At 39.7% G+C, this 144,179-nt stretch overlaps 2 protein-coding genes across 5 annotated transcripts in view; one reads left to right on the plus strand and one right to left on the minus strand.

Annotated features, from left to right (window-relative positions):
- The first annotated feature begins 15,923 nt into the window (after positions 1–15,923).
- On the plus strand, positions 15,924–102,858 carry cdh11 (cadherin 11, type 2, OB-cadherin (osteoblast)). Of its 2 annotated transcripts, XM_088421487.1 has the most exons (16): positions 15,924–16,201; positions 59,321–59,377; positions 73,852–74,123; positions 75,221–75,360; positions 76,766–77,060; positions 79,742–79,861; positions 84,243–84,410; positions 86,829–87,016; positions 93,331–93,444; positions 94,180–94,319; positions 94,395–94,531; positions 96,530–96,651; positions 96,738–96,855; positions 98,151–98,402; positions 99,493–99,644; positions 99,719–102,858. In XM_088421487.1, exons 3-16 carry the CDS (start codon positions 73,991–73,993, stop codon positions 100,079–100,081), a joined length of 2,442 nt encoding a protein of 813 aa, XP_088277613.1. In that variant the 5' UTR covers positions 15,924–16,201; positions 59,321–59,377; positions 73,852–73,990; the 3' UTR covers positions 100,082–102,858. The 2 variants fall into 2 exon arrangements, with proteins under 2 accessions (XP_088277613.1, XP_088277614.1); XM_088421488.1 differs by lacking the exon at positions 59,321–59,377.
- A 39,219-nt stretch (positions 102,859–142,077) lies between these two features.
- The window catches only part of LOC148419923 (endoplasmic reticulum junction formation protein lunapark-B-like), a 9,974-nt gene continuing 7,872 nt past the window's right edge, over positions 142,078–144,179 (minus strand). For all 3 annotated transcript variants that reach the window (XM_088422055.1, XM_088422056.1, XM_088422054.1), the window contains one exon: positions 142,078–144,179. This exon is cut by the window's right edge and continues 388 nt beyond it. The gene's annotated coding sequence lies outside the window, so the exon portion shown is untranslated.

Below are 144,179 nucleotides of genomic sequence, written 5' to 3' on the forward strand. Positions count from 1 at the left end.
GAGTGGAGGAGAAATTCCAGTCTATTCACTCCTGGATTTACACACATCAGTGAGCTGAGAGGAAGCGAGGAAGAGGAGGATGAAGAGGAGGAAGGAAGGTTTTGAAATGTCAAGTCCCGGGAGATTAACAAGCCAGCCAGGGAGGCCCGTGCTTCGATTCCACAGCGCTTCTCAACTTCTTGCGCCGTCCGCCTGTGAGACGCCGGCGTCCCTCGCCGTCCCCGCAACACGACAACCGCGGCGACTCCTCGAACGCGCGCACATTTTTGTCACATCCTTTGCACTCGCTCGCCTCTTCACTTTTCTCTCGGCGCACATATTTTTTTATGCGCTCACTGTAGGGACTCAAGCAAAGAGGGCCAAGGATTGAATACATTAACTCCAGCGGCACTCACTAAGAAGTCCGACCTCTGCCAAGGCCAACTATCCTGATCCTGAATTTTGCTGATTGATTGGGGTTCTTTGGGCTGATTCCGGAGGAAAGGTTCACCAAAGTACGCGCCATGAGCCTTTCTTTGGGGTCTGTGAAAATGTGGTGGGTGAAAGACAGTTTCTTGGACTGTTTCAAGATCCCTTTGCAGCAATTTTCCTTGATTTATGGCACATTGGTGAATCTAAAATTGGGACAGGTCAAATTCGCACCTGTACAAAGTACAGTGGACCCCCGAGTTACAGCGTCCTTGGTTTATGTCTTTTACACTTTACGAAGTGGAATGCTTAGTTTCTTCCTCCCATCTTTATGGCAATTTTCTGCTTCAAGATCCCTTTGCAGCAATTTTCCTTGATTTATGGCACACTGTGGTGAATCTAAATTGAATTTGAATTCCAGGCCTACCGTAGATAAGCAGAATTTTCCCGCGTACAGATCCGGCATCGGTTTTCCTGAGCCAATGAAAATACAAATTACAACAACACGGACGCACAAAATTGTCAACTTTGTGCATGCAGACAAACACGGAAAGAAAATATCTCCGGGATCAAATTTAAACAAGCGCTGACCCCGATTCTGCTGTACATTCCATCAGCATAAATCCCATGTCTTTCTGTCAGGATAAATTGATTCCATAGGGTGAAGGTGTGTGTCCGTGCATTTGTGTGTGTACGAACATGCATGCGTACACGGTCTTCAAGTGGCAGCGACCTGGTTGTACAAGTTTCAAAACGACAGGCGCCAATTATATGAAGCGCTAACTCGGCAATGGCGCCGGTCAGGACCCGCACGGATGTCGTCTTCTTTTAAAAGGCGCGATATGTAACAACTGATATGTGTATGCTGGCATGTTCAATGTCCTCACACATTTTAAGGGCAGCCTTGAAAAAAATAAAATAAAAAAAATAACATCAAGGTGCTCATATTGAATTTTTCCAAATGACACCGGCGCAGCATTCTTGACATTTTACCTTTTACCGAGACGGCTGTCTGACATTTTCTCACAGCGGCCGGTCACGGCGAGAGGGATGAATGCTAATCATGGCCGCTCATTCCGGAACGCGGCGGAACTCTTGGAGAAAACCAATAGCGCCGGCCCGGGATTCATTTTAAAGCACAAAAAAAAAAAAAAAATCTAAATGTCAGACACTCTCTGTATTGTGTCTGTTTGTCCTTGTGTGTTTATCAAAGCAAAAAAAAAAAAAAATACACAGTTACATGCAACATGAGCTTGCAAATCATTTTTCTTGGGCCACTCAATTATTTTTTGCGCAGATTTAAGTTAGCTAGTGCGATAAATCTGAAGTCAGCGTAAAGTCACCAAAGGCGCCGTAAATAATGTCCATTCAATTGTCATTTTTTAGTGTCGTTAGTTGCCGATTGAACATCATTGGCTGATTTTAGAACACCTTTGATTTTTTTGTTTTTTTGTTGTTTATTTGTCTGTTTGTGATGGCAGTTGAAAGCACAGCCAAGAATAAAACTCAACATTACTGAGCAAAAGTTTCTTTTGCAGTTTTCCCATAATGTCAAAGTAGTTGAAAAACATAAAAGAAAAATTGAAGCAAGATTTCAGGTTCTCACAACTTTTACTCTATGTACAACGAACAAAAAAAAGGGCAAAACAAAAATTACAAAAATTTCACCACCTGGTACCATTCTATTGGCCCGTACCCAAAATTGACTGACTTATAAGCATTTCAGAGATGTAAAATAGTTTTTTTAAACAGTGGATAATTTGCTAACGATCGTGTTGCTAAGGTCCACATGCTAATAAATGCCAACTATGTCTACCATGCGATTGTCCAACAAACCGGCAACCAAATTTTCTAGTTCACTGCTGGTCCAATAAATTGTCAGGTGCCAATAATTTTTTGTGCGTGGATACTTAACCAACATGCATTTCTAACAGGGAATCAGCTACTACATGATGCTAATAATGCTATTAGCTGATCGTTCATAATGCAAAATTGTTTTAGGAACGGATTGATAGCCTTCCCATTCATTTCAATTGGGAAAGCAGATTTGAGATAGTGATTTGACTTGGGAGTACAGACAGGGAACAGCTTTGCATTCATTTATTTGGGATTTTCTTTTAATCTATACATAGGGAAGCATTTTTCAAGGCGTTCCACAGTGGGTGGTTTGCGTTTGGCTTGTTGTGCGCTACAAAATATGACAAGTCGCTTACTCACACCGCACGCTAATTGTCCCCGGAGCCCGCCACGCGAGCGCTCATTGAACGCTAATTGCCGCCCGGAGGGAACGCGTTACGCCTACCAAAAAAAAAAAAAAGGCAACATGGACGCAGCAACTCTCGCGCTTATTATTAAAAGCAAAATTGCTAATTTGCGCGAGGGAACCGATGACTGTTTTAGCACGAGGGGATTTCAACATGTAATGACTCCTATTGATGAGGTCGGCCATTGTATTGGACTTTTAATTGTCAGTTAAGCAACGGGAGACTCAAACTAAATCTCCAAAGCCACTGTGTCCTTAATTCACACTCGTACACAAATTGAACATTCAGACGACGTAATGAAATTAATGTTCATTATCGAGAAAAATGTTGGAAGGATGGGGGGCTTTTTTGCTGTTAATTTTTCTTTCTTTGCTGAAGTTTCTTCCTTTTCTCTATGAAATATTTCATTCTTGCCAGTGTGATTGGTAATGTGCCACAGGAATAAAAATTAACATTTCTTTGATTAAAATCACCCAAATAAATTAAAACTACGCATAATTATGCATGGGTCATTACACTGTTTTTGGTATTCCTTAAAATTATCATTACATTTTGACAGCATGCCCTACCCCTCGACAAAGACTAGGGAAAACACATCATATTATATATATATATATATATATATATATATATATATATATATATATATACAGACATTTACCACCAATGGCTGCTCCCTACCAAGATGGCTGACTCCTGAGAATGTCAAACAAGGGTTGCTAGGAATGTTTCAAATGTCCTTTAATAATAATAATAATAATAATTATAATGATAATAGATAAATATAATGGGGACCGGAACACCACCACAATAAATGAAAAAACGCAAAATTGCATCATCCCCTCCCCACCCATCCCCTCGGAATTTTCAAGCGTGTGTTATGTGGGTACATATTTTCTTTGCGTGAAACTTAGTCAAAGTATAATCATAAGACAAATTTAAATTAAACCTTATGCAGTCACTGTACTGTTATCCCTTCCCATCAGTTTGGATGTTGTCTCACAGAGAGCTGCGGTTATATCATACTGTATATATATATATATATATATATATATATATATATATATATATATATATAGACCTACTTGATGCTTCTCGAGAGTCTTCGCGGCTTGTATTTGGGTGATTGATTGTTTGTCCCCTTCACCAAACCGATTCAATTAACTCGTAAGTAAGCGTTCATGTTTTTTACCCTGTTCACCTCAACAACTGACTGAACTCATTCCTTTTTGTATTGTGAATCCATGACCATCGTCTACGCGGTTATTAGTTATATTTGCAGAAATAAACACCAAATTCAGAAAACCGAACGAAAAAAAGTCTGTACCTTTTGTGTGTAGCAAAGCGAAATCAGCAAACGATCTTTGTACCTTTGCACCTAAAAGACAAAAAAAAACAACAACAATATAAATGTTAAATAAATGTAGCAGCAAAAGCCAGACGGGAGAGTCTGCTTTTCTTCCGTCACATCTTCTTATCGCCGCCTCACTCAGACATGTGCACTCAGTCAGCAGTCAGCGATAAGATAACGACGGGAGATGGACGAGCAGAGAAGCCCCGCTGAGAAGAGTGATGCAGAGTAAATAAAGTGTGTGTAAAGCTTTTAAATGATATAGTCTGTGATGGGGGGGGGTAAACACATTAACCATCTACACCCAGTTGATGATGCCGAATATTTCAGGGGTGGAATATTCAGCTACAAAGACACCACGAGCGTCATGTTTAAATGTTTGCTTCTGAAGCAATAGGGTGTTTACATGAGCAAAAAAAAAAAAAAAGATTAAATCTTTAATTAGCAGTGCTTGTTTTCAAAAGGGATCGCAAATCTCAACGTAAACAAAGGCAGCGTCGGTTAAGGAAAACACACCTCGGAGGAAGCCCGCCGAGAGCTGCGGGGGAGGTGCCGCAGCTGACAATCGCGCTAAGTTTGGATTGGGCGGCGGGCGGCGAGCTAATTGAAACCTGCAGCTCAAGGCCCGGATGGCTTTGCGGCTCGCTGTCGCGGCGCCACTCGTGAAAAGCAACGTGCTCAGGCAGATATCACGGAATTCCTAAACAGCCAATTTAGACACGGTATCGGATTGTGTTCTAATGGGCTCGCTTGCCCCGAGTTGTTAGCCTTTGAGTTCGTTTGTTCCTGAATGACTGATTTGTTCATCTTTGAGCAAGTGAGCTAGCTAGCGAGTTACGTAACGACCGTTGTTAGCCTTTGAGTGAGTGAGTGAGTGAATTGTGAGCAATTTACTGTAGTTTTTTGTGAGCAAAGGAGTAAGATGGTCAGTGGTGAGTGAGTGAGTCATGTAAACTTGTGAATTAATGTGAGAGAGTGGGACACTTAAGCCTGTGAATGAATGTGAGCGTGAGTGAGTGAGTGAGTGAGTGAGTGAGTCATGTAAACTTGTGAATTAATGAGAGAGTGGGACACTTAAGCCTGTGAATGAATGTGAGCATGAGTGAGTGAGTGAGTGAGTGAATGAGACACGTAAACTTGTGAATAAATGAGTGAGTGAGTGAGACATGTAAACTTGTGAATGGATGTGAGAGAGTGGGACACTTAAGCCTGTGAATGAATGTGAGCGTGAGTGAGTGACTGAGTGAGTCATGTAAACTTGTGAGTTAATGTGAGAGAGTGGGACACTTAAGCCTGTGAATGAATGTGAGCGTGAGTGAGTGAGTGAGTGGGAGTGAATGAGACATGTAAGCTTGTGAATTAATGAGTGAGTGAGTGAGACATGTAAACTTGTGAATTAATGTGAGAGTAGGACACTTAAGCCTTTGAATGAATGTGAGCGTGAGTGAGTGAGTGAGTGAGTGAGTGAGTGAGTGAGTGAGTGAGTGAGTGAGTGAGACATGTAAACTTGTGAATGAATGTGAGAGAGTGGGACACTTAAGCCTGTGAATTAATGTGAGCAAGAGTGAGTGAGTGAGTGAGTGAGTCCGCTTGAATGACTAGCTGAGCCATGTTAGTGAGTGATAATGGTGGAATGACTGTCTGAGAGATGTTAGCTTTTGCGTGAGTGAGTGAGTGAGTGAGTGAGTGAGTGAGTGATACCGCTTGAATGACTAGCGGAGCCATGTTAGTGAGTGATAATGGTGGAATGACTGGCTGAGGCATGTTAGCTTTTGAATGAGTGAGTGAGTGAGTGAATGAGTGAGCGGCAGAATGACAGCCTTTTCTCTAGGATTAACAACTGTCAGACTGAATGAGTTACTAGCTGGATGAGACATTTTAGTTTGTGAATGAGTTAATTTTGAGCAATTTACTGTACGGTAGTAGTGAATCAACACAAATAAAATGAGCAATGTTTACTAGCTTAGTTGTCAGAGAGCAAGTGAGCTTTGCCTGAGCAACTAGGCTAATCGTTACCTTGTTAGGCATTATTACGTTTTTTCGAGGTGAGTGAGCAAGTGAGTCATTTCTCAATGAGTGACTTGAGTTAGTGTACAGAGAGGTTGTTTGCTGTATGTGAACAAGTTAATGAGCGTGTGACCGAATGAATGAGTTAGCCGTGGGTGGGTGTACTCATTTATACTGAGTCGTCAGTGAGCAAATGATGAGCTAAGAGAAAGTGAGTTGCGAGTCAAATTGTGAGAGTAATCAACAGTTTGAGTTCTAATTTTAATTCTTTTTGGCAATGCGGTGGCATAGTTGTCTTTTTTTTTGTTGTTGCCTTTGATATAGCTTACTTTCCAGAAAATACTTAGAAACAGATAGGGCTTTGACACATAAAAAAAAAAAACAAATGCACAGAAGCAAAATACTGAGTGTCCTTTCATGCAACTAGTTGCTAATTCATGTAATGCACTAAGGTGGTGTACTGCGGTGCTGTTGAAAAATGAAGACCCGCATTAGCATTGGACGCGAGATGCACATTAGCATAAATTCAAAACTTGTTTTTCTTCATCTCCGCCGACATTACAAAAAGCCCACATGGGTTCAACCGTGCGCAAAAGACTGAAGAACAAAAATAAGAAGGCGTTTGACCGTTTCAAAGCCCCGCCGAGCTACGGCGGGGTTCGGTTCCTTCGGCGCCAGTCGGCGGTTTGTCGTAAAATCATATTTTTCACCTGCGGGCGGAGGGAGGGGGGGGAAAGTACGGGGGAAATGCGTTCCTGCAGAGAAGCTTTGTTCACATAATGGAACAATTGAGCAGAAAGTGAGGCGAGTAAACCGAACAGCAGCATCCACATTCCAGGCAGAGAAACGCTTTGGTGCCCCATTGACTGCGAACACTTAATTGGCCTCAGCCGAGGATTATTCAAGCACAGCGTAGCGACGGCTCCCAAACACTTGTGTGCACTTTTGTAACGGGAAAGGAGGAAAAAAACACAACAACAACAAAGAGGAAAAACACAGAAAAGTTCACCGCAAACAGGAAGCCGACAGCTGCGGTTTCGAGTGCGCCGTGCTAGCCGCTGCCGCCGCGCTCTAATTGGGATGAAGAGAAACGGAAGGCGTAAGCGTGAGTGAGTGAGTGAGTGAGTGAGTGAGTGAGTGAGTGAGTGAGTGAGTGAGGCTATGACAGTTGTTACCCTTTGTAAGTGTGAGTAAGTGAGCTAACCGACGGTTGTTAGCCTTTGTGAGTGAATGAGTGAGTGAGTGATGTGAGTGAGTGAGTAAGTGAGCTAAATGACAGTTGTTAGCCTTTGTGAGTGAGTGAGTGAGTGAGAGTGATGTTAGCGAGTGAGTGAGGCTATGACAGTTGTTACCCTTTGTGAGTGAGTGAGTGAGTGAGTGAACGAGTGAGTGATGTTAGCTTTAGAGTGAGTGAGTGAGGTGAGGCTGATTGACAGCCTCAGTGAGTGAGCGAGCGAGTGAGTGAGCGAGCAAGTGATCGCTATGAAAGAGTGAGGTGATGCTGAATGACAGTTAGCCTCAGTGAGTGAGTGAGTGAGTAAGTGAGCTAAATGAGAGTTGTTAGCCTTTGTGAGTGAGTGAGTGAGTGAGTGAGTGAGTGAGTGAGTGAGTGAGTGAGCGAGCAAGTGAGCTAAATGACAGTTGTTAGCCTTTGTGAGTGAGTGAGTGAGTGTGATGTTAGCGAGTGAGTGAGGCTATGACAGTTGTTACCCTTTGTGAGTGAGTGAGTGAGTGAGTGAACGAGCGAGTGATGTTAGCTTTTGAGTGACTGAGTGAGGTGAGGCTGATTGACAGCCTCAGTGAGTGAGTGAGCGAGTGAGTGAGTGAGCGAGCAAGTGATCGCTATGAATGAGTGAGGTGATGCTGAATGACAGTTAGCCTCAGTGAGTGAGTGAGTGAGTGAGGCTAAATGACAGTTGTTAGCCTCTGTGAGAGAGTGTGTGAGTGAGTGGGGGAGGTGTGGCTGAATGACAGTTACCCTTTGTGAGTGAGTGAGTGAGTGATGCAGTTCTTGAAACAATAAAAAAATACCAGGATTTGACCCTAAATTAAGGGTGCATCCTATACACTGGTGTGTCCTATATTGAGGGAACTACAATAATTTTGGAATTAAAGAGTGTCTTGAATTGCTTGATACAGTTTGAATTGTGTTTTTAAAATGTTGACACTATATTTGTACAGTGCATACTTAGTCGTTTGCATGTCTAGAACGGATTAATTGGATTTAAATGATTCCCTATGTGAAATGTTGCTTTGGATTCCATTCAACTCAGTTTTATTCAGCTTTCTGCAGAAAATTACAAATACTGAGACTTCACATTAACCAGATACTAAGTAAAGCCATGCAAATAAAACAAGTTGTACTTCCTTCCTTCAAATCATTAAACGTGAGCATTTGTAAGCAAACATTCTCGCAAAGAAAAAAAAAGTGGCACCCTACCGTCTCCTCCGTTTGAGACAAGCAGCCAATTAAGAAAAACGACAAACACGTTTGAATTCACTTTCACACTTCTGCCTCGGCAGAGGTGTCCTATTGTTAGCGGTATTTGGTTTAAGCCAACCCGAGTCCCCCTTGAGTGTTTCTTAAACGTGCGCGCTCACACAAATCAACTGTGTCGCCTCTTGGCAAAAATAAAAAAGTGTCACCTTCCTCTTTCTGTAAGGGGGGGGGGGGGGGGGGGGGGGCATTTTCTCTCCAGCTCGGCATGTTTGTCTCCGAGGTTCTTTCTCCATTCTTCCATTCACACGCCGTTGCTCTTTGTGCAACGTTGATGCACGCAGACGAGTCGGGGCTTTGATTAAATGAACCCGAAGTGATGGAGGAGGAAGAGGAGGGTCGGCCCCACGTTCCGAGCGGGGCGTCTGATTAAAGCGTGCGGCCAGAGGCCATTGCTATGCAGCGCCGCTCCTCGTGGCTAACTCGCACACAAGGCGGCTTCTATGCCACGCTGGCTTTTCATTGGACGCCTTTGCCCGTTTTGACTCATTCGCTCGCTCGCTCTCTCCGTTGTTTGCTTATTTATTTCCCAACTTTGCGGCGACCTTTTCGCTTCTCATTCGGGGCGCCTTATGAGGCCCATTAGCGAAGACAAAGCCAATCGGAGGACGTTCAAATGGAGCTTGAAGGCAAACGCGAGTATAACCTAGCGACTAAACTATCTAAAATGGATTCCAGTCGTTTTTTTGCCCTTCGGATTTTTGGAGTTGATTAGACATGGTTTGGAAAGGAACACGCTTGTCGATAAAGTGCATCTGGAAAGTATTAGTCCTGCATCGCTCGTCCCACATTTTGCAGTTTTAGACTTCTTCTGGATTTATTCTTTTTTTTCCCCACTTCAAAACACTGTACAAAACTCACAGCTCAACAATGAACTGAACTTGAGCATCCGTACGGTTTCTCCATCCAAATTGGAGTTGTTCCATGAATTCAGTTGATGATTGTGATGAATTGAAAGAAAAAAAAAAAGAAAAACATTAACTTTTGAAAATCAACAGCAGGGAACCGAGTCATTCCAGGTCGGAAAACATCATCCACATCATAAATCTACTTGTGAAAATAAGATTTCCAGAAAGCCAGATTTAAACTGAGTTGTGCAGAATCCAAAGAAATTCTTCACATAGGGAATAATTCAAATCTTGATGATCTGTTCTAGATAACTGAAAATGATACAAAAACAGTATTAGGCAAAAAAAACTTTTGTCCATTTTCGTCCGATAGTCTGAACAAGCAAAATGGGCCTTTATGGGTCGTTGATTGGTAATGTTGGTTTTGGTTGGTTGGTAAATTTTTTGGTGCAGGGTTATTGTTTGGTGGGTTGGTTGGTAGGGTTAGTTTTTATTGGTTGGTTGGTTTTCAAGTTGGAGGGCACGTTCATTTGATGTTAGTTTTAGTTGGTTCCTTTTTTTAATTGGTGGGTTGGGTGTTTTTTGGCTAGTTTGTGAATTGTTTGGGAAATTTTAAAAAATTAACAGTTTTTTTTGGCGGGAGTTTTTAGGGGAAATAATTGATATTGTTTTTAGCTGGTTGGTGGATTTTGGTCCTTTTTTTAGGGTGATGGGGGTGGGCTTTGTTTACTCGTTTCTTTCGGGCCAGTGGCTTTTTTTGTGGCTGATCTTATGTTTTTTTTGTTTGTTTTTTTTCATTAGACGATTGTTTGGTTTTTTTTTTATTTGTTGGTCCAAACAGTACTTTGGAGTCCAATCATTTTACTGACGCTATAAATTAGCGCGGAGGCGAGATTGAGCCATATAAATTGTAACGTTATTGCTTCACTAGTTGCGACCATGTGGTGATTTCCAACATTGCGTCGACGCGTCTGATGAAGCAGACTGACGATTACACTTTTATCGTTGCATCCTGATGTTATGAAGGGCAAAGCCATAAACGTTATTACCTTCATAAGCCTTTATTAAATAAAAGCTTTATGAAGACTGCGTGAAAGCTCGAGGTCGAAACCAAGCAAGACGGTGGAATAAAGAAATTCCTTGTCTTTAAGAACTCCCCAAAAAATAAGAAAAAAAACCCACCCCTGGGTTCCTTTTGGACGCGCAACCCCGGTATCCCCCGCTCAGTTCCCGCGCCGACAGCTAAGATTCAATTACGGCCGACTGTGCGATAATCCCGGCCCGCTGATTGGTCAGCGCTGCCCTCTATTAAAAGCGAACGCAGCGGGGAGGAGAACGAGGAGCTACGTGGAAAGAGTAAGACCGGGAGAAGGCGGACAAAGGGAGGAGTAAATTAAAACATATAGCCCGCTGGTGTGATCCCCTCAAAGCCCCTGCTATCCTTCAGGCTCAAGTGAAAACAAACAAGCCGGCCCTTAAAAGGCCGCTCCGTAATCCCCCATGTAATCACCGGGGCAACACACACCCGCAGAAGCCAAAAGACACATACGCGCGCGCGCACGTGTGTTTTTCATCGGACGGCGCGGGCCGGATTCCGACGCGAGACGGCCGGAAAGGACGGCGGAGCGGAAAATTGCGCAAAGATCGGCTCCATCTGCACTGTTTACAAAAAAGAAAGGAATAAAGATGACGGGTTCTTTGAACGGGAAGGAAAGCGGAGGATTTACGAGCCAGGGTGGAAAGCGGAGAGACGTTAGCTCACGCGCGAGTGAAAACAAGCCGCTACAAGAACTACTTCTTGTTATTCTTGGAACATTTAGCAGGACCAGATAGTGCCCCAAATCCCTGAAAAGCGGCTAATTCAAAACATAAGATGTGAAATGTTTCAATCCTTGTATTATTCCTGCAAACGTGCTTTACTAAATCCATGCAACGTACCCAAACTTTACATTGGCGTCCACTGTAGTGGACATCTGTTTTTGGGCTTTATCTTTTGATGCAGTCAAGCTACCCGACGATGTCCTAGTGTGCTTTGTGGAGGACGTACCGGCTTTACCAATTATGGCTCATATTTGGGTGGGATGCAATGGATTTTGAAATCTTGACACAAATGTGAACAGAGAATGGACTCACAATTCTTGGAATTCCTTCAAAGCATGTAGGAAATTAGTTCAAGATATGATATTTTATATCTACTGTTTTTTCATTCCATAAGTAGCCCATATTTTCCATATGGTGGTTGTAGTCGTAAATGTTTATCCCTTATGTAAAGACATTCACAATGTGCTGTGTTTGTAGTCCATTTATTGTGAAATATGAGACCTACTGAAGTAAATTAAAAAGCCAAGTATATCAATTATTGATGTTAAAATTCAGCAAAGTACCACTAAACCGACATAAAGAATTCTTGGACGGCTAAAATTGCATTTGGTCCTATCTCAAAGAGTATATTTTATTCCGCATTTCCGGAAGATAGATTATGGAACAGCAGTTCTTTTATTTCCAGCTCATCTGCTGTAATATTGCCTCACCAATACCAATGTGGATCTGTAAGAAAAATTAAAGGCATAAAACTCCGCTCAGAGAAGTGTTGTTTCATGTTCCATTCCATTTGCTCTTAATTTGAAAAAATGTACTATTACGGTCACGATATTAAAAAGTATTCATTTAAATTTGTGGGTATGCCAAAAACCCTCAACACATTTTGTATCAGCATATTTAGACCTGCCTCAAGCCAAACACCGCAAAAAATGTATAATGGTATCGCATGGTGTTTTAATTCCAGATCATCTGCTGTAAAATACCTCACCAATAACTATGTGGATGCATAAAAAAGATTAAAGGCATGAAACCCCGCTCAGAGAAGTGTTTCATGTTCCATTCCATTTGCTCTTAATTTGAAAAAAATGTACTATTACAGTCACAATATTAAAACGTATTCATTTAAATTTGTGGGTATGCCAAAAACCCTCAACACATTTCGTATCAGCATATTTTAGACCCGCTTCAAGCCAAACGCTGCAAAAAATGTACAATGGTATTGAATGTTGTTTGATTTCCAGCTCATCTGCTGTAATATGGCCTCACTAATAACAATGTGGATCTGTAAAAAAAAAAAAAAAAAAAGCATAAAAGTCCACTCAAAGAACTGTTTCATGTTCCATTCCATTTGCTCTTAATTTGAAAAAAAATGTACTATTACAGTCACAATATTAAAAAGTATTCATTTAAGTTTGTGGGTATGCCGAAAACCCTCAACACATTTAGTATCAGCATATTTTAGACCCTCCCTCAAGCCAAACACCCCAAAAGCTGTATAATGGTCTTGAATGTTTTATTTCCAGCTCATCTGCTGTAATATGGCCTCACTAATAATGGGGATCTGTAAAAAAAAAAAAAAAAAAAAAAAGTCTGCTCAAAGAACCTCAAATTGCCTCACCAATAACTATGTGGATTTGTAAAAAAGATTAAAGGCATAAAACTCCGCTCAGAGAAGTGTTGTTTCATGTTCCATTCCATTTGCTCTTAATTTGAAAAAAGTACTATTATGGTTACGATATTAAAAAGTATGCATTTATATTTGCAGGTATGGCAAAAACCCTCAACACATTTAGTATCAGCATATTTTAGACGCTCCGCAAGCCAAACACCACGAAAAAGGTATAATAGTATTGAATGGTGTTTTATTTCCAGCTCATTTCCTGTAAAATTGCCTCACCAATAACTATGTGGATTCATAAAAAAGATTAAAGGCATAAAACCCCGCTCAGAGAAGTGTTTCATGTTCCATTCCATTTGCTCTTAATTTGAAAAAAATAGTACTATTACAGTCACAATATTAAAAAGTATTCATTTATATTTGCAGGTATGGCAAAAACCCTCATTTAGTATCAGCATATTTTAGAACACCCCCCCACCCTCAAGCCAAACACCCCCAAAAAAATATGACTCCTAATAACACGCATAAAAAACATCTTGGGGGTTAATTAGTTTGTAACAACTGATGTGCCTTTAAGTACCAGCACTCCCCCATTTGAGAAGGTTGAAATTTGCTGCTGATTCCAACAAAAGGGGATTTCAGGAATGGACTCAAAGGCTCAAATCCTTAAAAAACAATACAATCAACCCAAAATAGCCAACTATCCTGATATATGACAGCACTGGGTTTTTTTTTTTTTTCATTCTGGATGTTGGATTGTGTGTTAACAAGACACACTGGAAGCCGGTGCTAATAATTTACAAGTCTCTTGGGGGCATGGCGACATGTTGCACCGACACAAACATGTCACATCGCCTGATGCGAACGGAAACATGCATTTTTGCGGGTTAATTTCGCAAGAAACGGCGTTGCTGCAGACAAGGCAAGATGTTTGTGATCAACTTGCAGCGGGAATGTGAAATATGCGCCGCGCCAGCGAGACGTCGGAAATATTTGGTGACTCGTGGGATTCAGTGCAAACAAAAATGCTGTTTGTCCGCAAATCCTATATCTAAATGTCTTGCTTTTTAATATTTTCATATCATAGCAGGTCGCTGGCTCACAACAGTGGCGCCTTGACTTACAAGTTTCTTTCACGGCCACCATCATAACTCAAAATTCAATTACAGCAAAAATGTAGCGAAAATAAACTCAAAACAGGAAATCGCTGCGACCATAATAAAGTGAGGCAGTTATGAACCAAAAAATGGCCGCTGTTGGTTAAAAGAGATCCTGTAATCATAATGGACAACATGCCCTTTATTTTAATCTAATTATGTCATTTGGCCTCCAAACTAATAAAGTCCTGCTGAATGTCATTACGGCAACGTATCCTCCCCCATTTGTTACCGCTGCGATTACTACAACGCAAAATTGCTCACGCCGCTGTTCGATTATACGAAAAGGCGCACTGGGATAAATAAATTGCGTTCTGAAAATTTGGGCACACAAGTGAGCCGCAGAATAAATAGAGCAAAACTTTTTTTTTTATTCTAAACTTTCTGCATGTTTAATGCGGTTTGCTTTTCGAGCGTCTTTGTAGATTTGCATGAAGGAGCGAGTCTTATAAAGAAAATGAAGCCTCGTGAACCACTTTATTATTTTTTTGTTTACTCTTCTATGTTGTGCTCTTGGTTTTAACGATAAAGGCGACTGCAATGGAAATTCATTAAAGTTCCCCCACATCGTTTCTTTTTTTAATTTTGTTTCGCTTTTTTTGTTTTATTGCCTACTTTATTATTTGCTCGATTATGGAATGTAGTCTTCACAGGGAAGTGAGAGGAATACGAATTTCATTGTGTGGTATTATATGAATACGACAAAACTCTTGAATTTGAATAGTGCCATCTACAGGAGCGAACAATGATCGCAAGTGGTTCACGAGGCTTCGTTTTCTCATCGCGACTGTTCATATTTCAAATTTGGTTGTAATAGGACAACCAAATTTGGACTGCCTCAAGAAAAAATCTGGATGATGTCTCCGTATTTTAGAGACATGCTAGACATTAGCGTAAAAATATTTCTAACCAAAATGGCAGACTTTTTGTGATATTTTGGTGAATCTACTCATAATGGAAAAGCCTACCCAATTCCACGTTGCCAAATCGAACTGTGTTTGGGGGCTGAATTTTCAAGATGATTTTTATGATCACCAAACTTCAAATTGACAAAATAATTCTAAAACCTGCACTTTCAAACCAAAATGCCCATAACTATACGAATATTTATTTATTTTCTCCACCTGAAAGACATTGTACCAGGTTAATATGTCTTTGGGAGCTGTAAGGTTTTGTATAAGTGGCAGAATGTGAGCGTTTAAAAAAAATATATAGTTTGCACAAGCTATTAACATTTTTTTTAATTTTTTTTTTATATATATTTGATTATATATATTTTATTTTTATTTTTAGCTTGCTGTATTTTTTTTTTTTTTGCCTTTACAATTTATAAAGATGAAACTATCTATGAAACTAACTACTATTTTTTTTTATATAATATTGATTTTGGGTCATTTTAAATGGATTATGAATCATGGTAAATGGGCACACCCCTAATATATATATATATATATATATATATATATATATGCATACACACACATATGTGTGTGTGCGTGTGAAAGTGGAGCCTCCAAGGCAGTTAAAAGTAGTGTCATGTGTCCCCCCCTTTCTAACTCTTCATTGCCCGGAGACATTTGAAATTGTCAGCCTATCACCTCCCTCGGATGGCAGGGTCTCCCGCTGTGGCCCCGCCTACTCCGCCACAATTGGCTCACAGCTCCCTACCAATCGAAGATCAGCAACTGTTGCGTTCCCTCCACCCCCTGGAACAACCAAAAGTTGAAGAACGCATGTAAATAAATCGATTTTAAAGGTACATATTTGTGAATAATATGTTGGGGTATCCTTGAATAAAATGACGCTGCATACGTACTGAGAGAAAGGGAGCGCTGGTGTAGTTTAAAGGCACCCCCTCCTCACTCACTCCTCTCTCTCTCTCTCGCTCTCTTTCCATCCCTCCTCCTCCTCCTCTCATTCCCTCTCACATCTCGTCCGAGGCTCACTGAGAGAGGACGGACGGACTCAGAGCGGCTCCGCGCATCGCAAAGAGGAGGAGAGCGACAAGGATGCTCCAGTCGCAGTGACATCTCCCCCACTCTCTCATTGAGATCACCAGAAAGACCTCCTTGTCTCCTTTATCAATCATTCTGTGGATAAAAAACTAAACAGATAAAGGGGGGGGCTTGCACCAAACTGGACTGGACCACCAAGCTGCGGATGTTTGATTTCTTAGCTGTGGAAGGATTTTTTTTTTTTTCTCGCTTGGGACGCGCGCGGACTCACTGAGGTAAGAGAAGCGCTCGATTTCTCTCCTCCACATGACAGGCTCTTCTCCAGGATGAGCTTGAAATGAATTTGGCACAGTGGCAAAACGCACGCGCGTACGATCTGACGCACACATGAGACGCCGGAAGACTGATGAATGATTTGGAGTCTCAAATGTTGGTCCGGGTGAGCGTTTGCGCGTGACCGAGAGGCGCAACTTTTATTTTTCCTTGGCGGCGGTTCCTCAAGCCGGCGCCCCCGGAGACCTCCGGGCAGCGCTTGCCTCCATTCGGTCGGGCTCTACCTGGCACAAGAACTGCCGGAATGAGCGAGGAAAACAGAGAAATGATCCGATTGGCAGCTCCTCTCTTCCAAACAATCCTCTCATTGTAGGCTCCTCTTGCGGTTTGGTTTTCCATCTAAATTTAAAAAGTAAAGGCTGCGTGGAATTACTGGATTTGTCGTACGATGTGGTTTTTCTTCCTCCGCTGTTGTGGCTTTGCCGCTTCTTCCTCGGTGATGTGGATTTCTTGTTTATTACAGCTCATCAGAAGCTCTTCTTCTAGCGGTTGGGAAAGTTCCAAAGCAGTCGCCGTATATTTCATCGGGAGCCGCTTCAAAGATCTCTCTTCTTTATGGGGTTTCGGTCTGGTAATTCATCCTTCTGATATAGTAGCTGAAAGGAGAATGCAGGGTGGTACTTCAATATCAATGTCCAAAGAGTTCCGCTTTGAGGAACCGTGGGGCTGATTCCACGGACGCAGAACAGTGAATATCACTGTAATGGCTACCGATTGAATTTATAATTTATTCGGTATTCGAGTAATTAAACAAACGCCGCCAATGCTCTTAGATGGCCTCGGCGAGGGACTCTTTGGAATCTTTCAAAGATACTCCGACATGTTTGGAACGAGTTAAAAGAGAAGCTCTTGAGGTTCTCAAGGAGGGGCGGGGGGAGGGGGGGGTATTAATTTACGACACTGTAATCGTGGTATTCATATTTCATCAAGCGCCAGCTGCTAGGGAGTAGAAGAAGATGAATGAAAAAAAGGAGGCGTCGTTCCGGGAGTAGCAACAGAGGGAGCTGTCGGGCTTCACTGCAGCAGCGGAGGAGGCGGCGGCAAATGCCCTTCGCTTTTTTTTTTTTTTGTCCCCCCCCCCCCTACCTTTGTGACCCCCCCTCACCCTACCTCTCCTGATCTTTCCCCGAGGACCGCTCTCGGTAGATGGAGAGCTAGTTGCTCTCTCCCCTGGGACGGCCGATTCAATCTCACACAAGTCTAGTCTGTCTGGATAAGTATGTCGGCCTGTGAGTGGCTTCTGTTACCTCCCAGACTGACTGGGGAATGGGGGGGGGTCGGCGTGGGGGGGCTTGCGCTACACTAATACCATTTTGTCCCCGAGATGTTTGGTTTTGTTTCTTTATCTTGGGCCCAGTGTTAACTTGCTTCTTGTTTCCGCAATGTATTCCGCACACACTTGTTGTACATAGATGCGTGGTGGATAAAAAGAAAAGCAACGGTGACACACAAGTCGGAGACTTAACGGAGCCGCAGGGTTGTTGGATGCACATTATCTCTGCTTGAATATTCGGCAAAGATGTGGGGACAAACAGCTGTAGATTTTGCTTATTTTAAACTTCTTACAAAAACGTGGCTTCATAATGCTTTACGAATGACATAATATCAGGCAAAAGTTTGGAAACACCTCCAGATTAAAACGCTCAAGTCAGTGCTTCTCAAGTATCTTTTGCAAAGCCTCCCTCTTGGATCGTGAAAATCGTTCAGGCCGCCCTACCATTAGCCATGCCAAGTATAATTGAGGTTATTAGCAATAAAAATGGTATACATTCAACTATCGTTCAACATGAACGCAAGATAAAAGAAATAAACAATGTTCAACAAACGTTTCCTACTTTTACAGTGTTTTACAGGTTAGTCTAAAACTGAAAAAAAAAAAAAAATCAAGTAGCTGCAAACAAAGTCATTTCAGGTGCATCATTCACATCATAAAGCTGACTGAGAAAATAGAAGACATGCAAAGCTATTTGTAGCATAAAAGTGCCTACTTTGAAGAATGTCAGTTATAAATCATATTTAGTCCTGTTTAAATTTTATTGACCAAATAATTAAATCAATGTTTCTTCATGATGTTGATGACGTATGCATTCAGCTAACAATCAGGACATTTTTAAATAATTTAATAAGAAAATTAAAAAAATATATATTAATGTCAGTTTGTTTTGAAATTTAAGAGCAAATCAATTGGAACAGGAAGCAACTTCTTGCTTGTGGATGCTTATTGCCTTTAGGATGGAAATTTCAAAAATAAAACAGATTATGTCGTAGAATCTATCTTCTGGACTTGAATAAAATATGCCGAGTGATACCACCACAAATATAAATAATAATAATAACAGTGATATGAGTGAGGCACCGGTTTGATTTTTGTGTTTTTATACGCAAATATTTGCCTCCACATCTCATCAAATAGCTTTTCATCCCTCCTTGTTTTGGCTTTAATCTTTCAGTGGGCATCCCGTGTGGATGTGTAATAACGTCCCGCGTTGATGCCGATGATGGGATTATAACCGTAATCTAGCATCCCGGGTGGATTGAATGTCAAATGTGTAATTAGTGTGTCTTCTGACCTCAAATCCTTTTAGCTGCCCCTCCTCACTTGGAGGTACGCAACACTGACTTCATTGTCTCCTCCAACTGAAACGTCCATTCAGGTGTTTGCTACTCACAAAGAAGCTAACATAAATGCTAACGGAACACATGTGCTGTCACAAAGTTCAGATATAATCGTGTGAGCTCAAATCAGATAAAAAAAAAATGTAATCAAAGAGCGTAATGACACAACTGCTACGTACTTGCGTCCAGGATGGTCCACACATTTTGTAGATAACTGAAATGATTACATATCGCTTTTTTTGCAAGCGGTAAAAGGCATTATGAGTGTGACTGTCCCGCCAGTATATTTCCTGAGTCAGCAACGACATTATACATTTGCATATTTAAGCAAATGTAACATCTCACTGGTAAAGGTCACATTGTTCCATAGCTTTGCTTTAAATTCAATTCAATGAGGTTGAACGGGGCCTTGGATTGGATGGGCTAGCACTAATATTGATAACCAGGGGTCAACAAGACAATTTGACGCAATTACTTAGCGGGTGTTTATTTCAGCGGGTGTTCACTTTCACAGTAATTCAACTGGCATTATTTTAGGTAATCCAAAAAAAATGCATAGTGTGGATTTAATTGCAGTAAAATAATGTTGTAGGGGACATCTGTGGAACTGGTCCACCACGATTATGAAACAGTTAAGTACCGTATTTTCCACACTATAGGGCGTACCGGATTGACAGGCTTCACACGTATCAATTTTAAACATTTTTTAAACTAGTTTCACGTATAAGGAGCAACACATTATAAGGCGCATAGAATAGAAGCTACAGTAGTGGCTGGTGTTGCATTATGGATCAAGAATCAACAGTTTAAAATAGTATAATTAGGATTCAATTAAATAAACCTTTTTTTCTAATCAATTTGCAACCAAAAAAAAACTTAAAATATATTGTTTTGTTGATTTGAAAACAGTTTCTGGATTTATTTTATAAGTGTGCTTTGTTTTACATATTTTTTGCGGCATTGCTTAAAAAAAGAATATATATTGCGCATCAAAACTGAATTTTACCTGTAGAAAATACATTTATAAACGAAATGAGGTAAAAATTGAAGAACTTAAAGGGGAATTAAGATATTTTCTTTTTTTTTGCCCCCCAAATATGAAAACCTGTGGTTTTGTGTAAGCAGCTTTCGTGAAAAAGTGATCAGTATGAACGGCAACTTTGTCAATTGAGTCTTTTACGTTTTAATCTGCCTTTGTTTAATCCCTAAATCGCACTGTCAGTTTTTGAGAAAATTGAAGGCTGTTAGGTTCGCCTTATGGTGCGAAAAATACGATTGGTGCTTGAGTTCACCTGTGGAAGAAGAGATACTATGCTTTTGAGTTCAACGCTACGTAGAATTGCTTTACCGACTAATTTGAGACCCGAATAAGAGCAAAATTGTCATCGGGGAAATTACAGCGACATTAATCCCATAAAAATTTCTGGATGTGAGTAAATTTATTCCATAGTCTGTTTTCATTGCTTAAATGCCTTTTTGGGTATATCGCCATGACCGTTTGCCCCAGGCAAAAGTTTTGCGATGAAAATCGCCAGGAAATGCACCCCCTATCTCGGAACAATCGCTACGGCATCATCTGACATCTATTAGCGGCGTTGAAGCGGAATTCTCCGCATCAAAGGCGGCGAACGGTCTCTTTAAGTCATCTGGCTTCTCCCGCCTCGGCACATGGAAGCGGCGACAAGTTTGTTAGACAACTTGTGAGCCAACAGAAGTCAAACATCTGCAACGCATCACGAGGCTCGGGGGCAGAGTGCTGCTAGGGTACATCGGCGTCTGAACTGCGATTCTATGATGGCCGACCCGCTTCCTGCCTTCGATCCGATGTACGACTGGTTCTGATCCCAACACTGCGACGGCCCTCCCCTTTCCGGAACAAAGCGGGAAAATGAATGTGTGTTTTTTTTTTTCTCGTGCTGCGTTACCTTGATTTAGAAGTTTAATATGTTCTGTGACCGGACGGTTATTCTATTTGATGTACGGAAGAAGTTCGACAAACCACGCAATTAAATGTGAAATAAGTGCTCCAAGTACTGTGGTTAAAAAAAAAAAAAAAATATATATATATATATATATATATATATGACTTGACTAATCTCTGATGTCAATCAACAACATTAAGTTGTGCTAAATTTAGTCATTTGGGAATTATGCTAATTTAGAATGCTTAAAAACAGACTAACATTGTATTGCGCGGCGTCTGTTGCCTGCAATTAGTGGTGAATTCTCAGTGGGAGCGCCATTAGCGGCTAGCAATGCTAGCAGCAACATGTGGTACCGGATGCTAGTGGTATTAGCGGTTAACAGTACTCAATTGCTCTGTATAGGCTGGTGAAAGTCGTAGGATTACTCTTCAAAGGCAGATTACAACGTAAAAGACTCAATTGACAAAGTTGCCGTTCCTACTGATCACTTTTTCCACGAAAGGTGCTTACACAAATGTGCCGGTTTAGCCAGCAAAAATGTGGTTTGATGCCTCTTCATTTTATCAACCAAATGGGCAAATATGTTTAAAATCTCATTCATGTTTCGAGAGTTAAATAGTCTGCTGCTAGTTTAAATTTGTTAAACGTTTAGGTCACAAAAGCCTCCTAAAAATGACATTTCAATTATTAAGTGGAAATATTTTATTGTGTTCTTTACTCATAACTGTTCTATAACCAACAAAACGTATTTTTATCTCATCCAAATACCTGAATACGATACAATTTAAGCAGGTTATCCGAATAACTGTCCTATAGTTGCAGCCTGACCAAATACAAGCCATCTTTTGAAAAATTAAAAATAACAATAATAATAATAATAATCAACTGAGCCGCATGCTGCTTCACCTTTTTTGTTACGTTTGCAGAAAGAGGAGAAATTGTCCATGGCAAATGTAGATCATTTAATGCTAACGCTGCTATATGACACACGCTAAACATGTCCGCCTTCTGATGACAAATCCCGGCTAATGAGCCACATGCTGCTTCACCAAATTTAAAGACATTCATCTGATCCCTAGTGGTCCATTTCCCTTACGGCGCGTTTGTTGTTTGAGACTCATTACCCGGCGCGGACGGGATCGATGCTAATTCGGGATTAACGAGCGATGTCGATTCAGCTATTGGCGAATCGGAGCGCGGCGTCGACGGCCTCATCGAGCGGATTAGAATGAGAATTGATTATCCCCGATAGGGAGACCTATCGATCTCGGCGCCGATGCGCATTTGCGCGTTTGATGCGAAAGCCGTCGCTTGCATGTCTGCATGAGTGCGTGAAATCGGTGTAATTTGTTTTCTGTGACAGTCAGGTGCTTGGAGTGGTATGATCGCAGTCATGAGATAGAACAGAAAAACACTTTTTCCCTCCAGACGGTTTCAAAGCAGATGTAAGATTTTTTTTTTAACAATTAAAATCAATTTCCTGATGCCTCGGATCTCAAGTCACACTTAGCCTCCACTTATCCCACTTTAAATTGCCAATTATATCACATGAATACAGACATGTTTTGTTACCATGGCGACCTAAGGAAAAGTAGGGACGTTGTTTGAACTTGGTGAATTTTCCAAGTTAGATTTCAAATGAATGGTGCTAATTGCGGCGAATGGCCTGGCATCAAAATTGCCATGTACAGTATTTTCACTCACAGATGCAGCACTTCATCACAAAGTACCGTATTTTCCGCACTATAAGGCGCACCGGATTAAAAGGCGCATCCTCAATTAATGACATTTTAAAACCTTTTCCACATATAAGGCGCACCGGATTATAAGGCGCACCGTCAATTAATGACATATTTTAAAACGTTTTCAATCACAATATAGTAATACTCAAAGTAATAACAATAACTCAAATATTAACTCTAAACTCTCAATAGCATAATAACTCAATGTCAATCTGAGCAACCTTGTTCTACTGTAAACACACAAAAGAAACAGCTAAAGCTTACTTTATCACTTCATTTCGCATTTACGATTCATATATAAGGCGCACCTGATTATAAGGCGCACCATCAGCTTTTTAAAAAAAATTCAGGCTTTCGGAAATTACGGTAATCTGATTATAATTTATCGATTAGCGTTGCCTCTAAGAGTCCCGTCGGGGCAGCAGACTTTCACGCCGAGCCAAACGAAGCCTCTCCAGAGACTCAACTAATTAAAAAAAAAAACACTTTTCCAGAATAAAACTTTCTCCATTGCATCTCCGGCGTTTCTACCTGAATGAAGCTTCTCATTTGCATCTCAGGCAGGAAAAAAAAAAAAAAAACAACCCTCCTTCTCTTCCTGATGTGGGTCAGAGAAAATTCGGAGGCTAGCTTGAATGCTAATTAATAATTCACAGCTGAAAGGATCCGCTCTCCTTCGCGTCGGGAGTTAAGCGAAACGACGGCGGAAAAAGACGGGAAAAAGAAAGACTGTGGCGCGCCGGGTCAAGGAGAGATTTAATGACTCGTTTGTCTCTCATTATTCCGGATAATAATTAATAGAAAACGTGTATGTGTGTGCGAATGTGTGTGTCCCACAGCTGGATTTTCCTTAAGACGTCTTGTAATTTATCTCCGTGATGATGATGTCATGATTACAAATCACTGGGATTTATTGACAATCAATAAGCTAATGGTTTCTGCCCCCACACACACAGATTCACACCCACCCCCATTAGCATACCTAATGTGGTTATGTTAATTAAAGCTGCTTGGTCCTGCTGAGGTAACATTTTTTTTCCAACATATGTGTCTGTGCTGGTTGGGTCCTCCAGGTGTGTATGTTCCTGTGTGTGTGACCTTTCCGCGGGCATAGTGTGTCGTTGGCAGCACACACATTCTCAAACACGCTCACGCAGTCACGCTCGGCCACGGTGAACCCGACCAAGATGTTTTCCGATAACCTTCACCGAACGCACATTGATACGCATTGCTTGTTGTCCCCACATGTGATTTCAAGGGAGGACTGTACCATTTTTTTTTGAGTCTTGGCAGGGCGGCGTGCAATGTCCAAACATGGCCCGCATCAACATAAATAACACTAAAAGGCTCAGAAAGATTATTTGGGGGGGATTGCAAATGGTTCAAAAAGGAGGGGCAGTACCATTTTTGGCCACAGGTGGGAGTGAACACTTCCATTGCGCCGGAAAAATCCAAAAAGAGAAGAGGGGGGAAATATTGTGCAATCCTGAAAAAAACGCATATGTTGTCCTTCAAAATCAAGTTTTAACACAAAGACAAATAGCACAATTTTGATGAAAGATGCAACATATAGCGCTGGTGTCAAACATGAGGACGGGGGGCCGTATCTGGTCTGCCATATGTTTTCAGGTGGCCCATGAATGCAAAAACTGTTAACTCAAATCTGCACTAGAATTGTTACGTGTAATAAATGCTGATGTGTATATTTGTTTTTATCATGACTTAATAATTGAACAAGTGATCATCTGGTACAAGCTAGAGATAGATGACAATTTTGAAAAATATGAGTTTCAAAAAAATGAAGGCCAAAACTAAGTTAACGTCCGGAAAACTATTTGCTTAAATTTTCAGTGAACATTATGAGATGCTGCTGACCCTGGGAACTGTATGCTCCTCCTGTTTTTGTTTTAATTTAAATCTAAAAAGGTGATAATCATTTTAACATTGAAAATATTTAAAACAGTTTAATATTTAGTTTTCGAAATGGACCATTTTTTTTCTCTTAGTGAAAGCAAAAGTCAATTCCAAATATTGGTTATTATCTTTCTTGCAGGTTAATAATCATTGTTGACCCTGTGTTTTATTTTAGTTTTTTTTTTTTTTTTTTTTTTAATACACTAGTCTGTCTCTACACTTGATATTAGGTTTAAAATTAGGTTTCGGATTTAGCAATATTTGGCGAAAAAAAAAAAATTATATATATATATATATATATATATATAATATATAAATATAAATATATATATAAAAATACATATATATTTATATATATAAATATATATATTATATATATATATATATATATATATATATATATATATATATATATATATATATATATATAAATAAAATATGATATATTTTTTTTTGGCTAAATATTGCTAAATCTGAAACCTAATTTTAAACCTAATATCAAGTGTAGAGATAGACTAGTGTATTTAAAAAAAACTAAAATAAAATACAGGGTCAACAATGATTATTAACATGCAGAAAGACAATAACCAATATTTGGAATTGGCTGTTGCTTTCACTGAGAAAAAAAAATAAAAAATAAAAAAAAATAATAATATATATATATATATATATATATATATATATTTTTTTTTTTTTTTAAATGTTTAATTAGCTGTGGCGTCATGACTACAGAGGCCCACAGCAACAATTGATTTGACACCGCCACTAATCATGACTAAAAAAAAATAAAATAAAATGGATAGTCAATTTGCATGAGCGTCCAGCCGTTGCAAAAAAACAAACAAAAAAATGCGTCTGTAAACGGAACGAGCAAACTTATTAGATGGCTTCAAACGTACATATTCTGCGACATGCTTGCCTTTCTTTTCCCTCCGCAAAGCACAATTATCCCAAACAAAACATATTCGGTCCTCTGATTGGCGCTGGAACCCTTGAGCCGCTATTAAGCGTGACGGAAAGGAACAAAGCGACGCCCGATTTCGTTTTGACGGCGCCAAGGCTCATCATCTCTCAGCATTTACACAATAAAAGATTTTTATCGGCGCCCCGTAACGTTCGTCCGACAAAACCCGAGTGCGGCGGACACGCATTTGGCTCACAAAAGCTTGTTTTCTTTTCTACGAGACGGGGGCATTACCGCATGCTTGACCTCTCCGCCATAATAAGCTCCCTCCATTCCGTCGCCTCTTATCAATAACTCCCACAATGCATCTTCCCTCACCATTCTTTTTTCCAGTCCGCTTCCTCCCGTGACACTTATTATAATGTCATCGTATGATTGAATGGGACCGCTTCGCCGCGCGGTATTAATTTCACTTTCTTTTTGGCCGCCTTATTTTCTTTTTTTTTTTTATTCCGTTCTCCCACCGTTGATATATCCCACCTATGTCTTTTGGGGGAATTTCTGACTCTGACCTTTGCAGTGAACGTCGCCTCCTCCTGGACTACCAAAACGTCGGCCACTTCATTAGGGACACTTGAGAGAGATAATACACGATTGTGCGAATAGAAAAATCTCAAATATGGATAATAAAACCAACTGTAAGTGCGGATACCATTTTTTTTTTTAACTAAAAGCCGTGGCTTTTTTCTCATGATTTGAGCCCTGCGACTTGTAGTCTACCTTTTTTTTAATAATCTCTCAGTAAAGCAATTTATGGAACGAATATGAAATAGAACTAAAAAGATGTGACTCAATTGCCGTGCTCAAACTTAAGAAAAACATATTGAAAATATGCATGAATAGAATCTTGAATAAGATGAAAAAGATTTGTGACTTGAAAATTGCGTGATTGTAAATATGAATTATGTGCAATGTATTTATATGTTCATTAACATTATTAAACAAATGGAAACAGAAGAAGACACTTTGAATTACTGATTTTTGATTTGAACTTATTTAATTTAGTAGTCTATTGTCATATTGAAAATATCCATCCATCCTCTAAAAATATGTTGGTGTTAAACATGCAGACATGTTCAGTCTGTTAAATAAAATTTTGCTATAATCAGGCAATTATTTACTTATTTTTTCAAAAACATCCATTTACCATCATTCTGCATAAATATCTGAAGTTACAATATCTGATGTTATCTGGTCTGGTGCATCTTACCCGTGACATTTTTTTTTTTTTTTCTCAATTTTTGCCGCTGCAGTTTATAGAATAAAATATATATAATTGGCTTTACTCTAATTTCTATTTTTAAAAAAAATACAGAATCTAGATGATCATGTTAATGCAGTATTTTGCGCTTTTCTGCAATGTAAAATGATGGGAAAAATCTGGTTGTAAAGAAAAGTACAAAGTAGTAATTGGTGTCAAACAAGTAAATCTTGCTCATATTTTGTGCTATATTTACGATTTAACCAACCACCATAAGACATAATGCGCATTTTACACAATTATGTCGGCTTTTTCCCCCGCTATTTGCGGGACGGCTCAAAGCCCTCGCCCTCGAAAATAACCACAAATTACTGCATCATACGGCTTCCATCTGGAAAAAAAATAAAGCTATTACCTGTATCAATACTAACAATGATTATTACAATTCCTCACGCGTGGTGAGTACAGCCTGTTCGGTGATGTATGCTTTTCATGCGCTTCCTGTTTTCTTTCATCATCCGCTCGCCCTGAGCCATTCCATTCTGGTCTTATACAATGCATAGGCAAGTGTGTTTGTATTCATTATGACGTCGACGAGTAGGAGTAGCGCAAGGTCGCTGGGTTTTTTCAGGCGTACTTGATGGCACAGAATATTGAGAGAGAAAAGGCAGGGAGGAGAATTGAGCGAATTTAGTCCAAATTGGGGAATTTGGGGACGTTTTGGCAATGCTAAACTTTATTTTAGACCTGCCTCGAGAACATAAAACAAATGAAAAAAAATACATCAAAATAGATGCCTGGTATTGAAAAAAAAAAAAAAAAAAAAATGTAAAAATGCTTCTGTGGGAGTCAATAAATTTAATATCACTCATAATAACATCATTAAGACACCAGAGCTTGAGAATCGGCTAATTAAGCAACATTTATTTTCCAGATAATTTAAAATCAATTATTTTTGTCCTTTTTGTTACCAAGAATGTAATAATTTGACAAAAACCTATTAAAAAGTACAAAAACAAATGTTTACACTCGCCAATGTTGATCTGCACAGGACATTTTTATTTCAAATAAATAAAAAAATCCATCTTAGTTTTTTTTCCACAAAGATTTTAATGGCTCTGATGAGCATTTGACTGTGCATTTAATGTCCATCAAATAAGTCTTTAATTTACAGACATGGAGGGTAATGCTGAAAGCAGAAGGTTTTACTTGAATCATTATTTTTAGTCAAATAATTAAAAATACCCTGTGTTTTTTTTTCCCCCCCATACACAATTTTTTTTTTATTTAACAATTTTAATGACGGTGCACAGCTGTGTATGTTCCGGTATTTTTCCTAATTACCGTGGGCCAAAATGCGATAAGTGAATTCCATGACGAACTTTAAACATAAAGTGTATGAAATGTGTTTAATAAACACTACGGCCAGAGCACACCCCACACCCTTTACCCACAATGCAATGCTTATGTTAAAAGGTCAAACTCACTCTGTATCACAGCATAGTCACTTTCTCATGCATCCGCTCACACCCCTCCCCCTTCCACACATGTACACCTCCGCACAGCTCTGTCACTCACGGCCACAAGCGCACTATTTAAAAGGAGTCATGAAGAGTTGTTGCCTTATGTGACACCAAGATTATCGATGTAGAATGACGAGTTTTGAATCAAAATAAATACATTAGGGGGTGAGCAAGATCAAGTATTAACAGGCTTAGGTGGTAAAAAAGGCGAATCACTGTATCGTTGAAACACTGTATTATCAAAAATGAATTGCTTGTATTTTTTGACCATGTGTTTTAGAGCATTTCAAAGTATTTCTAACTTTTTGACACTAAATGTTAATGCTGAAAGCCTACATAATCTCATGCAAAGAGTTAGGAATGGAACCTCCTTTTCATAAACACTTGGACTCATTAGGCTTCTCTACTTTAAACGTTGATCCTAATAGGAGTACTTAGGGAGCTAAGTATGTTTTTAAAAAGGTTGAGAAGCACTCGCATCACCGGTCCGACCTTGAAATTGATCGTAGAGAATATCGTGCGAAGCGAGTCCTTGAAATCGTTCAGTAACGATCTCAAGGTGTAGCTCGTGTCTTGTTTGGGTTTCAAAGATCATCCAGACGTCTTATTTCCAGACGATAATCTGGCTTTGCGCGCTCGCAGCTTCCTTGAGAGCGACGCGAGTGGCGCGTCAACAGGTTCTTGATGAAAAGGCCGCCATGAAAGAGAAGTGTCTCGCTTTGACGCCGGAAAATCTCATTTGCGGGGATTGCGATATCGTGTTTATCCTTCAGACGCGCAAGGGAGGGATGGGTTCAAAGAGCGCTTTGTTTGAAGAGCGTCGACGAGGAGGACAACGAAGGGGAGGTCGGGACGTCGCGGTTGACGGGAGCTTAAATTTCAGGGCGACGTTCGGGTGAAGAGGAATCCGCTCTGCGCAGTAAAAATTGATAGCGGGAATAGTTTCACGCGGTTTCACAGGCCACTTGATGACGACGGTTTGGTTAAGAACACTTCCTCTAATAGAGTCGGCTATTTAACGACTACGTGACGAATCGCCCCCTTTTTATGTGCGAAACCCACAAGGTGACACCCTGAGAAGACTCACTGCAATATAATAATATCAAATGTTCGGTATAAACAAAATTACATCTCATGAATAGTTAATGCAGCAATGTAAACATTCGGAATAAGTTTTGCCTCACTAGTGTTTTTAACTCTTATTTAAGCACCAGACCGTTTAGTAAGTAGTAGTCATGTATTAATGGCATGTAGTACTTTGTTTATAAGTCTAGGATACTTGGAAATAGGGCAGAACGATTATGGCCAAAATAATTATCACAATTTTGGTCAATGTTGAAATCACGATTATTAATCACGATCATTCATCATGTTGGATCAGTATAGAAACAAGGCTTTAAAGGTTGATATTTACAAAAGTGATTAAAAAAAAGGAGAAAAAGAAATGCACTCTCCAAGAAACGGAAAAAAACTTGGCACACAGGGCAACACAGCTAACTAATGAAAATAAATAAGCCTACTTCCAACAAAGAATATGATTTACTCGAGCAATTTTTAATATTTTAACAGTCAAAATGTCATTTTTGGTTATTTCAAACCAAATGAATTCAAAATGTTCAGATTTTTTTTAAATGAGTCTCAATTGACAGTTAGCATATTAGGAATCAGGTGAGAAACAACACAATTTCACACTGGTAAATAATCTATTAGGGTGAGAAAAGCAGAGGCTTTTGTCATGCTAACATGTGGGAAACTTTGCCCCCTAGTGGTAGAATGACAAAGTGCTTAATTTGATTACAGACCAGGCGTTTGTTTTTTTTTGGCGAATTTTTAAATTTCCCAGGTCTTGGCGACCCCAAACAACACACAATGATCTTTTACAAAACAGACCAAGATATTTTTGCTTTTTAGTCGCGGAGGATGACGTTCGTATTCGCTTGAAGAGGCTGTTTATCCACATTTCTATCCCGCTTCAAACACAATTGGGCCACCTCTTTGTAAAGTTCCGCTTGTGTACAAATGCGTAACCCTGCTGAAAATCGATCAAAACAACACCTCTTGCCCTTGGTGGGGGTTGTGAAAAACATTCGCAGTCCACGCGCAATCCTACAAAGCAAAGCTGAGCCAAGATCTGTCTTTTGGGTCTCGGGCGTCATGTACTACCCCGAGATAGGAATGAACCTTTTTAGGGGGGGCTATGATTCAAACATTTCATCACCAATCAATCAAAGAGCCTTTCCTTTGCGAAAAAAAGCACAAAGAAGCTCCGGGAGGTGGCGCCGAGACAAGTTCTAATTGGCTTTGAGGGCTTTTGACAAAAAAGAGGAATGAGTTTCATTGAGACGAAAGATAGGGGATGAGATGGCGGCTCAGAAGGACAACAAAAACAAGGGCTTCTCTGTCGAGCTAGGCTGGGATTAGGAAGGGGAGGAGGGTGAGTATCCTCTAGCTTTTACGTTAGTAGTGAATTTGAATGTTTTGATTGCTTCATTATTTTAATCCAGAAGTTCTCAAATTGGGGTGCATGAAGGTACTTTAGGGGTTAGGTGAGATTTAAAACAGGGTTTCTGCAGTGGTATATTTTTATTTTCAATTTAAGAGCAAACCAATAAGAAGATGAAGCAACATCTTGTTAAATAGTGTTATAGAGGCATCTTTGCAAAGGTTTGTGTACCTTTAAGTTTTACACAGTTTCACAGTTTTTGTTTGTAAAAAAAAAAAAATGCAGCCGATTAGCCACAACTAAAACAGCCTGGAGTTGCTGGATAAACTGTGCTTAAAGATAACACTACAAATGTACTGAAAATTTTGGACTATAAAGTGCTAATTTAAGTCGCTACTTTTTCTTTTCATACTTTGAGCCCAACAGTTAATACTCTCCACTATCTCTGTTTAGTTTTTTTTTTTGTTTTGTTTTACTAACCAATAGGGACAGTCTCCTGGTAAACAAAGGAAGTCAGAAGTAGACGGTATTAAAGTACTGATTTTGAATTAATTGATAGTTTACCCTCTGCTAAACGTAATCACGCATCATGCATGTTACTGTTGTGTTGGTGCGGTATTCTAACAATCCAAGTGTGTCGTGTTTTGTTGAAAATAAATTGGTGCCGCTTTTATTTTACACTGTAATGCGATGCGGCCTATACATGACAAAAAATAATTTGCTGTTAAAAATGTCTGCTGAGAAACACTGCTTTAATCATTTTTAAGTTATAGCAAAACATTTAAGTATATTCATAAAATTGTTGATTAAAATGTTTTACATTTTTTATTGTCACATTTTACAATGTTTATACACACATGGCATTTTTTTTTATTTCATTTTGCCTCATCAATGAATGCCTTTCAAAAAAAAAAAAAAAAAAAAAAAAAAAAGAAAAGACCTTTGCCTTACCCGGGATTAAATGAACAGCAGTAAAATGGGTGGGGTAGAGAAAACAGTGAAGGACAAAGACCCGTGTGTGTCCTCTGGCGTCCCCGCTGATTGTTGGCGTGCGCATCGGGGGTTGGTGGGTTGGTTGGTTGGTGGGGGTCTTGCCAGCGAGGGGCTCATTTAACCGAGCTAATTAGGGTCATCACACATGCAAGCGACACTGCTAATCAATTGGAGCGATCCGTGCGCACTCTCCCCATCCCCCAACATTCCATCATGGATTCCTGACAATCCATTATCAATTAGAGAAAAAAAAAAAAAAAAACACAAACAGGCTTGCGTGTTGCTCATTTATTCAGTGTGGAGGCCTTGGCGTGTACTCTTAATTCCCGCCGTGCGAGTGACGATCAATCATGTGTGGAAATTAAAGGCTGCTGGCTTTAATGTATGCACAAGTGTGTGCAAAGTTACGTTCAAGTGCCTCAAATTAAGTCGCATCAATCATGGCGCTGTTTTTAAATTTGTTTTTCGAACCCGGGTTCGAGTTCGGGTTTCAGACGACGGCTAGGATTTCAAATTAACTTTTCAATTTATGATTAGGGTTGCAAAAAGTGCCTAGGTTTCAAGTGAAGGTTAAGTCAAGGTCAGAGTTTTAAATTAAGGTCGCAAACAATACATTCTTTGGAATTAAGTAAAAAAAATAACCCAAACATGGGTCAAAAATGGAGTGACCCAATATTTGGCTCAATTTGGTCAACTGAACCCAGAGAGTTGAGTCTTCAAGACCTACAAAGGCCACAATGCACGTCCAGAATAAGTAGCCCTAGAAATGTATATTAAATATTGATAGGGCTTTATTAGCCATCCCAATATCTTTACTTGCTTTCTGCATGATGAATATTCTGCTGTGCAATCAAGCCATTAAGCATAATGAATAAAAAATGCTTCCTAGCTATTAAAGGGCTAATGGTAGGGACGCGACCAGATCACAAAAGCTGGATCTCCAAAGGTCGGCCGGGGTCACGCTTGGCTAATGCTAACGTAAACGCGCCGTCGCCCGCCGGATGAATGGAACTCAGTAGATGTCAGACTGACGTGCGGGGGTGGGCGAGAGGGGGTCTTTAAAAGCTTAGTGGCTTTTGAGACCTTCTGTTCTGGCCCTTGCCTCCTCAATAGAGCAAAGCTAATCGGGGGGGGGCTTCGGCGGGGGGGGTCTCCAATTCGCTATCGGATGAATGTGGGATCTGAAGGGGGAAGCGGTGACTCGCAGTCTCGCTCAAGGACACCCGAGGTGGAGATAGCGAAGCCAGACAACTCAAATGTATTACAAAGCGTGAAACTGACTTTGCTTCAGTTTCAACGATTCGCATGGAAAGTTCTCGCACTTTATGCTCTTGTTTTTGTACGTCCCGCACACATTGCAAACCGAATTTCATCAACAGGCTGCAATGGATGAAGAGTAATGACAAACTGTTAATAATACACAATGATCACAGACCTATTTTAAATGATTTTTACTGTACTGTTTTACTGTTTCTCAATTTAATTCCAATTATCCAAATGCGTGTACGCATCTTCAAACTAGAGTGGCGAAAATTTGACAACATTTACGCTTTTTTGTACATTAGATTTAATAGATTCACTGGGCAAAGGGTGATTTTAGAGCAGATTGTCCTCGATCGCAGTCTATTTGTCCCTAGTAACGGATACAAAACCAAAGATCTCAAAAACTCCGACCAAAGTGGAGATTTGCCAAATTCGGATCTGCATTTATGCGTTGTAATCATAAATCGACGTTTTACGTCAACACTATTTCCCGCCAAAGCGGACGCCGGTGACGGAATTTCTTTCTGATTGGACAAAATTTGATTACCGCCACCTAGCGGCTTGGCATGATTCCAAATGAATAAAACCGCACTATGCGAATTTGAGAATATGCGGGTGACTAGGCCTTAGCCACAATTTTAGTGTTTCCGTTGTAATTAGATAACTAAAAGTACCAAAAGTAACATGAAATTCTAAAATTAAATACAGGACTACTACTACTTTGCGCAGCTTGCTAACAGCGTTGCTAAGCTAATGTCCATGTTTTTTAACATTAGTTTTGCCTCTGACAACATGGCTCCTGAAAGTCTGTTTACATATAACAAGAGCAAACGGGACTAGTTTCTGTTCATGGAAACGCCGGTTCGTTTATTCCCAGTGTGTCAAATTGAGATTTCACTGTGGCTCAGTTTGACCTGGATGATTTTGACAACACAACCTCAATGTGTCAATAGCCACAGATCCAAGTTGCGATAATAGGTCAAAGCTGCTGTGGGTTTACACTTTGAGGTTTGGCTTTTGGGCTGTCACAATGCGAAGAACGGGCTCAGCGCCACCTGCAAACTTGAGCTGCTCGGGTACCCGAGAGGCTCTACCGTAATCTCCCTCAGAATTAATACTTTTTCCGCATGAGTGCGTCCATCAGAAGACGGCGTGTTATCCCGAAAGACAAAGAAAAAGGAAAAAGATGGTGTCTGAATTTTGGATGTATTTAACCTCTCTCACTAGCTCCATCACTGAGAGGCCCCCCCCCCCACCCCCCCCCGGCAGGCTCCCGGGGGTCACGGTGTCAGCTGCGGAATAATGGGACAGCTGTATCCAGATGAGGCACAGGACAACAAGCTCCCTGGGGAGGGGCTTGAGATTAAGCCAATTAGTAGCTGTCAATCACTGTGACTTATCAAAGGCAGTTGGATCAATATATGGATATATGGTGAGGGGGGGGCAGATGATGTGGAAAATGGACAATGGATAAGTGAATGGGATGATCAGATAGCGGTAGTGATGATGAAAAGTGTGGTTATAGCTTCCCGACGCCCAGTTTGTTCATTTGTGTCCACTGAAGTGGACGTTTTTGGTCTGGGACTTTTGACTTATTCAAGCTAGTCAACAAAGTCCTGGTGTGCTCAGTGGAGGACATCCTGGCCTTGCAAATGATGTCTCATGTGTTTGGGTGGAATGCATTTGCGGTCTCGCTGGGGAAAATGGACACAAAAGTGGACATTAGGGACATCGCAGCAACAAACTTTTAAGGAAGCCCATTCAAGCAGAAATGCTACTGGAAGCTTACAGATTTGGAAATCTAAAACGATTTTCCCTGGTTTGTTGACCTGGCGTACGATACCGAAGGCGTGACGCGCGTGTCGAAGTCGACCCGTGAATTTGTCAGATGAGGCGTTAATGCGGTGCAGCGTGACATTGAACGCTTGGGACTGGCTTGCCAAGACGCTTCGCATTGAAAGCAATCGTCAGTTCTGTCGACGAGGCCACGCATCTAATTACATGAATGTGTGAAGCCGCAAATCAACTGTTTGAAAGAGTGAAAAAGAGGTGCTTCCAAATGTTTTTTGCCCCCACTAAGAACACCCTGTGAAATATTTTTACGGTCAAGTGCAACCCAACCGGTGTGAAGCTTTTTTAAACTTTGGAATGAGATTGTAGTATTATCTCTTGGAATATTTTATTCAGCAACTCCAGAAGATAGCTTGCGTAATAATATTGTGTCACTGATGACAGGTCACATTTATATAGGACTTAAATGGGATGTTAAGCCAAAATATACTGTATGTCCGTTGTAGAATGTTCTATGGACTGGTGGAAACATGGCATTCTGATTAATATTGCGTTTGTGTTCAGTCCTCGAGAGCCGGTATCCTGCCCCTTTTCGATGCTTCCCTCCAAACACACCTGGTTCAAATGATTACCGTATTTTCCGCACAATAAGGCGCACCTAAAAACCTTTAAAAAAAAAAAAAAAAAAAAAAAAAAAAGCTGATGGTGCGTCTTATAATCAGGTGCGCCTTATATATGGATGAATATTGAGATTGGTAGGTGGGGAATTAAGTGATAAAGTAAGCTTGACCTGTTTCTTTTGTGTGTTTACAGTTGAACAAGGTTGGTCATGTTGACATTGAGTTATTATGCTATTGAGAGTTTAGAGTTATTATTGTTATTACTTTGAGTATTACTATATTGTGATTGAAAACGTTTCAAAATATGTCATTAATTGAGGGTGCGCCTTATAATCCGGTGCGCCTTATAGTGCGGAAAATACGCTAGGTTAATTTTCAAGCTCCTGCTGAGCTAACCCTAACCCAACCTTAACCCTAAATATATGTCCGTTGTAAAATGTTCTATGGTCTGGTCTAAAGATGGCATTCTGATAACTATTGCGTTTGTGTTCAGTCCTCGAGAGTCTGTTTCCTGCACCTTTTCGATTATTAATTGATTGTATTAATTTCCAAGCTCCTGCCAAGCTTGTTGATGAACTAATCATTTGAATCGGGTGTTCTGAGAGGAACCTGGAAAACACGGACTCTGGATCGTGAGGACCGGAGCTTGATACATGCTCTAGAGCAAAGGTGTCAAACTCCAGTCCTCAAGGGCCGGCATCCTGCATGTTTTCCGGTTTTCTTTCCCCAACACACCTGATTCAAATGATTAGCTCATTAGCAGGCTCTGCAGGAGCTTCAAAATGATCCCAATCATTTGAATCAGGTGTTTTTGAGGGAAAGGGTTTGAAAACATGTAGGATACCGGCCCTCGAGGACTGGAGTTCGACACCTGTGCTCTAGAGCATAGGTGTAAAACTCCAGTCCTCGAGGGCCGCTATCCTGCCTGTTTTCCGATTTTCTTTCCATAACAGACCTGATTCAAATGATTAGCTTATTAGAAAGATCCGCAGGAGCTTGAAGATGTTCCTAATCATTTGTGCAAGGTGTGTTTGAGAGAGACGATTTGAAAACATGCGGCCCTCGAGGACTGGAGTTCGGCACCAGCGCTCTAGAGAGCATGCGTATAAATTTCTCCATGTGCCCTAAAGGAACAGGCGAATACATTTGAAAAATGACGCCTCAGATGAAAGAAGATAGCTATCAGCTACATGTATTTTATCGCTCGTATTGTTTTTCGCTATCACCAATACTTTCCTGATTTGTTTTGACAGTCGGCAACCGATTGAACGCATGCTACCGACTCAAAGAAATCAGCTATTTTTTTCCAAATTAGATCACAATAGCGGCTAAATTTTCATGTCTGGTACTGAGATGACACCTGGGTAGGGTGAGGACTAATTACAGTAGTTGTAACGGTGTTTTGAGCATAACAAGTGCCGCCTTCTTGATTTGTTATGACAGTGGGCAATTGTTTGAAAGCAAGCTACAAATACCTGCGGGAAGCACACGAGTGGCTACGTTGATTTTTTTTTTTTTTTTTGGTTTTTCGACTGGATGGTATCATTGTGAAATGTTGATTTTGGAGCATTAAAAAAAAGTCTTAGGGGGAGACGGGAAGGAGAAGGGCAAAGAAAACAATCCGGGAGAGATGACGAATAATGTCGAAATAATATTCATGCTAATAAAGATTCCGCCTGCGTACCCGAGGGGTATTAAAATGAAAAGGTGTGCAAATCACATCCTCCCTCCGTACTCTCTCCGGCTCTTTTGCATTCGCGTATTTGTTGCTTTACTGCTCGGAGAGTTTCAAATGAGTTTGTCACGACTAAGGACGTTAGGAGAGAAAAAAAAAATCCCAGCAGAGGAATGAAAGAAACGCAGGGTGGAGAATGACAACGAGGCTGCGGAGAGGATGCGAGATTTTTCCGATAGTGAATGAAGGCGACACTTCCACCATATTAGCGGTATCATTGAGAATGAGCGCTATCCTTCCAGCGCAAATGGAGTGAAAGGCATGGAGAGGAAGGCCCCGTATAAACATTACCGCAAATTAATGGCAGGCTGAAAAGAAAGCAAGTAAAATGGATTAGGGATGAAGGGGGAGAAAGGGATGGGAATGAAATAATATAGGAATGGAAAAAGGAAATTTTAAAAAAAGGGCGAATGAGCATGAATGACGGAGGAAATGGGACAGAAAAATGAGACGAGGGAGGAAAACGAGGAGGGGAGGAACATCTGGTATGAGTCTCAAAAAGTTCCATACAATTTCAATGTGTGTGTATGTGTGCCAGAATGTGCGTGTGTGTGTGGTATTTGGAAAGGGGGGGAAGGGGGGGGGGGGGGGGGGGGTTGTTAGTCTAAAGCAATGATGCACAAAGACACACCAACCGGGCCTGCCACACTCATTTATGTTCAGCTGGGTGCATTCAGGGGTAAAAGGGAACTAAAGGTTTGGGGAAGCGGAGACAAAGCAAAAAAAAAAAAAAAAAAATTCTAAAATGTGAATCTGGTTTAATAAACTCAACGACCACATAATTTGGTTAAAAGTCGAAACGAACAAAGGTAACGAGAAATGAGAAATTCTTTGACAGCGTGCAGTATTTTCTTCAATTACGTTCACGTCAAAAGCTTCTCACATCAAAAAGGAAATCTTTGAAAGAAGAATTGAACCAGGGAGCTGAAATTTCACCCAGATGGTGACAACATATTGTTCAAAATGGCACAACCACTTTTTTTTAAACTCACACTACCAGGAGTGTGCCATACATTGGCTAAAATACTGCAAAAATGTGGAAAATAATGGCCCAAAAATGATCCAAAATACTGCACAAAAGTTGAAAAGAGGTCAAATTGTTTTATGCTGGGGATGGAGGGTATCAAACGAACGAACAGTATGGGTACTGTTTACTACATGTACTATGTACTCTTTCTGGAATTGGCCTGAAAAAAAAGCAGCGAACATCAAGTTCTGACGGCGAAATTGTCCTATAGTTATCTATAGAACCTAATAGCATGAAAAGTAGCTTCAGCAAAAATAAACGCACACAAAAAAAAAAACACAGCATCAAATATGTCAAAAGATAGAACTCCAAAAGCTTAAATATTTACACCAAAATTCCACAAAATTTGGTATCCCCAATGAAATAAAACCACAATGTCTACACAAAGAAAACGAACACCTGGCTGTAATTACCGCAATGTATGCAACAGTTCATCCGATCATTGTCTACGTTTCATCACGTCCTACATTATGCATAGTGAGAAAGTTCCCATTCCCAAAAATAAAGATTTTTGGACAGTATCCAAATCATTACAGAGACTTTAAATGCAACGATCACTGCAGTGCAATCCAAACAATATTTTTTTTTGATGAAAGATGTTCATTTATTACACTTAGGTATCTAATACTTCGCACTTATCAAATGAGTCCATCTACACGAAGTGTTTAGCCGTGCTGTCTTTTCTCCATTTATTTCTCATTATTCTAAAAACATGGCTGTATTTCCAAATATAATTCTAGTTCTGAGTAATATGTTCTTTGAGCGGATGTCTGGGACTTCTGACCAGCCGTCTGCCCGTCTTCCTCTTTGTGACGGAGGGTTCCTCTTTATTGAGGCCTTAACAAGTGTATTTTCCGTGCGTTTTAACCCTTATGCCGCCGCTGAATTATTCATTGGTTGGCACACACAAACGCGCACAACACAAGGTCGGCTAATGGTCGCAAAGCCATACATTTGTAAATGAGGCTAATCCACCTTGTGTGAAGGAAGGTTTAGATGGGTCCAGCTTAACCACAAGGAGCGTTTTGTCCGACGGGAATTTTCACGTTGTGTGTTTTAGCTGTTGAGTGCAGCACCACAATGACCCTCGCAGAACTATATGTTGTGCGAATGTGAGTGGGAGGGTCTCGCTTCTACGCGACCCATTTGTACCCAGACAATAAGAGATAGAGGCCTTAAGGGTACAAACCTAAACGGGCCAAATAGGACGACGTATAGACAAGCAGGGGGACACACTCGAGAGATTCGGGGCATGTACATGTCAACGACAGTGCAGCAAAAGTAAAATGTCGGACTGGCCTGACGAAAGTATGAAAATGTCCTATCTGATGGACACCTGGGATCCGCAAAATGACATTTTGAAATACAACGAAAGTCAAATCAGTGTCATAGGTGGCGGATTTTTTTTTTCCCCGAGTTGTATAATAAGTTGTGTAATGTACTTGAATACTCTCAAGCATAGAGCGGTAGTGTGTTCAAGGCCAGGTTTAAGTGCTTCAAAAAGAATTAAACTGCTTTCCAAATGCCAAGCGGTGAAGCTTTTAGCAGAAAGAGACCTTGGACACGGTTAGATAAATGGAGGTGAAATGATGCACACACATAGTAATGGGTACGGTCGAGAGAATGGGGGAAGTAGAATAGGAAGGTAAGGAATGAAGAATGGTAGTGTACGTTGAATGGGTAAGGAATGTGGGTAGGTGTGTAATGAATGTTTGTCAGAAATAAACGTATATCCGTAGATGGGGGTGTATCTCATTAACTTCGTCCAATCAGTCAGTAGGCGGTAGGTAGGGTAAGGTAGGTTGGTAAGACAACAGGGTAAGGTATATATTTATAAAGGTTTGTTGGTAAGGTAGGGTAGGTCATTAGGTAGCATTGCTTTGAAGGTAAAAAATGTCTTGTGAAAGGCAAGGTATAGTACATAGGTGTCCAGTCCTCGAGGGCCGGCATCCTGCGTGTTTTCCGGTTTTCTTTCCCCAACACACCTGATTCAAATAATTAGCTCATTAGCAAGCTCTGCAGGAGCTTCGAAATGATCCCAATCATTTGAATCAGGTGTTTTTGAGGGAAAGGGTTTGAAAACATGTAGGATACCGGCCCTCGAGGACTGGAGTTCGACATCTGTGGTATAGTAGTTGGACAGGGGATGTAGAGATAAGCGCGGTAGGGTTTAAGGAGGTTGGTTGTTAAAGAAGGTCTGCAGTAAGGATGGGTCAATAATCGGCAGAGGTACTTTTTTGGTGCAGATATTGGTTATTTTGACCAATAAACGCATCAAATATTTTGAAATGTGGGATGGCCCGTCATGAGATCGATTTAAAATCTCACTTCAGGGAACCGTGTATTTGAATTTTCAGTTATGTTTTTAAGGGATTCTGCTGAACCCGTGAATTTTTAATTTTATGGTAGGGTAGGATAGTAAGTGGGGGGGTGGGTACGATAGATCAGGAAGTAGGGTAGGTGAATAAGAGCGTTCGTTGAAGGTAAATGGTGCAGGAGATAAATTTACTCTAATAATAGTTTCAAAACAGCACAAAGTGATGTTTTTTTCAACACCTCATAGCAAGATTAGTAAATCATTTGAGAAGGTGGTGAAGACCAAAGACTCCAAATAGGAAAGAAAATTGGAGGGGGTGTGGGGGATACTGGAAGACTGATGAAGTGAGTCCAAAGGGGGACTCAGAATGGAAACTAGTGGCGTATAGTACTTTATTCTTCATTGGCTATTGACCTGTATATGCGTGGGTGTGTATGTGCGTGTGCGTATGTGTGTGATGCAGGTTTAGCAGCTGTGAAAAGTTCTGCTGAGACAAACCGGGTCTGACAGCAGTCTCACACAGACACACACATATGGACGAAGCCTCCTGCTGCCATTTGAGCAGATGTTTGCTTTGGCCTTGACTGGATCTCACTTTGATGAGTTTTCCATAAGAAAGGTCCCCCCCAAAACCAGGTCGCATGAGCTCGCTGCGGTTTTGGCAGACCCATCAAACTGATCCTGATTGGCCAGACGTGCAAACCTAAGCAAAGTCTGATTTTTTCTTTCCTTCACGGCACTGACGCTCATATTTCATGTCTCGTCTTTTTCACTTCGCTCTTCAAACCTCATTTGTACGGCATTAGCTCACGATACCGGGGTTCAAATCGGAGGTAAGAAGTACCTCGGTCCTAATGTGAACAAAATAACATGAGCGCAGACAGAAGCAGGGGTCAAAGTGAGGGTGGACATCTGTCTCAATTGTTTGGCCCAGTGAGGAAAAATGGAGGAACGGGTCATGGAACGCTAGAATATTGCATATCCAGATACTGATACTCAATGACGGAGCGCAGTACTGTAAATAATAATATTGAAAGATACATGACACAATTGGTGCTGCAGATTATATGCAGTTGTGGTTTATGGTCCGAAAAATATGTTAGGTAGGAGCATTTTTTGGTTGGTTCGTTCGTTGGCAAGGAAGTAAAACTAGGTCGGTAAAGATATTATGTTGGGTAGCTAGCTAGCTAGCTAGCAGAGCAGGTAGGCCAGTCGGTAGCTCGGATGTTTAGGTAAGTCGGTTAGTTGATTTGTCGTCACCTTCCTAAAATAATGGCCTTCTTTCGCAAAGACGAAAAACTGAACCGCATAGTGAGGCCTTGTGTATGAATTGTGCTATATAAGTTTCCTTGCCTTGTCTTGGTAGGCTGCGGTATTGATTTACCGTTGATACTCAAATCAGATGCAAGGACGAGTTTCGAGTTGTAACTCACCTAATCTAATAGAAAAAAAAAAATCATTAACTTCCTCTGCGTCTGTGACGGATGAAGTTGCAGTTGGCATCCTTCTTCCCTCACCACCTCTCCATCATGTTTGGTTTTCTCTGCCGAATCTCTCTGGGCCTCGGCATTCATTCACATATTTGTATTCACCTTGCAAGCCGAGGGAGCTTGCCTGCTTTATGGAATGCAAAGTCATTGTTTGCGCCAAGGAAGCCCAGCGTTTACCAATAGCTCCGCTTTTTTTTTTAATTGCAGCTTGACATCAATTTGAAGGGCACACCTGTGCTGAAAGACCCTTTTCAGACGAGGCTCATTGATAGCTTGAAGTCAATTGTGAACATATCTATTGTTGCGAATTTTGTCACGAGGAAGAGGATGGATGGAATGACTCACCAGGTTTAGTTTTAGGCTTCAAATTCTTTCTTGACCAAAGCGGTGAGGTAGGACAGTTAGGGTGAGCAAGTAATGCAGGCTATAAGTTAAGTTAACAATAGATAAGTAAGGTAGGCTATGACAGCTTGGAAGTTCAAGTTTGGATTTTTTTCTAAGGGTACGGTTAAGGGTTAGTGTCAGTAGGTAAGGTAGGTGAGAAAGTTAATGCACATAATTTTAATGTATAGTGTAAGGTAGATGAAGACAATAATTCATTCTATCCTAAAGACATTTTTCCCCAAATTTAAACATTTGTTTATATTTTTCCCCAGTTTTTCCTAAAGAAATATCTAAAAATTGTTGGTACTACATGAGTAAAGTACTTGTCATCAATTATTTAAGGGAGTTTAGTCAAAGTAATGAGGTACCTTCGGATATTAAGTACAAAGCTATTTAGTCCTCTAGGTACTAAAGTAAAAAGCTGTTTTGGTACTTTAGTACCAAAAATGATTGACAAATTGTCAAATACAGAGAACCAAACTTACAGCAGTGAGACAGTGACAGGGAGGGAGTGGAACTCTTGGAAAGACTTAAAGACATTAGACGATGACCCTGCAACTAACTGAAAGCAACTGGGAATTAAAATACACTCACACTAACTAGGAAACACGAAACAGTTGGATCGGAACAAAAGGCAGGGGAAGCCGATGGCCCATCACACGGAGAATCGGTACGCGCAGACAGTCGGAAACAAATCACGCTAACGAGGACAGATGCAAGGGAAACCCAACAGTATTATAGAATAAGAACACCAAAAACAGAAATGAACAAAAATCTCAATGTATACGTCACCAATAAAAAACAACAGAACATGGCACAACTTTATTTTAGTACCTAAAGTAATAAATTGCTTTAGCTATTTAGGTAATTAACTACTGAAATACTTTACGAATAAAGTACCGAATTACTTAAGTACTCAATAACCTAAAGTAATTGATTACATATTGCTTACTGACAAGGTATTAAAGTGCGAAAGTAACTTAGTACTTTAAAACCAAAAGTAATCAATTATTACTTTAGGTGGTTAAGTACTAAGGTAATCGATTACTTTAGACAGTAAAATAACTTAAAGTTAGTAGTTAATGACCTAAAATAAGAGTCATTACTTTTGGTACTAAATTACTATCAATTACTTTAGCTTCCTAAACTTAGGTAACTAAGTACTGAGTTAATTTAGTGCTAATGTAAACGATTGCTTAGTTCATTTACTAACAGATGTTTTTAGACCTTATATTTAAAAAATGTTAAAGTTTGGCAAAAGTAAGTATGGCAGCAAAGTTAAAGTATGATAAAGCGCATTATTGTGCTCGTGTTTTCCTGTCAGTCCATTATTTGTAGTAACTAACAATACCGTCAAACCAATTACAGTGAGATCACCTGTACTTTAATCGGAGATTCTGTGATTGGGATCCTTAAGAGGGAAGCATTTTGTCCCTAAAATGTCCCCATCAGGACAAAGCACCCCCTCAATAAAACAAAGGACATCAAGCCTGGTGCCACACTAAGAACAAAGTACAAAAGCAAACAGAAAATACTCAGAATCCGTCCCGCTGTGACATCACCTTGGTCATATCCATCCCTCCGCTAAATTCCGGGTGGTCTCATCCTGCCTGTCCTCATAAAAACTTTTTTACCGTCATGTTAAGCTGGAGGGACAAACGCCGTAAACTAACAGGCGTCCGGGCCAGAGAGGCTCATTTACATCACACTACACCCACATGCAGTAAAAAGGACACTTGCTTTAACTGCATGCGTGTGTGTATGTGTGTTTGTACTACAGTGCAGGGTTTCACACACCCTGACAATGAATAGCTGACAAAGGAGCAGAATGTGATGTAAATGCGTGTTGTGACTCTTTTCAGTGTCTTTCCTGTTGGTTGTCGCGGTAACAAATAGCGTCTGACCTTTGACGAATGACGCTCAGGGGACAGACGCCCACTGTCGACCAATGTTGTGACACTTGCCGGTATATAACAACACAACTAATCAATGCGACTATTACGTTACTTTGTTTTTATGTTGGCAATCTGATCAAATATTTGAGGTCGTAGAAGCTCGGGGAACCATCTCGGGGTTATTTGAGAGCAGCTTTCTCGTTGTATTAAAGAGAAATTATGGGATAACGCACCATTTCCAAAATGCAGCCGTGCATGTTGTCACACAGGGATTTAGCATATTTGCTGACGTGGAGGCTGCAGCTTTTGGAAGCTTGCGGCCTATAAGCAAAAGCAGCTGGAGGCTTTTAAAAGATCCACACCGTGGTGGCTACAAAGACACAAGAGCTTTGTCGACAACGCAAACACCACAGAAATAGAGTCGGATCGCTTTGCGGAGAACCAACGCTAAAGCTACATCAAAACAATACGACTCGCGCTTTTAAATTGAACGATTGCAGTTCAATAGGTGGTGGGAGGGTATACATACCATAAATATATTTATCAGGTCCGTATCTGTAATTTCAGTAGTCATTTTTAGTATTCATATGTCCGCATATGGCTTTTGTGAAAACAACAACTATCAATTGTAACCATTTTAACCATATGCAGGGGATTCACCGCTTCGGATATGTCAAAATAAAATCGGGGGAAAAAAAAAAAGCCTGCTGGGTCCAAAGTACATAAAGGATGCATGGTGAAACATTTCCTTGACCCACGCCCTTTAACGCTAATGTCGATTAGCCAGGCTTGTTGACGGTGCACCTTTTAAAAAAAGGACGAGCTAGCGTTTAGATTGCTTTGACCCCTCGTGCTCGTCTCTAATCTGCCCACAACACTTTGCCGCCATCGATCGCAAAGGCCGGGCCCTCGCGCAACCAAAGCCCCGGAAAGCTCATTGTTTGCGTTATTTATGACTAAGCTAGTTAGCAACTGGTCTCACTGAGCATGATTGGTCGCTTTTACAACACCGGCTGTGTTACAGTTCATTCAAAGATATAATCTTTTATTTTTTAATTAAAATGGTGTCTATCCAGTTAAATTCCTTCTGCAGAAATAGAACCATTCAGTTCTATTATAAAATATACAATTTCACTTTCACTAAAGCTAACAAGTTATGGTACCACTGCATCTGACTTTTAGCTAGGCTAATGTGTTGTACACCTATAAAATCTATTGCTTTCTATTCTGTTATTTTTACCGTTCATATTTACCATATTTTCGGTGCTATACGACATGAAAACAAAGCCTTGAATTTTCTTCAAAATCGACAGCGTATCCCACAATCTGGTGAACCTTGTGTAAGCACTAAGTCCCAAAATGTGTAAAAATGTTATTGTGCGACTTCGGTAAGCCCTTTGCTTGACTGACTTAGCGACTTAAGAGAAGGAACTAGTACAGCATGCAAACTAGCAGCGATAAACCAATCAGAGAAAATCGTAGAACATTTCGTACAGTTTACCGTTTACTGCCGACCGCAAGTTTATAAACGCACCTTTTACAGAAATAGACGCATGAAAATACCAGAAAATACAGTATTCAACATTTGTGTGGTATTTTGTCCTGCCTATCCTTTTATCTTTACATTATCCACAGGAAAAGCATTGAAAAAAGATATTGGGGAGCTGAAATTTCACCCAGATGGTTACAACATATCAAAGTCCAACATGGCAAAAACGCTTAGTTATCAAACTAGCAGGAGTTTGCCATCCCGTGGGTAAAAAACTGCGAGAATGATGTGGAAGAATATGACCCAACAACGATCAAAGCTCTTCTATTCTACCCGAACGGGAAAAAAAAATGGTGTGTGAAACTGTTTCACGCATTTGTATTGTATTCAGAAACTACTTTTCTTTGTTGTCCTTCAAATCAATCAAACAATTGATAGTCCTTCAAACACATGCCTCTGACTAGGTTAGCATTACTTTAGCATGCTGCAACTACCGGTAAGAAATATTCCTGTATTTTTTTTTTTTCCCCTACTAACAGTTCACATCGTGTTATGACCTTGCTAAAACTGTATTTCAAACTTCAATAACAATCACGCTTCACAATCAATAACAAGGTTTCTGAAAGATATCAATCTTACATTAGCATAACCGTAGGGTGTTGTGGCTAATTCTCATAGAGTTGCAACATAATCTTCGTTTCTTCACTATTATTTACTGTTCAATTCACATTGGGTGTAGGTTGGTTTGATTACAGTTAACACCCCCCGCAAGGGATGTCTCCCAGGGCTTTTCGCTAGCCTCCTGCTAGGGCTTCTTCTTCTCCTGGCCGCTATTCCGCCGCCGCTCGCCTTCAGCTCCCAGCCTCTTATCTAAATCTCCATTCAGAGTCAGTCCGATAATGCAGGTCGCTTGCCAATGACAGGCCTAAAAGGCATCCGGGGAGCTAAAGAGGGAGTCGGAGTCGTGATAGACGGACGGACGGACGGATGGAAAAAAAGCTTGCAGCCGTACTGTAATAAGCGGCGTGATTGGAAAGCAAGCGTACATCTGTTGTTTTGTATTCCAACACTCGCAGATTTATTTTAAGAGCCGCGGGCTGCAATAGATCAGCGGCAAATACTCGCCAGATGCCCAAGTGTTGGAATAAAGCCACATGTGCTGTCCTTTTGCGAAAACCTTTTTCTTATTAGTGGAATTAACTAGCACAAACCTGATTAGAAAAGGATGACAACAGACTTTGTGAACAGGAGTAAAATTATTTCGTACCTTATTATAATGGGTGTGGTCTTTGAATGTTTTTCCCACAATTTTTGCGACAGGTAGTTTTTTGGAAATTTCATTATAGTACACAACTCTTGGCAAGGATTTGTGTTTTTTTTTTTCGATTAGCCGTTCATTTAAATTGAAAATATCAGCATTAAAAAAAAGTAGTCCGATATTTACGATTTGTCGTTTATAAACAGCGTGGTCCATGTAACTAGTGGGGCTGGGTAATTCAAATTCATTTGTCATTTTACAAATTTAAAGTGAATGGTGAAATTGAGATTTCGCAAAGCGTGTATATAGTAATTACTAACTAAATTGCAGCATTCACACATGTACAAGCTAGCATTTTTTTTTTAAATCAGCATACATAATTGTGTGCATTTTAAACAGGATTTAATTTTTGAATGAATAAAACCTTTGAACCAATTGGCGGGTTTATTACTTGGAATAAAACAGTAACTGGCCGAAATGACGAGGAGGGAGGGAATAAAAAATATTTTTGGGCCATATCTCTACGACAGCTAAAACAAAGTCCAGCTTCAACAAATATGTACGATATTTCTCTTTTAGTATATTTCATTGTATGTGAAATACTGCTAAAACGTTCAGCTTTATATGACTGGATTTCCTCAAGATGTCTGTCGTCCAAATTTTCCGAAACAACGGCTCAAAATCCTGATACAGAATGTGAAAGTGCAGCGTTGCTAACTTACAGTCTGGTGACGGCGCCGCGCAAAACGCTGACTGACCCGAGGTGAGCGGGAGGGGAAATAGCGTTGTGTTCAAGGACAGTCGGGCAAAAGGTCGCCGAGAGCAACTTCTGATTCCTGGTGGCCTTTAATATGTTTTTCTCCCTGCGAATGGAATCGGTTCTTTGCGATGAATTCCCGCTTTGGGCCGATCGCATGAAAAGTCTTGCGATTGGCTCGTGGCTCAGGTCAGGTTGCGGACATCGACCGGCAATCCCGAGAGGCAAAGTTTGTAGTGTGGCCGGCAAACCATCGAGGCGGTCGATACTGGACGCTCCCGCTTTGTCTCGGCGTCGTCTGATTCGCACTTCATTATTAAAATCATTGGAAAGAGTCATTAGGACCGCCGCGCTCTTTCGGGACGGCCTGGCCAATTTTCAGCCTCGATCTCGCCTCCCGTCTCAGTAGGAGGCGCGGCGCAAATATCGATACATCATTATTTCTCCCGGCACGTTATTAATATGTTAAATGAAAACGGAGCGGCCTGACCTGGCAGCATTGTTTCAACTTGACGTTTCTTTCTCGGGCTCGACGTTGCCTCCTGTTGGCCGTGGATAATATATCAATATTACCATCCTGCTGTCATTATCTTTATGGGTGAGTGAGTACCGATACATCATTATCTCATAATATCACGATATTGTAGATGATTATCTCCAGGGAAGGGTGAGTTCAGATAGCGAGTAGACACATCAAGCCAACGTCTGGTTTTATTTCAAGGTATCGGTACTAATAATAGCCGCCAATAAGTATCGGTTGATGTCATGGAACAGTTTTACGATCGCAAACTAGTCATTACAAAAATTTGAAATGCTAGATTAGGATAGTTTTTTTTTTCTTTTTATTCTTATTTGGGGTAAAATTTGAATGTCAAAAGTACTAGAGGAATTGATATTGGCGACTACTCAAGAGTTGAGTACTTGTACTGGTATCGGCGTGAAGAAAAATAGGGATTTTCGATAACACCTTATCTGTTGCTTAAGTGACTTTTTTAACAGAACATAAAACTGTCAGTTGTTCCTTTTCGTATTTGGAAATGGGAGTAATGTCGTCACTAGCGAACTAATCATTTTAACTTTGATTCTATTCTTCCGACAAATCTTTGATCACACGATCCGCAACGCGATAACGTGAGCGAATCGAGGTCGTTTCATAACTATCGCGACCGACTGGGAAGACTAGTTCCCAGCCTTCCCGCACTTTAAATAAAACTTCTAGCGGTAAATCACAAGTATGGTACGAGGCCGGTCCTCCCACCGCGCCGACAAAAATACGTCGGCTCAACACGGTTGACTTTTTCTCGGCTGAGTGTTCCCAATTGATCCACACCCCGGGTGTCTCTGCGAGCCCACACGTTTTATTTTTAGTCGTCTCTCTTTCCACCCTCGCATCTCCCGGTTTGCCTCCATCCAGCCATCCATCCCCGTCGTTGCGCAAACGCTGCCACATCAACGCCTTGAATGTACCTTAAAAGCCTGATTGGGTTTCTTTGTCCTCGTGTCGGTAATACAATGTGCGGTCTGTGCGGGTGCGGGCGTAATGCGATGCGGGCTTTTAATTCAAGCGAAGGGGATGGAGTCAGCAGGTGGAGGTCGCGACCCCTGCTGGAGGACACACTTGTAACCCGACAGGAAATTGATTCGGGGCTGAAGTGGAGGAAAGCGCTAGAAGAAGGGAAAGCTGCTGGACTGTGTGATTGCTGCGTTGTGTGTGTGTCTGTGGTGTTAGGAAGTTAGCAAAATGGAAAGGAGGAAACAAAAGAGCGGACGCCTGAGAAACTCATCAATACAGTCAATTGTTAGGCTCAGTTGCCATTTGCGATCTTTAGAAAAAATACAAAAAAAAAAAGACATAAGCACGATTTTATATATATATATATATATATATATATTTATTTATTTATTTATTTATTTATTTACATAAATATTTTGAAAAAATATATATATACATAAGCACGACAATATATATACATATATATATATTTTTTTTTACATAAATTTTGAAAAATATAGATGTATTTTTTTTCAAAATATTTATGTAAAATAGAGTATTAAAGTCACAGTTTAAAATTTACTCATTTTTTGAAATACCCTAAAAGTAGAATTCGTTATGATCTGAAAGTTATTTTTTTTTAATTGCCCAGCAATTGTGATGGTCTCTAACCCTTAGTCATTTTCATGAAAATATTTTTAAAGTATGCCCTGAAAGTCATGCAATTTGCAATTAATATACTTTTAAAAAATGTCCAATTTCCTGTACCATAAAAGTAATATATTTGGGAATTTAAAAATGCCATACTGATAATTTGGACTTTGACCAAGTTATCTTTACAATACATTCTGAATGATTTGAAATTTGACCAAAGTATTTATGGGGGGAAAAAAATGATAAAATTTGAATTCGATAAAACAAATAAAGCAATGAAAGTTGTACGATTTGGACCTCGAATCAAAAGTAAAGAAAATAGCACGGCAAGTGTGAAAACTGCTGGACTGCGCGATTGCTGCATTGTGTTTGTGAGTGTACGTCCGAGTGTGTATACGTCTGTGTGTGTGTGTTGTATTAGGGAGGAAATAAAATGGAACGTGGGGAAGAGGAAATAAAAAAAAAGTGTCCACCTGAGAAAATCATCAATAAAGTTAATTGTTCTGCTGTTTGTTGCCGTTTGCTCGTTTAAAACAAAAAGGACAAGTCAGCACTTGAGGTCCATCAGGCGATTTCCTCTACATCCTACCCTTTGATATTGCATCGCTGCTCTGTTTGCAACCACTGTGCCATGTAGTGCAGTATGTACGTACTATAAAAAGTGTTTTTCACTTAACCCTTGTGCACACATTTTGCTAACTATTCATATAGCACTTTTTTTGCAAATGCTTTGAAAGGCATTAAGAAATGTTATTTTCTTTTTTCCTTTTCAGCAATCAAATTGTTCAGTGGTTCTATCCACAAATATGTAGGTTATATTTATTAAAACCCACAAAAAATTGAAAATTGGTACGGTCTGTTTTTGTAGTCTGTGTAGACACTTTAAGACATAGCCATTATGTGGTCTGGACTGCCACCTACAGTCTTGAGGTGAAACACAAGTCAAAGAATTTTCTGTTTGCTGATATAGTTTGACTGCCGCGTAACGGAATGTTGCAAAAATTGCAGTAAACGCGATGTAATAAATCCTATTAAAGTGCATCTCAAAAAGTGTAATTATAATGGTTTTATATGGTCCAAAATTTGGACAATGATTATTTTTGTACACAAAATCTCGCACGTCCAGCTGCAATCACATAGAAATGCAAGAATCATTGCATTTGGAAATTTGACGTTTTAATCATTTGCTGGAAATTTCAGCTCCCTAGTGTTTTTTTTCCCAATGTATTCTTTTATGATATAATAAAAAATTCAAAGGAAATTCCATAATTTGTAAAACAATGCCACAAGGGTTAAGTAAGATTTCACCAAGACGTGGAAAATGTCATGCAATTCAAGCTAATAAATTTCACATTTGACCAAAATATCTGTAGGGGAAAAAAAAACAAACATTGGGGCTAATTCTGTAAGAGCAGAGTTTTCCAATCCGGCTCCGTATTCGATGGCATTAGCGTTACCCAATTGAAGTGTCCAGTAACTTCAATTAGGCTTAAACAGCGGATTGGCGCGGCGCTCACGTCCCGCCGAGATATTTTTTTGCACTGAGGCGGCGAGGGTCATCTCGTGGGTGGAGGGATGGGGAGAATCAAGTAACTATCCCGGCGCCGCCTCTAACCAGATCGATGCAGTCAGAATGAAGTGGTGGCCGTAATCAATTAGCTTTATCGCGGCCACAAGCGAGTGGAGAGAAAAAAAAAAAAAAACACCAAGCATCTCAGGCTGTATTCCGAATCCACTATATAGCGCCCTATATAGTGAGCCACCATTTTGTGGTGCTGTTCCCAAGTGTAATGAGTTTGGGTTAGCCCCATATATAGTTGCCTTACTATCGCCCAATGGGCGTTTTTGTGAACAATTCATCCCAATTTATCCCCTGATGCATGTCGCTGATGAAGATGGATTTCCGTTTCGGCGGTATTGCTTGATAGTCGGTCAGCACAGGACGAACTCATGAGTTGCGGGGCAAAAATATAAAAGCTACAAGTTTCTTTATTGTCCTCTCTCTTATGGACATAAAGGAAACAAAAAGCATAAATCGACACGTTTGGTCAGATCATTTTCAGAAACTTTCAGAAAATTTTACATAGTCGACTTTCCTTTTTATCCAAGTCGAGCGAAACTGTCAATGTCAGTGTCGTTTTATTTTATCCTCACTTCGGTTAGGACTTTGGTGGGAGTTTTACATAAAATATTTGCTGCTCAGTCGTTTACATCAGTGACAAACTTAAAAAAATTCTTTTGGTCCCAAAAACCGCCCAACTCTTGTAAAATCTTTGTTCATTCTGGAAAAAAAAACAATTCTTAACATGAAATATTACCAAATAACATCCAAATATTCCCTCAAAAATATAAAAAAATCTGTTGGTTATTTTCTCAGACTTTTCTCACTTGTAAAGTTAAATACAAAGGGACAAATCAATGTAAGACTGTCAAATATATATGTCATATTTTGAATGTTGTTTTTTTACTTTTAAATTAATAAACCAGATCATTGTTGATCCCATTTTTACGCCGCAAATATCCATCAATCAGGCCTTTTAATACAGTATATCTATTGCAGTGATTGTTAGGGATTGTTATTGTTATTGTAAGTGATTGCCTATAGCTGCCACAAGGTGGCAGCAAACATTCAACAGCGCTTTATAAGTAAAGAATAAGTGAAAGATTCCTATCACAATTGCTGTGTTAATCACGAATGACTCCAAGTGAATTTTCGGAGGGCTTTTTAAGTTTGACTATGAAGCACATGATGTGAAAACAGATAAATACAAACATTCCCTCTTGTTTTAACTGAATGCTTCAATGCTGCATGAAGAAAGCTCCATCATGCTCATGGTTGGATCCGTAAATGGCAATAAAACGATGCCTTTTCGGCCCAAATTGACGTACTAGAATAACCGTATCGCTCTCTATTTCTTTATATAGACACACACACACACACAAAAATCTAAATGCACACTGTAAGCACACAAAAAAACACACACAATCCCTCAAGCATCAGCTGTGGAATTGAAAAACCTCTTCAGAGAAATAATGGAGCTGCGACCACCCCGTAGCATTAATGGGATAGTTGGTGTGTGTGCGTGTGTGTGCGTGTTTGTACGTGCGCGTTTGTCATTATCCTCAAGGTGGGAAATGGAACTGTGTGCTCCCAGATTGAACACGCTGGCTTGAAACTACATGAACCATGATTGGCTGCATTATACTCTTTTGTACAGTTGGGCTTTGAGACACGAGTTGAACTCATTCCACGTCAACACTCTCAACTCAAATTATTAGTTTATCAATGTCATTAACCTACAATGTATCTCAGCTTGTCCTATTAAAAAATAAAAATGTGTCTAATGTCTTATGCAAGAAAAAAAATCACATATTTTACTTAAAAAATAATGACAATTTAACTGTATGCAAACTGTTTTGACCACACTTTTTGCTGCAGTTCAATAAACATTGTGCTACTCCTTATGTCTGTCTTGGCCACTAGGGGCAGTATAATAAAGTCTTTTTTTTTTAAATCAAGGATAAAAAATGAATACATGTGACTAGCATTACACTGTAACAGTCTATTGCTTTTTATTATTTATATTCAAATATGGCGCTGAAAAATGCTAATGCTATTAGCTATTTTGTCTATTATCCATTGTAGGCAACCATATAACCAATTGGTTTATTTTTTAAATCACTACCGGTAGAGTGAAACTGAATTTTTGACTTATACAACCATCAATGGCAGAGAATGAGTTCACTTATCTATGGACGTCCTTGGCAATGAATAAGTTACGATTCTAGTCCACTACTGCATCAAAAAAAAAAAAAAAAAAAAATCCCTTCATAGTAGTGATTAAAGAGCACGGGCAAAGTTTGTGCGGTGGTCGTAGCAGTGAGTTGCTAAAGAGCTTAGCGGCCGGTGAAGTAAAGAGGATTGTCTTGGGGCTGCTTTGTATGCAGATGCAATATTATGTGCATAGATGGGCACATGAATGAGGCCTGATGGGGAAAAAAAAGAGATTTCCCATGAATATTAGACTTTTGGAGGGGTTCCAATGCATAGATAGATTGATGGATAAATACTGCAGGGTTTTTTTTTTTTTTAAATCATCACATCAGACATCCAGAGTATTTTTGCAACATCTCCAGCCAGACGGAAAAAAAATAAAAATTATTTAACTACACGCTGCTATTTTCAAACCAGCCAAATGCAAGACTTCACATTGGGAAGTAGTAGAAAAAAAAAAAGTAGGGGTTCCGCTGTCTGGGGAGAGCGTAGGAGCGCGTCTGAGCATGAATAATACTCGCTAAACAGCACACTGAGTCAGGTGAGGATGAGAGGGAGGCAGAGGAAGGACGGCTGCTCACTTAAGTCGCCAAACGCCACATTGAGTCAGAAGACGAGAGGAGCGGGAGAAAAGGAAAAAAAAAAAAAAAGGCGACATTATATGTTCCCTAAAAAAGGCAATTCAGAAACAGATAATGTTTCTGTTATTTTAGTGTCATGACTGGCATGTCCAGTAACTACGCAATAGGGATGAGCACAGCATGGCAGATCTGCAAGAGGGAGGGATGCGCCGCCGTGGGAGTGGTCACAGCCTACTTCAACGATGGCCAATCAAAGCAACTACTTTTGCCACATGCACACCAGTTGCTCTTGTTACGTGTTAGAATTCAAAGTATCTTATGTCATTCCAGCTAGCTTATGTGCTATACATGTTAGCACAAATGATATGGCAATGCTTCATTCAAGATCAGTGTATGGAATTTCTATCGGTGCATTTTTCATGCTAGCATATGTGATTCAAGCCACATGGGCGATCTGGGTTATTTTATGTAATAAATGTGATTTATGATAGCACATGTTCCACATTAGCATAAGTGATTGTAACAGCTAATCAATGCCGCATCGTAAAAGGGGTCAAATTAGTTATGTTGCATCTTTCAGTTTCACCTCTTCCATAGTTATCTGTATATTATTTTACAACAGTGTCAGAATAAAGGAAAGTAAAACAACAGTAATTCATACGTTTTCTTAAAGGATCAGTATTTACAATATTAGCGTATGTCATACGGTAGCTCTGCACAGATAGACTTTAGCTAATCCTTATTACTTTAATCCTTGTGCACACATTTTACAAACTATACACGTTGCAATTTTTTTCCAAATTTTGTCATTGCTTTTAAAGGCATAATATATTAAAGTTATTTGATATTTTTTTTCCTTCAACCACTCAAATTGTTCAGCGGCATCAGTTCTACCCATACAGTATATATGTATTATTTACACCCAAAACTATGATTTTCTTTGTAGTCTGTGACATGATGACGTTGCCATTAACTGCTCTCTACCGCCACCTACTGTCTTGAGGCGAAACTCAAGTCGACAAAGAATGTTCTGTTTGCTGACAGTTTGACCACCGCTCAAAAGAATGTTGCAAAAATTGCATAAAATCAATGTAATAAATCCTATTAAAATGCATGTAAAGATTTGTAATTATAATGGTTTTATATTGATATTGATATTAATGATTACTTTTGTACACAAAATCTTGCACGTCGTTGCAATCACATAGAAATGTCATAACGTTGCAATTTTTGAAATTTTACATGTTTCAAATTTGATTCTTTTACAATATAAATAAAATCAAAGGAAATGCCGTCATTTGTAACATAATGCCACAAGGATGTTTTTATATTGTTAGCTTGTGGGATAAATGTTAGCAAATGTGCGAAAAAAAAAGATCATGACATGCATGGCATGTTTTTTCGGTAATGTTTTTCTAATACGCACAGACGACGTAGGCACAAACATTACACTCACACACATCATACGAACATTTCACACACGTTCTGACAGCTTGAAAGCTTCGCCATGAGTGTCGTGGCTGTCATTAGCTAAAAGGCCCGAGGCTGGAGTGAGACCAGAATAATTATTCTGATTACGGTCCCCCAACTGAGCTCTATCCAAACAAATTATGCTACCGCGGATTAAAATCTGCCGTTTTCTAAACGGAGACCGAGGGACTGATGACATCATCAGCTTCTGCCTTGACCGCGGACATTTTTGTCGCTGCATTTGCTCCAACTGCTCCTTTCACAAACCATCCGTAATCCATAAAAAAAATCAAATGAGTTCCACAGAAAGCCTTTGATCTTTTCTCAAGGCCTGCTAAAGCCATAATGTCGTGAATTTATGCTCCCAGTATGTTTTCCAAAGCAATTAATCAATCCAACTGACTGAATTTGCCATTTCCAACCTCAGCTGTTTAAATACATTGCAATCACGTCGTTTCCTCGCCAATTTATCCTTTTCCCAAAAGACGGTCCCTTCACACCGCTGCGCTTACCCGATGTACTGCAGTAACTCCCACGCTCAGTCCGCGCATGGAGTCTAACGGCTTGTTAATACTCGATCCTGTTCGGCCGCAAATAAAGGCCCTTTTGCTTCAAACTAAAGCACTGCTGGACATATTTTCGCGACATGACCAATCAGATAACAGTACAGTCTATACGTTAATATTTTATCTTCAAACTGAGCGAATTTGACATCGCAGGAGGCTAAATTACCCAAAGGATAATTTTGTTGCTAAAATATAGATATTGTCGCCGTCCGATCGTTTTCAAACAGGCCATTTTTCAACCCCGTTGATTTCAGTGTCTGTTTTGAGCTTTCGTCTGGCCTCACTTGCCACATGAGGAAGAAAATAGATTTGGTGGAACAAAATCAATACAAAACGCGTTCGTGTTCTGAAGGCTGCGGCCGCGCGTATGCCATCAAACTCCGGCATGTCGCGAGTTGCCACCCAACTGAAAATAAAATTAAAATCGATATGCTTTAATTCATGCATCGCACACTATTATGGTATTGACACGCTTGTCTCGCAACACAGTGAGCGACGGCCGAATCGATTGTGCCCACTTTATCATTCCGCTATTGCAAAGCGTCGCCGCTACGGAGTGATTTGTGCTTGTATCACGTATACGCTAGTAGCCGCTTTTCGAGGAAGCAACTGACTATGACACTAGCTGGCAGTCACATAAATACAACGGTGCCTTGAGTTACAAGTGCCCCAACTTGCACGTTTTGGGATTTATGAGCCGTCCATTGCGAGGCAAAATGAGGTACAAACGTCTATTGAATGAAATGAGAAGCCGAACACGCAAATGCAAAATATTTTCCATTTTTCTAGAGCCTGACTAATGAGATTTTTTTTTTTTTTTTGCGGGCGATTAACTGATTCAGTGCCATTGACGACTATAGACCCAGTTTTACTGGGATTCACTGAAAGCTATGAAAGTCAAAGATCCATTTTAACTGGACTGGCAGTGAAAGACAATTTATCAATTTATTGTATTGTTCAGACTATAAGGCGATTTATAAGCTGCAGCCGCAAAAATATAACCGAAAATGTCTTTTTGTCAAGCCACAGGTTGTAACAGAAAAATGGTACATGGAAGTTTGTAATTCATGTTTTTATTTTCATTAAAAAAGGCAACATCATCCCTTCTACGCAGACTGAACATGCCTACACATTTAGAAATAAGAGCAGCACCAACATATTTTCAACATAACACCGACACACTCTGTTAGAATGCTGCACCAACACAACAGTAACACATTTGATGCCTTTACTAGTTGACACTGCCCCCTGGCGATGAGTAAAGTAGCAGTTTAAACTTCAAATCAATACTTCAATAGCATCTTCAGTCTCGCTTTGTTTACAGCAAGATTGCCCCCTGGTGGCGAGAAAAAAAAAGCAGATCTGCCACACTACGACACTACAAACTACGATACAGTGCTAGTTTCCTTTACATTAGTTTGTGGTGGCACGTATGATCCAATAGTTATTTTAAAATACTTATGTCCACCAGTTAATTGAGTTTACGAACCGCAATGAATTAAACTCAATTCAAGGTACTTCCGGTATTCAGAAACTGATATTAAAGGAGATATACCATTTTCATAAATTAACAGTTCCTAGTGTTACTAAATAGGCTGCGTCCCCTTCGGCATTTGTCAAGGTTTGAACAAATCACACTTTTTCACTCACAAAGCTCTTACGGGAGGCGCTCAGTGAGTTAGCGATGCTCCTGCGGGACGCTTAGAGGTTAAGTCGCTCGCTCCAGGGCGTCTGGCACGGAGCTGACTGATGGGGGCTTCGTTGCAAATAATAATGATATTACAAATGGCCTTTGTTGGACTCTCCTTCACTAAATGTCATGAAATGAGCTCGGTATTATGTCACAATGATTAAAAAAATCTTACATATCTGATTGAGATAGTGTATACAATAAAAGGGAACAAAGGGAAAAAAGTTATTTTTTAACTACAAAAAAACTCAGATGAGGTAAAAAAACAACAACTAAGGAAATCGCCCATCTATGTTTTTTTCCTTCTATAATTTGATTAAAATTTATTTTTCATGTACAAAGTATAATTTCCACTTTATTTCTGTAAAAAGGCTCGTGTAACAACCAATCATAGCTCAGCTTGAACAAGGACTGGCTTTTTTTTTTTTACTTCACGCATTTTGATACAATTACATCTTTTTTTTCAGATTCAGAATACACTGTAACCTGTGTAAACACTGTAAAAAGTTAACATTTCCAGAATGTTGATTTAAATGGCTTATAATATTGTTAAAAACGATACAATTTTAGGTAGACAATTTTTTTTTAATAAATAGTCATTGCAGCAAGTCAGGGGGGTGAAATGCTTTCTCTTTCCGGGGGGGGGCAAACTAATTAAGAAGCACTGCTTTAGGGCATTTGTGGAAATGTGATTGTGGAGTTAAAATTTGGTTGGTTTGGGTTTTCGTTCGAGCTTATTGCAAAGGCGTCCGAATGTATTTTGAACCTACCATTTGGTAAACACGCACGAACTGATTACGCTACCGTATTCCGTAAAAATATTACGTAATGGTAATTCATTGTCGCGAAATACGTTTTCCCATAATGCCACAGTGTATCGATTTGCACCTGCGCATGTCGGCAATCAAACTTTAAACGACTTTACCAAATCTTCGTTCGACTATAATAACCAAATGGAAACATTTTACGTTATTTCCCACTCCTGTATCACCCAAAAAGTTACATTTTAAAAATCAGTGGCAGACACATAACGTCAAATATTTGAAACAAGGTTTTCGTCGTCGAGTCAAAAGCTGCCGAGCGGCGCGGGAGGCGTCTGCAAATTTAATCCTGGGCGCGCATGAATTAAATATACTTGTGTTGCGTTTCAGCGTCGGCAGTCACGCGCGAAAAGGCGGCGCGCTTGTTTTGACACACGATACGCCCCAGCCGACAGCGACACCGACAACAATTTAAAAGTCTCTAACCGGTTCTCCGCTGGTGCACCGTCAGCCTGCTGCCGCCGCCGCTACTTAGCCCGTTCAATTTTGTTGTTTTTCCCTGTGCAAATTACTACCAGCAGAGCTTTGACAGCCGGGTGTTATTTTTAGACGTACGCGCGCGGGCTCCGGCTAATGTTTTTATTTACGGCGACAAGCGAACAAGATGAAGACGTATTGTACTTTTTAAAGGCAAAAGGTTAAATCTCTTCTTCTTCTCTCCGCAGGCTGATTGCCGCGGAGAGGGGACTTTCATTGGATGTGACGCCAGTAATGAGCTAAAGGTGGGTGCTGCCAGTTTTGACCCTTCCGCTGTTTGGGAGCGCGCGAGCGTACGCGTTGATTCAAAAGGCCTGCGAATTGACGTTGACGCGGCTCGCCTGCTTAGCATTCCGTTAAACGTGCTTCCTCCCTCACATGGAGGGCGAGTCAAAGTGACGGCTGAAAGGAGGCCATTTTCCCCTTTTTTTTTTTCCTCCTTCCAAGCGCCAATGCCATGAGAAATTGTGCCGTTTGTCATTTTGAAGGATTTTACATATACCGCACATAATCTCGCCGTATCGAAAGCGGGGTCATCCTCGAGGATGCTCGTTTACGCTTGTTGACGTAAACACTAAAAACCGTGCACTATTGAATTACGTTTCTTCGGCTTTTACATGTAACCAGGACTATTTAACCCCCTTGCAGTATTTTTTCCATTTTTTGGTCATTTTCCTCCATATTATTCTCGCGGTATTTCAGTCAAGGAATAGCACTTTCCTGAAGGTGCGATAATTAAATTGGCATTTCAAACTAACATGGTGTCAATGCCAGGGTGAAATTTCAGCTCCCTGGTGTCTTGTGTCAATGATTTTCCTTTGATGTAAAAAAACACTGCTACATCAATTATTTTCTTCATTCACATGCATGCAAAGCTACTAGGTGACAAAAAATGCAAGCAAATTATTCTTGTGAAATTCAAAACGATCCTAGAAACACATCCAAAAATGTTTCGCAACAAAACGGCAGACTTCTTGTAGCATTGCAAGCATTCGTTTTTGATAGCCATGCCATTTTTTTGTGTTATCAAGTGAATGGTCTTCGAGGGATGAATTTTTCCCAAAATCTTTTTGAGTTTCACTTCTTGCGGCACGCACTAACTTTCTTTCCATGCTTCGCCATAAACCTAATTGTTTGGCTAGCCTACGGCGCCATCTTCAAGAGCACTTGTAAAAACACATTTTATATGATCTTTCGTTGGGGGGTATAAATAAAACGTTTGGCCTCTGGTGACGCCTTCTGAAAGTCGCGCATATCACACACGCCACGACTCCTTGAAGCACCCACCCCCGACTCCCGACGGCCTGGAAGAGTTGAATAGATTAAAAAGGTAGATCTAATCGATCCCGAGAGCGCTTATCAGCGGCTGGCAGGCTGACGAGCCGATTTCAGAGCGACGCCTTCTAATCCTTCAAATTCAGACCGGAAAAGGGAAAAGACGAATAACGTTCACGCGATGCAAAACTTTGGCCGCCGCCTCAAAATGATCGACCAAATATTTTAATGCATCGGCGCTCTAATAGCGTCCCTAATAAAGTGGCCGCTGGATGTATAGTCAAATATTAGCATGTAGCATTTCCTTGCGAGAGTCAGATCTGTTTTTTTTTTAAAAAGTGACAGTGACGGGTGTCTGGCAGGCGTGATAAGCGGCAGGTATTAGTCAGCGAGGGCGGGGATTCACACAAAAACGGCAGCGGGCCGAGTTTTAATGCCCTTTACCCGTATTGATTAGCCTGCAGGCCTGACTGATCGGCAGCGAGATACAGGAGAGCACACATCAATAAAAAACCGTGGCCAGCTTTTTAAAGGCGCGCCGACACACAAAAGGGGAATAAATTACACTCTGGTCCGCTCTCCTGCAAAAGTTGTTTGGTGCCTAAAATCCCAGACAAGCCAAATAAACATTACGGCGCTTCAAACATTGTAAAAATAAATTTAAAACGTGTCAAGGCTGCATTCGCGGGAGGAAACTTTCAATGGGAATTTGTGACAGAAAGTGGACGACTTCACTAGTGTTTATGTTAGCGTTAGCATCTAGCTTTGTCGTGCTACTGCTCGGGGTAGATAAAATTCTTCTATTGCGGGGGGGCATTTTGGCCATTAGTGTTCTATTGTAAACAATGGGCCTTGTTTTTATTTGACATGACTTTATTTACAGCTCAGCTTTTAGCGCAGAGTACTTACAGAGTACTACATAATTCAACGTGACACGGTGACTTCTTCCTCTGTCATGTATTATGTGAGCGCCACCTAGTGTCCAAATAAGATGTACAGCAGCATTTTATTCCGTTTAATTTTCTTTGCACTTCACTGTACTCCTTGAAAAGAAGTTGTACAACCACAAATTTTGATTAGGGCATTTTACTTCCACTGGATAGTTGTTAATCATTTGTTTTTCATTCATTTTTATCAATAAAGTAACTGATTTTAGTTCATGTGTTCTACACAATATATCTTTTATGAACATACGGAAAAAATGGAAAATGTCCAAAAAAATGATATTGGATTACATAGGGGACCACAAAGGAAGCTATTTTACTTCATCTTTTTTTTTTTTTAATTCAGGAATTGTCTCATATAATGCAAATAACTGACTTACAGTATGTCATGTATTCAAATGGTGATTGATTGAAAATATGGCCGCCACTTTTTAATCAGGTTTTACAGATAAATGGATAAAAAATTCGAGTGCATGTAGTTGGCGTCTACTGTACAGTATAAAATATCAAGCGAAAAAAAGAGGCTGAAAGCTTGTAAGGCATGAGCTTCCAGAGAATAATACAAGAGTATTACAAAGAGTGAATGGAGTGAAATTGCTTTTTTGGAAGCGGGGAGGTACAGCGAGCGATCCTGGGGTGCAAGATGACACGCTTGATCACGCAGCACAAGAGCCATACACACGATCATGTTCTGACCCCAAATTGATGTTTTTGTTCCTTTTTGAAAAAGATGCCTTTGGAAGTGCTTTGGTTGTCTGGGAGGGTAACCAAAGAGTATGATGACATACTTTTACAAAAGTGGTTGGATTTGATGGCATTTTATTAGGTTGTATGGAGGTGTACCAAATGCACTTTGTGGAAAAAATATAAACGACATCAATTAATCGACTTCAACTTGACATGACCTGATTTTCCGCACTATAAGGCGCACCGGATTATAAGGCACACCCTCAATTAATGATGTATTTTAAAACTTTTTCCATATATATGGCACACCAGATAAGGTACACCCTCAATTAATGACATTTTAAAACTTTTTCAATCACAATATAGTAATAATCAAAGTAATAACATAAATAACTCAAATAACTCAATAGCATAACTCAATGTCAGTAAGACCAACATTGTTCAACTGTAAACACACCAACAAAAAGGTAAAGCTAACTTTCACTTCATTCCCGATCTACACTCTCAATATTGATCCATATATAAGGCACACCTGATTATAAGGCGCACCATCAGCTTTTAAAAAAAAAAAAAAAAATTAAGGCTTTCAGGTGCGCCATATAGTGCGGAAAATACGGTACATTATATTTGACTGGAGTCTTCTTGTGTTCGATATTGACACATAGGCAAAAAGATACATTTTCACTTTTTTTTATTTGTTCCTTTACTTTCCATAATAAAGGCTTGGTATCAAGTTAGTTGATTAATCGATTATGTCATTGACGTCATAATAATCCATTAGCAACATCGAATTATAGTTGGCTTCAGTCTTTTCACCCCTAATTTTAATACAAACGTAAAAGACAATTTTTTCCTCACATGCAAAAATGGGCCGCAAATAAAACCACATCAAGTACAAACGAATAATCTAAATACATTTCTATCCTTTTGCTGCTTTTACATATTTGCTTTGGCTGTTTGCATTTCCACAAGTGTCTGACTGAATAGGTTGTGATGTCACACATTTCACCCACTGCCATTTTACTCCTGCATCTTTTTGTTCCACTTGGGTTGTTTTTCATCAAATCACAAGTTAATTCCCCAGAAGTAATCGGGAAAAAGGGGGGGGGGGGGGGGGGGGGGGGCAACGTATGGAGGCGGGGAATATTCAAATATGACAGATAGAAGAATACGCACACAAACAACAAATGTAAGCCCCTGAGGATTAAGTCAGCACGGGAAAGAATTGAGGGGTTGGACGAGGAAAAAGAGGATTTTCATGCAGCGTTGCAGCTTCCCCTTTGATATCTCACTCATGTTTCATATTTAATATCTTTACTCCACAGTCCATGGACAGGGAGGATTGGCCGAGCTGGAAGACAAAATCTCTCTCTTTCTCTTCCTTTCCTCATTTTCCCCGCCTGCTTTTAATGGCGGGCGCTAATAAGATGGACTGATGCCATAAGTGCCACTTCACTGCCCCGCCGTGCCGTCGTAATTGACAGTTTTCAATGCTGAAATGAAGCTTTGGGGTTTTTTTCCTCTCTCGCAGGAGGTGTACGCACACAAAATCAGTCCATTAAGTCCACTAAGGTCCCTATCCACGGCAACGTTGAACTTATGGTCGTTATTTGTGTTTACAGCCTTATTTAACGTCAAAATGGAGTTTAAGCTTTTAATTGGGATTGATCGAGGACATCGTAGGTCAAAAGACTTCATGGAACTAAAACACAAATGCCCACGAGGTGGAAGAGCTCGGCAGAATATTGACTGTGAAAATACTCCTAATTTTGCGGAATGAAGGAAATAGGGAAAAAAAAAAGCCGTTAACTCATTCAATCGCAAACACCTCATTTTCAACAGTACAGTAAGTACAAGTATGTGTAGGCCCTGCAGGGGGTCGTGACATTTTAAAAGGGTTCCTGCACAGTCAGCAAATCTAATGTGATGTTTTTAATTTTGTCGATGCGCGTTTTCCTTTCAAATTAAGAATAAATTAACTGGAGCAGGAAACAACTTATCACGTTAGTTATGCGATATTAATACAGAAGTCTGATGATGTAATGAGTGATGACATTTTCAGTGGATGGGCCAGATATAAAACAGATGTTACACTCGATCTTCTGAAGTTGTTGAAAACAAAAAAAAAAAAAAGCACCCGCACACCCATTTCGAAACAAAAAATCTGTGCTAGTTAGTGGTACTTTCACAGGGGATACATTGTTGAAACTCCTGCTGTAAAGGGTTATAATGACATACCATCAATGCTAATTTTGCAAGCCTGTCTGTTGTTTTGGATTGTGTGTTAGCATTAAGGCTAGCAGACAGATGTATGGTTTGTATGGTTTGTTAATTATGTACCTGCTCGTTAAGTTAGCTAGCAGCATCAAATCTTAGCTAGCGCGACAAAAAATGCGACTGCTTGCATTTGGAAAAAATGATCAGGTTAGCTAGCAAAACAGTATAAACAGATTAACTAAATACCTCACATGTGGAAGAATGCAAATAATGCCCCCTTGTGGCTTGGAGGACCAATGAACCTGGAAGTGTTTTGAGTGTTGCTTCCCCTCACAAATCACAAACTTTTTATGCGCTGAGCAAGCGTTTCTTACACTGTGTAACCATACACACTTACACACACACACGCACACACACACACACAAAAGTAGAAATATTTGATTTTCCTTGTCTGGCCTCTTTCTGGTCTTCATTTGGTTTCTCTCTGCGGCCGATTGTCCCTCAAAAGAATCCCAAGCATTTTATTTTTCCTTTAGGCTCAAATCGTTTCCAGACGTTTCCCTTTGGGGCAAAAAACACACGGTTGCTTCCTAGCTCGCATACACAATCTCACACGCTGTCACACAAACAAATGCAGTCACACACAGTCTCACACACACACACACAATCATAAACACATACTGTCTAAATCTCGCTCGCACACATTCACAGATGTCTTAAAGGGACATAGGGAGCTACTTGATTTTTTTTTTTTTAAACAGACTTGTGTTAGTGTGGTTTGTCTGAACTTCTTCGTCTGCTTGCTTTTTCTACTTTGGATAAAAAGAAGCAGAGAGACAAATGAACTTCATCCAGGACCCTCTCAAAGTAGTCTGATAGCAGCTGCAGAGAATTTGCGGGAATCTGGGGATTTTTGGAGGGAGTTTTAGAGAAACCTTAAAAACTCTAATGCAGACTCGAAACTATATATCAGCAGACACCCTTTTTTGAGGCACAGACAAGTTTTCGTTAAAGGCACACTGTACTAGAGCGGCTTTATGTATAAACAAAAATAACTTTTTAAATACAGTATACAGCTCACCTTGAGGCGGGTGTGCCTTGAATCTGGATGCTTCTTGTAATTAGCCGAAGCGCTGTACTTCACCTAATTGCGGGGGGGCGTAAATAAGTACATGAGATCGAGTGTCTCGACTCCGTAAAGACATTTGATTGTCTATGGGATTGAATGTAACAGCTATTTTGAAAAACTCCCTGACCTCAATATGTGAAAAAACAATACTGTGTATAGGTACATTGAATAGAATGTTAGGACTCCTTAGACATATGTACTATACTATAATACTATATGTATTTTGTAATACATATAGGTACTTTCTAGATTTTCTAGGCTTCCTACCATAGTTTGGGTTTAAGTAATCGGAAGGTTTTAAGTACTCAATTAATGGCAAGTCGAGTTAATTCCATCCACCGCTAGGGCTACCGGAAGTAACATGATAGCGAGATCCTATTGCTCAACTCCCCATGAGTACTCGACGGAGAACAATGTATTTTAATTCGAGGATCTGACAGGTCTAAAATGTTCAACATAGTGCATTCAAAAAGCCGCATGATTCAAATGCAGAATTTCACCCTATGACCTTTAAAACCATAACCCCCCCCCCCCCCTATTTTTTAGCAATTTAAAACCTTAGTTTCTAACCTTTCCATGAAACAACAATCCTGTCTTGAAACTTTCATTTAGAACCATGACCCCTTCAGGAAAATAATACAAGGAAAAGGAACGAGTCCGCGGCACGTGAATATTAATATTCACTTTGTGGGACGTACTGTAATGCGGGCTGGCAGTCAATTATTGTGTCATTTCAACTGTGATGCAGTAATTGCCATTCCAGACACTACCGAGCTGTGGCAGAGACGAAGAAAGAACGAAAGCAAGATAAATTGAGAAATATGGCGTGGGGGTAAAGGAATGAGGAGTATTAATTAAGATGCCAGTTAATTGAGGGTGCCCTCCGAGTTTCTATTTGAGTCAATAATGACCGCGGCTGTGACATTAGCGCAAACGCACGGCCTCTTTTCCCATTTTAAATTGAACATCGGAGATTAGCGCACGGTAATTAAAAGGGCTAAATGGTGGACAAAGTCGTTAAAGTGCGCCAAAAGCGTCGGTCAACGGTCTAATCGGAGACCGCTTTGTTTCGCCCCCGGCTTTGACGCGTCTCATTTAGACGGCCATTGAAGACTTTTGGATTCCTCCAAGAGGACAAATCCGATGGAGGAGAAGCTCGGGAAACGCATTAAAATGCTAGCGACGGGGTAATTGGAAGAGAACTTTTATTGTTTGAAATGATGTCGGAATAATTGCAAACACCAAGCCGCTTTCTCCTCGTGCGGTTGAGTCACGATCGCCATGTTCTCGTACAACAAAAAACAAAGCCGCGCGCGTTCCAAATGACTCTCGTTAATTGTTTCGCGGTTGCAAAATAATGTACGGGCTGGAAGTCGCTGCAGCAAAATAATTGACAAAAAAACAGCCTTCAGTCGAGCATTGTTGCAAAAATGGCGCATAGATGCAAAATACTAAGAACCACACAAAAATACATGAAAACTCGGTAAGCTGAAATAATTTGAGTCGCTTCTTATGGAAGATGAATTATACTTTGTGTATTTTGTCTCAATGCGAGTTTTGATAGCTTTTCTATGGTATTTTCTATTGTGTTTTAGCATTAAGCTAGCGTGCTTTTGTAAGAAAAAGCTATTTGGTATGACAAATATAACTTTTGCCATATTTTCCACAGTATAAGGCGCACCGGATTATAAGGCGCATCCTTAATTAATGACATATTTTAAAACTTTTTCCATATATAAGGCGCACCGGATTATAAGGCGCAACAGTAGAAGCAGTCAAACTTTATTAGATTACAAACCAGCTTTCTGTCAACTCCATCTACTCCCAAAATGAATAAACAACTGTCGTATGTATTATTTTATAAGTCTTTCGGTGACAGTTTATCTTTTAACAGCAAGGTATAACATGTGCAACATTTATATCAGGGAATTTAATACAGTCACTCAAAGTAATAACAATAATAACTCAAATAACTCTAAACTCTCAATAGCATAATAACTCAACGTCAATATGACCAACCTTGTTCAACTGTAAAGCTTACTTTATCAGTTTATTCCCCATCTACAAATCCTTATCTCAATACCGATCCATATATAAGGCGCACCGGATTATAAGGCGCACCATCAGCTTTCTCAGAAAAATTAAGGCTTTTAGGTGCGCCTTATAGTTCGGATAATACGGTACTAGTTAATATTCCGTGTCTGTCATATATTGTTCATTAAAATATTCCAACTCCTCTCTCTCTGCTTATCGCTATAGCTATAATATCAGGAATTCTACGTAGAGGATAAAGAATCTATGATTGAAGTTACTGTGGTTGAGAATATAAAAAGGACTCTCAGGCACAGTATACTCAGAAAAAGAAGTGTTAACAAAAAAAAGAACAAAATGGCAATATAAGAAGGTGAGTAAGGAAAACAGGAGGAAGATAAAAGAATGCAAACATGAGAGTGGCTCAAAGATGTGATGTGAAGATCGTTTACTTGGCCAATCAAAGCGGATTGTTTTGTCGCCGCGACATTTACATTCCTCACACAAATGTAGCGTTACATCTGGGTTAAACTAATGGCACAATGTTAATGAGGTACAGCGACATGGGGGCACATGCTTACAGAAAAGCACGCTGGTGTGACTCTTTTTGGAGAATAAGACCATGAGCGTGTGAAAATGAAAATGCGAGGTCATTCTAATCCGCCCCACCACAATAAAAGCACATGAGAGGATGACACTTAAAATTAGAATTAAAAATAGACGATAGGATAGAAAATTAGAATATATTGAAAACAAAAATGAGGATTATGATAGAAAATAGAAAAATTAGGACACAAGACTGATATGTCATTTGGAATATAACAACAATATGCAACTATGAGAAAGTCAGAATGGAAAAACTGAAAGGCTTTTCTCATATCTGATTTAAAGAAGTACAAGTTCTGGACTTAAAAAAAAAAAAAAAGCAGTTTTTTGCATTTCCAGCCATTTAGACAACTTCAGGAGATTTGTTTTGGGCAGTAGCTTCTTTTTTACTACAGTAAAATTATTATAATATCATTATACAGTAAACCTCACATGACCTCATTTTGTTTTTGTTTATTTCATCCCTGGGATAAACGCAGGAGGAACTAAAGCTCACATCTGGAGAGGAGATCTGAGGTTTGGTGTAGCCCACCTCTGTGCTAAAACTCCAATTTTAACGAGGGAAAAATGCTCATTATTCACCTCATTTAAATGTATGCTTATTACGAGAAATGGTCACTTGCGTACCGGCGATGATGCACCGCAGGTTAGAGTGCTTGCACTTGACGCCGGGTTTTAATTGTGCCACTCAGGAGGAAAATACAACGAATGGTGACTTCAGATAAAAATGACCTAGCGGAAGAGGGTTCATTTTTTTTCCTTTTTTTTTTTTAATTACACTGTCAAAATTAACATACATTTAGGAGAAATCCACAACTAAATAATTACTTTAGAAAAGAGTTAGTTTTACCCAAAGTAATTGATTACTCAGTACATAAATTCTTACTTTAGTACTTTTATACATAAATAGTTGATTTCTATAGTACTTAATGACTCAAAGTAATGGATTACCTTTAAGCAGCAGCTTTTAAAGCCTGCTTTGATGAAGTACTTGGGGATAAAAATTGAAAAACTGAAATACATGGGAATGAACACAAATGGTGGAGCAAAACATGTAGACGGAAAATATAACCATATACAGTCAAATATTTCTGCATAATATTGTTCCAAAAAGCCTAAAGCCTGCAGATCAGAAAGAGCAGCACATGAGAAAAAAAACTTATTAAAATAAAATAAAAATCCATTTTGTTGTCCTTGAAACGCAACCTTTTTGAAGAGAAATCCGCAATTTTAACCTTATCGTGTATTTTTTTTTTTTTCAACCAGGTGGCCGCGGCATCTTTAACGCGACACTTGGGGTGCACCGCATTTTTGTCAGCTTGACCCCGAAATATAAATCGTGCCACTTAAACGGTGGCGGTGCGAACCCCCAGCTTCCTTGAGACACATGTGGTGTCGGTTAGCGAGGTCGCAACCCCCCCAAAACTCCCTGAGCGGCGCGCGGTCTAATGTTAGCCAATGAATCACAAACGTCTCAGCCAACTCGTGACTCCCGTCCCCCGAGGGACACGCGCATATATAAATACGCGCACATACTTTGTCTATTGTTCTAATGCGACTCTTGAGTCATGTGTTCAGACACAGGAAGTAGGCGGGTGAAAAAGGGCTTACTCACCCGGGGGAGTCGTTATCTCGTTTGCTGCACAGCCGGCTCGCTCGCTCGCACCTCTGGCCAAGTCTGAAAAGGATAGAAATACATCAAAATGAGAAATTGAATGAATGGGCCCTCAGCTGCCCCCTCCACCCCACCCCCACCCCCCACACAGCATTTGATAGGTGCCACAAAGTTTTGTTTTATAGCAAGTCATCAAATTTTACTGTCAAGCTCAGCCTACATTTGCAATTTTGACTTGTGCTTCTGTTGAGTATAAATGCTCCGAATTGACCTCAAATTTGACGTGAAATCCAAACAAAATGGCTGACTTTCTGCATTCATGTCTTGTGGAATTTTTTATGAGAGTCTACTCATGATGGACACGCCCACCAAATTTCCTGCTGCTGGGTGGAAATGTATAGGGCGGAATTTGGTAGAATTTTTGTCAAGTCATCAAAATTCACTGCTATGCTCCACCCACACAAGCTAATAAAAATTCAAATTCTTTGTCTAGTATATATTGTTCAAATTTGGTACCAATCAATTATTTCTGAACTCATTCAATCCCAAAGAGGTACTTATATGTCTTTAAAAAGTCCAGACATTCAATCCCTGGTATTTTTTTTAAATAACATTAAAGGATGATTTAAAAATAATTCAATAAACACCAGCCATTTTTATATGAATACATAAATAAATACATCAAATACCTGGGATTGAATGTCAAGGACTGTTGAAGAATATGTAAAAATACATCTTTGGGATTGAATAGAACCCCCATCCATAAAAAATAGTGTTTCTAAAAAAATAAATAAATAAATAAAATACTCTTAATCTTGGCCCAAAATGAGAAAAAATTACTGTCTGCACAAAAGCATAACGGCATCCATTGTGTATTTTCCAAAATGGCTTCTTAAAATTTTTGTGGGCCAACTCATACATACTTAACCTTTTGTGCGGTATTTTGTCATCTCCTTTGACCTTTACATCAAAGAAAAAGCATTAAAAGAAGACACTAGGGAGCTGAAATTTCACCCAGATGGGAACATAGTGTTAAAATTCAATGTAGCAAGACCACTTAGATTTCACACTGCCATCCTTTGGCTAAAATACTGCCAGATTGATGTGGAAGAAAATGACCAAAAACGGTCAAAATGATGCAACCCACCAAAAACTGACAAAAAACACAAAAAAAAAACAAAAACAAAAAAAATATCTGATTTTTGTCTGATTTACATGATTCAAATTATATAAAAATTCCCCTAAAAAAAAAAAAAAAAAGCTCGAAATCTTATATGTGACCATTTCTGCTTTGAAGCAAAATATCCCATTTAGTGTATTTTCCAAAACGGCTTCCAAAATCTTCTGCGAGTCTTATGTAGCGTCCCAAATCTCCCACTGCAATGTGAAACCGTCTTGTTCCAAAATCTGCGACAAGCTGCCCCTGTCATGTTTTTGTCCTCAGAGAAGACAAATTAAAATCAATAGCGGCGTTATCAAGTTTCAAATTTGTAGAGATGTCACTCATGTCGTCGCCGGCTCCCCTTGATAAAATATCCCGTTTCTCTATCGGAGTGGCACGCGGTTTCGGAATAACGGATGAGCGCGGTCAAGCGAAATAAGACACCGCTGCAATGTTATTCAATTTATGCCAGACATGTTGAATTAGGTTGACGCTTAATAAACGCTGACACATTGGTGACGCTTTGACAGCCCGTTGAGATTCCACAAGTTTGCCGCCATTAAAATAAGTTGGGAGCTTTTGGAATTCAACAATTTGGCCTTGAATACATTATTTTTCAAAGGATCCTTAAAAGAAGAATTTATTTGATATATTTATATATTTTATTGAATGCGTCATCAAGCATACTTTGTAGACTTTATAGACAATCGGCACTTTTTTTTTTTAAATTGATATACAGTCAAAACACAGGCAAAAAGACAAAATTTACACATGCAAAAAAAACTGCTATTTTAAATGTTATTTGTGTTTTTCAATTGATTATTTGGGGAGATTATATAATTATTTGGGATTATTTGTTCAAAGCTAATATAAAAATGAAATGCAAACATTTGAATTGTTTCTAACATATATTTCGTTACTGCAACATTTTATTCCTTCGGTTGTGTCTTTTTAACTCATTCGATCCCAAAGATGTAGTTTTGCGTCTCTTACAAGAGCCACGTTAAATCCTGGGTATTTTATTTACGTATTTATTTATTGAAAATAAATAAAATATCATTCTTGTGTACTTCTGGGTACATTTACAAAATTTGGGAGTGTGGGATTAACAAAAAATAAAAAATAAAACAAGCCTAAGAAGTTTTGGGTAAAAGTGGCTATATATATATATATATATATATATATATATATATATCTCATTGTTGTGTCCTTCTGGGTACATTTACAAAATTTGGGAGTGTGGGATTAACAAAAACAATAAATAAAACAAGCCTAAGAAGTTTTGGGTAAAAGTGGCTATTTAAAATCCAAATGGATTGGTTAATATATATATATATATATATATATATATATATATATATATATATATATATATATGATATAAAAAAAATTGCAAGATACATGATTACAATTGTACGTCAAATTATTTGTTGAAAATAAAATTAACTACTTGAAAAAAATAAAAAAAAGAGCTTATATATATCTATAAATTTAAAAAAATGTTTCTTTGCTTGTGCTTTTTTGATTAATCCTCCACAATAAAATGACAACTTTATTGCAGGGATTTCATGCTTTTTTTGTTTTTTTATGCAGAGAACGAACATGTGCAATCCCTAAAATATTTTCAAGTGTGGTTTCACATTGTGCAAAAACCCTGTTCAAAACACTTCATTTTTATTTAACAGGGAAAATTTGTGAATCTTTTGCCAGTAGGTACACAAAAAGCTTGAAAATTGATATAAATAGCATTTGGGAGGGGATAAAACGACCAACCTTAAAGTTTTTCTCCACTTTTGTCTTCATCTTGTTTTCAAGGTTATTCCCAACTAAAAAGAAGCTCTCCAACATGTGCCATCAATCAAGTGTCAAGCATAATTAAGCACTCCATGAGCCCAGCTGGGATTAATTGTCAGTGCTTCCTGCTTGGCTGGTCATGTGATCAAACATGGGCCAATGAAATGACCCAAAGTTTCTCTGGCGATGAGTAATGAAACATCAAGCGTACATTTGAACGCAAAAGAAGCTTTAAAACTCATCAAGAATTTACAGGCGCAGAAATATCATTTAAAAATGATTTGTGATCATTCTTGGATCTGTTTCATAATTAAATAATGATTTTTTTTTTTCCAAGCCATCATCAACATTGCCAGACGGAAATGCTACCACTTTTGGCCATGTCATAGCTTTCTGAAAAAAGCGTTCACTTAAAAATATACATTGAGGGAGATGAATGAATAATTTATTTCAAACATATATAATCCGTATTAAAAAAAAACTATTTAGAATATAGTTTCTACGGATAAAAAAATAAAATAAAATGGAAAATAAAGCTAACATAACAAAACACATTCTCTTTAAAAAGTAAAGAACTAAAAAAAAAAAACTTAAAAATAGATGACAGATAAAAGTATTTAAATTAAATTACATACTAATATTACTGCAATGTAGTTTTAGTTTTAAATGCACTTAATGTGCACTTAATGTTGAAATATTGCATATGTAAACTTGGATTTTCCTTTAACAAAACAAATCAAAATAACGACTTAAAAAAAGCAGTTATGAATATTATCTTTTCACAGTTATAGTTCCACATTAAATTCAGAGTAATATGGTTTATTTTCTTAAATCATCTTATGTAAAATAAATCAACAAATTCACCTGTGGAAGATATTTTTTTTTCTTATGGTTTAATAATTTACTCTTCAGTTAGGTCTTACACTATGTGCAACATTTTTCAAACTATTTTTAAAATTAAAAAGGATGTGTTGGGGGGGGGGGGGGGGGGGCAACTGTCATTAGTCCTATTGCACTGATTATGCGATCGATGTTCATTTTAAATAAAAGCATGTAAACCGAAACCGACATCACGTTTTCACACCAGTGGACACGTCTCTGTCCGAATGAATTCAAGCTAATTAGTTTACAGATTGCCTCGCCTGGCTAATTAAAGGCGAGTCGTACAACAAGGCTTGTGCGCGTCAAAAAAAAAAAAATTGGAACACTTCCTCTCCTGTGATCATCATCAATAACCCCAACATTTTGATCGCTTCTAGGTTTGGAGGACAGGAGGAGAAGACGAAGAAGAAGATCGCCACGTGTGACGTTACGCCCAACATTCCCTTCGCCAAACCACAAGTCACCTCGGTGGGGGCTGAGCTCCACTGAGAGGAACCAGAGAGGAGCTCGAATTTGATGATGATGACCATGATGATGCTGAGGGTGTTTTTGCTGTTGGCCGGACTCTGCGTCCTTTGTAGCCTGGCGACGGCAAGCCGGAGAGGACACGATTCATTGAATCATCGCTCCCATAGACACAGACATGCAGGTGGGAAGAAATTATATATATATATATATATATATATATATATATATATATATATATATGTGTGTGTGTGTATTAGGGCTGTGGTCTATATTGAAATCGTGATTATTAATCGCAATTATTCATCATCATGTTTGTTCAAGCATGTCTATTTATTGCCCTTTTTTTTTAAACAAGCAGTATATAAACACGGCGTCAAGGCTTAATACTGACAAATAAAACTTAAAAAAGTGAAATAAATAGTAAATAATTGTAAATAAGTAAATAATTGAAACAATTGGCACACAGGGTAAAACAGCTAACTTACTTCCTGAGTGCAAACCAATGAAAAAACAAGCCTACTTAGAACCAAGCACATTATTTACTTTAGAATTTTAATCAATTTTAATCACAATCATCAATCATCAAAATTTTAATCACGTTTTGCCAATCGTATTTTTCAAAATGGGTCTCAATTGACAGCTAGCACTCTAAATATTAGAAACCAGGTGAGAAACTCAACGCCATTTCACACTGGTAAATAATATATTAGGGTGAGAAAAGAGAATTTTGGTATGCAAACATGTGGGAAACATTGCCTCCTGGTGGTAGTATGACAAAATGCTTGCTTTGACTTTTTAAATGTAAATACAGCTAAAAAAAGAGCAAAAGCAAGGTCATTGTATATATATATATATATATATATATATATATATATATGTGTGTGTATATACACACACACACACACACACACACACACACACACTGTATGTGTTGTGTACCAGGTGTTTTATGATCACAAACGAAATCATAGACTTCGCTAAACAAAGGTACTTTCCAATAGTTTTTTTTTTTTTGTTCCTTAGAAAATAGCACATTTGAGGAATAGGCAAGATTCGTCTATGAAAAGCACCACCTCCACACAATTTCTCACTGTTTTGTCCAAGTGGGATTTCCATTGACGTGCTTTCCCGCATCCCACACATACACCTTGGCGCCAATCCCAATTGGAAACGAAAAAGAGACCCGAAAAAAGAAATCCTTGTGAGCGGTTGTGATTTCATAGTTGTCAACAGAGTGTGGGTGTGTGTGTGTGTGCACGCGTGTGTGTGTGTGAACAGGTCATACGTCGATGCACAGACACCGGCCCCGAGTGGGAAAAGAGGGCCAGGTGCTGCACAGATCTAAAAGAGGATGGGTCTGGAATCAGTTCTTTGTCATTGAAGAATACACTGGACCGGATCCAGTTCTGGTGGGAAGGGTGAGTTTAATTTGCTCCCATTCTTTTTTTTTTTTTTTCATTTTGCCATCACATAATGATTTTTGTTACTGTACAGTATTTATGTGGCGATTGGATTTTATGGAAGAGTATTTGGACTAGTGAAGATGTAAAAAGGGTTGGTAGGATTCACAGTTTTATCCAGAATTCTGAAGTGGAATTGTAACAGGATTACTTTCGGAAAGCTTAACTTCAAATCAAAATTCTGACAGATTTTTTTTTTTACTTTGAAGTCAGAATTTGGAGAATTTGAAGTCACTTAGTGAGAATTCTGATTCGAATTTATGAATGCTGAGATAAAAGTGAGACTACGGCAATATTTTTTGTTCACTGGCCCTCATCTTTTTTCTGTAGATTTGTATCCAAATAAAAATTATTAAATCAATTCAAATCTGAGGGATTTACGGTTCTCAATGTATTTTTATGAACCCTGTGATTTTTTTTTTTTTTGTACTCCATGTCCTCCATAACTGGCACAAAATTTGGGGGGTTGAAAAAAAAGATTTTATCATCTACGTTTAATGTATTAAACTTTGGAACTATTTGTCGTGGATAATTCCTTCAGAAAAACCAATTCGATCATGTGACCATCTGTTTAATTTCTGGCTCATCTCATGAAAAATTGCATTACTAATGATGATGTGTACAAAATCAAGGTATACATCATTTGCAAAGTAGTCATAACACGATTATGTAATAAAATGACCCATGTTCCAGTTGATTTGCTCTTAATTTAAAAAAAGATGATTTGTTCCTGTCATCCCATTAAAAAGCATTACTGATGATACCTGCAGAAACGTTAAAATCTCGTGTAGCCTATGGTGCAATCATGTACCCCCAGGGGTTTATGTACCCCATGTTCCAATTTATTTGCTCTTGTTTTAAAAAAAAATGCACTGTTCCTGCCATCAAATGAAAAAGCATTAAATTAGATTTGCTGAATCCTGCAAAAACCCTTTTAAAATCTCACGTAGCCTATGGTGCAATAATGTACCCCCAAGGGTTTTTGTACCCCATATAGGAGTATTTTTACCAAGAGTGTCTTTTCCTCCTCAAGAGGGTGTGAATTGGGAAATCGCGGGGAACGGGAAGCTCATACTTAAGGGGCCGATTTGTAGTGGCGCATTTCAACAACAACAGAATCCATCAAAACGGCTACAAGTAAGATGACAGCGCGAGCGTCATATTTCACGCTCCAGCGCTTCTAAAAGACGAACACCAGTTTTACTGAGCAGAGAACGTTTGTCGCTTGTTGGACGACAGCCCTTTAAATCTCTCATTCGTTAACAATTACACTCAAAAAGGCTAATTATTAGCCTTGGAATTTTACATGATCTATCAATGGCTTGAAGGACAACGTGAATTTTTGGCTCTCCGTCTCACGCAGCTTCACTCCGACGTGGACTCGGGCAACGGCAACATCAAGTACATCCTGTCGGGGGAGGGCGCGGGGACCATCTTTGTCATCGACGACAAGACGGGCAACATCCACGCCACCAAGACGCTGGACCGCGAGGAGCAGGCTCAGTACACGCTGACGGCCCAGGCGGTGGCCCGGGACACCAACAAGCCACTGGAGCCGCCCTCCGAGTTCATCGTCAAGGTGCAGGACATCAACGATAACCCGCCTGAGTTCCTGCATGGGCCCTACTACGCCAGGGTGCCCGAGATGTCCAACGTCGGTGAGTGTGTAGTAACAGGAGTGGATGGAATGTTACAAGCGCGGGTGATTCAACTAGCTCAATTTTGAGCTGGAAGGGGAATCGCAGCACCCCCTAAAATTCAGGGCCTAAATTACAGATGTGTGTGTGTGTTTTTTTTTAAGTATGTCCTTTTTAAAACATGCGAGAGAACTCCATGCAATACAATATTTTGCTGAGGCTTGTTTTTACAATGGATCGATGGATGAATGGTCAGACTGGCACACAAAAGAAATTGATTGATGGATGGATGGATGGATGGATGGATGGAGGAAAATGGATGGATGGTTAGAGAAGGAAAAGATGGATGGATGATGGATGGATAGATCGATATAAGAATGCATGGTTGTAAAAATGGATGCATGGATGGATGGACGGATGTAAGAATGGATGGATGGATGCACGAATGTAAGAATGGATGGATGGATGGATGGTTGAGGGGATTGTGGAAAATGGATGGTCAGACTCGCCCATAAGAGAAGGAAAAGATGGATGTATGGATGGATGGATGGATGGATGAATGGATGGATGAATGGGTGTTTGTGGAAAATGGATGGTCAGACTCGCCCATAAGAGAAGGAAAAGATGGATAGATGGATGGATGAATGGATGGATGAATGGGTGTTTGTGGAAAATGGATGGTCAGACTCGCCCATAAGAGAAGGAAAAGATGGATGGATGGATGGATGAATGGATGGATGGGTGGATGGGGGGGTTGTGGAAAATGGATGGTCAGACTCGCCCATAAGAGAAGGAAAAGATGGATGGATGGATGGATGGATGGATGACGGGATTGTGGAAAATGGATGGTCAGACTCGCCCATAAGAGAAGGAAAAGATGGATGGATGATGGATGGCTACATCGATAAGAATAGATGGATGATAGATGGGTGTAAAATGGATGCATGGATGGAAAAATGGATGGTTTGACTGATGTAAAAATGGAGGGATGGATGAGTGGATTGTGGAAAATGGATAGATGATGTAAAAATGGATGGATGGTCAGACTTGCCCACAAGAGAAGGAAAAGACAAGATGGATGAATAGATCGATATAAGAATGGATAGAAGCTAGATGGGTGTAAAAATAGTTGCATGGATGGACGGATGGAAAAATGGATGGAAGTTTTTAACTGATGGAAAAATGAATGGAAAAATAGACCGATGGTTTGACTGATGTAAGAACGGAGGGACGTATGAGTCAATTGTAGCGCCAGAAGTGACTTTTTAGCACTTTAAACAATAATTTAGAATGAATTTTTTTCAAGTCTTTATCCAGACCTTTGACCTGAACGTAACCGCTTCTTCAGCCAAGTCAAATGAATCCAAAAGTCAAAGTCCGAAAGCGAGCAAGTGAGTGGCACGCGCTAATGAAGTCCTTGCCGAAGCCCACGGTGCTAGTTCTTCTCCGGGAATGATCGATTATCACGGAAACCCGAGCACAGGAAGCGCGGCTACACGACCGCGCCATTAGCCCATACATTAAAAGGAATCAAGCCCCCGACAAGCTCCTGCGGCTCCCTGACTAAGAGCTTCCGATATTGATAGACTCTCCGGCTCGGATTGGTTGTGGTCACGGGGACTCTTAACGGCGCTGAGATTGCGGACGAGCGTTCCGAAGAAAGACGCTCGAGCGATTCCATTTCAAGATCGTCCGACCGCATGAAACTCGAACGCTTGAGTCAGGCGTGAGCAGAAGGTTAGAGCGTTTTCCAGCCAAGGTTAGGCTTTGAAAGTAAGCTTTCAAGCTTGCAATTTAGTTTCTAAGTACGAGTTCGTTTCCCGTTACGGTTTGAAGCAACTCTTTCCACCTAGGGTTTTAAATTAGGGTTGCGATTGAGGCCTCAAACCAGTTTTAGGGTTTTGTGTTGACTTAGGGGTTTTAATTAGGGTTCAAAAAAGAACATTAGAGTTTTAAAATCGTGTTTCAAGCCTGAGTTTGGGTTTCAAACTATAGTTATGGTTTTCAAATAGATCTTCAAGTGTGAGTTTGAGGCTTGTAAACTGCGGTTTCAAAAGTAGGGTTTCAAAACCAGGATAGGATTTCAACTGAGTACAATTTCAAATAAATGATTTGGGTTACGAGCCAGGTTTAGAGTTTTAATGAATGGTTCTGGTTTTAAAATTCCAAAGTAGGGTTTTTACTAGGGTCATTCTATCACACCAAGATTTGTTTTCAAACTGACTGTTTTTCATTTACGGTTTCAAAAATTAGCTTAGGGTTTCAAGATGATTTTTAAAGAAGACTTTGAGGCTAATGTTCAGTTTCCAAACAAGGATTTCTGGTCAAGTTTAGGGCGTTAAGCGTTTCAGAGTAATGTGTCAAGGTAGTGTTAATATTTTCCATTTGGGCTTTCCTTTCAAAACTAAAGTTAGGATTTTACATTAGCTTCAAAAGTAGGACTTTAAACCAGGTCCGGATTTTCAATTTAGGATTTAAAAGTCATTTCAAACCAGGATTAAGACCCTCTTCACATACTTCCAACTTGGAATCCAACTGATTATATTTCTCTGCGCAGAGGGACCATGTGGCAGTCAGGTGCTGACACAGCAGCATCCAGACTGACAAAAACGGCCGAGCGCTCTCCTCACCGCGCGTTGATTGGCGTGTTGGCCATGCGAAGTCATATTTGGTGAACCAATCCCACCATTTGCGTTTGGCAGGCACGTCAGTGATGCAAGTGACCGCCACGGATGCCGATGACCCCACGTATGGAAACAGCGCCCGCTTGGTATACAGCATCCTTCAAGGACAACCGTACTTCTCTGTGGAGCCTCAGACAGGTGAGGAAATGAGCTACATAAAATATGCAAGACTGGGACAGCGGTTCTCAAATCGGGGTACATGAAGGCACAACACGGTTTCTGCAGCTATCAGCAAATTGAATTCGGTGCCAGAACAGGAGCAATACGTTTTTCTTTTCGAATCGAGAGCAAGTTGATTGGAACATGAAGTAACTTCTGAAGATATTGCGTTACAGAGATTCTTTTGCAAAAGCTGTATGCCTTTTTGGGTAAAGTTTTAAACAGATAGGCTATGTCATCAGAGATGAATTTTTCAGACGGACTAACCAGAAATAAACAAATGATCAGTTCCTTTTTTTCTAGCAAAGTAGCCTCTTAATAAGCACAAAACGTTGACATAATGAAACATAAGTATAGAAACATAATAAAATTTGGAACTATGTACATTTGGAGCGGTATATTTCGGCACGTTTTGTTCAGGAACTCCAGAGACCTCATCGTGTGTCAACATCTGTTTTCTACTTCATTGGCCAAAAAATTGTGTCAATGAAAATGCACAACGGATAACATTTAACAAAATAACGGCATAGAATATTTTCCTAAGAAACCACTATAACACAACTAAACAGTGTTGCTTCACATTCCAATTAATTTGCTCTTAACCGGAAAAGAAAAAAATATATATTCTTGCTGCATTACATTCCCAAAACATCCAACCATCCATTTTCCAGAGCCGCTTGTCTTCCCCAGGGTAACAGGCTTGCTTGTGCCTATCCCAGCTGACTACGGGAAGCACACCTTGAAGTGGTTGCCAGCCAATTGCAGGGCACAACCAGAAGAATAACAATTCACGCACCCAATCACCCACCTACATCCTCAGGACAATTTAGTATGTCCAAAACACCTGCTATGCATGTTTTTGGAATGCGGGAGGAAGCCGGAGTTCCCAAAGAGGACCCGCACAGGCTTGGGGAGAACATGCAAACCCCACACAGGAAGGCCGGAGCCAGCTGGATTTGAACTCGGATCCACTCCAACAGTTGCAAAAAATGGAGCAATCCAATATTTGGGTCAATGAAATTCAATTTTGGAGGTCGCTTTACACAAAGCAACCCCGAAGCTGGATCGTTTTGTCCAAGATAAAATCCGAAATTAAGATGTATAAATTCGAAAGTCGCGGCTCAAAAAAGGAATAGCACGCTCGCTTACTGAGTCCCGGCCTGACAGTGCGGGGTGATAACGGATGGACGTGTGAGGTCACACATGGAGCGCGTGCGTGTCGTGGTTACGGCTGCGCGATGGTGGATTTGCGCGGAGTAAATCTCAGCTAATCAGAGCGGTGTCGTCCATTTGACTGGCGCGCATCCAAAGCTCACATTTCTAATTGGTTTGGAGATTATCAGCTTTGCGCGCTGTCACACGGACGCAGCCGGCCCACCGTGACCGTAAAAACTTCAACACACACCACCAGATTATCAGTGTTTGAAATGTAGAGAAATAATCTCCCGCTTGTTTAGGTTAAGTCCATATTTTTAGCGTGATTGATTCAGAAGGGGAACGGATGATTTGCGGAGGTCGCGTCGCACATTGCAATGAGATCGGGCGGCTGTGGCTTGGTTGCCGGGGTAACCCGCGCAGAATCAAACGTGCAATCACTTCCTCGCCGCGGGAACGTTGCATCAACTGGATTGGGACTCGGCGCCAAAATCAAGACTAATCCTGATTTTTCAGCTACGTACTGCAGATTCATCGTCGTAGCACTTTTTTCACCATTTTGTTCAAGGCAAAGTCAACCCAAAAATATTCTTCAAAATATGTGCTACTATTAGTTTAAACACCACATTCTGATTCATCCTTAATATAATATCCTTAATTAATATACAGTATTTTCCGCACCTAAAAGCCTTATTTATTTTTTTTTAAAAGCTGATGGTGCGCCTTATAATCAGGTGCGCCTTATATATGGATCGATATTGAGATTCGTAGATGGGGAATGAACTGATTAAGTAAGCTTGACCTGTTTCTTTTGTGTGTTTACAGTTGAACAAGGTTGATCATATTGACATTGAGTTATTATGCTATTGAGAGTTATTGAGTTATTACTTTGAGTATTACTATATTGTGATTGACGAAGTTTTAAAATATGTCATTTATTGAGGCTGAGCCTTATAATCCGGTGTGCCTTATATATGGAAAAAGTTTTAAAATGTCATTAATTGAGGGTGCGCCCTATAATCCGGTGCGCCTTATAGCGCGGAAAATACTGCTTATATTTTGGGGAGTAACTTGAATAAAACAATTATTAAACCTTCATTTTTCATAGCAAACAATTACTGTGAAAAGTCAAATGCTTGACTAATTATCCGTCAGTTAAATTTGGGGGCGATTGGATGAACTGCCTTGGAAAAGTCAAACAGGAGCCGAGTTATGATATTTTAGTTTATGTATGTGGAATCGTTCAGATTTGTCAACTTGTCCTGGCTTCATCAAATAGTGAAACTCCAAAACTGCCGCTAAGCTTTGTCCATCTGTCCACTACGTGAATTTAGTATATTTTATTTGCAATTGTATTCATTCTCTAAAAATTATGAGGTATTAAAGGTTTGCTTTCGCTGGCTAATCACCATATTTTGCCGCCGCGCTCCGCCCACACGCCATGAAGAAAACTTATTAGGTTGGTAATTTAGCCCAGTCCATCTGTCTACTACACCTGGCTTAAATTTGGTAGCAGTCGGATCAATTTACTCCGAGAAGTCCGTGTCGATATGACAGGAGCGGAGTTAATAGCGCTGGCTTTTTTACGGCCGATAATCAAATTTGTCGTCATGTTCCGCCCACAAACCACCATGAAAATGCAAACACTCTGCCATTTAGTGGGGTCCATCTGTCTACTACACCTGGTTTAAATTTGGTAGCGATGGGATAAATTCACGAAATCTGTTTTGGTTCGGCGCTCTCTCTTTTGACCAAACTTTGTGCAACGCTCCGCCCACACACCGCGATAAAAACTCAGTAGCTTGGCAATTTAACTTGAGCCATCTGTCGAGCACACCTGATTCAAATTTGGTAGCTATTGTATTTATTCCGTTGCGGTACGAAGGGAGCCTAACTATTGTTGCTTTGTGAATCGTTAAAATTCGCCACTTTGTTCTCCCCGCATCGCACCATGAGAATTTCAAAACTTTGCAATTGAGTGAATTCAATCTACTACAGTTTCTGTATGTACAGTACGAGCAAAAGGATCAAACCAAAATACTTTTTTGTTCTATAACACATATTACTTGCCTTCAATTTTCTTAGAAGCTGACGGTGAGCCTTATAATCCGGTGCGCCTTATACGGCGCATAAACCTTGAGTTTTTACTTTTGAGGGATGAAAAACTAAAATAACTTCATCACCATGTAAATTCTTCCAGTTTTACCACTGTATTTCAGTTATAACTGTATTTTTTACAATTGTTTTTTTCTGACACTGAATTTTGATATGCTACATATGCTGCCATTCCGAAAATTTATACGGGGACAAGGTGCAAAATATGCAAGTTTTTGTGAAAGCACAATTTTATAAAATGAATCCACAAACTGTTTTTAAATCAACAAAACAACATATTTTAAGGTTTTTGTTCGCAATTCGATTAAAAAAAGATTTATTTAATTGTATAATAATTATACAGTATTGTTTTAAACTCTTGATTCGTCTTGGCATTAAACAGTCTTTTAATGTAATCAAGAAGTATTTATTCCCATTTTTCAGAGTACTTTCCACAAATCATCTTTATTCCTAAATTGTGATTGTTTATTTAATCTCATAATGTCCTGACATGTCTTATCGGATTGTTTTGACATTCCCTTTAGCGTAGCTCCATCTAGTGGATGTTTAACGCAACCCCAGCCACTACTGTAGCTTCTATTCTATGCGCCATATAATGCGGTGTGCCTTATATGTGAAAAACATTTAAAAATAGGCTGTCCATTGATGGCGCACCTTATAATCTGGTGTGCCCTATAGTGCGGAAAATACAGTACTGTAAATCACACTTTAGGCCATATCTTTTTTTCCTCATGATTTGAGCCCTGCATCTTAAATTTTGTCCAGTGCATGTTATGTGTGTTTATTTTTACAAACTACTAATTCACCGGTAAAGCGTGTGGCTGTTCAAGGTGTCAATCTAAGAAACAACTATGAAATAGAACTGAAAAAATGTGAATCAAGGGCTTTGTTCAAAAAGAGTTCTAAAAAATATATTAAAAATCATGTATAGGTTGAAAAAGATCTTACATAAAATATATGATGGTAGATATGAATTATGTGCAATGAGCAAGCTAGATATGTCTACCAAGTCACATGTCAATTGGTAAAATTTCAAATACCATTTTCGTAAGTACAAGTTAACGTTCAAACCGAATTTCCGCACCTACAGGCATCATTCGCACGGCGCTGCCCAACATGGACCGCGAGGCCCGGCAGGAGTACGACGTGGTGATCCAGGCCAAGGATATGGGCGGCCACATGGGGGGCCTGTCGGGGACCACCGAGGTCAAAATTACGCTCACCGACGTCAACGACAACCCACCCAAGTTCCCACAGAGTGAGTGCATGTCAATTAAGAATGCTTTTTGTGGGTGGGTGAGTGAGTGAGTGAGTGAGTGAGTGAGTGAGTGAGTGAGTGAGTGAGTGAATGTGTTTGCTTGTGATCACACATGTCATATATACGTATATATATGTGAATACTGCTGTCGCCAAATTTGCATCCCGCGCGCGATAAAATGCAACATGAAAAGCAGCGGTAAAAGCCAAAACAACAGTTGCAGTTTACACTTGTATCACGAGTCTGAGCATCTGTAAAAAGTATGAGCAGAAGGAGCACCTGCGAAAAGAATGTTCCAGATGGCGCCAATGAGGATGCTGATTACATATTTAGTACTTTGAGAGAGGCAGCGAAGCTAAAAGATGAAAATAGCCAAGCCTCCCCCAAATATCAAAACAAAGCCATTTTGTAGCCTTCTTTTGGAATAAAAATATTACCCATTTCACGGTTTCTCAAAGACTTCCTGTCATTATTTCACTTTTAACCATCATCACAGAATAAGCATTGAAACGTGCCTTAAATACTGCCAGTGTAACGGAATTGTAACAAAAGGCAAAGCAAGAAGCTCTGAAAAAGGCAGATTTTTTTGACTGGATCCGTCACATCGGCGCTGGCACGTATCAATTACCCGACACGGTCCTTTTGTGAGATTACCGAGCTGCCGCCGCAGCCGCCTCGCTCGTCGCCCAGGAAAATGAAACGAAACCAACGGCAATCCATCCATACAAAAGACATCCTGACTTGAAAAGATGATTTCCGTGCCTGGGAAATAGTCGCAAACTTAGCACCTTATCCTGCTATTAATATCGCACAATGAAACATATGTGAGTGTTGATCTTCCGTTTGAATGGAACGCAATGGACGCGGAGGGAGGAAATGAAAGTTTTGCTGGGGGAGGTAAACGAGAGAGAAATAGGCCGAAGTAGGGAGGAGAAGTAAGGGCGCATGCTGAGATTTGGAAGTGGAATGAGGGCAACTTGGAGGCAAGAAAAATAAGAATGAGCAGCATTGGCCACGCAGGAGGTGGAGCACTAGCTCGATTGGCATTAGACGAAAAGCGTACGGCTCATCAGCTACGCATTGATTTAGCTATTTGCCAACACGTCTACACAATAGCTACATAGGCAGAGCTTTGACGCACGGATGTGCATTTTTACTTATGATAATTAGCGTAACGGGACCAGCTAGAGGGCGGACGTCGGTCGGCTGTAAGCAGGCAGTGCCTGTTGCGGCTAACAGCGGCTCGTGTTAGCTGAGGTTGCTACGGCATTGTTTTCAACTAAAGAAGCGAGCGGACTGAACCGACGCCCGAGTCCATCCTTGTTCACGCAGGGATTTTACAAAAACCGAGACGATCGTGTCAAATTGATGATGTCCCCAGATGATTCAATTAAAAGTGTACCGCTTAGAGAAGACGGAAAGGTATTTCATTTGACTCGTTTATCAAATGTGGTCTTTTGACAGACACACACAATCAGAAACCTAATGGAACTTTGGCTATTTAGGGCAAAATGAACTCGAGCTGCGTCGTGAGGAAAAGGAAGTGGAGTAGGGCTGCAGAATTATAGCCAAATCACAAATTTGATCAATATTCAAATCAGTTATTAATCACGGTTATTCATCATATTTGATCAAACGTCTATTTATTGTTATTCTTTAAACAAGCAGTATATAAACAAGGCTTCAAGGCCTGATACTTACAAATAATGATAATAAACTAATATAAATAAATAGATAATTAAAATATTTACCCAAGACATGGCGAAAAATTAGCACACGGGGCGACAGTTAACTTGCTTGCTGAAAGCAAACCAAGAATAAAAAAAAAGGAAGAAAATCGAACCAACTTAGAACCAAGCACATTATTAACCTTTAAGCAAATTTGAATCAATTAGCAGTCAAAATGTCATTTTTCGTCACTTCAAACCAAATTTATTCCCAATTTTTTTCCAGATTTTTCAAAATGGGTCTCTATTGATAGCTAGCACTGTATACATTAGGAATCAGGTGAGAAACTCAAGCGCCATTTTGCGCTGGTGAATAATATATCGGGGTGAAAAAAGCAGAGGCTTTTGTCATGCAAACATGTGGGAAACGTTGCCCTCTGGTGGTAGGATGACTAAGTGCTTCATTCGACATGTAGATAGCCGGCTTTTTAAGTGTTAATATTGCCGAGAATCACCTTACGATCGTGGCAGTGAATATCACGATCGTAATTCAAATTCGATTAATTGGGCAGCCCTGCTGCATTCACTGACCGCTCAAAATCTACCCTTCCCATATAATACAGACATCCCATCCAACTCATACAACCTATTAACAGGAGAAACTTTCCATGTTGTGAATGCCCTTGAATTTTTTGTCTTTTGCTGCTCTTCTCATGAACATGGTCCCATCGACCTCCGTGTCTCTTCGCAGGCGTATATCCCATGTCCGTGTCAGAGGACAAAGTGGAGGGCGAGGAGGTGGGCCGTGTCAAGGCCAAAGACCCCGACATGGGTGACAACGGGCTGGTCAACTACCGTCTGACAGACGGGGACGGGCTGGGGATGTTCGAGCTCAGCACTGACTCTGAAACCAGGGAGGCTATCATCAAGCTCAAAAAGGTAAGGACTACACACATATACATATACATATACACATATATATATATATATATATATATATATATATATATATATGGCTGGACTGCAAGATGAGGTATAGACAGAATGTGGGAAGAGAAAAATCTGACATTTTTTAAGAGCTTCAGAGGTCAGAATCTTCTCAACACGTAGTATGAGGTCTGTAACTGCACTTCCTGTCCACATAGAACACAAAGCCATCCAACCAGCCGGCTCACCTTTATTCATTCTGTGGGAAAATCTCTCTCTAGCCTGACTCGATCGATACAAATCTTCTTTTGTCTCCATGCGACGGCTCGGAGAATCTAGCGGGTTCAGCTTTTTCTTTTCCGTCGCTCTCAGGAAATGAGAGCACGAATTAAAATATATATAAAATAAAAAAATAAAGCCATCGGAGTGGCCCGGGGCGATGTGGTTAACCTCAAGTTCAAGCGTCATCCAAAAGCAGCGCAGAGTGCGGCGGAGGCGGGCAGCTGCGCGACCAATCTCAAAGCGACTGGAGCGCAACACTTGACCACATCCAATGCAGAGAAGACACATGAGAGATGACTTGTTGGCCCTTGAAAAAAAGATGAAGGTACAGGGCGATCTGGTGTGGTCACGAGGGAGGAGCCCCATATTTCAGCCTTTTGTCCTGCTTGGAGCTCAGATTTTCCACATCAAAAATAAGGAACTGCAAAATAAAACAAGCAGTGCGAGGAATGCTAAAAAAAAAAAAACATCAACTTGACACATTTTACAGAGAGAAGTCTAAGGGCAAAGCAGTGGAAAATAAAAGTGACATCCAGGACTCAGTGTCTCCTGTATTTACTTATTTTCGGAATTTTATTCCAGAGGAGACTGTGTATATCAAGAAGAACGCTTAAAATCATGAAACTGCAAAAACTGAGAAAATTTAAGGGCGAGACTGTGGTGTATTAAAGTAGCGCCCAGAACTGAGGCACAGAAAACAAAGGCGTCTCCTTCTTATCCTTTATTTACCAAGGTAATAAAATCCTTTAGGGAGACCGCAACTGGAGAAAATAAATAAATAAATAGAAATAAATGCTGAAATGGCTGCATCAATCAGAACAAAGCCAGAAGACAAAGAGCTAGGGCCCAACAACAATAACGTCTTCTGTTCACATTTCTTTCGGTAGACACATTAGACTAGTGGATCTCGAACGGGGGCGCCCCTGGGGCTACGTCGCGGCATTTCAGGGTGTACGTGAGATTGTATGTATCTAACATAATGCTTTGTAGTGGCATGAGAGAGACATTGCATTTGTTTTTCAAATTAAGAGCAAATTAAGTGGAAAATGGAGCAATTTGTCGCTAAATTGCATCATTGTTTACAAGTTGCCTGTAATTGAGTTTTAAACAAACTATTGTGATTAGAGTCATGATTTATATATATATATATATATATATATATATATATATATATATATATATATATATATATATATATATATATATATTATATATACACACATAGAAATAAAAGTTTCAATTGACAATGAGCACTGTTTGTATTTGGTACCAGGTGAGAAACTCAATGCCATTTCACACTGGTAAATAATATATTAGGGTGAGAAAAAGCAAAGGCTTTTCTCATGTGGCAAACATTGCCGCCAAGTGGTAGAATGACAAAGTGCTTGATTTGACTTGTAATCAAAAACGTGCTTGACTTAATGTTGCCGAGGATCAGTTTATTTAATCGGGGCAGCCAATATCGTCATCACGAGTAAAATTGATCATATATATATATATATATATATATATATATATATCATCACCCCACAAGGAAACTATGAAGAAATTAGCAAGAACATTCCCGCAAGATTATTCGTAAAAATCCGTTCCCATTTTTGCTCTTTGTTATGATCGGATGTGTGTGTCTGTGTGGAATGACAAAGAACAATCACCCCAAAAATCCTTCACCTAGACTCCCTGTGACTCTTGTAATAACCGCATCAGAGCCTGAGGCTGATTTGAAGAATGTGTGTGTGTGTGTGTGTGTGTATTTACGCGTGCATGTACATAGGAGTGTGTGCGTGAGCGAGAGAGCGAGAGGCGCTCACGTCATGAGACGCACTTGGACTCGATCTGATTACAGTGTCCTGATTCGGATGTGCCACATAGTGATTATTGAGTCCTGATGCCTCTCGGGGGAAATCATCACCTGTTGGCCACTAGAGGCAGCGCTCACACACATACACACATACACACACGCAAGCACGCATGCACACCTGAACACTTTGAAATCAGCGTTGGGAGAAGCCTTCACTAATCTCTATTCTCCCTCTCACACATTCAAGCACACCGGCGTGAGCTTTAATCAACTATTCTCTTTCAACTGTGTCCTGACGAAAGCACTTTGCGGAATATTAAGAAGCCCTGCCTGTGAGTGTGTGTGTGTGGGGGTGTGAGTGTGTGTCAATGTGGATATTGTCATGAATGAAAGTGAGCGAGCGATACAGAAAGTGTGACCAAAGCGATGGAAAATGAAAGAAGTGGGACACGTCGCTGACGTTAGCTTCCCGCTGAGTTTGTCGCTGACGCGTTTAAGTTCTGTCGGGCATTGTGACGTTTGAAGGAGGGGGGGGGGGGGGGGGGGGGGGGGTTACCATCGCAAACCTTACCTAAAGACAGTTTGACAGTTTGTCACCGCATGGCATTTTGGCAGATTTTTTTTTCTTTGCTTTGAGAGCACTAACTTGAAATGATTCCACTTATTTCAGAAAAAGCTGATTTTTTCCAGTAATAAGACATTTTAAAAAAAAATCAAATTTAATGTCAAATTAAATGTTAAACAAAGACAATTTCAACTTTTGTATGAAATCACAACTTAGCCTCCAAGTCTACCAGTTTAATGCTAGCACTTAAAGTGAAATGCCATAGACAGGCTAACAAACAACATGCATGCATATACACACACACATATATATACATATATATATATATATATATATATATATATATACATACATATATATACATATATATATATGTATATATATATATATATATATATATATATATATATATATATATATATATATATGTGTCATGCAAATAATTGAAAACATGTTCCATGGGAAATCAAAACGAAGCATCACTGTATCGGCGCGGGGTTCGTTTTGCACACAAGGCCACCGCGACTAAGCGTTTAAAGTCCTCTGCGTTGTTAACCTTTTATGAGTCAACAAGTTTGCGCCCGTTTGACGCATCTGCGTCGGGGACGACAGGCAGCTCGTCGGGACGGAACAGATGCTTTGCGACGCTCTGGATTGCCGCTAATTAAATCTGTGATCACTTAACTGCTGTCATCACGCCGCTCGTAAAAATACCCGCTTAATGCGGCGAGCCACATTTGGCCACAGGTGCTCGACTAGCCGTGACTGACGATCGGCTGAAAGGTGAGCCCATCTTTGTCGCTCTGCGGTTGCCGATTTTAAACATCATAGCTGTGTTGACAATCTTTCGACTTTCATGTTCTCGGTATGTCCCACGATGCATCTCAAAAAGTAAACAAATGATGAAAAAAATCGACTACAAAATTAAACGACGGGCATAAGGAAGTCGTATTAGAGGTGTGGTCTAACGAGGTCGTTTTCCTTTCAAATTAAGAGCAAATTAATTGAAATATGAAGTAACTTCTCAAATTGCAATACCGTCATGATGGTACGTGAAATGACACGAACCTGCCATTACTATTTTCAAATTGAGAGCAAATTATTTGAAACAAGCAACTTATATAGGGGTTCTCAAATTGGGGTATGTGTAACCTTGGAATAAGTGATGAAAGTTTAGGGTTACATAGGATTTAAACAAGGTTTCTGTAGCAAATCTCAAGATTTGTTTAATGCTGTGATAAGAACAGTACATTTTTCTTTTCAAATCAAGAGCAAATAAATTGGAGCATTGTAACTGCTTTGCAAAATGTGTGCCTACTGTATATTTTTTTTTAATGCACAGTCATGAGTGACAGTTCCCGACAAAAACACATTTAGAGATACCACTCCAAACGTAGTTCCAAAGTTTGACTCAATCACATCTAATGTCGACGACAACCAATTCGTTTTTACTGTGCTAGCAGTGAATAAGGGGAAGTCAACCCCAACATTTTTTTCACAATTCCATGCGCCTTCATTCGTCTAAATATGATACTCTTATTCATAGTGTTTGAGGAATATGAATCAAACACCTATTTTCATCCATCTCGGCGCAGCCATTTTGTCACTTTGTAAACGGAAAATGACATCATCGTTGCACACAGCTCACCTGTTTTCTGAGTTTGATCATGTGAGGACGTAAAATAGGAGGTTGACTTCCTCTTTAGATGAGAAGAAAAAAGACGAAGACTTATTTAGCCATTAACTTAAAAACGCTTCGCCATAGCTAGTGGGCTACTTGGCTAAAAAAAAAAAAAAAATTTCGTATAGGGTAAGCCATTTAATTCAATGCCGTTTAGACAAAGATAGGATGTTCAAATTGGAAGTAAGATGTTCACTCCTATTACTAGTACTTAGCTTAAATGATGACGGAATGAGAAAACGATTCTGAATATAGCCCGTGTGCCAAGCATTTTAATCCACGCTAACACCTGTTCAGTCGTCAATGTGTGTATGCGTGTGTGTAGCTCATACATGTAGTCATACTTATTGGTCTAACTCCTCCCGTCGGGATTCCATTAAGCGATGCAGCGGCCTGCCGATGAGGAGATCAAGCTCCCGCCCGGGACTCCCGCCACGTTAAAGCTCTCGCAGCTGCTGGAAAAACACTGTCGGGGGAGGAGAAAGCGTGTTATTATCCCGCTTTCTCAGGAGAAGAGTTGATGCGGCGAGGAGTGTGTTATTTACTGTCATTACGGAGACAACAGTGATGCGGATAAGCCCCCAACCGCTTCTCTTGGCGCCGCGCGAGAGCGTATTATGCTTTTCGGGCAACGGCTGACGACGCAGAAGTTGAAATTTGCCCTGGAGGAGGTTTCAAAGCAATGCTTCTCAAAATGAGGTTGGCGAGCCCTGTTTAGGTGCTACGCACAGTCATTTGTAGATTTCTATTTGTTTGTTTGTTTTTTGTAGCAGTTTCATGGCCAAATAATTAGTCCTTTCTTACCAAAGTTTTAGGACAAGTAAACATCTTGATTTGATAGCAATTCCATAAAACTGCAAAATATTAGATTTGCTTTAGAGCAAAACTAACACTATAATATACTAATTATATATATACATATATATATACATACATACATACATACATACATACACACACACACACAAATATATATATATAATTTATATATACACTAATATATATACTATTTTTCACTTATGTATACACACATATACACACACACATTTTTTTATAACTAATTGCAAACATTTCCTGTAATTGTCATTTTCCATCAATAAATCGAAGCTTATAACAGATTCAGTAAAGTTTGCATAAAATCGTCCAAAAAAATTGTTTATATAGACTGTTTAAGTATCTTTTGAAACTTTTCCTGCTAATTGTTGAATAAAACTTCCAATTCCACTGCAAAGTGTGCAGGGTTTTTCCATTTGTCCCAGTAAGCTACTTTCAGAAATAAAACACTATATATATATATATATATATATATATATATATATATATATATAGCATCCTCCACTGAGGATGTGTATATATATATATATATATATATATATATATATATATATATATATATAAAAATGTGTATGACAAAGGATATCAAGCCATCTCAAAACAAAACAGTTTCTCACTGTTTTAGAATGAAAACGCCTCCCATTTTTTTGGATCAAAAAAAAAAAAAACGGCCATTTTCAGCGTTCTTTAACTGCTGTTGAAATCACTTGCTTTTAGGGGCAGCCCATTTAATCCGCGACATGTCCCCTTGAAGACAATCCCCACTCTTCCCAAGCACAGTTCACTATCAGTAATATTGGCTATTGTGTGTCAGTGGTTTCCCACTAATATAAAGTAATTGAATCACCGCTCTATTCAATATAAGACAATTGAATCCGCGGCCGATGACAATAATTTTAACACTGGAGTAGAACACTGCTTTACTACCTAATCAACAGTCTTCTATAAATCATGGGGGGGTTGCTCTAGTACATGTCTTTCGGGGTCCCCCAGGTTTCCTTTTCGCTTACTGCGGGACTGTCAGCCGTATTGGTGTAGCAACAGCACCCCCTAGCAGCAGATGAGGACACCGCAGCAGGCTGTCCAATTTGTGATTGCTTCTCATGCGGAGTGATTGCAACACTGAGGGCTGATGAAGTCTATTCTGTGTGTGTCGTTCTCAGCGAGTGGATTTTGAGACCAAGAGGTCGTACACGCTGAAGGTGGAGGGCTACAACGTGCACGTGGACCCCCAGTACCTGGCCTGGGGGCCATACAAGGACGAGGCCACGATCAAGGTGAGAAATGTTGTATTTTTCTCATAGGTTTTGCGTGTTGTTTGTGCTGATGCTATGTACTGTAACCAAAAACCAATAATTATTTTGAGTGAACCGCACAAAACATTCCGACAAGCTCATAAATATTGGGACACCAACACATTTCTGATTTGGGGGGTCTCAGTGCTACCGCAATAGATTAGAAATAAAAATACATTCTCGTCTGATTTAGTGTTTTTAACAAGTTGTGCACCATTGACGTGATAGGACGTCTTTCGGAATCCAAACGAGGAGCGCCATTGATGGCAATTGACGTTTGTTTTTTGTTTTTTGTTTTTTTTTAACCTTTTGAAAAGGTTTGGGCAGCTCTGGTTTGATTAGGCTGAGAAATTAAGAAAATTCTATCTTTGTTCAGTCCTAACGTTTGAAATTCTTTAAAAGGGTTAACAGCCAAAAAAAACGACAGTGTCAGAATTACAACGGTTTTTACATATGCATATTTTACAGAACCCAACGTAAATTAACTATCATAAATCAACCTTTCACTTTTCAATCCTTGGTTGCAAATCCGTTATAGTCAATTACAGCCTGAGGTCTGGAAAATTAGCATCACTACACATTGGTTAGCTTCCCTGGTGAAGTCCTGCCAGACCTCTTCTTCCTACCTCTCATATATATAAATATATGAATACCCTCAAATTAAAACCACATGATATAAACAAGTTTAACATGCCTTTTAACTGTGGTTTTTTTCAGATTTCAGTGGAGGATGCTGATGAACCGCCCGTGTTTGTGGCACCCTCATACACCTTTGAGGTGGAGGAAAATGCCCCCGCTGGTACTCAGGTGGGACGCGTCCACGCCAAGGACACGGACATTGCCAACAACCCAGTCAGGTATGACAAAAGCGAGATCCTGTTTCAGATGAATTAGAGCCAGTTTTGCATAATAACTTGAACACCTGTGCACAGGTACATGATTCCACGTTACACAGACGTAGAGCAGTTTTTTAGCGTCAGCTCGGAGGATGGGATGATCACCACCACCAGACCACTTGATCGAGAGACCCAGGCTTGGCACAACATCTCCGTGTCTGCCACCGAAATAGGTGAGTCATACAATATAAACGTCAACTGGTTCGATGCCTTTTTTTTCTAGTCCATCTGAGCTGATATTGTGACTTTTTCAAACCTCCGATGGTCCAAAAGGCTCTCGGTTAATCAACTCCATGTACGGACTTAGAATAAAAACGACGGAGGCAGCAAGAAAAGCCTCAAAAAGAAACCCAAGATGACCCGTGGGCACTGTTGCGTTTCGGCCGTGCAACGCCCCCTCGCGCCAACCCCTCCACCGAAAGCCCAGCGAGCCACAAGGGGCCCCGCCCTGGCATTCTGCGGCCGGCAGCTCTGGCTCTCCAAGCTCCGTGCGGTTTCCCCACGGCGCTGTCGACGCCAGACGGCCAGATGGAAACGGGCTCGCGGCCCGCGTAGTCAGGCTACGCTAACCACTAACGGGGCCCCGGGAAGCTAAGTAGAAGCCTGCTAATGACGGGGTGCTGGAAAAATCAAATAAGAGGGTCCAGTTACAAGAGAAACTGAGCGGCAGTTTCCGTTCCTAAAAACAAAAAAAAACAAATGTGCTTCAAAACTGTCCATGGGAGACTTATTGGGAGCTGATTCGTTTTATGTCATGCGTCATACAAGAAGGCAAAAGGAAGTAACATTTTGTGAAAAGAACTTTTGGAGGAAGGGAAAAAGAAAGGGTGGTGAAAGGAAAGAAAAAATTAAAATGCGGTGGGAAGGGAGAATCAAGTCAAATTTTATTCATCTATATAGACTAAATTTGGTTTGTATTTCTCGATTTAGCCATGTTGTGTCACGTGAAACCTAAAGTTAGGATTTTAATAAGTTTTACTTCTTTCTCACTCCTTTTTGGACTAGAAGTTATGTTGTTTTGAACCTTTAAAATGATGCTGTTTCTGTTTTTGAAAAAAATAATAGTACCGTATTTTTCGGATGATAAGCCATGACTTTTTTCTCATGTTTTGAGCCCTGCGGCTTATAGTCCAGTGCAGCTTATCTGCACGTTGTTGTTTTCTAACAGATATCCATCCATCCATCCATCCATTTTCTATAAATATGTTGGGACTAAACATGCATGTTCAGTCTGTTAAAGAGAGGATGTCGCTGTTGGCAGACAATAACAAAAACAACTAAAAAAAAAAAATCATAAACTTCATATACCATCTTTTTACATAAAGATCTGATGTTATTACCAGCGGCTTTTAGTCCAGTGCGACTTATCCGTGACAAAAATCAACGTTTTGCTCATATTTTGCTGCTGCGGCTTATATACCAGTGCGTCTTATAGTCAGGAAAATACGGTAAATGTATTAGTATTGTGCTGTACATAGATTGGAGGGAAGGGAGCAAGGAAGGAAGCAAGAAAACAAGATGGAAGGAAGGAAGCAAGGAAGCTCATAAGTGAGAAAAGAAATGAAGTAAGAATGTAAGGGAAAAAAATGCAAGAAAACAATGAAGAGGAAAGGAAGGATGAGAGGAAGTAACAAACGAAACATGGAAGGAAGAAGAGGGAGAAAAAGGCAAACAAGCTAGTAAATGAGAAAAGGGATGAAGGGAAGAAGTAAGGAAAGAAGGAAGCGCGAAAACAGATGGAAGGAAGCAAGCAAAGCGTAAACGAGGAGAAATAACTGAAGAATAAACCCAGAGGAAGGAAAAGGAAAGAAATGTTAGAAAAGAAGCAAGGATGTTTAAAAGGGAGGAGCAACAGAAACACGGATATGAGGAAGGAATGGTTCAGGATCAATGTGGAAAAAAATGGAAGGCCGACAGGAATGGATGAAGGTAGGAAGAGTGTGTACCTATCACCTTTTTTTGTGGTTGTCATGAAGCATGAGGCAAGGTCTGATCAGGTTTGTGTGAGACGCGTGGGAAGCGCCAAGCACGATGGTGGCACACTTGGACGCCTCGCAGATGCGTTCCGCCGGAAATAAACCCTCGGGGCTTGATTGACAGGCACCGGCGCCGGACGGAATATCTTCTTGTGTTAGCTGGCCACCTGACATCGCATGTATGTTTGTGCGTAGGAGGCCACCACCAAGACACCAAAGTGCGCGTAAACATCAAAGTGAAAGACAGAAACGACAACGCTCCCGAGTTCGCCACCAACAACGAAGTTCTCATGTGCGAAAGTGTTGCGCCGGGAAAGGTACGGATGAAGATCCGCGTGAAAAAGACTTTGAATTTCAGGCTCCGTACCATCATTTTGAAACCATTTTTTGGCTGTCTCCCCAGGTCATCGAAACGGTCAGCGCAGTGGACAAAGACGAGATGGCCCACCGTCAACACTTCACCTTCAGCTTGGCGCCGGAGGTGGCCCACAACCACAACTTCTCCCTTAAAGACAACAGAGGTGCGCTAATGTTAGCATCAGTGCTAATATAGCAATCATTTCCACCATACACACTCACGAACACGGCGACATGTCCTGAGGACCGCATTAATTGCATCGGGGTCTCCATCCATCTGTCCGTACATCTCCGGGGGGAGCGTGATTCAATTAAGCTACGGTAGAAGCTTCAAGTCGCAGCCCGAGCATAGAAGTGGACAGAGATGGAATCTAGAGTGTGGATAATGAAATGGAAGCCAAGGCGCAAGATGCAAGACAGACGTGTTGGCAGTGCGCGAGCATCTTAGCAACAGATGACGCTCACATCTGAGCAAATGACTCTTTGCTCTTTTGGATTCAAGATGCTCATCTGGTGGCATTTCAAGTATCTGTTCCAATTTGTTTCCCAAGAAAAAGGATTGTGTAAAAACCCTTTGGCTCTGAAAGCTGATTCCAAATCTTTTCAATTCAATTTTTTTTCAAGCTTTGGTGTAAAAAGAAGGTCTGAACATTTGTTTTCCCACTTAAGTCTCAAGGTGGCCAGAAAGTGGTCTTGACAACCCCTGGCCACCATTTAGCTCTGCCCAAGTTAGCCCTGGCTACTTGCCACCCTAATCTTGGTTTAAAACTGAACCCAGGCTGACCTAAAACCTTTTGAGTTATAACCTGTCCTGAAGCACAAATTCGAAACCCTCATTTGACATCTTAAGTTACTCAAGACTCTTATTTTGAAACCCTGTCTCGACTCCCTAAATCAGACTTGAAATCAGTGACTGCCAAACGAAGCCTCGTGAAGCACTTGATATTTTTTGACTCCTTAGATGTTACTTCTTGGTTACCAAAGGCAGGGGGAATTTAATACATTTCCTCTGCACTTGTGTTCATTTTTAAAATAAGGCCGCCATCTAGGGGAGTAAAAATACATGACAGGTGCTTCATGAAGCTCCATTTACCCATCACTACTTGAAAACCTAGTTTTGCCTACATTACTTTAACCCTTGTGCGCTATTTTGTCCAATCTGTTGATCTTTACATAAAAAAAATTACAAAGCGAAAGCGTTGACAAAAGACACTAAGGAGCTGAAATTCCACCCAGATGGTGACATGTCGAATTTAAACATGGCATGATCACTTAGTTGTCAAACTACCAGGAGTGTGCCAAAATACTGTGGAAATGACGTAAAAGAAAATGACCAAAATATGATCAAAATACTACGGTTTAAACCCAAACTCAAATCTCAATCAAATATTTGCATCAATTCTCCAGCTGATCTCAAGGATATCTATTGACCGCCAGAATTTGTCTTGCGTCCACACAGATAGTACGGCTAGCATCTACGTGCTGCGTAAGGGTTTCAGCCGCCTGACGCAGGACGTCTACTTCCTGCCGGTGGAGATCAACGATAACGGCGTTCCGGCCATGAGCAGCACCAGCACGCTGACGGTGCGCGTGTGCTCCTGCGACAGCAAGGACACCATCTTGTCCTGCAACGTGGAGCCCTACGTGCTGCCAGCCGGACTCAGCACAGGCGCGCTCATCGCCATCCTCGCCTGTATCGTCATCCTGCTGGGTAAGCCGGGAAACACTCTGTGGCGTTCGGACATTTTGTTTGTTTGGATTTGAGAGATGCTAATCAAGACTTAATTCATGCCTTATTAATTTGCTCAGAATTTAAAAAGAAAGATGTCCTGTTTGTGTCACAGTACTAAATTAGATGTGGTGATACTTGCAGAAACAGTGTTAAAATTTCTCGCACTCCATTTAAGAACCTCTGGGTTTGGGTTGAACATCGAAAAAAAAACGCTAAATGGAAATTCATACAGTTTTAGTTTAGTTTTTTAGCTTTGGTTTAGGTCAGTCGTTCTGAAATGAGGGTACAAGTACTCATGGGAGAATGTAAAGGAACTTCAGGGGGTATGTGTTTTTTTTAAAGGGTTTTTGCGAGTACCAACAAATCTAATTTATTCCATTTAAATGCCATAGTGAGAACTTTAACAAGTAAGAGCAAATTCATTAGAACATGAAGTTATGTCTTGCTAAATGGTGTTGTAATAATTCCGAAGTTGCTGATTAAAATATACCAGGAGATATGACTGCAATTTTTAATAAACCTGACACAGATGGCACAACACTTTTTAAGGCCTTCTTTAAATCCAAAACTAATTTGTGTAGCTGGCACTTGGCTGAGAAAAATAGCACAACATTAAGTTTAAAGATGAAGGACATGCATACAGGTATATGCATACTCTGTTCAAATGTAAATTGTGACATGGCAAGCCAAGATTTAATTCCTTATTGTTTCCTCTATCCTAGAGTCCGAGGCTGTTCATTTGTGTCCACTGTTGTGGACATTTGTTATTGGTCTATATCTTTTGACTCATTGGAGCTACCCCACTAAGTTCTAGTGAGTTCAGTGGAGGACATTCCATTCTGACCAATGATGTCTCATGTGTTTGGGTGGAATTCAATGTTGGCGTCTTGCCGAAACGAAACGGACAAACCAGCAGACGCAAATGAATTGGCCGTGTCTCAGCTGGCTATATCCGTACAATTAAAATGGATCTTCGACGTCTATCGTCGTCAATGGCAGGGAATGAGTTAAACTGTCGAATCATTAGTTAGAATTTATTGGACTAACGGTTTGATTGTGTGCCCCGCAGTTATCGTGGTTTTGTTTGTGGCGCTGCGGCGTCAGAAGAAAGAGCCTCTGATCGTCTTTGAGGAGGAGGACATCCGTGAGAACATCATCACCTACGACGACGAGGGCGGCGGAGAAGAGGACACGGAGGCCTTCGACATAGCTACGCTGCAGGTAACCCAATCTTCGAACTAATTTGACTCCGCCCTATCCTCACACTGAAACGCCAACATCGCAACCCGTTTCAGAACCCCGACGGCGCAAACGGCTTCCACCCGAGGAAGGACATGAAACCGGAGCTCCAGTTTCCCCTGCGTCCCGGCGGCCACCCCGCGGCCAACAGCGTGGACGTGGACGACTTCATCAAGACGCGCGTGGCCGAGGCCGACAGCGACCCCACGGCGCCGCCCTACGACTCCATCCAGATCTACGGCTACGAAGGCCGCGGCTCCCTGGCCGGCTCGCTCAGCTCTCTGGAATCGGTGACCACCGAGTCCGACCTGGATTATGACTATCTGCACAGCTGGGGTCCGCGCTTTAAGAAGCTGGCCGATTTGTACGGCGCCAAAGACTGCTCCCTTCACGACGGTGACGACGACGACGACTGTTAACGGCGGACCCCTCCCCGAAAATAAAAACAAATTCCGATGATTCCGTGAGGATTTTCGCTCCGACGCCTTCCCAACTTCCTCCCATTTCCTCCCGATTAACGAATGCCGAGAGCTCCCCGCTTAACGTCTTACGGACCGGAGCGGAATCGGGCGGGAAAAATGTATCACGTCACCCGTGTGTGTTTGGAATTTACTTAGTGCAAAGAAACTCTTTAGCTGAAATTAGAGGTTGTGTACACTTTTGTGGACCGGATTCACAAACATCCTCGAGGATTTACTCCCTTTGACCGGGTCCTTCAAGCCGGACGGGTGGTACCGCTGTTTGTTGTTGCTGTGCGATACCGCTAAGGACTCTGGGTTGTTGATACTGTCTTGGCAGTACGGTGGCCTTAAAATAAATCAACAACAACTCCGGAGGCCAACACACACGATACGAGACCAACGACGCTTCAGTAGCTACCAAAACCAGGACTGAGGCTCTTTGTTGACAAAAAGAAAATCAAGACCGGATTGGACTTATAAAACTGTGGATGATTTGTTTTGATCCCTCGATCCTGTGTCCATTCAATCACTTCCGCTTAGGGTTGCAAGGAGGGGAAATATTTCCCGAGAATTTTGGGGTGAATTTAAACTGGGGACTTTTGAAAAATATTCCAAACTGGAAAGTTTCCAAAGGGATTCACTTGAAATCAAGGGTAATCCGATTGAAAGGGTAAACATTTAGGCAGGACTATAAACATGTGTTTTGTCATTAGCAGACATCCATGCGAAATATGTAGCTCTCCTTGCCCACACGCAAGGGCATGACAGCACCTTCTTAACTCATTCACTGCCAGCCATTTTCAAAACTATTTCAAACCCGCATTATATTGATGTTCTGTGACAATATCTGGACAGAGCATACCAATAGGAACAGTAGACTCTTTTCTCTAACCAGATAAAAATGATAACGTTTGTTCACCTTTTACACACTTTAGTAATCAGAAATGTACGGAAGATGGTGAGGGCCAATGAAGAAACAAAATGTTGGTAGGATTCTCACATTTATATCAGAATTCAGCCAAAGACATCAGCCAGGAGACTAAACTCAGAATTCTAATTGTAAAGCAAGAATTCTGCCTCAAATGTGAAAGTTCTCATAATAAAGTCATATTTCTCAGAATAGTGTTTTTTGTTAGACTTCTCTCTTCCCAGAATTCTATTTCCAGTTTTTATTGAAATGCTAATCAAAGTGATCATTTTAATCAATAAAAAGAATTCTAAGACTCATCAGGAAATTGAGGAAAAAAGCATTCTAATTGTCAGGATTCTAATTATAAAGTGAGATGTCTGCCTTTAAATATAAAAATAGTCAGAATTCAGACTTTGAAGTTTGACTTCTCAGAAGTGACTTTTACACAACTTTCTCACTTAATTTTCAATGTGTTCACACCTATCAAACTGAAAATGAGAGTAAAGTCAAAATTCTGACTCAAGCCTCAATTCTCAGAATTCTGCATTTACTTAAAGTGACCATTATAAGGAAAAAAAGTCTTCAAAGTCCTAATCTTTATTTACAGTTTTGAAAAAACAATTACACCAAAGTTCTATGTTTTGTTTACACACTTATCAAAGCGAGAATTCTCTGAATAAGGTCAAAATTCTGACTTTCGGGTGTAATCCTGAAACCCTCTATTTCTCTACTGAACCTCATCGTCTTCCGTAGAATTCAGATTTTTGTGAAAACAACCAAAAAACGAATAGAAACAAACAATGACTTTGGCGCAAACACACATTTCATAAATATTTTAAAACTATTCTCTTCTAGTCTATTTGACGAATTTAAACATTCATGGCAGTGGACGAGTTACCCCCATGGAAAGTTTCCAACTTGGAAAATTCCCACAAATTTTCCAACCCTGCTAATAACGATGATCAATCATAAATGAGTAAAAACCTGTGAGATCTTAAATATCGCCTTAACGGACACTCGCAGTGCATTCTATCCATCCATTGTTGTGTTCGGTTGTTTTTATGATTTTTCCTGTCAAAAAAACGCAAGGTAGCTAGCTAGCTAGCTAGCTAGACTCCATATTTGCTGAGAATGTGCAAAACGAGCGGCGCGTTACGCTCGTTCAAAACAAACAGGATGTGACGTGTTTTCGGGAAATCCGGGCGACATCTGTTGCATCAACATGTGTTGCAATCATTTCCGAAAAACATTTGCCCACCCCCGAGAATCCAGGATGTCTTTTTTTTTTTTTTTTTTAAGTGGTTAAACCTCATTTTTTCTTAATTATTATATTATTATAATTATTATCGGTTCCTTTTTTATCAGTATTATCATTATTATTTGAAATGTTGGCGTTTGTTTTGGCGACTCGCGTTTAGCTTTTTCGCTGGTTTACCGCCAAAAAGTTAAGCGTTGGTTCGTTGTGCTTCGTTTGCTTTTTTTTTTTTCTTGTTTTCCGTCATTATTTGGCGTTTCATCGTGGTTCCTCCCCACTCGAGAGGAAAACGGCGAGCGACCTGCATGTCGCTCGGGAGAAAAACGCCTGGTTTTTATTCTTGTGTCAAGTTTTATGGTACCGATTTGTACAATTTTAAAAGTTCTTATTTTTTAGTATACATGCAGAGTATTCCAGTATTACGACGAAAAAAAACATGTAAAGATAAAAAAAAAACAAATAAAATGATTCAGCATCACACTTATATTTTCTGAACATTGTACTGTTGCTTTACTATGTGCTTCAATCTACGAAGCGAAAAAAAAAACTTTGAAATAAATGCTTTTTATAAAATAAGAGTTTTCGCTTTTTAAATATAACTTTGCACAAGGATGTTGAGGTTATAAATGAAGAAATTATTCAACTACAGGACAATTGTGGGATAAAATGGCCTGTACTGTTAAATTTATTTATATGATACATCCATCTTTCATACAACCATTCTTCATACATCCGTCATTCATCCACTCGTCCAAACATCTAGTCTTCATTCAATATCCATTCATCCATCCATCTCACATCCTTTCATACAATCATTCTACATCCATCCAACAGTCTTCAACCGACCACTCATCCATCCATCCTTCCAGTCTTCATCCATCCATCCATCCAACATCATTTCAATCATTCTACACCATCGATCATTCTATCCATTTGTCTATTCATCCATCCAACGTTCTTTATTCAACCAACATTCATTATACATCCATCCATCTATTCCTGCATCAACCATTCTTCATTCATCCATCTAATCCTTCCCCCATCCATGCAAACATTCATCCATCCATATGTCCATTTATTTATCATCTATATAATTCTTCATCCTTCCATCTGTTCAATCCATCCATCTATCGCTGCATCCAACCATTATTCATTCATCCATCTAATCCTTCCTCCATCCATGCAACCATTCATCCATCCATCCAGTTTTGTCGCCGATCCACCCATACGTCCATTTATCTATCATCCATATCATTTTTCATCCTTCCATCCATTCAATTCATCCATCTATTCCTGCATCCAACCATTCTTCATTCATCCATCTAATCCTTCCCCCATCCATGCAAACATTCATCCATCCATCCAGTCTTATCACCGATCCATTCATACGTCCATTTAACTATCTATATAATTCTCCATCCTTCCATCCATTCAATCCATCCATCTATCCGGTATTTCCACCAACCTAGCCATTCAACCATATTTTCATTCAATCTTACCACCAATCCATCATCCATGCATATATTCTTCATCCATCCATCATCCATCTAGTCTTTCTACCATAGCATTCTATCATCTTGTCATCCAATCTTACCTGATACTTCCATCATCTATATAATTATTCTTCATCCATCCATCCATGCATTCCAATCTAGCCATTCAACCATCCTTTCATTCAATCGTACCAATCTATCCATCCATTCTTTATCCATCTTTGCCTTTACCTTAAATACCAATTAGCAAATCATAAAGTTACGAGGACTTAAAGACCAAGAAAAATCGCCCAAACTGTCGTTGCATGCTCAGCTTCGAACAACTGCGCGAAAATACAAAAACAGTCTTCATAACCAAGGAGAGGTTAGGGAGAGTCCATTTTTCCACCAGACAGACGACACAAAACGCGCCGAGTGTGCGCGTACACGCCTGCGTGCGCAGACAACAGGCGGACGGCGGCGGCCTGCGTGCAAGTGAAGGTTATGTAAAAGCAATCAGAGGCCTGTTTAATCTTTCAGAAAGAGAGAGCGCTCATTTGCATAATCACCATCTCCCTTTCAGCAGCCGTGCAGGAGACTGACGCTCAAGAGTGTGTGCATGCGCGCGTGTGTGTGTGTGTGTGGAATCCTCCTCATCCTCCTCTCCCACTGATTTGTCCGTGGCCGCATTGAAATGCAAGGTTAAAGTCCTGGGAGAAAGCTCCTCAAGTATGGAGATCACACTGCGGCTAACAGGGTCTCTCTTTGGAAGTTCTACGCAAGACGACAAGCGAATCTGTGTCAGGACTTTGAAGGAGGAAAGAAAAAGAGGCCATAACAAATGTGTTTAACCGGGATGCAATTAAATGCCCGGCCTTCTCCGAGGGTGGCCGCTGTCCCTCCCGTGACTTTGCACTCAGACGAGCCCGAAACGACGGGAGGCCGATGCGTTTCCGTGCAAATTCGTCCTCGGATCGGATTGTGTTTTCTTTGTCAACTCGCTGATACCGATTGTGAAAAGCGCGGGTGTCAAACGTAAGGACGGCGGGCCGGATCTGGCCCGAAAAGAAGTTAAACCCGGCCCGCGAGATGTTTTTCCAAATCGCCGTAACTCCTGAGCCGTTTGCGCTAGCAACTTAGTTCCAATGGATTTCAACATCGGAGAAGCGGGGCGTCGTGTCCATAACGCATACATTACGGTAGCTGGCACATTTTCGAGTGTTGGGGAAGACGGAAGCGAGAGAGGCTGGACGCACGTTAATATATGTTCCAAAATATGTATTTTGGGAAGGAATGCTAATAAGATAATTTGGATATATATAGGGGACCAAAATGGAAGTTACTTTACTTTTTTATTTTATCTTCATTTAGGTCACAGGTGTCCAACTCAAGGCCCGGGGGCCAGATCCGGCCCGCCACATCATTTCACGCGGCCCGCGAAACGCCCATTCCAATTCAAGTTTCCGGTCAAAATATCACATTTGTAAGTCGATTTGAAATTGTTTGGGGGGAAAAAGCTAGCGCTTTTTGCACTCACCCTCGCTCTGATTTCAAAACTAGTTGGAAGTGTGACAAATACACCCAAAATGTATTTGATCACAGTCATCCCGGCCCTGTGACAGAAACTGTAACTGCAACGTGGTTCTTGATAAGAATGAGTTTGACACCCGGATTTAGGTAGGTAGTTTGCTTTTCGAAAAAATATCGAAAGTTGACCCCCGCTTTTTTAAATAAATTGGGACCAAGAAGGCGGCCATAGCAAAAACCTACATACAAATTGCCCTGAGAATAGATTTTCCTGAAGGAATTGCCTTTTTTTTTTTGTCATGTTATGCGGGGGAAAAAAGAAAAACATTTTGTGGTTACTTATTGCATTTTGGTGTCCAACTATATGCCGTCCAAAAAGCTAGTTTGAGCAAGCTGTACTTCACCTGGTAAATGGGATGGTTATAAATGTTAAAATAAATAAGTTTTACACAAAAAAACAAAGTCTTTTGGTGGCAAAATGTGGTGGAGCACATTTTTGGAGTGGGGGGGGGGGGGTGGGGGGGATGATCTGGCGTGCCCTCCTTTTTCCATTTAGCATCAACTGAACCCAATCACACTTAATGCTTTTTTAATGAACGGATCTTTCATTGCAAATCTACAGCTAATTTGCCCTATTATCAATCCCGCACGCCGCCTTTGTGCAGATGGCTCGGACACGGCGCGCGGTCGCGACGAAGCGCGCCGCGGCTAGCCGCGAAGCGCGAGTCGTGACGCAAACGGAGCGTGAGAACGTTTCCATAATTGATAAGACGACGCCTTGTCCGCTTGGAGCCAAAGAAAAAGTGTCGTGCGCCAGGCTTTGATGTGGCGCCTGGGCCTGGCGGAAGGCTGCGCGAAGACGACGCGGCCAATTAACTGACGTGTGGATCTCGCTGGCCATGCTGAGAGCCCCGCCTCCCGCCTCAACGTTATTGCACACATGCAAAACGGAAGATTTTTCAAAGAGCGGATGAAAACAGATGGATGCTTTGCTGAAAGAGAAAATTCTGCCAACTTTCAAAGCGTACTTTGACACCCTAACGCCGCCTTGAAACCGTAACAAATGGAACATCACAATCTGGGCTTCGAAATCTTAATTTTGAAACCCCAAACATGCTTTGAAACCTTAATTGTTGCCTTATTTTGAAAGGCTTGTTGAAAACTTGACTTTGAAACCATAGCATAATTGTGCTTTGAGAACCAAATTTGAAAAGGTCATCTTTTCTTGAGATCTGAACACTTCTGGAAACCCAACATCAGCACTCCTGGAAATGTTCTTTGAAACCCTAATTTGAAATCTTAAGGCTGCTTTGAAACTCGAGATTGACCATGCTTTGAAATTTTAATGTCTTAAAACCCTATTTTGAAAGCCTCAACATCGTTTAAAATCTGATTTCAAAACCATACCCCAATTCTACTTTCAAAACCAAATTTGTAAAGATAATCTTTGATTACAACATCCCATTAAAATCCTGACAAAATCCTTGAAACCCTACCATGCTTTGAAATATGGTCTTAAAACCCTATTTTGAAAGAATCAACATCGTTTAAAATCTGATTTCGAAACCATACCCCAATTCTACTTTCAGAACCAAATTTGTAAAGATAATCTTTGATTACAACATCCCATTAAAATCCTGACAAAATCCTTGAAACCCAACCATGCTTTGAAATCTTAATGTCTTGTAACCCTATTTTGAAAGCCTCAACATCGTTTAAAATCAGATTTCAAAACCATACCCCAATCCTACGTTCAGAACCAAATTTGTAAACATAATCTTTGATTAAAACATCCTATTGAAATCGTAACAAAATCCTCCAAACCCAACTTTGAAACCAAAACAATCTTGAAACGCTTCTCTGAAACCACAGCTATTGAAATCCTATATTATGGCCCCGCATTTCACACTATGAAATAGTAACCTGTCCTCAAATGCCTCTTTAAAACATAACTTTCATTTAAAACCTTATTTTGAAATTCTAACTTGTTTGAAAAACAAATTTGAAACCTTAATCTTCCCTTTAAAGCCCACATTAAGAACCCAGTCCTACTTTGAAACCCAGATTTTCTTCAAATGCAGCTTTGAAACCCTAACTGTAGTTCCAAACCCTATTTTGAAACCCTATCAGTTTAAAATTTTACTTTGAAACCCCAATTCTACTTTGAAACCCAAATCCCTGACCCAGGTTTTTAATGTGAATTTGTGTTAAAAAAAAGACCCTAGTTTGAAACTTAAATCTGATCTTGAATCCCTACTTTGACACCTTAACTCATATCTGAAACCATAAACTAGCTTAAAACCCTACTTCAAAACTTGAATCCGAGATGAAAATCCAATTTACGACAGCAGCTTGTTTGTCTACCGCGCAATCCCGAACGCAGTCTTGAAACCCTGATTCAAAGCCCTATTTTGAATGTGATTTTCCTCCCAGGTGGTGACGACTAAATACTCCCTCCTCCTGTTTTGAACCGTCGAATAAATGGAGGAAATTCCAAAGAGGAGCAAGCGCCGCCTTGTCCTTGATGGATCGTTGCGTCTCGTCTTCATTTGCGGAGACGGATGGAGAGCACGTCTCCGGCTTTGGTTTTGAAGTGGCGGGTTCCGGCGAGGTGCTTAATTGAAGCTGGAGGCGACGGCTAAGCCGAGTCAACGCGCCGCTAATTGATTTGTCAGGACTGCGAGGGGGAACCTGCTCAGAATGCCACGGAAAGCAGCTGAAAGTTCACTTCCAGGAATTGTAAGGACTGAAGAAGAATGATGTCCAATTTCAGAATAAAAATCTAAGTTTTTTTTTTTTTTTAATACGTAGCATGATTAATTTAACTCATTCAATCCCAAAGACGTATTTTTACGTTTTCATCAGTCTAGACATTCTCTCTCAGGTGCTTATTTATATTTTTCATCCAGTTTTTGGCTAAAAGGACAGTGTAAAATGGCTGTTAAATGAATTTAGTCATAACCTTATGGAACTTAAAATGGTACCTAAAATAATAAATTTATTCAATACTTAATTACCTAAAGCAATTGATTATTACTCCATTATCTTAAGTCATTATTTTTTTTTCTCTTATTGAGACCATCCGTGAGGCAATTTTAAAGTTACCTGGGTTTTTATATTATGTATTTGTTTTATTTAATCCAATTTAAATAGTCATTTGATCATTAAATGTATTATTTTTAACTATTGTAATAATAAATTACATTATTAATTTATTGGATTTTTTTGTTTTATGTGCCTATTTAATTTTAGTTAATGTACTGTACTTAAACTTACTTTCAAATGTGTTGATAATTTTATTTCGCATTTAATAAAAATTTTATTCATTAGTAATAACCAAACATATACACATATTTCTTGTAAAGATGTGGAGATCATTTTAAATTTGCTGATTCCGTGACAAGAGTGTTCAAGTCTAATTTGAAATGTTCAACTTGTTTAAAGTTTTGAATTAGGGTTTTTAAGTCCTAAAATCGAATCGAATCAAATCGAAAATGTTCAATAACCCCAAAATTTTAGGGGTTATTTAAGTGTGATGTCAAATAAGGGTTAGTGTTATAAGATTATTATTTCATTTTTTTAACACATTCAACGCCAGAGACGGATTTTTATGTTTTTACTTTAAGTACTTATATTGTATACATATATAGATATATAGTAGTTAATTATTGAAAAAAAGACAAAAATGATCGAAATGAGGCCCTGGAATTGAAAGTCCGGACACTTACATAGCGGAAAAGCTTCATTTTGGAATGGAATGAGTGAAGATATTGTTATGGAATCAAAATTAGGCTTTCAAAATTGGTCCATGGTTGCGAGTTCGGGTTGGGTTCATGAGGTACGTTTTTTTTTTACTCAAATTCGGGTTAGGGTTGGCTTTTCTTATTTATTAATGGCTTTTAAGCCCTGATTAGAGTAAAAGCAGGATTGGAATTTCAGGTTCAGGGTTTGCGGACAGGGATAGGGTCTCAGGGATAGGGTTTTCATTGTATTCCTTGTTTATGATTTGGATTTTTACTCAGTAGGGTTTCTAGTCAGGGTTGGGTTTTCATGCGTAATGGATGGGAGCTCTTCTTCCTCAACTCAATGACCACAAAAAAAACAAAGCGCATTCCTCCCTTAAAGCAATCTCAGCCATACGGCGGACGTCTCCGTCGCCTTTGTTGCCTCCGGTGGACCTAATTGAAATTGGCACGTTTAATTTGGCCCGCCGACCGGCTTCGTTGGGCTGATGGATGGCCCGGGATGAGTGTAATTGAACTTCGGAGGAGAGAGGAAGCCAGCGTGGGAAGAGACATCAATTAGCATCACCTGACTGGTCGCTTCATTCATCAGCGGCGACCGCTCACTGCTCACCGTTGCAATACCATTGAAACCGCGAGGCTGGCACATTTATTCAAACGCTTGTCGCCATCTGTCCGGTAGTAATAAAACTTTTTCCTCCTCGGAATTATTTATTAGTAGCGTTTTAATTTCGGGTTTAAAACCGGAATTAGGGTTTTAAATCAAGGTTTTGGGAAGTAACTTTTCAATGTTTAACCGCACAAAGATTTTTCGCACTTAGTTAATGTTCTTAATCACCGTTTAGTATTCTACTCAAAAGGCTCATTACAACACACACACACACACACCAATATACCCCCCCCCCCCCAGCCCGTATCCTGGGCAACAGGCCGCCTCCTCTTTCTTTTCCTCTTCCGTGACACACAGAAGTGATTTCAAACTTTTAAATGGTTTCTGTGTGACTTGTATATCCTCTAATTGTTATTCATAGCGCTGTCAGGGGAGGAGGAGGAGGAGGAGGAGGAAGAGGAAAGGTGGAGGCGCGGATGCGACGAGGAAGATGGTCACACAGGCTGATGGATGGACTTGTAGCTGCTGACAATATTACAAGTGTCAGCGTGTATGACGAAAAAAAAAAGGGAAATACGTTCAATATTTCTAGGCAGCTTTTTGGCTATTCGTAAAAAACGTTTTAATGCATGCAGTAATAGTTTAAACACAAAGGAGGGATTAAAAATGATCCATAAATGTTGCAGGTGTTAAAAAGTATTAACTAAACACTGTGCAGCAGAATAATGTGACATTAAGGTTTTTATAAGTGTTTCAAACTCGAGGAAAATACGTTTGGTTTCAAGTTAGCGTTTCAAAATAAAGCAGTACTTCTCAAACTTTTTGCAGTCAACGCAATTTTTTTTTGGGATGCAGTGCTCTGCCTTCTACGTCTAATTTATTTGGAACTATGGATGGCATTCAATGTAAAATCAGTTTTTCTTTCTGGCTCCTCTGCAAAAAAAAAAAAAAAAACCAAATTAATAAACAAACAAAATAGAGTGTCTTTTTGTGCCCTCAAGGGTACTCACACCCTACTTTGAAAATCACTGAATAAGTTCCTTTATGTTCCAATCAATTTGCTCTTAATTTGAAAAGAAAATCAGCGGGTTCATACCAGAGGGTTAAAAAGTATTAAATCAGATTTACTGATACCTACAGAAGCTCTGTTAACGTTCAAGTATCCCCCCTAAGATACTCAAACTTGAGAAGTTATTGTTCCAATTAATTTAGTCTTAGTTTGAAACAAAAAAGTAAATTCGATTTGCTGATAGCTGCAGAAACCCTGTTAAAATTTAACGTGCCCCCAAATGTGACTTCACGTACCCCATCGGTCAGGGTATCAGGTTGGGACTTATTTTATGTTTTTAAACTGGTAAGGGGTAAAGAAATATGATCATTTGGTCATGGAAACTTATAAAAAAAATCCCATCTTATTTTGGTCACACACCTGCTATTAATGCACCTGGTAACTTCAGCGTAGCAAATAGTCCGATAGTTGTCTTACATTCATCATCAACGGACACCCGCAGAGGCAAATGAGGTAGGTGGTAGAGCGTAGGTAAACCGGCCGCGGCGTCCGGTCAGCGGCGTGATAGCGAGAAGCTAATTGCATTTCAATTATTCATTTTGCCACTCGGCTCTGTGGAGAATTCTGCTTCAGCCCCGCGATATGTCTTCATCTAATTAGCGGCAGGAACAGGAACATGAGGCGGAAGAGGCACGAGTGGCAAACAGCAGGGAACACCCCCTGCCACGCCAAAAAAATAAATGAAAATAAGGCGTAGTGGAAGGAGGTTAGTTTTTAGTCGGGAAGGCGTCACGAGACACGACGAGCGTGTGTTTGGCCCTCCAGCTTTGGAAAGAGTCTTGTCGAGCATTTCCTGCGTCCTCGCCGCTTCCCGCGTTTGTGTGTGGGTGCTGTATGTGCGCACGTGTGACATTTCTATGTAGGCTACGTCTCTGGTGTATTCGCACATGGCAAAATATTCAGTTTCTGCTTCAGTTTTTTGCCTTTTGTGACAAGATTTTCAAATGAAGAGCAAACTAATTAGAACATGACGTGGTTAAACATCACAACTTATGGCTAAACTATGTTATAGTCACTCCCTTGCAAAACATTTAATCCATTTATAATCAAAGGTATGGGTCAAGTTGACTCAAGCAGCACAGTCCAATGTTCACATAAACTGGGTTATTTCTTACTAGTTCAGTGTAAATTGAAACCCTAAAATTAGCTTAAAAAAAAATCATGTTACCTTGTCTAAAACCATCATCTATGCTTGAAACTGTAACTGAAAACCCTGAATTCCTCAACCCAAGCCGCTAATTTGAAACCTCACCCTTTAACTCTTTCAGTGACTTGGACAAGAATTCTCCTCTTTTAAAACAGTAATAATAAATAACAACATTTTTCGTCTATTACAGTTTTTTTATGGAGGGTAGCCGACACCCTTGACTAATGCTTACCTGATATATGCCAATTGAGCACTGTAATGATAACTGTGATCAGTGGATGGCAGTGTGTCCACGCATACAATATCGATATTACCTACATGCAATTCAAAGTAAGGAATGGAGGTCAATCTTTCATATGATACCACCCATATTTACAGACATAACACACAATATTCTGTTGGCCTTGAAAGATGAGTGAAAATACTAAAAACACCGGCGCCCTACAGGTTTTTCTTTTCCGATATCGCTTGGCACTAAAGGAGTTAAACATTATTTTCAAACCGTAACTCAGGTTTAAATCCCCATTTAAAATGTTTACCCTATTTTGAAACGTCAATCAAAACGCCTAATTTGAACCCCTACTTTGAAATTGTCAGTTAACAATAGGAGAGACTGGAGACCAAGAACACAACCCGGGTCAAAGAACTTGTCTACTGCTCAGGAGAGAAAGGTGTTAGCTCAGTCTAACCTGCTGTGAGGACAGATTTTCTTCTTCTGTCTTTTATTTCTCTCAAGCAGGGGGGGGGTTATAACAAAAGAAGAAATTAAATCCGCCTTTCTAAACAAAAAGTGGTACAAACTGGCCTTAAATCCTAAACCGGGCTTGACAACCTGCTTTGAAATTCTAACGCAAGCCTCATCGTTTTTTTTCAATCAATAACTGCATTTTTTTTCAAATTCAGAGGTCATATTAGTCCATATTTTGACTTTCATTACTTTGCAAGTTATGATTGTTTGTGTTCATTTCTAGTCATTTGTCCAAGTTCAATAGTTTCATATTTTCCCCATGTGAATAAGGCATCTAAAATGCTCACCGGCATTTTCCAAAACATAACTTTGACCTGGCAGCCACTTTATATTTTGTAAGTGAAGATGATATATACACACATGCGCGCACGCACACACACACACACACACGCACACACACAGAAAGAAATGCAATCAGAAAAGGTATTTGCTTTGTGTAATGGGGGCAGAGCAGAGTCAGACTCCATTCTCTCTCCTCCTCTACATTCTTCGATTTTCTTTAAACCGTTTTATTTTTTATTACTTTCCCGTATTCACACCGCTTCTCTCGTTCTTTTGCTTCAACACGGGCGCAGTCTCGCGCTAAGCAACAGGGGCGATTCTAGCGTCAAAGGTTTAGGGCTGTTTACACTTCTTGTGCAAAATGTGGTCTATAAATAGATTACTAACTTTTTTTGCGTACAATCAGTACTTTAAAAAACACGTTTTTGCACTTGCTCTCAACCTAAAATGACATCAGCTTGTGAACGTCACATGACCAATAGGTGAGCCGTGATTGGTAGTTAAATGACCTTTTAAACAACCGATAACCGATAACAACAAATATATTTGCTTATATTTTGAAACATATCCACTCCAACTCAGATGCACGAACTAGCGGGCTAACGCTAACTTTGCAACATTTCCCATCATACTCTTATGTAGGTTCAAGTAGAATTTGTGACTGTGAAATATCTCTTGATATTAAACTTTTTGGTGATTATAGTAATAAATTGTGTTTGTGATAGCCTTAGTTAAAAAAAAAAAAAAATGTCAATCCGCGCTACATAAAACATAATAGCCACCCAGAAGCATCGGTAATATATTTGTATGACTGTATTTACTCATTTTAAAATGGGTCTGGAAGGAACTAATGGTCCAATTGTGTATATTGCATCCGGGCCCAGCAGGAATTCGCCAGAATAGCCAAATTACTCACTCGCCGTTCAGGGGGGAAAAAAACAAAAAACAAAAAAAAAATCATTATTATCATTATGACGGGTACATCGTAACCACTTTATAGTAAACGGTTGATGTATGAAAGGTCGAGTGACATTGTCAACAGGAAAACAAAACAAAAAAAAGTCAAGACTGTTCGGTAACAGGAAGTGACAATATTGGACCCAAAATTTGCATAAATCTATTTACTTGGTAAGACATTGTCTTTTTTTTTTTTTCCAGTATTTTGCACTTAACCTCAATGCCGGACATGGAATTGAACTCAGTTATTTGCTTTTAATCGATAAGGAATGAAAATATCTCATCCGTGTAATGAAAGCCTTGTATGGTTGGTCCAGATGCTAATAGACCTTCCGCACCGTTTGAAACCCGGCTGCGTTTTGAGATGCCGAAGATGAAAGCTGGCGCAACACCTGCAGCTCGCAGGGTCACCGGGGAATACATGAAAGTAGGTCAGTCTTTATTTATTTATTTATTGTTTGCGTTTTAAAAGCCAAACAAGAAAGTGAAAGCGAAAAGGATTCCGTGAAGGTTCGAACGAGCCAGAGAAAACAATTAGTGTCATTTGATTAACGCGTTACCTTAGTGTTTAAACCTCCAGGCCCCCGGGCCGCGGGAGACGGCGCTAATTAAAACGTATATCCTTCTTGGCGGCCTAATTAAAACATATAGCGGCCTTCGGTTGTCAGGAATAGCTAATTTAATCCTACATTGCTCTTTCCAGTGTTGATTTGTGCTTAATGAGAACGTATTAGCTCCTGACGTCTTGGCGGGCTGATTAAAATCAAAAAAGTTGAAAAAAAAAAGCGTAACTGAATGCAGCAGAAGCTATTAATACTTTTATTATTTTTACCTTTCAGTTAGTCAATCCAAACGATAAGAACGGAAATTGTTAGCTTCGTCAGTCAATGAGTCAGGTGCGCCACAAGAGGGCGGTAATATTTTCTGGCCACCCCTATGACTTGTGTAGATGAGTACTTTTTCCTAGTAGTTGATTTGTTTATGAATAAAGAGAGCCATTTATTGTTTATTTTGTATATTTGGTTACATAGATGCTTCCCAGTTGTAAAAAGCAAACCATATAATCTTACATGAGTCACTTCCTGTTTAGCACCTCGTAAGGAATGCGCAAGATTGACTGTAGCTCTGTGTTGTTAGCAAAGCATAGCCTAAACGTATATATTGTAAATGCTTTGTGTGATGAGTAGTCTATTTATTCATATACATATATTTTTTTATGTTAGAAATATTTAATTACAACGAGCATTTAAGATAACTAGCAATCAACATTGAGTTAGTGATTAGCATTTAAGATAGCCAAAAGCGCATTAGCTCACAAATGTTAGCATGTTAGCTTGATCTACCGTTGAACATATAGCAGATGAGTGGGGAATTTGGTTGTATTTCATTATATACTGTATTTTCCGCACAATAAGGCGCACCTAAAAGTCTTATTTTTTAAAGCTGATGGTGCGCCTATATGGATCAATATTGAGATTGGGATTGGTAGATGGGGAATGAAGTGATAAAGTAAGCTTTACCTGTTTCTTTTGTGTGTTTACAGTTGAACAAGATTGCTCATATTGACATTGAGTTACTATGCTATTGAGAGTTTGGAGTTATTATTTGAGTTATTGTTATTAATTTGAGTGTTACTATATTGTGATTGAAAAAGATTTAAAATGTCATTAATTGAGGGTGCGCCTTATAATCCGGTGTGCCTTATCGTGCGGAAAATACAGTGATTCGATGATTCCTCTGCAGAATCGCTAACAATTTTTGCAATATCCTCTCTTTTTTTTTTATACAGCAGATTAAGTACGATAGGGAATCTTAAAAAAAGTTGACATCTGGCGGCGGCATCCTTAAAAAGATATAAATGAGAAAGTAACACTAGTGCATAATGTAAACGTGTTTGATAGCGCAGCACAGTGGAGGAGATAGTAAGAAGAAGAAACATGCTGAATAATTCAGTGAATTCCAACAGTCAACGTCTCGGATGCTAATTCCGCAACCCTCCCCACCCCAACCACCTCCCATTAATCATTTCTGTTTGTTTTTCCGGATGAGGAAATTCATATCCAGCGTATTCCCATTAAACGGCTAAGCATGTGTGATTATCTCCACTCCTCTCCCAATTGGCTGGAGGGCTTCTCTGCTCGTCTGCTCGCCGCTCATCAGCTAATCACGCGCCGTAAATCACCCGACGCCTGGCGTCGGTGCCCTCGACGGGCGAAAAAACCTGAATGACACCGAAGAAACTTACTGCGAGCGTGTAGAATGGAGAAATGTCATAAATGTGGGTATGTGGTACTTATTGAAGAAAATTGAAAAATAACATTGAATTTATTGTTTGATTCCGATTCATTTTGAAATATAATAAGTGTACACAAATGCACCAAGGAATTAGCTTTCTAGCACTACAAATTACACCCCTATAAACTTCACTCTCACTAAGAAATCAGTTATCGCGAATTGGATCATCACAGAGGATAAAGAATATATGCCTGTGAGGAATATTAAATTGTCTACCTGAATGTGTTTTTGAATTGAATCATCCCTACAAAACACCTTGTCTTGTTTTGACAACTTTTCACCTACTTCTTCGCCACAAATAGCTCTGAGGTCTTATCTGCATCCCATCCAAAGACCAGAATTTATTCCTCTGTCAAATAAATACCACGGTTACCACAAAAACGTCCGTTTTAGAATTGATGACCTTGGCAGTGAGTCTTTACAGGTCACGCTGACTTAGCACGTTCCATCGGCGCTAAACTTTTAATTCAATTACGAAGCTAATCAAAAGGGAGCCAAAAAAAAAAAAAAAGTGGCATTAACACGTTTTTCATCCGAGGCGACAACGTAGCCTTTTTGTGTAAAGGTCGAGCTAGCCGAGGGCGCTAATTAGCACGTGGTAGCGTCTCTTCCCTAAAAGCTGGCGGATATTAACGAGGTTAACAAGAAGTCGGCCGGCAAACGTGATCGACAGCGGAGAGGCGGATCACTTTACTGGCGTGGTTAATTTGATTGCAAATAAAGGCCGGTTTGGCGATGGGCCAAGGCTTCAAGGCTTGATACTTACAAATAATAACAATAATCTAAAATAAAGTAATATAAAACAATAATAAATAATAAAATACATTTAATAATAATTATGGTTAAAAAAACACAGGACAACACAGGTAACTTACTTGCTGAGTGCAAACCAATGAAAAAAATGAAGCCTGGCACATTATTTACTTGTAAGGTAATTTTTATGAATTCACAGTCAAAATGTTATTTTTGGTCATTTCAAACCAACTATATTTATAAACTATATTTTGCTCATCGGATTTTCAAAATGGGTCTCAATTGACAGCTACCGCTGTGTATACGTATATATATACGTATATATATATATATATATATATATATATATATATATATATATATATATATTAGGAATCAGGTGATAAACGCCATTTCACACTGGTAAATAATTGATTAGGGTGAGAAAAGCAGAGGCTTTTGTCATGCAAACATGTGGGGAAACATGTTAATATCACATAGGATCAACTTAATTGATCGTGGCGGCCAATATTCACAATTAAAATTCCATGAATTGTGCAGCCCTAATTATATATATATATATATATATATATATATATATATATATATATATATATATATATATATATATGAGCCAAACCCTCCATGTTGCTCAAAATGACAGCATGTTTATAATGCCATAAAAATAAGAGAGCAAGCCACATGTTTCATTTTGCCAAGCAACATCCAGCATCAACATGCCTGATTATCATTCATGTGGCCACGGCCAAGCTTTTCATTTTTGCTTTGTGCCGTCTTTTTAATATCTGACTGTTGTTTGCATATGTAATGCCATCTAAGCTCATTGTGCCGCTTCTGATTAATTTCGGGAGGGCCCGAGATGCCGCTCGAATTAGAAGTGAAGCAGATAAAGAGGCAGGGAAACAAAGCAAACACAACACGGAGGACGGGAGAATATTATCACTAAAGTGTTAAGAGAGAGAGGGAGCAAAACAAAAAAGGAATGCAAACAGGGCAAATCAAAAGCAACTCATTGTTTCACAAAGAGATTGGACACTCAAACTTTGATGAAAATCTGATACTGAGGGAGAATGGGTGGCCGGTTTTATTTTCTTATCATATTCATGGTTGGTTGAAATCAAGTAAACAGCGGTGAGTATAGACTCCTTTAAGTAAGTGAAATTATGATGTAAGTTCATGTAAGAAAGAAGAAAATATCGGACTCATTTCTTTTACTGATTTGATTCAATGTGCTTATACAATGGAAAAAATATTTTCAATCTAGAAATGCTAATTTATGTCATGTTTGTGTATTTTTAGGAGCATATTATTATTACTATTATTTGAACAATTATGTTTTTTAATAACTGCCATTAAGCAAAGAGGACATTTTTCCCTTTTTTTAAACATTTCATTTCATTGTGCCATTTTTTTCAAAATTTACTGCCTTTTAAATGTATTTTATCCAATTTTTCAACCTAATTTTCAAATCAAATCGTGTAATCGTTTCGTTTTAATGATATGAATGTGTTCAATGTCATTATGCATTCTTATTATTTTAATGACTTGACTTCAGTGGAAATGCTAACGGAATATTTTTTAACTGATCAAAACGGGAATATTGGCTGTAGTGGATTTTTTTTTTTTTTTTTTAAACCTTAAGACTTAAGGTTTATTTATTTTTTGTTAAAATGTTTGTGAGTTGTGTGTGTGTATATATATATATATATATATATATATATATATATATATATATATATATATATATATTACACTTTAATATAAACTTTATCACCAACTGAACCCATAATTAGTGTACAAAGTACTTAATTAACTCAAGTAAATCCTATGTTGAGTTAGAAATACACTGAAAAGTAAAATTGAAATTAAAAGGATTAGCTATTGCGCAATCGCGCCTTTCAGATTGAGTGACTGAGGTTGGGAGCCTTAATCCCCTTTCACACACATTCCAACGAGCACGTACATGCAGTGAACACGTACATGCAGTGAACGTGCCATACATCAGGTTAAAAACAAGGTTAGCGCTGATGGAGGACATCCTTCTCCACGCGCCATTACGCGCCCACAGCGGCCTTGCGCCGGGAAACATGGCGCCCGATCAATTTGACACGTGTTGTTTGCGTGTCGTTGATTAATGACGCGCCGGCGCTATTTTTAAACACGGGGGAGGCGGCGAAATGAGCGCGAGTCAAAAAAAAAAAAAAAAATGAACGCACGTCACCGTAAACATGGCGGCTCATGACTTAGTAATGATGGCAAATTGAATCGGAAGGACGGCGGGAAGATTACGTGGAGGGGGGGGGGGGGGGGGGGGGGTCTTGTGTGAGTGCAGCACATTTGTGTTAATGCGTTTAGAACCATTAGCAGCAAAATCATCCATCACCCACAACCTATGCAAAATTAACTGCACAAAATGCGTCCGGGTGCCGACTATGTCTTCGCAGTAACCATGGCGTGAAAACTTATTATTTTTATGACTACCGTATTTTCCGCACTATAAGGCGCACCTAAAAGCCTTGATTTTTTTTAAAAGCTGATGGTGCGGCTTATAATTAGGTGCGCCTTATATTTGGATCAATATTGAGATTGGGATCCATAGATGGGGAATGAACCGATAAAGTAAGCTTTACCTGTTTCTTTTGTGTGTTTACGGTTGAACAAGGTTGCTCATATTGACATTGAGTTATGCTATTGAGAGTTATTTGAGTTATTATTACTTTGAGTATTACTATATTGTGATTGAAAAAGTTTTAAAATATGTCATTAATTGAGGGTGCGCCTTATAATCCGGTGAGCCTTATGTATGGAAAACGTTTTAAAATATGTCATTAATTGAGGGTGCGCCTTATAATCCGGTGAGCCTTATGTATGGAAAACGTTTTAAAATATGTCATTGAGGGTGCGCCTTATAATCCAGTGCGCCTTATATATGGAGAAAGTTTTAAAATATGTCATTAATTTGGGGTGCGCCTTATAGTGTGGAAAATACGGTATTTTAAAAGACGAGAATTCACATCCATGGCACTGAAAGCTAGTCCAAAATGTCAATTTCCAGTGAGAGGCGCCCAAACTTTTAAGTCTTCTTCCCTCAAACAACAAGGCGTGCTTGTTTACAAGTCAAAAACATCAACACTTGTAACTTCTCTTTTGTGGTCTGCTGCAGCAACTGGTTGGGGAGGCGGGGACAGTGAAAAAAAGGGGAAAAAAAAACCCCTACAAATCAGCACAAATCTCCCAGCAGCCTTGTAACTTGCTTAGACAGCCATGAAAAGAGCAGCGCACAGCCACAAAGGAGATGAAAAAGAAATTACAAAAATGTTTCTTCTCTACTCAAATGCTAATGTGGCCTCACAGCACATTTGTGTGTGTGTGTGCGCGTATTTTTTTCTGGCCTGTGATTGTAATTAGGGTTGCAAGATGTCCCCCTTTTCTTGTCAGGGTTAAAATGATGTGTCCACTGGCAAATGTGCTCATTTGCTGGCGTTGGAAGGCGTCCATGTGTGGATAATTAGACGCACACATTCCCGCGGCCGGGAAAAATGCTGGCAGAATGGCGCACCAAGAGGAGACACTAAGAGGAGAGTTTAAAAGCGCTAGTAACGCACAAAGTGAGTAATCTACCTCCCATTCACGATTTAACCTCATTGATTCGGGTCGCAGCTGGGGCAAGTGGATTATTTGTGATGTTTCAGGTTGAAAAAGTTAAGTGGACGTTTATGACGTGATTAAAAGACCTTGAAGTGTGTGAGGGTGAGAAAGATGTTTTACTCATTCAATGCCAGGATTTTTTTTTTTTTTTTTTTTAAGTTAGAGTCCAGACATGTAATCGCAGGTACTTATTTATATCTCTTTTTCATTTTATTTCAAGTGTTTGGCTAAATAAGTGTCTAAAATTGGCTGGTACTAAATGAATTTGGCACTAAAGCACTCAATGATAAGGTAATTAAGTACTAGAATTATCAAATGCTTTTTCCAAGATTCAAGAGTTTTATTGTCAAATGCATAGTAACACTACACAATGAAATTTTGATTCTGTTCATTTCCACGAGCAGATTTAGATTCCACATAATAGAGCAAATAATAAAGTAGGCAATAAAAACCAGTACCAGGGCAATAAGGGCAGTGATAGTGAAGCACTAATAAAAGAATAGACTCACATTCTGAACATATTTGGAGTAGATGGAGTGGAAGAACTATATTATATATATACGGTATATATATATATATATATATATATATATATATATATATATATATTAGTACTCAAATGCTACACACACACACACACACTGAATATAAAGTCTTAAATTACGGCAGTTCCCTGAATATAAAATGCATTTTTTTTTCTAAAAATGTAGACCAAAAGCAAGCAGAAGCGAGCAGACTGAACCACTGTCCGAGTCCATCCTTTATCAGGCACAGGAATATTTCTAAAACTGTGAAGATCATGTAAAAGTGACGTCTCCATCTGATTCAATTAAAGTGCACCGGTTAGAGAACATGGAAAGCTTTTCCATTTGACTCATTTATTAAAGGCGGTGTCCTGGCATTTACATATAATCATAAAATTGGTGAAACATGGTTATTGCGCAACTTAATTTATGGCTAAATGAACTCAAGTAAAAAAAAGCACATTCACAGTTACACTGGCGAGGCGTTCACTGACCACTCACCATGCGAGAAATCGGAATCACACTTAACCTAACTCACACCAAATACATAACTTACAGATATGAGCACTAGAAAATATGAAAAATTTACATAGATGAGATTCATCCAGTTTTGTCATAGTTTTTATAGTCGCCAAACTCTTGCTGCGTCCTATACACGTTAACATAGAAAATACCAGAATTCAGCCCTAAAATTGAGGGTGGGTCCTATATTTAGGGAATTATGGCACTTTGGGTATTTCTGTGGGTCATTAAGTACTAAAATGACTTAATTACATAGGTAATTAAATACTAAATTAATCGATCCAACTTGAAATCCATCTTAAAACCCAGATTAAAAACCCGAACGTGTCCAAGTGAACTGAACCGGGCCCCTAAATCCAACACTTTTTCTAAACAGTAAAAACATCGCCCCCTGCTGGAGACATTTAGCCAGCTGCTGACCTTGCACGTGTGCGATAAGAGTCTCCTTTATTCAGATAAGCTCTCAAGCGCCACCAGGTGATTTCTCAGCGCTGCAACCGGAATTGCTACGCCTGAAAAACACAAAGCTGAAAAACAGCCCTCATTACGGCAACCTTGCGGCAGCGGGCGGGAAAAAAAAAAAAAAAAGAACGAAAGGAAAAAGAAAAAAAAAAGGCCAAACGACTTTGTTTGACTTCCTGTGAGGAGTGAAGAGCTCTGGAGTTGAGCGCGCGTACGTGTCTCGGCAGCCTAATCGTACTGCCGATGCATTTAGTTATCTACGACGAAAACACGGCTTCATCCGTTACTTTGGGTGATTTTACATTTGCCCGCTGTCTAATGGAGGCGTTTCATCGTTCGCGAAGTTGGAAGAAAGACGCGGCGAAAAGGGTGTCCTCTAACGGAAAATAATTTGTTCTTATTGAATAGAGCCTTTAAAACTTTCAAAACTTTTCTGTTTTGACATTTAGGAGTGATAAATGTAGACCGTGGAAGAAGAAAATCTGACTGAAACCCAGGTAGTATGTAAGACAAAGCAACATTTCCTATAGGAAATAATGAAAATCCAATTAATCCGTTCGAGACACCTAGGAATTTTTTAAATTTTTTTTGATAATGTTATAAATGATGATGTACATAAGTGCTATTAATATTTGGCTGATGGAGCAACGGACTGACGATTACAGTTTGGGTAAACTTCAGACCAGAAAAAAAATGTGAAATGCGCTCCTCTTGTCTGTATATTAAGTTCCACTATTATTTATTTTAATGTTCTCAATCATATTGAATAATGTCAACACTGTGATTTTTATTTTTATTTTTTTCATCATTTGAACTACATTTGTACTGGTATCGCTAGGCATATTTTACTACAGCATTCCAAAAGAGCATCAGTTTTATTTCTGGCTACTTGTTTGCCAGAGAAAAAAAATAATATATGAGCAAGTGTTTTATAGCAAATGAAGGCATAGACGTTTTTCCAAAGGGGTTGCTGAAAAACAATTTAGCAAAACCAAAAATGGTTCATCTTCCAATTAATTTGCTGTTAAATTGAAAAGGAAAATCCACTGTTCCTTTAACATACAACTTTTTGCAGAGGAGTCACAATCACACAATTTAACAAGAAGTTCCTTTGTGTACCAATTAATTTGTTCTTAATTTGAAAATACATATATACTGCTTCTTTCCTGGCATTAAAGCACACTAAAAATCGGTGCTAAAAATCTCCCACAACTCCTTAAAGTTCGTTCAAATACCCCCATTTGACATATGACTGATTGATTGACCATATATTTTCTTCAGCAGTCACACACAACATATTTTGTGATTATTAAATGCATAAAGTGTGCGGTGCCAAAAAGAGTGATGAAACTTCTAATACTGTTGGATTGATTGACAGGATGGATTGCTACGAAGCAGATGTCATTATCGCTTTCAGTTGTTACAAAAAAATTCATTGTGGGACATGCTTTGTTTAAGCAAAACTGACAAAATGTCAACATACTAAGTACTTATTATAAACAAATTATAAACATTTGTGTACATAGAAAATGAATAGTATGTAAAGGTTAATGGAACGTGTGTCATAAAATGAAAAAAAAAAATGGCTGCCCTTCTCACCCTTATTTTAGCGTCCATGTCACTGATTTAATTAAACGCCCACACACACACACATCACTCGTTGTGTTAGTAGCATGAATTATAATTTTACATACATATATGCAGCCTGTATGTACGTGTCAACTGTGGCGTTTAAATTTTACGCACAAATGACTATTTCTCAAAAAAGGCTCCCGCATCGCGGTCTTTTTCAGTTCCGGAACGACGGAGGAAAAAAATTCAAGCTGCATTTTGCTCATCTCTAGATTGACTCAATTTTCTCCTCGAAATAGAAAATAAAGTGTCGCCACCCACTGATTTTTCTTCTTTGCCGCAACCTCCTCGACCTCTTCCGCCTCTCCACATAATAAGGCGCCACACTGGGCTCATTACGGCATCAAAGGAGGTCTGCATGCAAACACCCCGCTCGCCTTTGATTGCTGCTAGCGCAGCAAGAGTGAGGGGGGAAAAAAAAGGGATGTTTCAGTCTGTTTGCATCCCCGCTCGTCAATATTGTCATTCAAACTGACTTGGCGGAGGGGATAATGAACAAGTAGAGAAGATATATAAGATGACAAGCATGAAAATACCATTTAACCAAAACGTAAATATATTCTATAATATAAATCTGCCCACAAGACAAATGGCAGGCCCCTAATTGGCAAAAATTATGCATAGACACGAAGGAAAAAAAAGTATGTATTTTCGTTTGAGTCCATTCAAAGAAATGTTTGTTTTTAATCACCTCACTCGACGTGATTTTTTTTTTTTTTTTTTTAAGAATACTATGCATGGTTCTTCATGGTTGTGTGTTATTTTGAATGACATTTTTTTTTCTAACTGGACATACATACCTACCTATACAGTACATGATTTGTTTTGTTTTTTTTGTTTCCAGTGGGGAAAAAAAACAGCTTAATTATTCCATGTCAATAAAAGTAGAAAACAGCCTTAGAACACACGGTGTGTTTTTCAAAACCTCTTTAAATTGGACAACCACTCCAAATAGTTTTTTCTCATTTGAGAAAATTACTACATATGGTAATTGTTTTCTTCAATCTGACTATGTACTACATTGTATACATACTTGACATATCTTAAAATGCATGACCCCCACCCCACTTTTTTTTTTCAAACCCTTTGCTATATGGTGTTTTTCAATAATATACTATGGATATTTTTTTTTAAGTGCCTTATCCGGTGCAGCTTATCCATGACAAAAAGTTTGTTTTTTTTCCTCATTTTTTGCTGCTGCAGCCTATTTAATAGTGCGTCTTACAGCCCGAAAATTACTGCATATTTTCAGACTGAAAGAATGAAATTGAGGGTCTTGGTTTGGTAAAAAAAATTTGCATCGAAAACTATATGCGAGGACGTCATGAGGGGGGAGGGTCGGGCTGTTCCACCCCAAGCGATCGTCGCACGTGGGCGAGATTGATGACATGCTTCCGTCTTTTTCGTGGCGTCTTTTCCGCCTGCTTGGCGCATTCAAATTATAGCTAAGGTAAAGCAAAGGCAATGGGGTCAGCGTGTAATCTGCTCCCGCGTAATCACGCTCATGAATAATAGAGCGGCGGCGGCGGCGGCGGAGTAATCATAATGCGAGTGCGCTGATAGCTACTTGGATGGTGATCAATTATGAACAAGACAACAAACGCGATATTCCAAAAGTAACGACTCAGTCATACATGTGCAGGTGGCAAATAAGTCCCCATGTTTAACCTTTACATTTCAAAGAAGTCACCGTGCCTCGAGTCAAGTCATATTCTTGCTATACATATATATTAGGGATGTTGGATCGCGTCTGTATTATTCCATTATACGTTCTTGGCAGAAACTATGATCATCAAGTGCAAGTGAAGTGTGACAGTGGTCCATGAACGAGCCTTGGAGGAAAAGTTCTCAAGGACGGCCTGGGCTCCAACGAGCCTCCCCCCCTTGCTTTCAGAGAAAACAAATCGCTCCAATAACCCGGAGCACCATTAACCAGATAAATAAACACAAGTAAAACACAACCTAATGGCTCCCCGGGGTGTCCTTTCAGCTCTTGATTTGAACAAGGCTGATGCATCAAAGCAGAATCATACAGACGCCACAACAAGTCGGCGAAAGCAAACCGGTCACGATGAAACACAAAAATATTAGCATGCAGCACAGGTGAGTCATGACTCATCACGGCAAGATGCAAGAAAAATCAATGAAGATCCTATGCAGATGAACATGCAGCCGGTCGGCCATTTTGTGTCAAACCAGCCTTTTTTCTGAAATTTTTCTGAAATATTCGTAACATCCGGCACTAGTTGCATCCATTTGACAAAATCACAACAGGACATGTAAAAATACTGGAACCCTACACTATGAAATGTAAATTAGTCAGACATTTTGTTTCAAAAGGAACCTATTTCATTCAAATTCCCAACATCCGGCACCAGTGCTTTCATTTGACAAAATCATGACAAGACTTGTAAAAATACTGGAACCCTACACTATGAAATGTAAATTAGTCAGACATTTTGTTTCAAAAGGAACCTATTTCATTCAAATTCCCAACATGCGGCACCAGTGCATTCATTTGACAAAATCATAAGACTTGTAAAACCCCACTTAACCCTTTCACTACCTATAGTTTTTTTTTTGTTTTATTCTTTAAAAAAAATTAACACTCATAAACTTGGTGCACAACTGGGTATTCATGGCAAAATGAACTCAAGACGCGATAAGAGGGAAAGGAATAACTGCAACATTACACTTGGCGTGGCGTTCACTGATCACAATGTGGGAAATCTGAAACACACTTAACCCGCAACAAATATATAACTTACGGATATGAACACAAGAAAATAGGAAAAATTTACAAAGATAACATTTTTTCTATTTGCTGCTATAGTTTTTACAAACTCGCCAAAGCGTTGATGCGTCCTGTACACGGTAACTATGAAAATACCAGAATTTGACACTAAAATTAAGGGAGCGTCTTCTACATTATAAAGATTACAAAAAACATGAATCAAAATCCCAAGTTGTGATCAAGAGGTCAGACGTGCCCGTTAATTACAGTGGCACGAGGGTCACATTGTTCACCCCAACGCTCGTCTCACCGCTGACGACGTCCACCGCGTCTGGTGTCTCCGGACGTGCGCGGAGGACAGCAAAGGATCCTAGCAATTCGGCAGGTGAACGCGGAGGCTAATGGAATCCTGGGCAGGAAATGAAGCTTTTGGAAAGTCAGTGACAAGATGACTGACAGCTACATTAGAGCGCACGACGACCAGAGCTGAGAGGCAAGAGGAGATGAAATGAGATGAGGGATGGACACGCAAGACAGATAGAAGAGAGAAGAAGTAGACAGCAGGGAGATAGATACCTCGCTCAACTTCTCAACTTTCAATCAATATTCTAGATCATATACACACCTGACCACGATATAAAGGTATGTCTAAATTCAAAAACCTGAAAAAAATTGATGTACCTTATGACTAACCCACCAAAAGAAGAGAAATTGAAACACTGCCACTTTTGTGGTGTTGTTAGGGGCAAAAATTGGACCCTAAAAATATACATCCCTGGAAGACACATGATAGGAAGATTGACAGAAACAAATGGACAAAGCCTGAAAGAAACCAGGGAACAACACTCATGCAAACTGAGGAGACAACAAGGAACGCCTGGATAAGACATGAGTGGCAGAAGAGAGCTGATTGGCTGACAAGGGACCGGCTGAACCCTATGAGCAAGACAAGAGTGTTGCTATATATATATATATATATATATATATATATATATATATAGATAGATAGATATCTCCAGTTGCTAAAGGAGTGTCTGAAAAATGCTGCTGTTTAATAAAGAACTGAAGTAATCCATCGATTACTAAAGAAATCTACCTATGTGTGTGTGTATATATATATCTCCAGTGGCTAAAGGAGTGACTGAAAAATGCTGCTGCTTAATAAAAAACTGAAGTAATCCATCGATTACTAAAGAAATCTACCAATGTGTGTGTGTGTATATATATATATATATATATATATATATATATATATATATATATATATATATATATACATACAATTTACAATTATTTCCCCAATTTTAGATATATAAATAAAGCGCATACACCGTAATTCTCCACATATGATCTCTTTCACACATATATACAATATAAAATAACCCCCCCAGAAAATTTTATATATATATATATATATATATATATATACATACAATTTACAATTATTTCCCCAATTTAGATATATAAATAAAGCGCATACACCGTAATTCTCCACATATGATCTCTTTCACACATATATACAATATATAATAATCCCCCCCCAAAAATATAAAATATATATATATATATGTGAATACAAGAATTTGACCCTAATTTTAAGGGTGCTTCATTTACAGGGTTGTATCCTTTGAGAAATTACAATATATACTACGATTAAGTCTTCTCAACCCTCAACAGTTGGCCAAATCCCAGTCTCCAATGTCCTAACTCATACAGCCCCGTGTTTTCAAACAACAGAAAGGTAAAGTATCCTTCGATCCATGACCAAAAAAAAAAGTGATTTTGCAGTGTCCGCCATGACTGCAGTGACACGGTTGCCCTACACCAGATGGAAGGAGCACGACAGGCCAGTTGTCATCATGATTGGGCTTTGATTGTTTGATCTCCACCACGGAACAGCGAGAACACTTTTTACTGTAATCCCGCCTCGGGGAACAGTGCTTTTGTGGAATAATGCTGTCAGATTAAATCGGCGTCCTGAGCGTGATGGATTTCATTTGTTGTTTTAACAGGATGCAGAAATCCGGCGCGACATAAATAATCATCTCGATGTTTATCGCCTAGATGGAACATTTATCTTTGTTGCGTTTCATTGCACACTGTCGTCAGTTATAAGTTTTGGGGGGATATTTTTTTTTTTATAAAACGACAGTTTCCTTTTATTTGTTCATTAAGGGACGCTTTAGCCTCAACTTAAAAAAAAAAAAAGCCTTTTCTGATTCCATGTGCGAGCGCTAAACCCATAGACGCGGCGACAAATTAGGAAAAGCGAGACAGCAAAATTGGACACACTTGACCTGAATGCAAAAATGATCAGAATCCAAGTCACGTTGAATCCAACGCCACGAGAATCCGAAAAACGAGACGTTTTACGGCGCCGCGTTTGTTTGCCGAGCAAATCTGGAAGCAGCAGCTTCATGTGCATTTCAAAGGTGCGTTGATGTGAAGAAGCTCGAGCAGGTAACCTGACACGGCAGATGTGTCAAAGCGTTTGGGGGTCGGGGGAGTCGTGGAAAAAAAATATAGAAAAAAAAAAGCTGGCACGATCAGATCTACAAGTTGAAACGGATGTAAAGCAATGTTTGCTTGACGGGGAAGTTTATGAAAAGAATAGCGAGTGAAAGTGGGACTTATTGTCAACATTTTTTTCTTAATCGTATTTTTACATTAATCTCAGCAAAGTTTCAAAAAGCTTTTGTAAAGTTTTATATTTTTTCAGTGGTTTGACAGGATGAATTATTTATGAGAAAAAACTAATGCTGCAAAAAGCATGCGAAATTTGTTGTCAAATTAGCTATGTCCAATTTTTGTGCGATGGCACCGATCCATTTTTTCCCTCACTTTTTTAGCTTAAAAACTGCTTTTCTTCCCTAGAAAACTCTGGTGTCCCTGTTAGCTTTACATCAAATGTAGTCATCGCAGGTGAAACCCAAAGCCAAAAACAAACACGTGTTTAAGCAGCCAAATCTAAACGGCTGGAATTCTGACTTTTTATCTTATGGTATAGGCGTATTGGGGAGAGTGAAAAAACGAAAAACAAGCAGGAGTTTGACACGTATGCTATAGATAGACAGCTTGCTAGCAAGCGAGATTGACAGATAACTGCTAGACAACTCACTAGATATACAGCTAGCATGCTAGATAGACAGCGAGCCTGCTAAAATAACATGTAATCTAGCTAGGATAGACAAATTGCTGGATAAACATACAGCTAGTTAGCAAGACAAACAAACCCATACGCCAGCTCAGGGGTGTCACCAATTTTTATTGTGGGCCACATTCTAGTTATAGTTTGTCAGTTTCTGTCATATTTTCAAGTTCGTCACACACTTACTGTAGCTAGTTTTGAAATTAGAAGCTGGTAAAAACTGTTCAAAAGAGAGATTGGAAGATTTTTATTGGATATTTTTCTCCCCCACAAAAACTTTTAAAAGTTGAAGATAACTTGCAAGTTGGGTATTTTAGCCAGAAGCTTGAAGTCAAATCAGCAATCCGCGGACCACGTGAAAAGCTTGCTAGTTAGCTACACATCTAGCTCTCTAGCTTGATAGACTGCTTGCATGTTAGCGCAACAGAAAAACTATTACCTCCATCTAAATAGACAAAGAAAAAATAATACTCTTGCTAGCTATCTAAGAAAACTAGCACACAGACAGACACAGATACATAAGCTAGGTAGACAGTTTGCCACTTGTAAGCTAGCAAGTTAGACAACTAGCTTGTTAAATAGACCTACAGCTAGCTTGCTAGCAAGACAGACAGACAAAGGGCTTTGGCGCCAAACTAGGGGAAGCATCAATTATTTCCAGCATGACCGGACGCTCAACCGTACTTCTCCAACCACGCTGATGAAATGTCAGCATTATTATCATAGGAAAGGCAGAATTTTTGAGCAGACAAAATGTGTCTTTCCTTCTGATATGATTTTGATGTTTGTTGTTGTTTTCAATTACCTCCGTTGCCATTTTTCTATCTCCGGCTCGTCTTGAAACCATACTTCGTCTTTGTGAAGATTACACGCGACATCTATTTGCCGTCTCCGCCGAGCTTATTCCAAACGTAAACATCGTTTTATCAGAGCTTGCCTCCTCCTGCTCTTGCCCGCCTTCCTCGTCTTCCTCGCGCTTTGGTAAATATGACTTTGAGGTTAGACGAGCCAACGTTGTTCTTCCTCACCTCGGGGTTGTCAAATTCTCACTTTTATTTTACTTTGTGCTTGTTCGTTCCTCGTATTGAAAAGATCGTTTTTTTTTTGTTGTCCCCCCCCTCTTGTTCTTCGACCACACACTGTTCGGCTGACAGCTCGGGTCAAGCGAAGCGACCCGATTCGCATCGCTAATGCCGATCGGGGGGAATTACAGTTAAATTATGCTCGCCGCGGGAGGGTTGGGGGGACGTGGAACACCCACATCAAACTCCTCAAGGTCGTTTGGGGCTTACACCCACACAAAGTAGTTTGTTAACCTTGTTTTTAGAGTCATGCAATTCGGGCTATCTTTAGGGTTCGCTTTACAGTTTGTTTGTTTTTCCATTAGGGGTCCAAATTACTATTTGAATCATTACTTCATTTGGTGATTATTTTGATAGTTGTTTAATCAGATTTTTAAATACACTTCCATGCCTTTTCTCAAAAATATTTCAAATAGGCCATGAAGAAAATACACAAACAGCAAACTGCAGGTGTAAAAATTAAGACTACAACAGATGTTTAATATTTCAACAAAAAATAAACTGTGTGAAACGGTACTTCCTGTTCAGTTATTCTTTATAACTTGCACCGACATCTAGTGATTGATAGTGGAATTGCACCTAATATAAATGATCATTACAGGAACTATAAGAAAACAAAATCCAGTAGTAGGATTGGGAATCTTAAATCCAGACTGGTCGGGGGTTACTGTAAATGTTTAAATTTGCATTTTAATACTTTTAGCAGCCTTTAAAGCAAAAATTGGTATCTCCATTTTCCATGGTGGTTTTTGGGAATGTGGGAAGAAGCAGGAGAAAATACACATGGGCACAGGAAGAACATGCAAACTCCGCATAGGAAGGCCAGTATTCACTATATATATATATATTATATATATATATTATATATATATATATATATATATATATATATATATATATATATTAGAGTGCTGGTAAGTGAAAGTAGCACTCTAGCGCATGTGCCCGGCTTTTATATAATGTGATATTGATCCACGGCAGTTAGCGAAGCCATGACATTTGAACCGAGCTCAATGACACGAGATGTTTAACGTGATCGGGGGCTTGATGATGTTATTGATCCGCCCAGGCCCGCCTTGTCTCTCACGCTGCCAAATTGTCATTTCGCACCGCAGCGACCGAAATAGATCAACAAAGAGAAATGTGAAGCCCCCCTAGGGGGAAGCCGGGACGACGCGGCGAAGACGATCACAACGCATCCGTGTCACAAACCGCTGCTTCCACAACTCGCTGGCTTTTTTCGGAGTGTCGTCTTCAGTGCAGCTACTCCCCAGTCTGCCACCTTTTGTTTGCCTGTCATAACTGTCTCCTTTCATCACGCCGCATCACTGCCGCTTCCGAGTGTATAAAAGAAAAAAAAAAAAAATCATGCATGTTTTGGGAAACATTTGGAGGCATCGCATTGCTCCGACCCGCCGTATCAAGAGAAGGTTGTCATCAGTGTCATAAATAAATACAGACGCAGTGGTTCGAGGGGTGTTTTAAAGGGATATAGAAAAAGATTATTTTTTTTTTAATCTGTGAGTAATGGACGTCAATCAATTGCATTGGATGCCTTCCTCAAATTTTCACCCAAATCATCGTTTTAACCCATCAGGGAAATGCACCTTGCTAATGTAGGTAAATTAAAAAGCTCACCGGCGCAAGTAAATATAGAATGGTATAACCCAGAAGCCTCATTAAAATATTCAAGGACGCTTATCATTAAGGGACGTGAGTAATCGTCTCCTCACCTGGAGCGCCTCCTCGGGGACGTCTGTGTTTGGAATCGCCTCGGTCAGACGTTCCCTTTAAAAAGCTCGTGCGTGAGCTGCTAATTATGAACAGCTAATATGCATAGAGTAGACCTTTACTCGTCTCACAATTGGATTTGCATAAAAAAATTAACATTTTTGATGTGGGTTTGCTATTTTTCTGTCGCTGTTGTGTATGAGCTAGCTAAAAAAATTTCTTTTCATCACGTGGGTGGGTAAATGTGACAACTTTTCATCTTCTATGACGTCTCCTTCCCACAAAAAGAAAAACAAAATCAATCTGTGGGAATGTTCCAGAATAAGAGACACACTGATATTATCTTGTCTTTACAAATGACTTGTAAGGACGAGAGATGACAACACAAAGCCGAATTTAGGCCCTTAAGAAGATGACATGATTGATGTTGTGGCTGGGAAGGAAAAAACAAAAGAGAAGCATCGCGAGGAGCTTTGAGTTTCCATTGCTGACGTTTTGATCCAAATAGATGGCAGTAACGTGGTTCAAAATGTGCAAACGGTCAGAATAATCAATAAAACACACCGCAGGTAAAGAACACAATCTGAGTCAGAACAAATGATCTTCTGCAGAAGAGAAAAGGACTTTAACTCAGTCCAATACTTTTAGTTTCAAAACATGGATAATACAGGTTTTAAGTTCTGTAACTTGTACATTTTTCCCCATCAAAGTTCTGACCTAATCCCTATCTTTGAAACTGAACCCAAACCTTTGTTTAACTGTAGCCAAAAACCTTTTTCTTGCTACTTCTAGTTTGAAACCCAAATCGGGTATAAAAATCATACCCTGCAACCCTCATGTCAAAAACCATAACGCCATCACTTAAGATGCCACCAACATGCTAACGAAGCTAACTGTAAAATAAACACGCCAAATAATACACGGACGTCAATGCAATAGCCTTTTCAAGCTTTTAGCTTGAAGCTTTTCCTTTGAGCGCTAATTACGTTCCGATTAGCTTGACATGTCCAAATCTTCGGTAGCTGCTGATGTGAGGAGACGTATGGTGCATTCAAATAGTCACACATTTCAAACTCTGGAATAAAAGCCCACCCATCCGGTATAATTGAAGGACTGTAATAATAATAATAATAATATGAAAAACAATAATTGTTAATAATGCCATATTGTTTAATTTCAAAGCTGTTCTACAGGGGAAAAATTATATATATACACATTTGTCAGTTTTTTTTCCCCTCCATATTTAAATCGGTGAATAAAATCAGATATATTTTAAATCTACCCCTGTCTTTGAATCATGAATTATCCTCATTTGAAAAGCTAAATTTGTTTTGAAACCATACTTTAAAAGTACCCATAACTTCAAACCCTAACCCTGGTTTGAGGAAACAATGTCTTGAAACATTCATTTAAAACCCTGCATCTTGTTTGAAACACAGTTGGGGACCATAACCCTGGATTGCATTTTGAAACCTTAACACAAAACCGTCCAGAAATTTTAACCCCTGAGACCATATACTGACCTTGTAGAGATACTTTGAATATAACTCGTCTTGAAAACCTGAAATCATACTTCGAACCTTAACACTTGTTCAAAACGTACCCCTTGCGCAAAACCTACGATTTCAACCCAAATGCATTGTTTAAATCACTAACTTTGCCTGAAAACCTAACACGCTCTCAAAACGGCCATTAGAATCCCTAAACAGATCTTGAAACCGTACCCTACCAAACCTGCAAAAAAAGTGTCTCACAGTAATACAAACGCGAAATTGACACACGTGCATAAATAAAAACAATTCCCCTGGAAAAAAAATGCACACTGTTCATATCATTCACTAATAATTGATCCTGCACAGCTTAGATTTTTCACCAAATGAGCAAAAATACTTAAAACGTCATTTTTTTCCCCCACCGCCAATTGCTCCCAGTGGAACCTGTTTTCATCATCTTTTTCATCTGCCTGCCTCTAATCCTCAGCGCTCTCGCATTTTAGTCATAATTACAAGAATCTGCATCTTGTGTGTAATCTAATTTCATGTACACGGCGGGAGATTTCTTCCTCCTGTCAACAACGGGGGAATTAAACCCTCGTGATGCACTAAACCACTCGAAAATCAAATGTTGTCCGGGTCGGAGGACATCATCTGTGTCTGATTATCTCCTTCGTTCCAATCAGCTAGCAGGCGTGTTGAATTATGGGTGTTTGTCCCGTGAAAGACGCAGATTCCAATGTGTGTTTGTAAGCAAGATGGAGTCAAGTCTCAAGGAAGTCTTAAGGTTTAAACTTTCAAATCTCAAGTCTCAATCGAGTCCCACAAGAAGACTTTGTCAGGATTTTGTCAAAGTACAATTTGTCTTGAGGACACCAAGCCAAACCAATTCAAATTCCAAGTCTAGAGATTGGATCAAGTCTCAAAGTCTCGATTCCTGGCCTTCAAGTCTAAAAAAAAGTCCCAAGTCATTTTTTCTGCGGTGGGTTAAGTCCCAAATGATATTGGACATAAGTCTTGCGTTTTAACCTTCAAAGCGGGTGCCAAGTCTCGAGATGTGATCAAGTCACAAATGCGCAAGTCTCAAGAAAGTCTCAAGTCTTGGTCTTCAGTTCTAAAGAAAGTCCCAAGTCGTTAAGTCATGTCCCAAATTATGCTGGACATGTACAATTCACAGGTAAGTCTCAAGTCTTAATATTCAAGTCTCAAGAAAGTCAAGTCTTGGCCTTCTAAAGAATGTCCCCTATCATTTTTTTTCTTGGGCGGGTTAAGTCCCAAATGATATGGGACATTCAAGTCTCGAGTCCTAAACCTTCATGTCTAAAACGAGTACCAGATCTCGAGATGTGATCAAGTCACAAATGTGCAAGTCTCAAAAAAGTCTCAAGTCTTGGCCTTCAAGTCTAAAGAAAGTCCCATGTTAATTTTTACTTGGGCGGGTTAAGTCCCAAATGATAGGGGACATTCAAGTCTCGAGACTTAACCTTCATGTCTAAAGCGAGTACCAAATTGTACCAAATGTGCAAGTCTCCCTGAAAAACTCATGAACTGGTCTTCAAGTCTAAAGAAAAGCCCAAGTCGGTTTGTCCTGGGTGAGATAATTCAAGTCCCAAAATGTGTTGGACGCATACAAGTCACAGGTAAGAAAAGAAATTCAAGTCCTGTCCAAGTCGAAAGAAAGTCCGAAGTCGTTTTGTCTTGGGCAAGTTAAGTCAAGTCCCAAATGATGTGGGACACATACAAGTCTCAAGTGTGCAAGTCCCAAAAAAAGTCTAGTTTTGATCTTCAAGTCTAAAGGAAGTCCCAACTTGTCTTGTCTTGGGAGAGTCATGTCCCACATGATGTGGGACACATAAACAAGTTACATGGAAGTCTCAACCATCAAGTCATTTAGTCTTTGGCATCTGGAGTCAAGTATCAAGTTAACTGACGTCAAGTCCAAAGTCTGGATCAAGGGACACGTGCAAGTCTCAAACCTTAGCCAAAGACGTTTCGAGTCATTTCCGTCTTTGATCACTAATATCCCAGGTTTGCTCTTGTCAAGTTCCAAATCCAGAGACAGGATCATGTCACGTATGAATGAGTCTTAGCCTTTAAGTCTTAGGCAAGTCCCTAGTCAATTTGTCTTGAGCAAGTCAGGCTGGTCATACCAAGTCAAGTCAAGGTGAGTCCAAAAGAATTTTAGGACACAGACGCATGCCTCAAATAAGTCTCGCACGTTTTGTGGTTTTGTCATGAGCGGGTCAAAACTCCCGTCTCGGATCATCTGGAGTCAAATCAGGTCTTGTGAGAACTTGAGCTAGGCCGGACCACGATATTATGTGACCTGGATGTACTGTATGTATAACAACTTTACTTATCCAAAGTCTTTCCATTTTTTGCCATTTCACGTCATAAAAACGAGCGACCCGACTCAACCCGCGTCCCATTCGCGGTGACTCAAGTCGCCATCGTTTGCTTTGTATATCCAGAAGCTTTCTTTTTTGGTGCGTCGCTCTTCCTGAAAGTTCCGCCGTCAGCAGAGGAAAGTTAAAATGAACTTGCGGCAGATACGCATCTGCCGTGTCAGAGGGGCCGCCGCTGCCAAGGAACAAAATGGACTGATATTATCAGCACTATATTACAGATGTATTGAAGGACTCGGAGGAACTATTCCCAGTCACAATAGGGAGAATTAAAATATGCGTATTGTATTATCGTCACGGATATTACTAGTTGGGTGACTGAGCGGTTCTCAAACTGGGATGCGTGGTGTTTCTATTTTGGAGAACTTTTCATAGGTGTCGAACTCCAGTCCTCGAGGGCCGGTATCCTGCAGGTTTTCCGGTTTTCTCCCCTCAACACACCTGATTCAAATGATTAGCTCGTTTGTAAGCTCTGGGGGAGCTTGAAAATGTTCCTAATCAGGTGTGTTTAAGAGAGAAAACCGGAAAACCTGCAGGATACCGGCCCTCGAGGACTAGAGTTTGACGTAGAATCTACAAGGATTGAACGCCTTCAGAGGTTTTGCGTTGCACAGTTATGCGCTGATATATTGCCTTTTTTTATATAGTATTGATGGTTTCTATAATTGAGACGTGATGGTGGTTTTATTAAGGGGTGGGGTAGAGCTGCCAAATCCCCATTGATGGCCCGGGTACAAAATGGATTATGAAGTAAAAGCGGCGTTTGGATCATGTACTTTCGCAGTGCTTTACTGACATCTAGTGGCGGCAGTTAGAAGGAATTTTTGGGTACAAATCATTGGAAAAACAGCAATTACAAACTGAATCATTGTTAGGATTATCAGTGTACGCCAGAGTGATTAGTTGTAATTAAATAAGTAATTTCGGGAATTAATTACTACTACATTTTCCCGCTGTAATCCACAGGAATGAGGAACTTTATTTTTGACTTTTTCATGTTTGTTTTGGTAAAATGGTGGGCGGTAAGCAACATAACTAGCAAATATAGATTTTTTTTTTTTTTACCATTCACAGTTTGAGATCAATGTCTCAAATTTATGGATCACTAACTAGCTACGTGAATGGGCATCTTAATATTAACTAGCTGCTGTGTGCCTAGATGGACAGAGGGACAGATGGATGGATGAAAAATGGATGGATGAATGAGTTGATTGTGGAGGATGGATGGATGATGATCCCGTTTTTACTCCTCTATTTTGAGTTTATACCAGTTACAAAATGGCTGCCACCTGAGAATAATACAAACAGGTGGACACGAATATCAGTCAAAATGGCTGTGTTTAAACTAGTGGTGTGTGTGTGTGTGTGTGTGTGTGTGTGTGTGGTGGTGGTGGGGGGGTGATGAAAACCAGAGCTACAACAGAAAGGAAATCAAAACAAGAAAAAGAACGCACCGATTAGTGGAGCTTTGAGCTGCTGCTCTCGTATGCACTGCCATCTTGAAAAAAAAAAAAAAAAAGGTGTTTCCTGTTCCAATTAATGTGCTCTTAATTTGAAAATAAAGCGGATTGTTCCTGACACGGCACAATGATGAATACATTGGATAAGCGGATAATGTACCTGGAGAATCCATGTTAAAATTTCAGGTAAGCCTCTAAAGAACCTGAATTTGAGAACCACCACACAGGCATGCGTTTCAGCAGGATGAGAGTTAAACCTGTTGTTTTCCACACTAGTGAGCCCCCATCGTCCTTGAGATTCCCCAAAAGTGACAGATACGCACTGTCAGCAATTTCACCCATGTTCATATTTGAGGCATTTCCTCAGGGCAACAGGCGTCCTCAGCCGCACGCTGATTTACGAGTCGGGAAAAGGCGGACGTTAAGCCACTTCGGACAAGGACGCAGGGACGCTCTGGTCGCTAAGATTTAAAGCTGTAAAACTCTGAAGTCTTCAAGACTAAAAGAGCCCACAGAAAATAACAGAAAACAGAGAGGCCATATTTGTTGTCACTTTCTAATTTTGTAAAGAAACATATAGAAAAAAAACATCAAAAATGTCTTCATAATAAGTTATTTATGCCATACTGTAAAAAAGAAAAAAATCCTGTTTTTACAGTAAAATACCAGCAACTTGGTTGCCAGAAAAGTACCATTAATTTACAAGATTACAATTATACATAAAATTGTAATTATAATAATTATTTTACCATTTTAAAAAAATGCATTTTTTACAGTGCGGTTTAAGCATTTAGATTAAAATCGCGTGTCTGTAAAATCCAGTTTTAGTTGTTGTTTTTTTTTCCTCAGGGCGGCCATTTTGAAACCTTATGCCAACTGAAAATAAATTTGCCTGTCACAGTCCACCTTGCGAAAATCAGATGAAATAAATCTGGGTGGGGGTATTCAGGGTTTGGTGAGGAGGAAGGAAAAGGTCTGGGTTTGTAAGTCCCCCCCAAGCTGTGCAAAGCAATAGAGGGAAAACTGTGTCACTAATGACAATCCGCATTCATACGAAACACAACAAAATAAAGGCATGGACCATTTTTCAAAGGAGTAACCATTTACAATAAGCAGTCTCATGTTCCATTTAATTTGCTCTTAATTTGAAACGATGTACTGCTCCTATCATGGCAATAGATTCCAGTATATTTTCCTGCAGAAACACTGTTAGTTCTCAAATACTAATTTAGATGGGGGGGTAGGGTTTTTAGGCTTAGGGTACGGTTTGAATTGGGTAAGGGGGAACATAAACATATTTTGGAAGAATTGTTTCGCAAAACAGAAAGCTCCCAAAATCTTTTAACCAAATTGCCCTTCTATCAAGTATAATGGAGGTTTGAACGTTCGTGTATTTTGGGGGGGGTTTAACTTAAATGATGCTTTTCTACCGACATTCTAACCAAATTCAAATTCTGTGGTTACCATGCCTGTTTTATGTGCTCCTCAGTTATTAATCAAGTGCCCCCAGCATTCAAGGTAAGCCCTTTTTCCCCCCCAGCGAGAATAATTAATAACATCCACATTTTCCGATTCATCGCGCCAAGCCGGCTGTGTGACAAATGGACACCGGGTGTTTCCCGCCACCAACGAGCGGATAAAGACGCCGTAAAAGTTGCTAAATCACCGGTCGGCCTTTTTGTTTTATCGCCGGGCGCGCTCCAAACAATATTTACTAGCCGGCCCTTCCTAACGCATACATCAAATGGGGAAATTACGCTAGCTTGATTGTTCTCGGGTGACATTCCCCTGCAGGCTCTCTTATGGAATCAATAACTTATACGCTAATATTTCATCACAAGCATGTGCTTAAGAGTGCAACAGCAATTAATAATCTATCCAGCTATTGTCAATTGCTCTGATATTCTACGAGGCTTGTCTGGTCGGAACTGTAAAAGTTGTTTTATGCTCCAATAAAGTTGTTCCGCTCAGCGTGATGGTGTTCGCTTAATGAGCGATGCAAAAGAGCTTCAAGAAAAAAGATGAACACGAAAGATTCAGTGCAATAACCTTGAGGCAATCTTCACAGCTTTTTAAAAGAAACAATTATTTTTGTTTGTTTTTGGCTTGGGGGTGTCTGTACAGGCCATAAAATATAATTAATACCATAAATATGAATAAATGAGGATAAAAAATGACGTTCATATGTCGGGGAAATTGGTTTTGAGTTGACAAAAATATGAACTTTCTTCAGAAAAGTCCATTTTTGGATTTCTAGACAAAAACCGTACGACATCAAGCATGACTGAACAAAAAACTGCACCAACAAGATTGCACATTATGCATACCGTACAAACATGCTATTTCTTACCTCGTTGCAGATCATCATGTCATCCAAACAGACGAAGAATCCAAATGTAATTCAATGTCTGGTGTCTTCCTTTGACGTGTTTATTTCTACTTTTAATTTAATGTTTTCATCCGTGCATTCAAGCAAGGTGCATCACAATGTGTTCCATGTTTTGTTTACAATGATCTCCCACTGCAGAGAGAATAAAAGTTTAAAAAAGTAAAGTATTGAAATGCCTTTTAGAGTAATAATGTACTGTAATATTGTGATAATAAATGATGTCGTGTTTTGATCTCAATGTCTCTTGTGACGTTTACCAACGACGCATGACATATGTGACCTATCAGTCTGCGAAATGCAGGAACTACCACATAAAAATGTTCAATTTTCATGCTCATTTATTTGCGGTAAAATCAAAAAATAGGAGGAATAAAATGTAAAACCCGAAGATGAAAAGATTTATTCCAAAGGTGTCAAACTGATTTTTATCGTGGGCCACATTGTACTTGTAGTGTCTGTTAGAGGGCCGGAATAAATCTAAAAATTGTCTAAAAAAGCTTCAATTTTAACATACCCCTTTAATTTCTGTAAAATCCTGAAAATTTAGGACTTAAAAAAAGAAAAACATGTGTCTAATAAATGCCGTTTTTGCTGGTTTACATCTTTTGAATACAGAGGCCGATAAAAACTGTTCAAAAGATAGATCGGGAAAAGAAAATGGTTATTTTTGAAGATAATCTGCAAGTTTAGCAAGAAACTTGAAATCAAATCAGCATGAAATGATGTGGCGGGCCAGTTCTGGCCCCCGGGCCTTGAGTTTGACACCTGTGATTTACTCGATTGTCATTGCAAAGCCACTCTTCCTTTTCATTAATACAAGATACTTTCAGAGACAAATCCTGTAATGATTTTTGTTGTTAGTTTAAAAAAAAAATCAAAACAAAACTGTTGACCCATAGAAATCTTGTCTCTTTTTAAATGTCCAAATGCATTTGGGATTAGCAACCACACACAGACACGTAGCAACGTTAAAACAAGCAAACAGGAAGGAATTGGAAGCTTACTCATTGTCATCTTTGTGACGGTGGTCCAAGCTGTCTTCAAATTATTGAGCAGTTCCCATTGTGTAGTTCTTTGCAGATTCCTCACTCATCTCGGCATCATTTGAACCCTAAAAGGTAAACTGTAGCCCCACTCTTTGGAGATTATGTCAGTGATGTTAAACATCTTCCATTTTCTAATGACGTTTCCGACGATTGATCTTTTTTTCACAAAGTTGTTACTACTAATTGCGTTTGGACTCATTCCAGCTTTGTGCAGTTGTAATTTTATTTCAGGTCTTTGGAAAACTCTCTGGTCTTGGTCATGATAAGAAGTGACTGACAGTTTGAAGGTCAGTGCAGGTGTTTCATGCATCTAATTAGTTCAAACAGGTGACATTCAAACAGTTAACGAATGGAGGGCGGAATATCTTAAAGAGAAATTGAGTGGACAGTAACTGTGAGGGGCAGAAGAGTCGTTTGTTTTTTTCTATTTTTACAAATAAATTGTTTTAATTTCACAAATAAATTGTTTAGAAAATAATTAGGGATGGCAGAAATTAAACAATGGAACAATCTAATCATTTGGAACGATTGATTTGTGAATACATTTTTTGGAACGTTTGAAACATCTCCCACAGCGACATCTGGTGGCTAAACGTAAAATATTAGATTCACACGGAACAATGTCGCCAAATTCCCATTTAGCAAAGTATGTCTAGTCGAGTGTCCTATATATTTAGATTGGGTATATTTTAGTAGTTTATTTGTGCTCCAATTTTTTGTCAATTCAAACATGTAGATAAAAGAGAAAGAAAGGAAAAACCTATAGCATCAATGGAAAAAAAAAAGTTATATTGAACTCAATTTTAAAATTTCCTTTCAATAGTGGACATGTTTGTTAGGTGGGCCCCACCTAAACAAACACACAAAAAATGCACTTACCGCACATGTATCTACAACAGTGGGACATTGTTTTTTTCTCAGGTGTATTTATTGAATCAAACATGCCAAAGGAGTAAACTTAAAAGTTCAAATCTAAGTGGCTGTGAAAAGTAGCACGCTGGCGGGAATGTAAACCAGAAAAAAGATGGAAACAAATACAATTTCATTGCTATACAGAAGCCACAGAATCTAAAACTGACATTAATTAGCATCAGCGTTTTCTACCATTATCAAGCATTCATCCAACGCTTGAAGGCCAAATAAATACAAGGAAAGTCAGTGCAATTGTCTGAAAGAATAAATAAACATTTGGCAAACACTTTTAGAGAGGGACACTTTCAAGTCACCTTCTATGAAGTCCTGGTCTAGTGGTCATTACATACGACAATGATAAACAGGAGTAGTAAAGCCAGCTAGCTGAAAACAAGCTAAAAAAAAATGCCATTTCTTAAAGTCTGAAAATCCTTGAGAGCCAGTCTATCCATTTGTGTCCACCGTTCTGTCCATTTTGTCTTAGCATACAACAAAATGAATTGCATCATACCCAAACACGAGACATAATTGGAAAGGTCAGGATGTCCTCTACCAAGGACATTAGGGCTTAGTGGAATAGCTCCAATAAGATATACTGGTAGAACAAAATGAAATGTCCACCAATGGACACAAATGAATAGGATGGGTGTCAGGAGGATACAGGAATCAAAAGTCATCCAACTTGTTCCTCACTTATCAAAATAGCGTAGCTTTGGCACTAATAAAAAGTTGGCCGCAAATCCAAGATGCTACTCGAGAATCACATTCATGGCAACGACTGGTATCGGCCGCAGATCGCACAGCAGTTGCTTTACAATGAGGAACTCAAAATCAGAAGAATGAAAATTTGCTACAGGGACATAGAGACCTGTCTTTAAAATTATGGTTTTTTTTTACTAGAAATTTTACATAACCTGGGATATATTGGGCTGTCTTTAAAATGTCATTTTTTGGAGGGAGGGTTATTTATCAAAAGTACTAATGGTATCGATACTTGGTATCAGTGTCAATCCATAAGAAGCGAGTACTCCTGGTATTAGTCTGAAAAAAGTAAAAATAGTATCCATACCTAAAATTAGCCAATTTTGTAATGAGCTACCGTATTTTTCCATGCACAAGTATATAAGTTTTTCTTAAATTTTCATTGGAGGGGTGCAATCCACCCCCGGTTGCGTGTTACGTGTTCATTTTGTTACTTTTTCCTTATTTGATACTTTGTGTTCAGTTTCTGTTGGATCCAGTCACTTATGTTATCCCCGGTGTGGCATAGCGCCTCAAGTTAGGGGTAAACTTATGCTGCGTTCAGATGGAGCACGTCGTTTACGCTCTACGCGAGGCGAGGCGGGACGGGAGTGAGCTTGCTGTGCACTTTACAGCGGATCCGGAAAAGAGAGCATTGCTGAGAACGTTCACTTTTCCGGGATATGGCAGAGCCAATATTTTCTCCGACAGCACCTTTATTATTCTTTTTTTACACTGCACGTCCCTCGCTTTCACGGCAATACTCGTCCGCCAAAAAAAAAAAGTTTCAATGTCGCAATCAAGTGGCCAATACTGTGCTAAATATTGTACTGTCAGTGCTGCGCTATCGTTAGCTTAGCACAGTAACTACAGTTCAACAGCTGTTAAAAAAAGGAAGCTAACGCTGTACATACCAGTTGTCCCAAGTTTTTCGTTCCGCCTTTGTACAAGCCAGGTGAGTGCTCTTGCTTGGCTCCGTTTTGTATCGAAAGCTCAGCTGGCCGTGTTGGATAGCTCCCGGTGACCGCAAAGCGGCCGCCATGATTCGTTCCTGCCCCCTGCTTGAGACGTTGAACATTCCCGAAGCTGATTGGCTGACGCGACACGCGACAAAAGTTCAATTTTTTTAAACTTCTCGCGTCGCGCATAATTACGCTCCCCGCGTCGCTCAACGCGTTATTGCGCCCGTCGCGCAAACTCCATTGACTACAATACAAAACCTATGCTCTTCGCGCTCCATCTGAACGCGGCATTATACTCGCGTTTTTGTAAAATTCACCCAAATTGAAGTAAAAAAAAGGGGAGTCGACTTGTGCGCAGAGAAATACGATAAATCTTTTTTAATGCAACAATAATTAT

The sequence above is a fragment of the Hippichthys cyanospilos genome, chromosome 8, assembly GCF_059441005.1.
Source record: "Hippichthys cyanospilos isolate Australia breed blue-spotted pipefish chromosome 8, RoL_Hcya_1.0, whole genome shotgun sequence".
Classification (NCBI taxonomy): Eukaryota; Metazoa; Chordata; class Actinopteri; order Syngnathiformes; family Syngnathidae; genus Hippichthys; species Hippichthys cyanospilos.

What these genes read in the sequence shown, in the direction of transcription:
- cdh11 (XM_088421487.1), top strand. Translation starts at nt 73,991, where the DNA reads ATGATGATGACCATGATGATGCTGAGGGTGTTTTTGCTGTTGGCCGGA. An exon ending in ATCCAGTTCTGGTGGGAAGG is followed by an intron (nt 75,361 to 76,765) that starts GTGAGTTTAATT and finishes CGTCTCACGCAG; the next exon opens with CTTCACTCCGACGTGGACTC. An exon ending in CCCACCCAAGTTCCCACAGA is followed by an intron (nt 84,411 to 86,828) that starts GTGAGTGCATGT and finishes GTCTCTTCGCAG; the next exon opens with GCGTATATCCCATGTCCGTG.